We start from the raw sequence: 108,106 nt of genomic DNA, 5'->3' as shown, positions 1-108,106 counted from the left end.
AAGTATTTAGTTGGAAACTTCACACTGGCATTAACAGATCTAGCAGAAGCAGCCTAGGCCATCGTCCCAGGCCCCCAAGGAGAGATGTGGAAGAGGTGCCACTGGGCGTGGACGCGCGGAGATAGTTCAGCAGGGTCTCCGCCAGCAGGCGTGTTAGGCAGCAGCCCGCTCCCACCCACTGCCACACGCGCCATCGCCGTGAGGATCCCATATAATATAGGAACCGCTGGCCCTCAGTTCCTGTGTTTCTGAGGGTGGTCAGGCTGGTCAGGGTGAGAACTGGCTCACGGTGAGCTCCGCAGACTTGCGTGTGCGTGTATATCAGCACCTGAGTCTAGACTTCGAGCCCCGTCTGACACCACCGGAATGGTGCGGAGGGTTCCCCTGGACCTTACTGAGATTTTTGCCTAAATCATGATTCCTGTTCAGGGTAGCCCACGTGGTTCTCATGCTCCATGATCAGAGAAGATTGGCGTCGGTGACCTATTGCCTCATTTCAGGAAAAATAGTCCCACTGACTAGCTTTCCTCCTGTTTTGTCCAGTGCACCTGGGCTCCCAGACAAGAAATTGGGCACATTGGAGCTTACAGACTGGGTAGAGGGCTCTACCTTCCAAGGCCCGGCCCCAGCCTGCCTATAAGATTGAGATCCCCCTGCCCCAATCCTATCTTTTCAATCTTGAGTTTGCACTTGACCTTGACAATCAGCCCCCTCTCCTGTCCCAGTCCTAGAAGTTAGTGGCCTTAGACAATGGGTCCCTGTGCTGAAGGTCCCTCCTTTGCCCCCAGTTCCATCCCGGCTAATGGGGCTGGACTTCAGGAAATAGGAAGAATTGCTTTAAAGCAAAAGGACGGATCGAGCATGTTGGAAGTGAGCGAGAGGCATGTTGGCAAGATGAGTATGTGCATGTGTGGCATGTTTGGGGTGTCTGGGACGACCGTCCCTTCCCTGGGAAGGCGGCTTTCGGAAGAGGATGTCTTCTAGACAGAGAGGGAAGTGTGAGAAGGCTGAGGGAGGAGTGGGAGTCTGGAGTTTTGTCTTTATTAAGAAGGAAGAAGTTGATTCTGAATGTTTCAGGAAGAATTTAGGAAAGGAGGGAATTTAGTGATTCAACACCCAAGGGCCCAGCCAGGGCAGGCTGGGAAGGCCCCAGGATTCGACCGGAAAAGGAGCTGGCCAGAGGCAACGGCCACTCCACTCGCTGTGCCACAAGCTGGGTCCCCAGCAGGTTCTTAATGGCCATTGATTTACATAGTGGAGAGGGGAAGTCACCAGCAACAAATTGTACTTGCATTTGGAGGCCCTGGCTCCAGTATATTCACCCACCTCCCTGGTTCTCAGCTGGTTTTGCCCATCTTCCTTTGTCCATTCCAGAGCTAGCCTCTCAAATTGCTTGAATCAGAGACTAGTGACCAAATAGGTCATGCAATCAGGACTCACCACCCCCAAAGTGGAACTTCGGGGTCCAGATACCATCAAGCTTGTCTGGGAGGAAGGCAACCTCATTTGTTCATGTCGACCCCAGTTATTCTCGAGTATGTCCGCAGATAGCTGTGGTTTTTCAGTTTGCTGAGCTCGCCCCACTGGTGGGACCTAGCAGACGGGGTCCAATGCCCACTCAGCCATGAACATGCCCTTTCGTTTTTAGTGGCCTATGATCAAGGCAAACTGCTCTTAAGTGTTCATTTCCGAGAAAGAAGAGTAAATAGCTACCAATCTGGAACCTGCATCGTGTCCTCTGCAACAGCTTTTCTTTAAATGCAGGACACAGGATGGGAAAGGGTTTCACAGCTAGTTGCGGAGGTCCGCAGGAAGGTGACCCCCGAGTGGCGTGGGTGTGAGTGGCAGGTCCCTGGAGCGTGGCTTTGTGGACTGCAGGGTTGCATGTGATCTGCTGGATGTCTCTGGGCTTCAGGACTTAGGGGAATTCCTCGTGGTGCCCACTCACCCCCTCCCAGCTCCCAGTGGGCTTTGCGGGGGCCGGGAAGAGGTGGTTCCCTCTTCCCTCCTCAGCAGAGAAACTGAAGGACAGTGAATTCAGGGCCTGTCAATTTGAGTGCTAAACAACTTCCAGGATCAATGGTGGTGCTAAACTCTTTCCATGTTTCTAATATTTTGAATAGTGGGTTTTATTTTGAATTGTTCTCATCACAAAAATGCAGTGTCCTTGGGGAAGGGACCCAGACCCCTTGACCTGCAACTTTCCAGGTGTCCTTTATCATTTTGACGGGACTCTTTGGTCTGCAGAAATAATCTGTCTTGGCATGCTTCTAGACTGTAAGATTTGGGTTGTTTTGTTTTGTATTTTATGTTTACATGCATCTTCTTGTATTTCCCTGAAAATTAAATAAAGTTTTTGGCCTTTTTAACTGAACAGAATCAACTCCTAATTCTCCCTGAGGCGAGGAAACCCATCCAGCTTAATGGCAAAGTTATCCCCAGTGCAGAATGAACTACAGGATCTGGGCCCTCTGAGGTCACTGTGGGGGCGGTGGGCGGGGCAGGTAAGTTCCCACCAGTGTTGGTGAGAATCCTGCTCCAGCTCCTCCCCCTTCACCACTGTCGCCAAAGGGAAGCCGTCTGGGCAGTGGTGCCTGGGCTTTATAAGAGATGCAGATCTCGGGGTGGGGTGGGGGCAAAGATCCACATCCAGCCAGCCTAGCTGGACCCTCAGCTTGGCGCCCCCGGCCCTCCCCACATTTCCTGGACTCTAGTAAACGGCTGGGCAGTCCTGATGTAGCCCAGGCAGAGGCTGGGAAGCCAGTGTCCTCATTGTGTCTAGACACCCGCTGCCACCCCTGGCCCCTGCAGCCAGCTGGATGTACTCACCTAGAAAGTTTCTCTAAAGGTCTCTGGCCGGAGGCCTCCCTTTTCTGCCCAGCTGTGCCATCCATCTGGCATAGGCCTCAGCACCCACCACCAGTGGGAGCTCAGTTGAAGGGCAGGGGCCAGGGCTGGGGAGGCCGTGTTCCGGAGGAGCTCAGCCCCGCCGCTGCTGACCTGAAGTCCTGTCATCCTTCTATTAGCCGCTTGGTGGTGTTGCCTGCCCACAGGGTTGCCCACCAGGTTTGGGCCCCCCTCAGCCTAGAGGGAGCTGAGCAGGCCTCGTGGACTCCCACCGCTCCTGCTCCGACAAACACTGGTCCTCAAAAGCCCAGGGGCCTGAGGCTACCAAAGGGCAGTGGCTTTTCCCTTTCAGTTCACAAGGCTCACCTGCCGTTCTGGCCCCTGCTGACCAGGTCATGCTCCCGCCCCCCACTCCAGGGAGTCTACCCTGACTGCTGGCTCCCCTCCATACCCAGCACGCCCGGCCCTCTAGCGCCAACTCCCCCCCACCCCCAACTCACACTGCCTGCGCCGACTGGCCCTCCCTCCCCAGCCCTCCACACTGCACTGCACAGCACAGCCCTCAGGCTGCTACAAATCACCTTTATTGACAATCACAGCGACCCAAGTTCACAAAGGAGGCAGCAACTACCCCGCACTAACAATGAGACAATGATTTCCTCTCCCCCACCCTCAGGCCGGGCAGCCCCTGCACTTAAGACCTATCCCTGCCTCAGAAAGGGGACCCTTGTCTAAATAGGGTCACCATCTCCCCCACCCCACCCCCAAAGAAAGGGTCGTCAGGGGTCAGAAACTGGATCACTCCTCAAAGGCCCCTGCAGGCAAGGACAGAGGCCCATCCTGGTGTCCTGCCGCACCTGCTGTCCCCCCACCCCCCACCCGCAGCACAGCACCCCATCGCGGCCCCTCCCCAAAGAACTCTGAAGTCACACAAAGCCGTCGGGCTCCCTAAACAATCCTTTCACAGAGGTGGCGACCGAGGCACAGAGGGGCCCTCTGACCTGGCCAGACCACACGACTGGTCAATTGCCAGGTCCAGAGCCCCACGCTCTGCCAGCCATGGGGAGACGTGGTCTCTGATGGATGTAAAAGGGCATCTGAGGCGGCCCAGGGCCGGGAGGCTGGGGGGAGGCCCAGCCAAGACTCTTGGGAGCCGGCCCCAGCCCATGGCCCAGCGGGACAGAGCAAATGGGGCAGAGGCGACTGCAGCCTAAGGGCAGGTGGGGGCGCGCCCTCACCCCAGACCCAGGAACAAGAGCCCAGAGGTGCTGGACCCCGCCCTCATCCCTCTCCTCCGTCCTGGGGGTGGAGCGCCTTTCCTAAGGCCAGGCTCCAGCCCTGCTCCCCCGCCCAGGCCAACTCCCCTCCTTCAGCCTTCCCGGCTCCTGGGCTCCTGGGCCTCCTGACTTATCAGAGCCAACTGGGATAACCCTGCTTCAGCCCGAGGGGGCAGAGCACTTGGTGGCTCTGGGTGACCCACCAGCCCCGGGAACTAAGGAGTCTCAATCTGCCTCTGTGTAAAGTGGACACAATTTGCCAGGAGGCCTCCCAGTTCAGCCCCTTTTTAAGGAGTTCTGACTCACGGTAAGCGGAGCTACCTGGGCTTTGGGGTTGGAGTCTGGGACATGCTGCCCCTCTCACCAGGCATCCCACACACGGGGCGGCATTTCTAAGAGCCTGAGGGGTGGGAACTCACCCCCCCACCCCATCCAAAAAAATCCCATATAAATAAATTAAAATAGAGAAAAAGGCTGGTCTTACTCCAGGAAGCCTCCCTGCCCCCAACCCCGAGCCCTGCCCTCTCCTGGGTGCACTGCAGCAGCTCAGCGTCGGCCAGGCCCAGGCCAGCACTGAGATGCAGGAGGACCGGTCACCGAGATGAAATGCAAACCTGTTCCTAGAGACCCTGACAGAAGACCACCGTGCTCCCCAGCCCATACCGGGGCCGAGATGATCGGGGCAGGAAGGCTATGGCCAAGACGGGGCCTCCACGTCTCTGCCACAGCCCGGGCCGTCTGCAGCCTGCACATCCGCCCATCCTGGGCGAGTGGGAGACCACGGGGCATGGAGGCTGCCATCGTCCGGGGCCAAGGGAGCCGCTGGCCACCCTTCGCCACGCTGCCAGCCCCCAGGGCATGGGGTAGAGTCCCCAGGGGCCGGGAAGAGAGGGAGAAGGGGGGTGGGTTGGAGGAAGGCGGCCGCTCAGGGCCTGCCTGCCGGGGCTGCTGTGGTGCGGGCTGTGTGCCGCTCCAGGGCCGCTGGCTGAGGCAGCGAGTGGAGGTTGATGTGCAGGCCATACTCCGCTAGCCAAACCACATGCCCTGGCTCAGGGCCACATCTACCCAGAGGAAGGGACACACTTTCTAATTCTCACAAAGGTGCCGCGTGGGCTAGAGGGACCTCCTAGAAGTCGGCCCCCCATGGGGAAGGATTGGGACAGACTGAGACCCTGATGTAGTCCCTCAGCATGAAGGGCAGAGTTGGGTGCAGAGAGGGGAAGGTCAACAAAGTGTGCGCTCCTGCCCTCCCCTCTGCCAGGCGATTCGCTTCTGCCCCCCACTGCCCTGCATGATACCCCTATTCTCCCCAAACCTTCAGGGGCCTCAGTTTCCCAGGTTTAATGGAGAAGAAAAAAATTTCCAAAGTGAGGAAGTAGAGAAGGGCCCCCCACCCCCCCGCGTTGGTTTGCCCCTTGGCTGGAGCTGGGCTGAAGTCTGAGGAGGCGGGCGTGCGGGGTGGGCGCCGCGCCGCGCTAGGAGCTTCGGTAGGTCTTGATGATGTCCTTGATGGGGCGGCGGCAGATGGGGCAGCAGGCGTGCAGAGCCTTCTTGAGGCGCAGGCCGCAGGCGTAGCAGACGCACATGTGGCCGCATGTGTAGATGACCGTGTCCACTGCGTGCTCGTAGCAAATGGTGCACTCGTCACTCCACTGGCCCGTGCCTGGGGTCACTGGTGACTCGGGCAGGCTCACCGGTGAGTTGGGGGCCGTCCCTGGGGGTGAGAGGACACCAGTCAAGGGGAGGCTGGGTCCAACCCAGTCCCAGGTTCACAGGGGAGAGCCCCCTGGCCTCTCGTTCCCGCCACCATTTATCAGAGCTGCCTGTTTACTCTTACAACCCAGCTTCCTGGACACAAGAGGAGAGGGATGTGCTCTCCTCAGCTCTCAGACCGGGGGCCAGGCTGTTCGTGCCACAGTGATAGAGGAGGAGGAAGGATGGAGGAAGAAAGGGGCCCAAGGTCTTGTAAGGCAGGCCCCACCTGAGCTATCCTTTGGTGTTCCCAGTGTGCTAAAAAAGAAGTCCTTTGGAGAAAGGTACCCAGCTAGGGCACAGGAGGGGATACTCCCCAGCAATCACCAGCAAACAAGGGTTCACTGAGCCTACTCCAGCCCCCCACCCCCAGGGCCCCAGCCCTGACACACAGGCCACGTGCCTTCCGTGGCCCGGGGCCTCGGGGTAGGAGGTCTGGCACAGGCACCATCGACCTGGAGGGGCCGGCCCACTTACCGCCAACAGAGCTGCCCAGAGGACCTGAGCTGCAAGTGCTGAGCAAGGGGTCAGAGAGGCGGCTGCCCAGGGCACTGGGCGAGGTTGGCGTGGAGGCGGGAGAGCAGGGAAGTGATGGGATGGCCCGCTCGGCGAGGATGGTGGAGCCTGCAGAAGGGGAGAGGGATACACTAGTCCTCAGAGGCCCCTGGGGGAAAGCTCAGGCCTCTGCCTCTGCAACAGGTTCCCAAGAGAGAATGTGGGTACCGCAGTCTGACCATAGCACCCAGCCGCTGGGCTCGGGGCAGGAGTCCGTAGGCTGGCCCAGCATCCTGCCCCCGCTCCGGGTTCCCACCTGCAAACTGGAGAGCCGCATGTCCTCCTCTGCCGCTACACCAGCAGTCTCCAAACGAGCCCCCGGCCCCGAAGCCCCCCTCTGCCCTTCCCCACGCATCCTTCACCTTCCTGGCTTCCCACACCAGAGAACGAGGTCACCTTCCTCCCACCCAGAATGACCCGTCTGCCCTAGCCTCACCCTCCCATTCAGAGCCCTGCGCTGTCACTGCCCCCAGATATCACCCACCTTCTCTGCACTGGCACCTTTAAAATGCCCTTCCCCATCTCCCACACTTGGCTGTCCCACATTCTTTCCCTCCTTCCTTCCCTCACACCTCTCCATCTTCTGCTCCTCCCTCCTTCCTCCCTCCTCCGTGCAGCACATCCTCTCGAAGCGCCTACCAGGTACCATATACTGTGTACACATAAAGCTGGGAGCAAGACCCACACAGCAAGACCCACACAGATCTTGCCCCCACACAGCTAACGATCTCGGGAGCCTCTTGGGGGCTGTCCTCAAATCCCTTCCTCTGGGAAGCCTTGGCTCTCCCCCCACAACCACATGATTCCGTTCAGCACTGACCAGCCACCCACACCACATGTAAAGGATTAAACTACCACGGATTCCAGGGTCTTTCTTGTCCTTTGCCCAGGAATGCCGCTTTGTTTCCCCAGTTAGACCATGAGCTTCCTGAGAGCAAGAAATCTTACTCACCTACGACCCTCCCACAGCCCCTAACACAATGCCCTCACACAAAGAAGTACTCAATGAGATCTTTTTTATTAGTTATGTCTTCTAATCCATTTAATAGACGTTGTTTCTAGGAATAGTCATTAGCTATCCAGAGGGTTTCTCTTATTAGTGTTAATAATTTTCAAGTTAATTATCTCCTTTAGCAATTCATATCTCCGATTTACTTTTCTTCCCTTATTGCACTGACTAGCATTTTCAGAACAATACCAAAAGACACCCCTTTCATATTCATGGCTTTATTAAGAATATTTATAGTGTTTCACCATTAAGTATGAAATTGGTTATAGTTTTGGAGTGAAAAAAAAAATAGCCTTCCATTTTTAGTTCACTTCAGCCTTCAGCAAAGCAAAGCATTCCTCTACAAGGTAAACAGTTACTCTTCATCCATTGTCATTGATTTATTTTCCTTTTGGAGTCAGTCAGGATCCCCTAACACCGGTTTGCTGGTTGAGACACCCACTTCTCCCAACAGCTCAGGAGCACGCTACTTAGTGTATATTGAAATTCTGAATGATTATTCTTCAATACCCATCTTGACCCACTTACCTCTTGAGACATTTAAGTCTCAAACTTTTTTTTTTTTTAAGCTTCTTCTTTGCTCCGGTCTAGTAAGCCTCTTTGGGCAACAGAAGCCTCACTGGAAAGCTGCTAATCTATTATTAGATGGTGCTGAAGCAAGAGAGTACCTCGCCCTTATGTAATTCACTTCATCCGAGGGGCAGTGTCCTCCGGTGAATCTAACTGAGTATCTTTTTACCTCAGCCTGATTTTCTCCTGCACCCGAGCCTGATTTCTTTTTATTCCATCCTGAATTTTCACCCCCAACTTCTTCCCCTCCTGATGCCTTTCATCTAGCCTGGTTTCTTCTCATTCCTTCCTGAGTTAATTCTCCTCAGTCCTAACTTCTTAGCCTGCCAGCCTCATTTCTTTTCAAATGCCACCTTCATTTGGTGTCTGGAACAGAGGAAGACGTTCCCACTGATTTTATCGATTCCTCACACACTCCTACACTTGCCAACAGCATGACATCCACACACACATGGATGCATTTAGTTACACACATGTGCCTACACACAGCATGCCAACCTTATAATGTAACTCATGCTCACACACACACATTTTCTTGCCTATGAAGCCTCCTGGGATCAGGTGTAGGCTGAGGGCTGTAATACCCAAGGGTCTTTATGATTCCAAACTTGTTTAACCAAACTTAAAAAAAAAAAAAAATCAGATGCCCAGGACCTACCCAAGATCTACAGGATCAAAATCTCAAGAATCTGCATTTCAGTGGGTTCTCCCAGTGAGTCTAATGAAACCGGCGCAGTCCACTGTAAGTGATTAGCAGGCCAGCACTTGGAAAGCACAAATACCTGCTCACCCTGGGGTAAGAGAGTCCAGGGGATGCTTTGGGAAAAAAAGGTGTCTGGTCAAACTGCTTTCAAAAAACTGTACACCATAACCACCACTGCTCCCTCCTCAAAGATTCACACTTCATATTAAAAGCTGAGAAGTCCTGCCTTTAAAAAGCTCAGTATTGCACAAGCTTTTTTGACCCAAGAGCTCTTTTTCAACAGACAACTAACCCAGAGCATTCTGACAAACATGGCTTACCAGGCCCACATCCACGTCTGTCCACTCAAACCCAGGAAAGTAAAGCTCAGGCTTCTGCAACCCCATTTCCTCCAAAGCCTTTTCTGCTCAGGGGTTCCCCAGGGCCCCCCAACCCAGGCACCACCCTACACAGGCACTTGGCCACTAACATACAACCTCTCCTTATTTGAACACACAACCAACTTAAAGGCAGAGGCCTTTCTTACCATTTGGGAGAAATGGAAACTGAGCCCCCAAAAGTTAAGTGCTGGTGGAAACACCATTTTCTCATTTTAAGTGGCCGTCAGAGTGTGTGTACCTGGACTGATTATAGTATTATGTATCTTTGGGAATGTGGATTAATCAGATTCTAAGAGTGAAACTCAAAAATCCAGGCTTTTCTCCCCTCCTCAGGGTGTGTCTGGTGAGATTTGGGGACCGTGGAGTCCTGCCCAGAACTCATTTCAGTGTCTGTGGCTCCTTGGCAAGCCCTCGAGACAGGCTAGCCCCTCTTTCTCCCTACCGATCGCCCCCTCTTCCAGGAAACACAATATGCTGGGTGTGTTGAGGAGGTCAGCTGAGGCCAGCCTCCGGGTTCTGTCGAGGAGGTTGGTTCTTGGCCGGGAGCACTCACCGAGAAGGCGGATCTGCGTGATGGCCCCATGCAGGCCGAAGAGCATCCAGAGTGGCTGCGAGGCATCCACGCACAGCTGCATGCCCGCAGCGACACCGTTGTGGCTAAGGTGCAGCTCGCCGTCAGGATTGACCACCAGGCCCAGGATGTCGCCACTGTGCAGGGGACCGGGCACGCGGCACACAGCCCAGAATTCCTTGCGGTCCACCAGGGCCTCGGGGCTGAAGGGCAGGTCGGCAGGCCTTAGCGTGCCGGGGTCGCACGTGGTGACGCCGAAGGAGAGCGCGCCGGGCCGAGCGCCGCTCGAGCGTGTGACCTTGACGAAGATGGTCTCGGCCACGCGCACGGGCCGGCTGGTGAAGACGAGCGCGCGCTCGTCGCGCCCGTGCTCCAGGCGCGCCACCGTCTGCTCGTCCAGAATCCGGACATGCGCGCCGGCGCGCAGCGCGTGGAAGCGCAGGTCCCCGTCGAGCTGCGCGGGGAGTGCGCGGCTGTGCTGCGAGTTGAGCGAGTTCTGCGGGATGGGGCAACCGGTGGCCGGCGTGGCCTCGTCGCCTTCCCCCGCCGGCACGTTGAGGTCGCACAGGCTCACGGACAGGCGCGCGTCGTCGGCCTCGCGCCGCAGCGACGGCCTTCGCAAGGCGGTGAAGGAGCGTGGCCGCAGGCAGTCGGGCAGCACCAGCTCGCTGTCTGTGGCCAGGGAGGGGAGAGAACGGACACTGTCAGGCAGGCCACCCAGGGTGCAGTCCCCATTGCCCGCGCCCATCCTCCCACTAGACTTTAAACCAGGCATTAACAAAACACCAGACTTTTTAAGGCATTGAAAATGCTTAGTACTAAGGAGTAAATGGGCAACTGAATTTGGGCAGAACATCTATTTGCTTAAGCAAAGCATTAAGACTGAAGGGAAAGACACCGACATGGAAACCAAGGGCCTTTATGACTTTAAATTTAGCTTTGAATCCTAGCTCTAGAAATCTCCTATCTCTCTCTACACACCTCCGTAGACCTACCCTCTCCCCTCAACCCAGAGGCGGCAGAAGACAACAGCCGGGACCTGACTAATGGTTGGACCTCTGGTAAACTAAAGATAACATCTTGACCTAAGTTATGTTTCAGCTCCTGAACCCTAAGGTGGAAACACCCTCTGGTTACTTTTCCATGAATCCAGCCAGGGGATGCCAGAGCAGACCTCAAAGCTGTCCTTAAGACCCGAAGAAAGGATTTTTTACCCTTACCTCACTTCCAACCAATTAGCTTCCAGCACAACACACACCCGTCTTGTGATTTTGCCCTATATGATCTGTACCTTAGACTCCACCGGGGAGTTGGGTCTTTAGAGGATTGGCCGATTCACTATTAAACTTTTCTTTCTATACTATGAACTCCTGCTCATGCATTTCTTTTGGGCAACTGTGCCCAGAGGGACTCAAATACTGGGGTCCCTGCAACAAAATTAAAAAATATGATTGCTTCTGAATGATAGGCTTATAAAAGGTATTTTTAAAATGTAACTCCTGTGGCCCTCTCTCTTTACCCTCAGCAGCTAGAACAGCCTGAGCACTTGGTAAACAAGCAGTAAATAAATGTGTTGAATGCCCTGCTGACATCCCTTGAACTTCTCTTCGCATAAATTGTCTCATCTTGTCCTAACAATTACCTTTTGAAGTTATTATTGCCCCAAAAGGACACTGCAGCTGGGTGAAACTGAGCAAATGTATCCAAGCCATCCTTTTTGAAAGTGACTTAATAGGAAATCAAAACCTGTCTCTTTTTAATCATATATGCCATACAGACTGTATTTTGTACAAAAGACAGTTCAGCAAAAAGAAAAAAATAATTGCCTGCCAACCCGCCAGAGAAAAATGCTATTAATATTTGGATGCATAATCTTGCAGTCTTTTCTTTTCAGTATAATTTTTGCTTACATTTTTTAATGCAAAAATTGAATCATGCTATATAAACACCAGTAATTTTTAACCTTGTATAGGTAACAAATCCCTTGGAAAATGTGGTAACTGCTCTATGCCCTCTTCAGAAAAATGCACATTCTCCCTAAATTTTGTGGATAATTTTAGAGAATCTGTGAACCACATAAAGCCATCCGTGGGCATGGACTCCAGACTAAGAACACTGCCATGAAGATTTCCTTTTCAAAGCTAGCTTTTCCGCTTATGACATCCTGAATACCTTTCCATGCCAATGACTAGGTTTTTAACACTATATCTTTAAGTGTGTGTGTGTGTGTGTGTGTGTGTGTGTGTGTGTGTATAAAACTATGTATATAGTGTTATCTATCTATAGACACACATATATAATATATATCCACATATATAATATATATCCACATATATACTTTAACCCTCACCCAAAGATATGTTTTTATTGCTTTTAGAGGGAGAGAAAGGGATGGAGGGGAGCAGGGGTGGAGAGAAACATCGACGTGAGAAACATTGGTTGGTTGCATCCAGAATGACCCCTGACTGGGGATAGAACCTGCAACCTAGGTACATGCTCTGACCAGGACTCAAACCCATGACCTTTTTTGGTGTGCAGGCTGACGCTCCAACCACCTGAACCACTTGTCCAGGGCTAACACCACATTGTTTTTAATGGCTGTGCTACATCCAGCCATATGAAGTCCTGTAATTTATAATAAAAGTCACTGTGCACGATGAATTACGCCTGTACTTCATCCTTACAGCTTCCCAAGGAGGTGTTCCCTCTGTACAGATAAAGCTCAGAGGTGTTATGTGACGGGAGCCAAGTGGCAGATCCAGGATTGAAGCAAGGTCGGCCCAACTCCCAATGCCACGGTTTTTGCTTCAAGCCCTCCTTTTTATTGAACCCCTTCTGTGGGAATCCCCAAATTTGGCTAATGCCACCAGGGGCCACATCATGGGCCATTCCCTCCCTGGGAGTCTTTTCTCGGAGCCTCCCCATGGGAACAATGTGCTTTCTCTCCAGAACTTGGTAAGGACGGCTGGGTGCTCGGTGTGAGAGCAGAACTTGGGGGACTGGACTGGTGTGGCCAGCAGAGGCCAGAACCCAGCTCTAGCTGAGTCTAGAGACAGTGCCTAAAGCCCCCCTGTTTTTGTCCTCTCCCACCCAGCCCCTGCACCTTCCAGACACAGTGTTGCTTGGGCTCAAGCAAGGGGAGGGTGCCAGGCCCTCCTCTAAGTGCCCTTTCTCTCTGGAGAAGCCTCTTGGGGCCTGGCTGGTTGGGGTTTCCCAGCATCATGCTTGGCAAGGAGAAGGGAGCCGACCGGAAAATGCGATTATTCCAGGGAATTGACTCTGTGACAGCGTCGGTGCAGACAGGCTGCGGGGCTGCGGGGAGGCAGCGGCGAGAGGGGCCTGAGCGCCCCAGGCGGAGGCCCAAGAGTCAAAGTGGGAACGTGGGGAAGGCTGTGGGTGGGCCTGGGCCACAGGGAACAGCCCCTGTCCCCTCACCCCTCAGGGATTCCAGAAGTGGCCTTGAGGACTCCAGAGACTTGGAGACAGAGAGGGGGAGGAACAGGGACAGCAGGGTGAGGAGGAAACGAGTGGCTCAGAGATGCCCAGCCAGGGCCTACAGGACCAGGGCTGTCAGGGGGTCCGCACACATGGGCTCCCCGCGCACTCAGGACCATCAGTCAGAGCCCATGAGACTGGATGTGCGTCACCCTGGTTTGCCCCTTCTTCTTGAATACGGAGCCCTCTTCTGCGTGAATATGCCCACTGCTGCGTGCTCTCTACCACCCAGGCTACATGGGCCGTTGTTGAGCTACTCTGACTTTTAAAAAGTGTTTCCTTCTCTTAAACTAAAACATGGCTCCTTGTATTGATACCTACTGCTTCAGGCCCCTACTGAAGACAACTCTCCTCAGGGAATACGCAGACTCCTCACATAACCTTCCCACCTGCTGGACAATGAACAGAACCAGACGCCGTACTGCAGAGGCGCCCTGGCCAGCTCAAGGCGGTGTGGCCACCACCTCCCCTGATAAATGCACTATACTTCTAATAATGCATCTGAAGAGTAGCTCAGGTTCGTGAGTAACCAGTCTCCATATATTGGTCAGCAAGACAGGAGCGTAAGTGCAAGAACTTTGCAGTCAGCAGCTTGGGTTCAAATCCTGGCTCTGCCATTTCCTAGGTGTACAACCTTGGATAAATAGCTCCACCTCTCCGGGACCCTCTTCTTCAGCAGTGAAATCAGCATTTACTGATTGGTACAGAATCTGTCTTCTAATACTCCCCTCAGAAGGGATGCTGTGAAGGTGAAATGGAGTAAGGAACACAGAGCACCTAGTAGATACCTGGCATATAGTAATTAATCACTAGGTTAATTAACATGAGCCACGGTTATTATCTTTTACATGCCATGCAGCCCAGTACACAGGCTTTGGGGTGATGCATGATGCAGGCATGAGTTTCAGTGTCTGATCCAGCACTTGGCTGGTGACCTGTAGGTAAGCCACCTTACTCCTCAAATCACTCATAATTGAGCGCAGGGGTAACAATACCTGCCTTTCCATGTTGCTACAGGGAGCAGAGGTAGTGAGTGAAGTCCCTGGTTCCTGGGTCCTAGGTAAATCCAGATATTACTATTTGCTCAGGTTGAGTTTGTCAACCAAAGCTCGTCCACTTGCACTCAGGCGATTAGCTTTCTGAACCCAAAGGTAGGGCTTTATAGCGGTCACTATGGACACGCAAGGCAAAATTCATTGAATGACACTGCTAACTAAAGACCAAGAAGGAGAACCTGCAAGTGGAGATGTAAGGAGAAAGAAGACAAGGAAGGAGAAATGGTGGGGGATAGAGAGAAAGAAGAGGCAGGAAAATGTTTGCCTTGCCTGAAATACTGCAGGAATTAGGAGATGCTGGGAAACAGCTAAAAACGGAATCCCTGGGGCCAGTGCCCAGTCCAGCTATGTCTTCTCTCCCATCCCCTCCACCTCTTGAGGTCAGGAGCAGCTGCAGGCCACCAGCAAGCTCCAAAATAACAACCCCATCGGTGTGCCCAGCTGCGTCAGGGCCCTGAAATAGATGCAACTTGAGATCGAGGCGCTGGTCAGAGCCCCCTCCAAGAGAACGGCAAGGGTCACCGCTGGGTGAGCTGACATCAAGTGAGAGGTCAGGGAAGGGTCCCCACGCCCAGGCAGGAGAGAACACCATGGGACCAACGCAGCCCAGGACTGCGCCCTGGGAGACAGCTTGGAAAACCAGACAGGCAACCTATAACCCCAAGCAGTGGGATGGCCCCACATTTGGAAGCAACACGTTACGTAATCTATGCCTGGGACACATGGCTGCCCACCTCGGAGGTGCTGTGATGGGGGCGGGGTGGCAGGGGGCCATGGGAGAGGCTGCTACGCCCGCCCCGTCTCCTGTCCCTTTTTTCAGGAAGGCATTTGTGAGTCTTCAGCTTCTGCCTAATCTGGTGCCTGGCGGTGGCTCTGCAGATCGCGGGGGCAGAGCAGAAACAACCAGGCCCTCGCATGGCTGTGAGGCCCGGGCCAAGGGTTCCCTCCCCTGAGGGCAGCACTCAGGGCACCCGCTCGCTGACCCACGGTGTGTCCAACCCTGGGAAGGGGCTGAGGAGAAGGAACAGCCAAGACCTGGGCCCTGGAGAGCCAGCGACCCTTAGATGGTCTGAAGCTGGGAGGCAGGAAAATACTTGAATACAATTTCATTACAAAATTTCTTAGTATCTCGGGTTAGGACCTTAAAGGAGGAGGAGGAAATCTATGTATCTCTGCCAAGTTCTAACCCAGCTTTGGCTAGAATGCCCCTAGGGACAAGAAGCTCGCCACCTCCCTACCTCTGAACAACTATGCTTATTAGAAACCTCTCCGTGCATAGATCCATATGGGTCCTGTGTGTACGCCTTGGGGTCCCCTTTAGAAGAAAAAAGAGGCTTCTCTTTAGGATAAATATCCCTCTCCAACTGAGGCTGAGGCCCTCCTTCCTGTTTTTGAGTGAGTCGGAGACAGCATCTTGGCAAAAACAAAATTTGACCTGGGACCTGGAGGACAAGAGGGTTCAGATTGCCCGACAGAAGTAAGAGGCTATCAGGTGGGAAGAGTGTGTTAGCAAACGCCTGGAGAATGGCCTGGGCAAGGCCAGCAGCAAGGAGACAGGAAGGGAGTGGAGAAGGGCCAGGCAGAGGGTCAGGGGCCAGCTCTCACCCAGGGACTCCCGGGCCGTCCCACATGCTGACAGCGGCAGGGTTACCAAAGCAGGGCCTGGGCACTGGTGCAGAGGGCCGTGAGGGGGGGGCAGGGGGGCTCCTTTGAAGCAGGGCCTGCCATCAGCCCGAGTCTTGTTTGTTTAGATTCTCACATCCAGAGCTCTGGATAATCTTTAACCACGGGTCAGCGTGCAGCCTCCAAGCCGCTGGCGGGTATCTGCTGACCCTGGTTTGGCTCCATAAACATCCTCCTGCCGGTCTCCATCTGGCACCGGGGCAGGGGAAGGAGCCACGAGGGCAGGTGCGTGGCTTGGATGGGCAAGGTTCTCCCCCCTCTGGGAAGTACCCCAGAGCCCACACCCACCTCGGCCCTCTCCATATAAACCCAACCACAGGAAAGCTGAGAGAGAAACTCTCTCTCTCTCTCTCTCTCTCTCTCTCTCTCTTTCTGAGGCTCACAGAGGGAAGGTCAGAATGTCCCAGAGTCATAGACTCTTAGATTTACAGAATCTTCAAACCACAGAATCTCAGATGCATAGGTTCTCAAAATCTTCGGGCCTCGTGGTTCTCAAACTTTTTTTTTAAGCTATGGGATCCTTTCGTCTAATGGAACCAAAAGCTCTGCTTGAAGTCTAAGTGGCCACAGAGCCTGGCCACTCAGCCACCAAAGAGGTGCCTCTGTGGAACCCCAGTGTTCCACGGAACCCACCTGGAGAACCATGGATCTTGGTCCAAGAAACAATTTAGATTCCATGGTTTGAGTTTTATTCAGATATAAGATGGTTTCAAGGCTCCCTTTTCCAACGAGAGAACCGGCTTGGGAATTTGCCTATTTTGGTGATGTTTGTAAATTAGGTATTCCGTTTTAACTTAAAAACAATAGCCCTTCCCATTTGTGTAAACGCTTTTACACATCCGTGAGCCTCACAGACTATCTGTGATGTAAATGGTGCAAGATAATTATGTACAAATAATAGATGAGGTGGCTGAGACACAGAGAAGCTGAGAGACTTGCCCAAAGCTAACGATTGGCATGGTCAAGGCTTGATTCAGCCGGGCTGCCTGCTTCTGAAATGAGGGCTTTGTCCCCAAGACTGCCAGGCCCTGGCCCCTCTCCTACACACAGACCCACCCTGGGTGCCCCAGGTCTCTCCAGGGTCCCCAGAACAAAATCTTGGGCCAAAGAGATACTAGGTCGAAACATAAGACATTGCCATTTCTGGACATTAGAAACAATTCAATTTTGGCAATGATATATGGTGGCAATTTATATATTCATTATGGCAGAAAACTAGAATACAGGGTGAACAACAGAACCAGATGAAGCCCTCAGGGGGCTTCGGGGAACTGCGGGGGTAGACAGCCACACCCTCGCCGCTGAATCAGGAGGCGGGGCAACCCAGTGCCCCTCTCCACCCACGCTGGGACCCTGGTGGCCTACCTGTACCTCACGTACACAGCTGACCCCTGATGGTTTGCACTCTCATAAGCTCTATTCTAGAAGACAACAGAGAGCCACAGTCCCCACACTCGGGGGAATCCAGACTTAGTACGGAGACAAGATGGACTCATATTTAGAGAAGCTGAGAAGTAATACAGCCCACACTCCAGGGCTCAAGGTGCAGCTCCACCAAGCTGTGTGACCTTGGGCAAGGTGCCAGACCCCTTGGAGCCACTGTTTCCCTATCTGCAAAATGGGTACAATAACTTTCTTTATAATATATACTTAGAGGTTTTATGCAGTTCTTGAAGAGCGGGACATGATGCACAACTGCCAAGACCACTTCGACCTACATGTGCTTCAAATGGCCAAGAGGAAGAAGGGTCATCGAGAACAGAGAAGGTCGGGGAAGTCTTCCTGGTGGAGGGGACGGTGTGGGGTTGGGCCCTAACATATTTGGCAGAATTTGGGGTGAGCAGAAAGTGAGTGCTCAGCAAGAAGGAACAGCAAGACAATTTTTGAATCAAGAAGAAAGGAAAACTGTCGAAGAGAAAGAAATCACGATCACCATCCTCAGCCCTTTCCCCCACCCCAAGAGCTTGGCTCAGGCTCCTTAAACTAATATTTGCCTCTCAGCCCCTGGCAGCCACCGCTGAAGGTAAATATTGGTTTAGCCTGGGAAGCGGAAGCCCCAGATGGCAGTGTGGTCCTCAGCCAGCCAGAGATGGCTCGCACTCCTTGTGCCGCCGAGCTCAGGCACACCCCAGAGGGGGGCCCTGACCCAGGCCCAATCTACAGAGAGGCCTAGGCCTCCCCCTGCCGGACAGCCAGGCTGGCCTGCCACCCAAGGGACTGGCCCAGCGGCAGCCCGAACCTGAGAAAGCTTATGCTGGGAGTCTCCATACATCTCAGCAGGCAGGTAAGATCTCTTACCAAGACCTGGGAACCTGGACAGGTGCTGGGAAGAAGCAGTGTGCCACACACCCTTGGGAGCCCCCACCTAATGCCCTCCTGGGCTCAGCCACTACCACTTTGACGTGGCAATAAATCTTCTCACATTGACCCTATGCCCAGGTCAGCCTGGGAGATCCGAATTTTAGGCCCAGCCTGGCTTCTGACTGGCAGGAGAATTTGGATAGGCTGCATTTCCTCTTAACTGAAAAACTTGACAGCCCAGAGCTGGTGGAAAGTTTCTACTTTCATGGATCCCCCTACTTGTGCATACCTCTTCTCCACAAGTCACCTCACTACCTTGCCGCTTCACCCCCTCCCCTGAAGGATCTGCTGCCCGAATGACTGCTACTTCCCACCCCCACCCCCAGTGCCTATGCACATCCCTCCTGTCTGGCCTAAACTGTTCCTCCTCAAACAGTCCATTCTTTTTACCTCCTTTGGTTCCTGACTTGAAACTCATCTCCTACAGGAAGTCCTCCTCGGTTGCTCCCCAGCTGCACCCCTCCACCCCCACCCTAGTTTTATTCCTCAGCCATACACTTAATTGCAGGATTGGGTTTGGTCACCTCAGAACAGTTATATGATGTGCCCTCCACAGTGTAAACACTCTTCAAGGAGAGGGGTTTCCAGTTCTTATGTCCCCCCCAGTCCCTGCACAGTGCCTAGGCTGAGGTGGTCACAGAGGGGTGCCCAGGAGCACCCTATAAGCAGATCCTGGCTCACCAGCTTTCTGCCAGGACCCATGGCTGCCCTTCCAGGGCCAACATTTCTGAGAGGAGCAGGGAGAGTTTTAAAAACTGGGATAGGAGCTTATCTTTCCAAGTATTATACTAATCACCCTATAAAACATGTATTTATTTAGTTGCTGGCAGGTCCTTCTTCCTGGAGGTAGGAAGCTGTTATTCTGAGACACGCCAGCCAGGCTTGGGCCAGGGCGCCCTGAGGGAAGCGGGTGCTCCGCACAACAGGAGCCTGGAAGGCAGGAAGCAGCCAACGGGGCCCGGCATGGGCGCCAGTGGACTTGGGTTGTAGTGAGGGCGGGGAGCCGGGGATGGGCCAGCGCCGAGGGGTGTCGATCAGGGACAGACAGCAGCCCTGTGCCCACTCTATCAGGGGAGAGGGCCAATCCATCCGTGGCCTACCTTTCGAACCTACTATATGCCAGGTAGCCCAGGGCGTCTCTGGTCTGAGGAGCAGACACCGGCCAGGTGGGGTTTGGAGGGCTTTGGCCACAGGTTCCCAAAAAAGGCCAGACAGGAAGGGGCAGGTTTGGCAGGAAATCTCTAAAGACGAGACACTGGTTTAGGGGACATCACCCCAGGAATGACAGGCGCATCCTCAGAGCCACTGAGATAGAGAGATGTCTTCAGAGAAGGAAGAGCAGGGAAACCCCGAGGACCTATAGGGCCAGGTGGAAGGAGGGAGGCTCAGGAGGACCCAGGTGCAGTGAAGTGTCAGGCAAGAGGAGAGGGGACTCAGGAAGTGGGGAGGAGAGGGAGGGAAACCGACCGGAGGCTGTGCCGGCCTTGGGCACACCCAGGGGGCGGGGCGCCGAAGGAGGGCACAGAGCCGCACGCGGGCTGCCGGAGATATCCTGGATGTATCTGTTTTTTGAAAATTCGCTTAGGAAGAACCAAATGAAGAAATTTTAATCTGCTAATTGAATTTAGGGGCCATAATCAGTGTTTGAAAATCTCCAGGGATTGTGGTGATTTACAGCTAGGACAGGAATCAGCTGAGGCCTTACCACTATCGGGTGTGCAGAGAGAAGCCTGCTGGGAAATCCAAATGGAGCTAAAAATGCTGCGTGAAAACCCATTTATAGTCAAAGAAGCGAATGGGGCTGGGTCAGGCCGGATGTCTGGGCTCTGCCCCAGGGCGGGGCCCTTCAAATTATTCTCCAGGCCCCTCCTTCAGCCCCTGAGATTCAGGAGCCCCATCTCACTTGGCATGTCCCCTTTATCCCCACTCTCCTTATACCCTGCCCCACCCCGGCCCCACCCCACCGCCTCACCATCCTGGAATTCAAAGCCCTAGCCTAAGCCTCCTCTTCCAAGAAGTGTTCCTGGATTCCACCCACCCTTACTGACCTCAGCCTCCTCTGACTTCCTGTCTCCCTTCATGCTTAAACCCACCGGAGGGTAATTGGAAAGGCGCTGCTTTTGGCATCAGAACACCCAGTCCCAGTCCCAGCTCCGCCACATCCCTACACAGGCAAACCAGGTCTTCCCTGGGCCTCATTTTACTCCCAGTCAAATGAGGATAAAAAAACACCCCCTCCAGGCCGGCTGCTGAGAGGTTAAATGAGATAACTGGAGGAAAACCATCTCGGCAGATGGAAAGGATCCTATGCCCAGATCATTTAGCCATTTACTGTCTGCTCTTATGCTACGCCCCAATCGTGTCTGCAGCGTTTGCTTTGTCTTCCCTAATTTCCAGTGGGCCTGGGCTTTTTGCGAGCAAGGCTGGGTCTTCCTTAGCACCCACCATGCCCTTACCTTCATCTTACAAGTCATCTATCCACCCCAGTACTCTTCCCTACCCACCCTGCAAATATTGCCCAGCGTGCTCCACACACCCAGCACAAGATTCCACTCTGGAAGGGAAGCCAGCTGGTTGAGACACAAATTCCTCCCTGTCTCAGGTGGGAACGTATGGATGGACCAAGGCTCGGTCAATGCCTCAGCACTTACAGAAGTACAGGTGCCATGCAGTGGGAAACAAGGGGTGGGGAAAAGAATCCCACCCTGGAAGGCTTCAGGGAGGAGGTGACTTATGAGCTGGGCCTTGAAGCCTGAGTGAGATTTTGATCTTTGGGCACTGGGAGAAAGGGCATTCTTTGCTGAGGAAAAGCGAGAATGTTGCCCTCTCTTCCTTTACCCCCTGACCCCCCAACAAGACTGACTTTCTCAAAAGCTGAGACATTCTTCTGTCTCCCACCATGTGGCCAAGTCCTGGGCTAAGTCGTAGTATTCCCAACCACTTTACAAATGAGAAGGTTGAGGCGCAAACAGAAGTTTCCAGGCAGGAGCACTGGCTCAAGCTTTGGGACCCCAGTGCCTTGAAGCGTGGAGCCCTGAGGACACCAGAGCAGCAGGGAGGAGTTCACTTGAACCTCGAGTTAAGCACTGCCCACTCCAAGATGAGCAGAGATGACTGGCAGTCAGTGAATACCTACTGTGCGTCAGCCACACGTAACTTGGCTCTGGGTCTTCAAAAGAACCCTGAAAAGACTTATTATTACCCCCATTTTAGAGATGCAGAAGCTGAGGTCCTATAGCACTAGCTACACAAACAGGGAGGGGCCGGGGCCAGCCTGGGTCTGCCTGACTCTGCAGTCAGGAGCATAGCCACGGCCCTCCCGTCACCCGCACGGAGGGGCCCTGCAGGTGCCCCATGTCACAGAAGGATGGGAAGCATGTTCGCCTCGGGCCGCCCTGAGCTCTCTGCTGCGCTTGCCAAGACCTGAAGGAGCCTTACCTCGTCCGTGTGAATGTAAAACCAGTTTTAGCGAGCTGAAAACCAGAATCTTCCCACACTACCAATTAATTAAAACAGCTTCCTGGTTTTGGGAACTCAACAAACAAGCCTTCTGACGATTGTTTTCACATTCACAGTCTGCCCCCACCCCCGTCTTTTCTGCTCCAATACAGGTGTTCTGAAAAGAAGAGCTTTGCTGCTTCTAGGCTCTGAAGTCAGAAAGGGAAGAAAGAAAAAGAAAGTCTTCAACCACCTCCACGGCATTATTCTCTGCAGGGAAGGGAGGCGGGAAGAATGGGCGCTGGCGGGGCCCCTCATGCGGTACCCCGGGCTGTGCTGGGCACTCTGCTTGCAGCCTCTTTAACAGAATTTAGTCTTCCCGCCAACCCATTTTACAGATGAGAAAGCTGAAGCTCACACAGGCTCCTTCTGGAGACACAGCTGATTTGCCAGGGGGCTGACTTGTACCCGGAGTCTCTGTGTACAAGTGCACTGAGCTGCGGGGCATCCTGGACTGGGAGTCATGCTGGGGGTCCGGGAGCAGCCACAAGAGTCTTAGCCCCGCTTCGAGTCACAGCACCTAGATGTGTGCCCTGCACCTAAGGGGCCAAAGAGAGTGGGCACTCACCAAGCAGCTGGACGCCCCGTGTGAGGCCATAGACGTCCACCAGGGCCCAGAGCGGGTCGGCCGTGCGGACCCCACTGAAGAAGAGCATGGCGGCCGAGTCGTTGATGCGGTAGAACACACGGCCCTTCTTGTCCACCCAGAAGGCGATGATGTTGCCCTCGTTGGCAAATTCCTCAGGCAGAGCCTTGGCCCAGAAGCCACTCTGGGAGACCAGATCGGGGCAGGCGTACTTGGGCAGCGAGTCGGGGTGGATGCGGGAGGGGTCCTTGCTCGTGAAGCCCAGGCGCAGCGCCCCACTCCAGCAGCACTGCTTCTTGGTGATCTGGATGGTAAGGGGGTGGCCTCAGACAGCCCGCAGCCCAGCCCAGCCTCTCCCCCACTTCAGCGAGCCCCAGGGGAAGGGAGCGTGCCCTTCTCTGCAGACCACCCCGAAGGAGACACCCACAGAGAGCCACACTGCCCAGCTTGCCTGCCGTTTGGGCTCCTTCCCCTCCCCAGGAGACCTCCCGCCAGCCCGGCGAGAGCTAGTGGTCGCCATGGCCACTCCCTCCTCTCTTCCTTCTTTGCCATGCAGGGAAGGCTGAGAAAGGAGGAAGGGGAAACAGAAAGTGGAAGGACGAGGAAGAGCAGAAGTGGCAACAGAGAGGAAAGAGGAGGTGCAGGGCGCAGCAATGGCTGTAGCAAAAGGCAGTGCCAGGGTTGGAGAGGGGATAAAGTTCAGAGGCCCGAGGGGTGCGGTGACGGAGAGTGGGGGGGAAGCCCCACCTTCAGCCTGACTTGCTCGTAGATGAGGACCGGGCGGTTACTGAAAGTGATGGCGTTGCAGAAGCTGGCCTGCCTCTTGACGGCCTTGTGGCTGAGGTCCATGAGGATCTGGGAGCCCTTGGTGTGTGGGTGGAAGAGCAGTGGCGTGGCCAGGAGCACCCCGCCGGGCAGTACCGGCGGGCCGTGCTTCTGCTTGTGGTGGCATCGGTGAGAGGCGACAGGGAAGGAACCTCCGATGGAGTCTGCAGAGCAAATAAATAAATAAAAGCCACCGTGTCAGAGAACTTGGCAGTCCAAGAGCTGGACTAGGGTCTCTTAGGGAAGGGCAGTGGAGGGGACATAAGCAGAGGTCACCCAGTAGGAGTTCCACCACCACGGCCGCCTTCCGCCACCGTCCTTCTCCTGCTGCCATCCACGACTATGTCCCGCTTCGCCGTCTACCACCCTTTATTATCTGCCATCGTCTGCCCTCATCCCACCCTCATCCTTCACCCATCACCTCCACCGTGGCCAGCAACAACTACCATCTACTATTTCTCCCTAGTGTTTACTACCATCTGCCTTCTTCCATCAACCTTTGTAACACATCAGCATTCACTACCGACATCTACCACCACACATTGTCACTCACTACCACCATCATTTATTTTAGTCAACAAATATTATGTATCTCCTGAATACCAAGCCCTGTCTTAGGCACTGAAGGTACAGGCATGAAATATATATATATCCTGTTCTCAAGAAGCCAACAGTTCAGGAAGGGAGATAAGATGTGGACAGAAACCACAATAGAAATGGTAGGTAGTGATAAATGCCAGACGGACAAACGCGCAGGTCCCCTCTCAGAAAGGTCTCCTGGAGGAGGGGAGAAGAAGGAGAAGGCATGGGGGCTCGACCGACAAGGCTGGGCTGCCACTCGAGACCAGGAAGGTGGGTGGGGCAGGCCTTGCAGCCCCAGGACCATGCCCATCTCTTCCTTCCTTCAGGGCCACTCTCCTCCGCCCCAGCTGCCTGCCTGCTTCACCCTGCCCCGCCTGTGTCTTGGACACAGGTGGCCTCTTCATCCAGGCTTCCCAACAGGAGAGCTCAGATCTGACTCAAGAACCGCTGGCCAGCAAGCTACAGCTCTTTCTTCTACAGACAGGGATAGGGTGCGGGACAGGGCTTGGTCCAGGAAAAGGCCCTTTACAAACAGGTGAGGGCGGTGTCCAGGACACAAAGCACAGAGAGGAAAGAACACAAGACAAGGTGTCAGGTGGCTGGAGTCTGTCAGGCTGGCCCTGTGACCACGGGGAAGTCACTTCCCCTCTCTGGCACAATGGGCGGCCTCTACCCTGTGCCTCTAAGACATGTATCAGCGTCACTGGCCGCATGAAGGCACAGCCTTGGCAGGGGTGGGGGGGTGTTATTTCTTCCCTAAGATGTGTGCGCCAGCCATCCGGAAGGGCAGCGCCCTCCCGCCCCATCATCTTGAGGACAGACATGGAGGAGGGGAGACGAAGGTGGGGTTGTAGGAAGCCACAAAACAGGACAGAGGCCTGGGATGTTTCAAATTTTGGTCCCTCCGAGGCAGGAATTTAATAATGCAGAAAGTTTGGTCAGCATCAGGCCTGCCCAGAAGCCTGCCGCTCCCTAAAGGAAAGGAGGGGTTTCTAGGAAAGAGAGGAAGACCGGGAGGGAGGAGGGTGGGAGCGAGGACTCCCAGATTTCAGTCCAGGCTGTGTTTGTATCACTTTGCATCACTTTGCATTTTGCTTCCTCCTTCCCAGGGGGCCCCAGACACCAGAGGCCACTGTTCAGGGCCAACCGGATAACCTATAGCTCACCCCCCAGACCTCTCCGGAGCCGCTCTCTGCATGCCAGGCCCATGAGGGGGGGAATGGGAGTGGCACACGTCGCTGCCTTGCTCTTACCAAGGGGACAAGACTGGAACTGCCAAACAGTGCTCAAGGGTTTGGGAGACCATCAAGCAGTGAGGGCTGGAATTGCTCAGAGGAGACCCAGACAGTCTGGGAAGGCTGCCTGGAAGAGGCTGAGTGGCCCCTGGACAGTGCAGAGCAGGGGAGGTCATTCCAGGGAAGGGGACAGTGGGGTGAAGGGCAAAGGGTGGCATTGGCTACAGGTGCCCTGTCTGGAAGAGGCACCCACTGGGCATATGCCAGCCTCAGGCACAGCTTCATTCTTAATTAAAAAAAAAAAGCAACCTTTGGTACATATTGTTTAGGGATGTATACCTATGCAGAAATGAAAGCATAAAAAAAATACCTTGTTGGGCAAATGGATAACAAATCGTGGTACATCTGTACCATGGAATGATACTTAACTGTAAAAAAGGAATGAACTACTGATGTGGGCAGCAACATGGGTCAATTTCAAAATAATTATTCCGAGTGAAATGAGTCAGTTTAAAAAAACGCATGCACAATTCATGGAGCACCTGCAGGGCTTCCATTTCTTTCAAAACCTTCTCCTTCCACCTCATGCCATTTGTATCAACTCTAGGAAACACTCACTAAGCTACAGTGAAAACAAGCAGATTGGTGGCCTGCAGATGGTGGGGGGAGAGAGGGAGGGATTGGCGTGGGCACAAGGGGGCTTTGGGGGTATCGGAGGTGTTCACTACCTTGATTACGGTGACGGTTTCATGAGAGTATGCTTATGTCAAAACCCATTCAATTGTACACTTTAAATACATGTGGTTTAGCATGTCAAATATACCTCAATAAAGCAACGTTTAAAAACCTTCTGAGCCCAGCAGCTGATCAGAGCCTCTCTTCCCAACCTCTGCTCAGATTCCAATCCACAGACCAACTGCAGGACCTCAGATTCCTTCAAAATGTGTCCTCTTCTTCCTACTGTCCCACCTGGGGCCCTGGGGCCCTGGGTAAAGGTATAGAAATCACTGGCTCTGAGTGAATATGGTGGAGACACCCAGGGGCTAAAGACCCAGGCCCTGGAACGATCATTCTCGGGGCCTCCCTTCCGGGGAGAATGTGGGATGGGCAAGGGCAGCATGAGCCGAGCCACCCTGGCTGAGAGCAGAACCGCTGGAGAAGGGAGACAGGGGGGCCCTGGTCCCTGGAGGCACAATGTGCACCTACACCCGTAGCCTCAGAATGCACGTGCATGAGTGCGCACACGCACACCTGCGAGCACATGAAGGCAGCCCAACCCTAGAAGGCAGAGAAGGAAGAGAGGCTCATCCTTTCCCTGATCCCTCAGACTGGGCATCTCAGCCTTCCATAGGCACGGTGCGCACAGGCCTGGATTCATGTACACATGGGCATACAAAACAGTGCGCGTAAAACACGTACCCATCACACAAGGGGACACCCATCTAATAGTAATGGCAGCACTTTATCAAGTGCTGACGTATGCCAGGCTGTGAAGTGGGGGCTTTAGATACACACTTACTGGTTTCACCCTCTCAGCAAACTTAAGCAGTAGAAAGGGATATTAGCAGCCCATTTTACTGGTGATGAATCTGCACCTCAGAGAGACTGAAGGTCACATCAAGCAGGAAGAGGCTCTGGGAGCCAAACCCAGGTGATCTAACTGCAGGGCTATGTCTTGGCCATTCAGCAGTAATAGCCAAGAAAGCATGGGTCTGGTGAGTGGGGTACATTTTTTAAATGAGCATTGCAATACAATCATAGTTGGTAAAATACGGAAACAAATGGTCATCCATGTACCACCTGTAATCATTACATGTAGCGCAGCGGCATTCTATTATATTCAATATTATATTGCCTCTATGATACGTGTATTACCACCAAAACACAGAAAGGCAAGTCATATTTTCATACATTGTCCTCACATACGGCTGGTAGGATGCAAAAACGGTGCAGCCACTGTGGAAAATGGTGTGGCAGTTTCTCATAAAGTTAAACACCCACAGCACGACCCAGCAATCACACTCATGGGCACTTACCCCACAGAAATGAAAACATACCCGCACAACGAATAAATGCACGGCAGATTTATTCATAACAACCCAAGACTGGACACAACCCAATATCCTTCCGCTGGTGAACGGACAGATAAAGTGTGGTACATCCCCCCCGCCCCGAATACAACCCTGCAGTACAATGAGCAGACCACCATAAAGTAAGGAGGAACGGTGAGAGCAAGAGAAGTGAAGGAAGCCAGACCCAAAAGCTTCAAGAGTTTGATTTCAAAGATCAGTGGGGATCAGAGTTTGGGGAGGAGGAAGAGAGATGACAAGAAAGCAGCACAAAGGAAATCTTTTCTGGTGACAGAAATGCTCAGTATTTTTACTGTGGTAGTGGCTATACAACTTACACATTTGTCAAAACTCACCAAGCTATTCACTTAAAAGGATGGATTTCATTGTCTATAAATTATACCTCAAAAGGAATAACAACAATGACTAACAAGCCAGGCCTTCATTAGACGCAGGAAAGGGAGGCTGGCACCTCTGACCAGCCCAGCCCCGTCACCCTGCGGCAGGCAGTGCCGAGGACTCGGCCCATCTAGCAGGAGCCCCCTTAGCCCGGTCCCGCCTACCCTTCTGGCCTTAAGTTCCCTCCGCATCTGTGAAGGGGCGCTCTTCCCCGACCTCTCTGGGTGTGAGGAGAGTACTTTGGCGGCTGCAAAGCACCTTCACTGATTCCTGGGCCCACAGTCCCGTGACTCCTCCTGCTCGCAGCGGGGTCTCTGGGGGTCCCCTGGGTACAGGGGCTGACCCGGGCTGTCCTCAGTCCCTTCTCTCTATACTCAAGCTCTCTGTGTGATCAACTCCCACCAAGCCACCTCCGTGGGGACAAGGTGAAAACCCTCTTCATCCTGCTGGACATCTCCTGTCTGTGGACCATAGTCACTTGTCCCTTGGCCAGTCCCAGCTGAACCCCTGACCCTAACCCTCCAGCCCCGCCACGCTCCTAGGGCCCCGTGGAGTCTTCGAGCACACAGCACCCATGCTGCCGATCCCACCAGAGAAATCGACATCCCTGGGCTTGGCCTTTTCTGTCCCCTCTGCTGCCATGGCCCTAGCCCAGGCCCCATCATTTCTCTTTGAACAAGGGCCAAGGCCGTTGTGTGTAGCCACAAATGGCTCCGCCTGCACACCCCCAGGGGGCACTGTTCTCATGAGTTACAAAAGGAATGGTGACCTCAGAGGTGTCCAACATGGCAGCCCTGACCGGACGGCGGGGGTCACCACCTCCCCAACCCTTGCTGTCCCTGCTTCTTCTCTCTCCCCGCTCCGTGTCAGCTGGCTTCATGATCTGAGGGGAGGAGGCAGAAAAAGCAAAATAAGGATCAACCTTGAGAACAGCTTAGATACCAAGGACCAGCTGGGGTCAGGGCTTCTTTCCTATACCACCCCAAAGGGCTCGCTCCCTGCACTTTGCCATATACTATGACCCCTTAAATCTTTACTGTATGGATGAGTGAGCTGCAGTTCAGACTGGCTGACCAACTTGTTTGAGGTAACACAGCAATTAAGCGGAAGAGCTGGGACTTGAACTCTGGACTTCCAATGCCACATTCAGGGTCCTTTACCCTACTCAGCATCTCACACTAGCATTCATTTTTCCCCCGAGTCCAAGATGGCAGGCGTAGTGGGGAAAGACCGGTGGAGGCGGCGGTAGCCAGTCCCAGCATGAGGCCTCAAGTTACGGGGCTCGGGTGGAGCCTTCATCTTGCCATCCAGCTCCCAGCAGAGCTCCCAGAGAAGCACCACCCCCTTAGCGGCAGGTTTACAAGCTTCTTGGGAGTCTCAGTGGGGGCACGCCCCACAGGGGAGGCCGCTGCTGCCACAACGGAAACTGCCCCCCACAGCCCACTCCTCCGGGGCGTTTATGAACTGCCAGGCACAAGCCTAGCCAGCCTTCCAGGGGACCCTCGACCAGTTCCAGGCCACATTCCTGCCTCTTGGGGTGGGGGGGGGGTCACAGGGGAGAAGCCCAGACACAATGTAAACCCCAGAGTGACCTCCCCACTGCCCCCGCCAAACTCTGCCCCTGGACCATCCCGGCAGAGCCCTGGATTCGCGGGCCAGCTGAGCTGGGCTGCCAAGGAGGTTCACGGAGGGGGCAATACCAATGACAATGACCAAACTCTAGGTGGCTTAACAGGCAGTGTCTCCATCGCCCCCAGTGCCTGTCTGACACAGGTCCTCAGGAGAGAAGTTGCTCACCAAGGTCACCCAGCCAGAGTAAAGAGCCCAGACTGGAACCCGAACCTGCTGCCTCCAACCCCGGCAGCTCTGTCACTAACCATGAGACCCTGGGAGCCTCACTTGTCTCATCTGTAAAGTGGGGGTCACGGCAGACCTTCACGGGGCTCTTGTGAGGATAAATGAGATGGATGGATGTAAAATTAACCCAGTGAGTGGTTGCTATAATAATGATAGTTGTGTATTAGTTATTAATAAAGTATAACAATTATTATATAACTATTATTATTGCTGTTGACACTAATTTGTGCTCTCCACACCCTGGCTCAAGCCGTTTCCCCTACCCCATGTATCTTCTCCCTACCCCTCCTCTCCAGATCCTACCCATCTTCCAAGCCCTGCTGAATCCCCCTGCGTTCAGGACCACCTTGTTCTGAACCCGTGGCTCTGAATGCCAGAGCTGGCATGACCACTTGCATCCCTTATAAGAGAGCCTTGTCTCACTCGCTGGAGAGTGGGGCGGAGCAAAGAGCTTGAACACTGGAGGCAGGAAGCTCTGGGTTCAACCCCTGGCCATGCCACCAACTTGCTGCGTGACTTTGGGCAAGTCACTTCACCTCTCTGGACCTTGATGTCTGTCTCTGAAAAATGGGGTCATCTTAGCTACCCTACCCACCTCTCCAAGCTGTTGTGAGGACCCAGTGAGTTCACAGATGTGAAAGAATTTTACAAACTTTAACACCTGGTCCCAACATAACGCCTTAATTTTTTTTTTCATATAAAAGCAACCACCACCACCAGAGGAAATGATCGGCTCGCTTCAGTCCAGACACCTCTGTTTTCTTATCCCAGATGCCCTGATACCAGGTTAAAGGTGGGAGAGCAGGCAGGGAGAGGGCTTTGGTAAGAGAGAGGATTGTGAAACTAGGCAGATATGAACTTCTCTGGGTTCCATTAAGAAGCCCACCTCCCTCGCCTGCTTCTTGCCTCCAGGCTTGGCCCAAGCCCAATTCTCTCCTGGGAAGTTTTTAAAAAATTGTATTTTATTGATTATGCTATTCTAGTTGTCCCAATTCTTTCCCCTTTGCCCCCTTCACCCAGCAGCCCCCACTCCCTCAGGCAATCCCCACACTATTGTCCATGTCCATGGGTCATGCGTAGGTGTAGGTTCTTTAGCTACTCCATTTCCAACGCTGGACTCTACATCCCCAGGGCTATTCTGTAACTACCTATTTGTACTTCTTAATCCCCTCACTTCTTCACCCATTCCCCCATTCTCCTCTCCCATCAGGCAACCATCAAAACTCTCTCCGTATCCATGAACTTGTCTCTGTTCTTCTTGTTTGCTTAGTTTGTTTTTTAGATTCAATTGTCGATAGTTATATATTTATGCCATTTTATTGTTCATAGTTGTTCTTAAATAAAAAGAAGAACTTCTTTTTCTTAAATAAGTCCCTTTAACATTTCATATAATGGTTTGGTGATGATGAACTCCTTTAGTTTTTTCTTGTCTGGGAAGGTCTTAATGTGCCCTTCGATTTTAAAAGGTAGCTTTGCTGGGTAGAGCAATCTTGGATGTAGGTCCCTGCTTTTCGGGACTGAATATTTCTTGCCAATCCCTTCTAGCCCACAAAGTTTCTTCTGAGAAATCAGTTGAGAGTCTCAAGGGAATTCCCTTGTAGGTAACTAGCTGTTTTCTCTGGCTGCTTTTAAGATTCTCTCTTTATCTTTAACCTTTAGCATTTTAATTATGATGTGTCCTGGAGTGGGCCTCTTTGCACCCATCATGTTTGGGACCCTTTGTGCTTCCTGGTCTTGCATGTCTATTTCCTTCACCAAATTAGAGAATTTTTCTTTCCTTACTTTTTCAAATAGATTTCCAATTTCTTGCTCTTTCTCTTCTCCTTCTGGCACTCCTATGATCTGAATGTTGGAATGCTTGAAGTTGTCCCAGAGGCTGCTCACACTATTCTCACTTTTTTGGGTTCTTTTTTCTTCTTGTTGTTCTGATTGGTTCTTTTCCGATTCCTTGTGTTCCAAGTCATTGATCTGATTCTCAGCTTTGTCCACTGTATTGTTGTTGCCCAGGAAATCGTTCTCTGTTTTAATTAGTGTGTCCTTTGTTTCTGCCTGGGTCTTTTTTATGCTGTTGAGGTCCTCACTAAGTTCCTTGAGCATCCTTATAACTAATGTGTTGAACTCTGTATCTGCTAGGTTGCTTAATCTCCATTTTGTTTAGCTCTTTTTCTGGAGTTTTGATCAGTTCTTTCATTTGGGCCATGTTTCTTTGTCTCCTCATTTTGGCAGCCTCCCTGTGTCTGTTTCTATGTAGTAGGGAGAGCTGCTATGACTTCTGCTGGGAACTTTTCCATCCTCTTTCTCAACCATATATGCCTTTCTCTCACACATCCTTCAGGCATTGATGGTAAACTCCATTTCCTCTCAGAAGTCTCTCTGACCCCAGACTAGGCTCCCTACCCTGCTATGTACTTCCAGGGACCCCACACACCCCTAACAAAGCATCCGCACCTAAGGAGGCTTTTTCAACTCTGACTCCTCCACAGAACTAAGCCCGAGCGTCCCAGGGCATCCCCGGCATGCTATGCCCTAACATCTTCTCCGTACGCAGAGTGGTTCAGGTTACGTGCTGTCCTTGGCACAGCTGACAGTCACTCAGATCATTTCTGTGTTCTTCAGGGAAGCTTTCTGGCTAGTAAAGCCTTCGGGGTTACTTGTGTGTCTCCCTGGTGGACTGTGAGCCTCTGGAGGATGGAGACCACGGTCTTTTTTCCTGCTGTTTCCCCAGTGCCTAGCTCAGAGCACACAGCAGGCGCTCAATGAAAGCTATTGAATGAATTGCTGCTGTTCAATTCTTCAATCTACTGATCAGTTGGCAAGTGGCCAAGGAGCACCCACTTCCCTTTCTGGCGTCCTGTGGAGAAATTAAAGCAAGAGAGGACTAAAGGGACAGATTCCTTCACTGCCTGACACCAAGGTCCCACACTACATGACTGACGACAGCCCTGCCTCCTCAGGGACCTTCAATAGCTCCCCACTTGCCTGTGGGAAAAAGGAGAAAAGGAAGACCACCAGGGTGATTTTTCCCTCGTGTGTCAGACACTGCGCCTGCTGCCTTTCATGTGCAGCCTCGCCCCGCCCTACCAGTCCCTGAAAGATGAGGTGCCTGTGGGAAGCAGCCTCAAAGACGGCCCCAGCAACCCCCACTCACCACCTGGCAGTCACGCCCTTCCTCGTGTAATCCCCTTCCCTTGAGCGTGAGGTGGATTAGCAACTAGCTTCTAACAAACGAAAGCAGCGCAAGCAACGGGCATCACTCCTGAGACTGGGTTATAAGATGCCTCCGGCCTCCGTCTTGGCTCCTCTCGCTCGCTGCTCTAGGGCTGCTCCCTCTGGGGAAGCCAGGTGCCCTGTTGTAAGGTGACCGTGAGCAGAAGCCCGGGTGCGGAGGGGCCAAGGACTGCCAGGTGCTGTGGGGGTAGTCTTGGATACGGCCCGGCCAGGCAAGCCTTCGGCGGAGAGAGCCCGTGGCCCGGGCCAACAGTTTCACTGCAACCTCACAAGACAGGAGGCAGAAGACACCTGTCGAAACTGTCAAGATTCCTGATCATAGGAGTTATGAGATCATTAAATGTCGTTTTAAGCCCCTAACTTTTGGGGTAATTTGTTAGGCAGCAATAGATAAGTTACACAGCAATATAGTATCAATCAGTCCCATTTTATAGATAAGGAAACAAGCTGAGAGAAGTAATAGCCCGCCCAGGGTCACGCAGCTAGTCAGCGATGGGTGGGCTCTGAAGTTGTGTCTGTCTCATTGCACACACGTCCTACCTGGGCCCCCGCTAGCTGGCCTGCACATTCAGTGCCCTCTCCCTGACCCCAGCAGCCCCACACGGACACCCTTGTCATTTAGGGATGGGCCCTCTCAGCACCCCATCATTGTCCCAGAGTGCGCGGCTGTGCAGATGGCAGGCCCTGCTGCTCCCTGGAAAACTGAGCAAGTTCATGAAGACCAGGTGGGCAAAGGAGAGCGGCGGGGGGTGGGGAGGACCAGCACCTCCCAGCCACGTGAGTCTCCACACTGAGCCTCCTGCTCTCACTGCCTCTGTGCCATCCCGGTCTCTGACATTTCCAGCAGCCAGATGTGCATACAGATGTGCCTCCCGATAGCCCCACCGCTGGGAGAGAACTAGCCCCCTCCTCCCACTCTCCCACCCCACGCCAAGTTTCCAGAAGAGGACTCCAGATGAGAACTATTTAGGGTCCAGTTCCCTGTCCCTGTCTTCGCGGCACCCCCCCAAAGCCCCCAGGCCAGGCCTGAACACACAACAGGGAGCATGTCTCAGTCACATGAATCCACACACGGTGCCAACATTGCCTTTAGCTGCCCGTACACAAATCCACACTCACTCGTGTGGACACGCATGCACACATACACACAGCAGGGTGTGCCTAGCAGCAGACAGAAGCACTAGGGGAGTATTCTGTTCCAGGGGCCCCCAGGGCTGAAAAGGCAGAGGATGAAGCCTTGGTCCTTGGAGGCAGCCAGGTAGGTGCACGTGGCGCACACACTCGCAGGCACACGCAGGCCCGGACGCCAGTTTACAGCGCGCTTACCACGTGTCAGGTGCACTGCTGCGTGCCCATTAGCTCGCTCACTCCTCCCTACAGCCTTCAGCACAAACCTTGCCGTCCCCAGTTTACGGAAGGGAGCGCTGAGGCTCAGGCAGGTAAAGGGCCTGGCCAGTAAGCGTGGAACAGGATTCAAACTCTCGCCGAGAGCACCGGCCCACCGGCCCATTCTTCCCCAACCTGCCTGGTCTCAGGCCTCACATCCTCTGAAGTGTTCCCGATGTTCTGTCTCCTCTGCCTCCTCAGGCCACCTGCAGCTCCAACTGCCACGTGGCCCACAGGCCCAGGGCCGGCACCCCACCCCTTTCCCTCTTACACACTGGCTGAGTAGCTGCTGGTGCCCACTGCATGCCAGGCATTCGCTGAGGTAAGAGCCGACAGAGCTGGACCGGCCCGAGCCCTGCCCTCCCAGAGCCCAGGAGTACAAGGGGCGGCAGTGCGCGTGTGCACACGTGTTCACAGACACACCCTCCAGCCCCACCTGGGCCCAAGCCTCCAAAGCTGCTGCTGCCAGGAGACAGACGGCCCTGCCGTGCCAGTCCCAGGCCTCACAGATCCATCTGCCACCCCCTCCCCTGCTGCCTGTCTGAGGACTAAGGAGCCCAAGGAGACGGGGCGTCCGCTGTAGAAGGGCAAGGCCGGGCTCCCTCCTGAGTCGCCGGCCATTTCCTCCCAGGTCACAGCAGGCCCCTCTGCAACAGGACAGCGTGGGAGCCAATCACTCAGGTCCCTGCCCCCAGCACCTAGAGTCTGTCTGCCAGAGACTATCCTGGGGGCGATGTGTGTCTCCGTGCACGTGTGTGCGTCATCCACTCATCACATCAACCCCTGGGTCCCAGGTCACTTCCTTGCCCTGGGGGAGCACTTAAGGAGGAGAAAGGGGGGGGAAGGGGAAGGGAGGGGAGAAGGGGGAGGGGCTCCAGTATTCCAGTCGCCTCTGCTGTGCTCTTCCTAACCCCCACCCTGCCCCCAAGATGGGGGAGCTCTAGGAATCTGCCCGATGAAAGAAGTCAAGCATGTAAGTGCCAAAGCCATTTTCCAAATGGGAATTAATTTCTCCCGTGGGTTCCCTGCCAGGCTGCTCCCAGAGGACACAGGTGCACACACATGGTACACACATGTGCACGTGCGTGACTCACGCAGAAACACGGACATCTATGGAACAACAAGGACATGTCACAGGCACAGAGTCCCATAAAGGCGGCTGCTCAAACATGGGAGTACAGACACGACAACACTCAATCCCTACAGACTATACAGGTAAATACACGTCATGCAGAGGGGCCTAAGACACAGGCGCGCCGTCTGCAGACACCAGAAGCACAGACAGCCAGACATGTCCGCAAACCCCCCTACCCCACAGCATGGGGTCACTCCCTGTCATCTCCCCCTCACCTCTCACTGTGACCCAGCAACCCGGCATCCTCAGCTGAGGAAACCAAAACCCCGAGGCCCACGGGGAGAACACAACCCGAAACGGCGTCCCCGTGTCCTCAGCGGGCAGGCTGTGGGCTGAGAGCCCAAAGGGACAAACCCCTCATCTCTCACTTCCCCCAACTCACCTTCCAGAAGGATGGCAGTGAAACCAGAGCCACTGGAATGTGCAGTGGTCTACCCACGTGGACGTGGGGAGGCCACGTGAGGACGTGCATGCAGGTGTGGGTACAGGCAAACCCCTCTCTCCGCAACCCCCACCTGCTGCCTCCTACTCGTGACAGCAGCTGAGGCAGGGGCAGCGCCAGCTTAGCAGCGACCCAGGCTAGGGGCGGTGGTCCTGGCAAGGGGCTGAGGGCCAAAGCAGATGGGACATAAGCACTCGCCAAGGGCCACCCAGCCCGGATGGCCCAATTCCGAGAGTCCTCAGCACACTTAGGCTGTCCTCTAGTTCCCGGGGCGGGGAGGGAAGGAACATGACCCTGGCCTCAGAATGCCTTCCCAAGGCCTGTGGGTTTTCCCCACGTTAGCTCCTTACATCGGCTCACGGACCCCTCCTCCCAGTTGGCCCGTGAGGAGGCACTATGATTAGCCTCATTGACAGGAGGGAGCCGGGACTCAGGGAGACCCTTGCCTTCACTACAGCACGTCTATCTACTCCAGTGCATGAGCTCTTGACGGCCATATGCCACCTGCAGGGGTGGGTCCTGGAGTCCTCACTCCCCTCTGAAGCCTGTGCTCCAAGGAGGCTGGAGGACAGTGAGCTGCGGCCCAAGCCTGTTCTGAGGGCCTCTCGGTCCTTCCCAGGCCACGGGCTCGCCCCGTCTGACTCCAGTGGAAAATGCCAGTCCGCCTCAGACCTTGTGCCAACGGGCCCCGCTGGGGCCGATGGGCCTGAGAGGAGCCCCCGCCCCACAGACAGGCAGGGCCAGGCCCAGGTCAGCCAGTCCGTCTCGGGCCAAGGCCCAGGCCACGGGTGTTGGCCCTGGCTGGCTCCGGGTTATGTGTCTTGCAGGGCCTTCCATCTGTCACTTAGCCCTCCAGGCCCAGGACAAAATTCATTTCCTTTTAGGAGAGCCAATGATTTGCTTTTCCCATGTCTCCTTCCCTGACTTTTTCTTTTTTAATTACAAATTACTCTCTCCAAGTCCAGAGCCTAGAAGAGGGAAGCCACCTGGTGACCGGTCCTGGCCACAGCTTCCCACTCCGTCTTCCTTCCTGGGCCTTTGCTGGTGCCTCAGCACCCACTGCTCTGCTTGTGGAGGTGGCCCCATCCCCTGCTGCCCTGTCCGGGGAGGGAGGAGGGCCCGGGACGCCCCAAGGTCAGCCCTCGCTGTTCTGGCACCAGGCAGCTTTACAGGAGCCCCGGCTCCTGCGTGCGGTGCCATAGCAGCCATGTTGCTCCCCAGACCGCAGCCCTCAGGCCAGGTGGGTGAGGGGACGGGGACGGGAGCGGGCCAAGCAGAAGCCCTGTGGATGGGGGCCAACCGGTTCTCCTCCCTCCCACCCCTTCACCCGCTTGTCGGGTCTTTCCTTTCTGACCGTGGAGGTGAAGGGTCAGAAGTTCCCTGATCTCCCCAGCAGAGCACACGCAGTGGGGAGCTGTCACTTGCACACATGTGCCTGGGCACCAGCTGGCACAGGCACACACCGGCAGATACCTCTAGCGCACACTTACGAGCAAAGGCATGCACGCACGCTCACGCACACTTGGTGTGCCCACTCGTCTCTCCACTGCTCCATGGTGGGACTCAGCGCATCCCCGGGCCCACACAGGTCCCCAGCTGTCACGCTGCTTGGCCCGAGTCCTGGGAAAGGGGGGTATGGACATCCAGGGCCTCACATCCCACTTGGGGGTTTCTCAGCACCCTGGGGAGGTAAGAGGACAAGGAGACTTTGTGGGGAGACTCAGCTGCTTGACTTTCCACCAGTTGCCAGAGAAAGACCCCCTCTGCCTGCCCTTCCCAACCCCCCTTGCTTTCCTCTACCCCAGTTTCTGCCACCCAGAGGAGACCCCCAAGGAACGAAGAGGCAGGGGATGACTGTACCTTCAAGCCCCCAGTGCCTCTCAGGCCCAGCCTCCCCAGGTGGTCCCCAGGCTGGGGGTGGACGGATCCCCAGGCATCAGCTGGGGCCTTACCGTGGAGGGAGCTCCGAGTGATCTGTCCCCCCATCACAGGCAGCAGGCAGCACAGCCACCTTCGTTTGGCTAGCAGGCCTCGTCACCAAGCTGCCCGGGTGCCGGTTCCCCTCCTCCTGCCCCCTCTCCTCCCCTGCAGCTGGTGGCCCGCATGGCAGTGTGAGCCTGCCCCTCCCACGCTCCCTCCCGCACACACGGCAGGCACTGCCCGCCCAGGCCGGCCACGCTGGCACGCACACCCTTGTGGCCAGGCTCACTGGCTCACTGGCTCACCGGCTCACCGCTGCCTCCCAGCTTCCACCCACTCCCAGAGCCTCCCCCACCTCCCAGCGCTGGTACAGGCAATGGGATCTGTCATGTTTATTTACATAAGGAGGAGGAGACTGGAGGCTTCCTGAAATAGCCAGCTCCGGAAAGCGCTGGAGATGCCCCAGCCTGAGCGCACGCACACACATGCACACACGCACACGCCCCATCACACACCTCACCCCCCCCACACCCTCACCGTTTACTGAGGACTTCCACTGTTCACGTGTCATCGCGCACCTGCTACATGCAGATATCAGGTGAGGCAATGATACCATGGTGGGGACAGCAGATGCTGCCCCTGCCCGCAAGGGGCTTACGGTCCGGCTAGACGGGCTTCATAACAAAAGCTGACCCTGCTTCTATCTTCTTCCAGGCTCTGTTGCAAGTGCTTTAGGAGTATTAACTCCTGTGGTCCCCATGGGCTGAATGATGAGGACACTGTTATTGTTGTTATCAATAGGTACCATTATTATTATTATCTTACAGATGAAAGCACTGAGACAAAGAGGTGACCTGCCCAGAGGGCGGCAGGGCTGGGATAAGAATCCACATTCTACCCCCACAGGAAACTGTCCCTTTGATCATAAACATATGCAAATGCACACAAATATATACAGACCACACCACCCACCTATACCACATCCCATGCATATACACAAACACAGGCTCACAACCACTCACAAGCATTTGTCATTGTACACACTTTGCCTACAGCCCGCCAGACACACACTAACCTGATACGTGCACACCTCGCAATGTACACACTCGGCATGCACACTTTGCCACAGGTCACACAGTCTCTGGGGAAATCTTGAAATGCAGGGCCCAACACCCCACACTCGGGGGAGACGGAGGGGTGCAGACAGAGTGGGCAGAGGGCGGTGGGAAGGCAGGCGCTGGGGCTCTCGGCAGGCACACGGGGAGCCCAGGCACCATCCAAACAGCAGGTGCTGTGCCCTGAGCGCTCACTGCTCACCGGCACCGCGGGTGCTAATTCACACCCTGGCAGCAGGGGCTGCCGGCCAGTCCCTCTTACAGAAAAGACACCAGGGGGCTCTGAGAGGCTCAGGAACTTGCCTACGGTTGACCCAGCAGGTCAGAGGCAGAGGCAGGACTCGAGCCCAGGTCTGTGGGCCAATATCACAGCCCCAGGCTCGCTGCAGGCCGGGACCTCTCCCAGGAAATCTGGACAGCTGCCTCCTCCCAGGCCCTGGCCAGCCCCCAGCCTCTGTCCTCAGGTTAGGGACCTGGGTTCCCAGGGAAAAAACTAGGTAGGGAAGGAAGGCCAGCAGGTGGAGGGGGGAGGGTTGGGGAAGAAGCTGTAAGAAAGGCGGGGGCTGTCCCCTGTCAGATAGACTCAGAGACCTGGGCACTGGGAGGGGCTGTGCTGGGCACATTACACACATTATTTTGTTCAAGCCTCATGACAACCCTGAGACACAGGCTGCATTTTATACCCATTCTGTAGGTGAGGAAGAAGCTGAGGCAAAGAGGCTGCTCTAGAGGCTGTTCCTGCAGCAGCAGAGTCAACCCCCTGACCCTGCTCGCCTTTTGATGCACCTGCCTGGGCCCTTCCCCACCAACCCCTCCAGGGACCAGTCTCGCCTTCCCCAACCCCCCAGCGCTGGTAACATCTCTTCTGAGAAGCACTCTCTGCCAAGGCCCTGGAAACAGAGCAAGTTCCCCTTCTTGGAGGCTGTCTCTCCTCTGAGCCCAAGCTATGCTTCTCCCAACCCCTCGTCCTCTCCGCCCTAGCTGTGGCGTTGTCTGTTTGCCTTGGCCTCTCCCGTGTACATCTCAACCACTCAAGATGACCAACATTTTTTGAGCACCTCCCATGTGCCAAACACTGGGGATGCAATGATGATCAACGACAGATCCTGGCTCCTGTGGACTTCGAGTCCAGAGGAAAACAGACATCTACCAAGGAGTCTCACTAAGGAATATCATCACGTTCTGAAACAAAGGAGCAAGGTTCCGGGGGGCTCCACCTAGGGGTTCCTGGAGAGCAATGGTGAAGGAGAAGCAGTCATGCCTGTGTGCTCTGCAGGGACACTGAGGAGAGAGTGCTCCAGAGAGTGAGTGCAGCATGTGCAAAGGCCCTGGGGCTAGAGAGAGCCCCACACCTCCGAGAAGTAAGGTTGCAGTGGCTGCAGGAGAGACGGCAGGGGGCCCAGGGGAAATGCTCTGGTGGCAAGCCAAGGTGGGCTGGAGACACAGCAGGCAGGCCTCGAAGAGCAGGGTGAAGAACCGGGCCTTTTTTCTGAGAGCAACAGGGAACCCCTGACAGGTTTCAACAGGAAGGCAACAAGACCAGGCTGCGTTTCTGAAAGGTCACCCTGCCATCTGGTGTGGAGAGTGCATGGGAGGAGGCAAAAGAGCCCAGGGGAGAAAGCGGTGGCATCCAGCTGGCCCGGGCCTGAACCTGACTTGCCCACGCTCTCCTCGGGCGCAGCGTCATGCCTGCGCAGAGCAGGCACTCAGAAAATATCTCACAGGTGGGACTGATGGCACAGAATTTTCCAGAAACAGGACTGGGAGAAGTAACCAAGCAGGGATGAGGGCAGGGTGAGGGCTCAGAGAACCAGGAGTCCTTCAGGTGGGCGGCAGCTTCACTCTGGCTGCTTGAGGGACAATGGAGCGGAGGATCGGATGCAGCCTGGGCAGCCCCTGGCCTTCACACCACCACTGCCTGCAGGGCTTTACTGGCAGGGGTCCTTAGGTCCCGTTTTCCATCAGCCACTTCCCCAATTTAAATAGGAAGTGGCAATGTCCTGTGTCTGACAGGTTCCCCGTCACCTTCCCACAGCAGCGTCTGGGCCTCTACAGGTTCTGGGGCAGTCCGACCGCAGCCCTTCTCTGCTTTACTGCGGAATTTCACAAAGCTTCACGGGGCCAAAGAATGCTGTTACTAACAGGGGTGAGAGCACCACTGAACTTCATCGTTTACTCATTCATTCATTCAGTGTTCCCTGAGTGCCAACTCGGGCCCGCTGGTGAGCAAAACCCAACTTCCGCCCTTGGGAAGCCAAGCAGGAGCCATGCTGGGATCAAGGTATGAGGTTCCTTTGGCACTGGTTGAATCATTCCAGTGTCCTGTTCTGTAGAAAAGGAGAAGGATAAAAGGATATAAAAGGGGATGTGAAAGGAGGGAAAGGATGTGAAAGGGAAGTGGAGACTCTATAAGCGAGTCTGTGGGAGAAGCGAGTCTGTGGGAGACGCTGTAAACATTACCCTTTATTGAACACTTAATCACGCACCAGGCACCATGCTAAGTATTGCACACGTATAATCTCACCCAATCCCACAACATCCCTACAGGATTATAATCATGCCCACCCTCCAGGCTACAGAACTGGGGCTCAGAGAGGTTACAGTAAAGGCAAGACAAGCTAGAGTTCGATCCCAGACCTGTCTGACATTAAAACTCACACTCTGGACAGAGAAGGTCAAAGGGCAGGGAACTGCCCTTTGCTTGAGGGAAAGAAGACAAGGGGATATAGGCCTTGTTTTTCAGGAATCAGGAGGGTTCTAGGTAAAAGCAGAGCCTTGGAGTTTTCCAGGGAACAGAGGGTGACATCCCAGGGATGGAGCATAAATGAAGGCAAGGAGACTGGCATAAGGCTGCTCTTCCTGTCTACCAACGGGTGGCCCATCCCGGACATCTTGCAGAAAGCAGACCATCCGTACTACCTCAAAGCCTATGGGAACAAAGCAGGGCTGCGCATGCCCCTGGGGAGCACTTGGTCTGACAGAAACCTTGCAGCCTTCAGAAAAAAACAAACAAACAACCCTCCCTTTCTGGCTACCCACCCCACCCCCCCAGCTGCATCTGCTCTCTGGCCCCATCCAGGGAGCCTCTGCCCCTTGGCTCTCTGAACCCACTCAGCTCCCCAGACCTTCCTGCCACCAGGGTTCTCCTCATCTTCCTGTCGTCTGCCGCCTGCCAGCCCCTCTCCATCTCTCCATCTTGGAGGCCAGCTTGGTCTCAACGGTCTCCTCCCTAAGTCCTTTCACACCCATGTCCGCCGAGGCCCAGCACCTGCAGCCCCAGGCTGAGCCTACCCTCTTAGAACTTAGTCTGGGACAGATCCAGCAACTGCAGAACAGAACACGGAACAAGTTCACTGGACAATAGAAACCATCGGGATTAGAGACACCAAGATCTCTAATCGAGGGAAAGGGACCTCAAGACAGCATTGGGGCCTGGGTGGAGGGACCCAGAATGGAAAACTGGGACCCACGGAGGGTGCGTGCTCCCCGAGCAAGGCTCACAATCTGTGTCCTGCAGGTGACTGTCCATAACCTGACCTGTTTGACCGAAATGGACTGTGGCTGCATTACAGCAAGTGGCGCCGCAAGAAGCAAGCAGGGACCCCCGAAGAAGAGGAGTTCAAGCTCATGTACGGAATGCTCTTCTCTATCCGCTCTTTTGTCAGCAAGATGGCCCCGCTAGACACGAAGGATGGCTTTCTGGCCTTCCAAACGACCTCCACTACTAGGAGACGCCCGCTGGGATCCAGGCTGCTGTGAACACTGACTTGGGCGCGGGACTGTCCGGGGTGTGTGCTGCAACCCCTCTGCAGTGCGCTGTACACGGCGCTGTGGTGGAGACCCCCGCGCCCGCTGGGACAGGCTGCGCAAAGTGAGCTCTGCCGCTCCTGACCGGACCCCTACATCCGCTCTCCGCCCTTTGTCCCTGCCAGCGCTGGCTGAAGGGAGCACCCTAACTCACCCCTCAGGAGGATGTCGGTCTGCCTGCCCCTCCAACCCCTCTAGCCCCCGGGCAGCCCACCCTAGTGCCCCCCACCCGTCACCTCCAAACCAGGCCCTCTCTCCAGTCTTACCCTCTACCAGGTGCCGTGAGAAATACAGAATAAACTTTTTGTCATCGAGAGATAGAGAGAGAGAGAGAGAGAGAGACAGAGAGAGAGACAGAGAGAGAGACAGAGAGAGAGAGAGAGCACGTGCGCGCGTGCGCTGGGTCCAGCCACTGCCTCCATGTGGGCCGAGAAGCCACGTGCCCACTTTACAGGAGAGCAAAGGAGGCCTGGTAAGCTGCAGCTTTTCCCACGGTCACACAGTGGATAGAGGATAAGGAGGATTTGAACTCATTAATGTCCTCTGGTGCTTAACATGACATACAGGTCAGGGCATCAGAGGGCATGGAAGACAAGACTGGACAAGGAGAGGGGACAAGTTCTCTTTATAGGTGGGCAGAGGGGAGTGGCCTCTGGGGAGGTCCATACAGCGAAGTCGGGACGGGAGACGGCCCTGCTGGAGGGGCCGGGAGAGGGCCCCTGGTTGCTGCTGTGTCTTTTTCATCAAGAACAAGCGCTCATTGGATTGATCTGATGAGTCACCTGGCATTTGGAGCTCAAGGCCGACCTGTCCCTGCCCTGTCAGACTGGGCTTGGCGCTGGAGAATGGGGAGCAGGGAGCCCACCCTTCCAAAGCTTCCTGTCATGCCCAGAACCAGGATGAGGGTGGAGGCTGCTGCCTGGAGTCCAGAAGAGACGCGCACGGAGTGAGGACAAAATCACCGAGAGACAGAGCATGCGCTGCTCACTGCAGGGAAACTGGAGCCAGGGAGCCCACAGGGTGTCCTCTGGGGCTGGGACAGGTGCCCCAGCAGTGACAGCTGCCAGCCGCCCGGGATGATGGGACTACAACAGGTGCAGAGGCGGGGGCGGAGACCGAAAGGGAATCTGAGAAAACAGCCTGCAGTTGGGCGCCCCTCCCAGGCCGCGGGCCCAGGGCCAAGCAGCCCTTCCTCAGACCCTCCCGCACGAACACGCCTACTCCTGCTCCCCAGGTCGGGGACTCCACGGGGTCACCGTCCACGACAGGCAGGAAGGACAGAACGAGGAAGAAACCAGGTTTCAGTTCCCAGTACCCGGTGTGCCAGGCAGAGCCCACACCCCCAGGGCCCCCGGCTGGAAGCAAACATTTGTCTTTGACAAGATCTGTGTCTTTGGCCAGAAAGGGTGGACGGATGCGCCCACCCCACCCTCGTGCAGGCTGAGAGCTCTGGCCCGGAGGTCAGGCGGGCAAGCTCTACTGTCACAGGACGCGGCTGGCCACTGAGCTTTGCTGAGGCCCCGGGCTCGGCTCAGCAAGTAACAGTAACTATTGCTGTCCATGTTGCCGTCTAGACTCAGAGACCTGGGAACCCAGGCGGAACCCGCAGGAGCTAAGATCGCTGCCCCAGCCTCAGAGAGGAGCGACCTAGGGTCCAGGGTACGAGTACAGCACTGAGTGTAAGTGCTGCACCAAGGAGGGGCGGGGCGGGGCTCTGAGGGACAGTGGCCACGTCATTGTCATGCTGGCGCCATTTGCTCAGCACCCCTTATCTTACGCCGGTCGTACCCTTCTAGGCTGTGCGTGTGTTATCACACGTGCCTTATAGGCAAATGCCATTCCAGAGCGCTGGGTGCCAGCCCCAGGGGGCAGCCCCAGGTTCTTCTGGGTAAGCAGGGTAAGCATCGCCTCCTGTCGCCTGGGTAGAGCTCTTTTTGTTTGGGGGCAGACTGAATTTTCACTTGAAGCCAGCCCTTGTCTCAACAGTCACAAGTCATAAATGACCTAAATTATAACCTTGCTGAGGAGGGTCAGGCAGGGTGGACCATGAGACATTTAGGGGGCAGGTGAGGTAGAGAGACGAGGGGACCCAAGGTGATGCAGGGGACAGACAGGACACATGTGCTGGAGCAAGACGTGAGCCTTGTCCACCGCCCATCGGAGATGAGTGAACACGCCCGACTGATCCCGCTGGGCAGGCTGGCGTATGGAGAAAGCTGGCAGCTGAGAGCAGGTGACCCGTCCTCTGCCGCCCTCACCCAGCCCCGTCCATCTCCCTCTCTCTCTCCCCCATCTCTCTCTCTCTGCCTCTCTCTCTCACACACACACACACACACACCCATCTGTGTGTGTCTTGGCCAGGACTCCTGGTGCTCACCTCTTCTGCTGCCCAGGCCCCAGGCAGCTGAAACCGCTCCCAGGCTGGGAGCCTCCTGCCCCGCTGCAGCCCACCGTCCCACCTCTGAGGAGTCAGCGCCCTGGGGCTCTCCTGCCTCCTCCCCCCGAGGTCTGGCTGACTGAGGGATGGCAGGGCCCAGGGCCGCCCGACCTGGCTCCCCGCTCTGCCGCTGCCTCCTGCCCACCACTGGGGCCTCTCACTCCAATACTTGGGCTCAGACACTGGGCACTGGGGGACACGAAAGAGTGAGGTGCCGTTCCCGATAGGTCTGGGCTCTAGGGCCGGGGCACTCCCAATAGGGCCCCTGGCAGCCACATCCCAGTGACCCGTCAACACCGTCCACTACACATGGCCCCCTGATGTGTATCTACACAAGATGCTGCCAGGTGGTGGTTCAGAGCAGGCTCTGGAGTCACATGCCCGGGCTCAAACCCCGGTTCTGACACCGAGTCAGCGTCTATCTCCCCTTATGAGAAATGGGCTTGGTGATAACAGTGCCTAATTCACAGGGCTGCTGGGGCGTGGAGCGAGCTCACACACGCCATGTGCTCAGACAGCGCAGGACGCACGGCAAGTGCCGGGTCCGTGGTAGGACTGCTGACGGGACACAGGCCTGACCCTGATACAGAGGCCCGAGCGCTACCTGAGCCCGGGAGCCAGAGCGTTACCCTACACACGAGTCCAAGGGGCAAGGGGGACAATGCAGTGGGGCGCCAGCTGCCAGAGGCCCTGAGACACAAACCTACAGGAGCTCTGGAAAGAGAGAGAGGGTGGCAGGCCCTTTTGGGGGTGGAGGGTGGCGCCGCTTGGCTCTGAGACAGGACCTTCTCACAGAGCAGAAGTGAGTGGCTGACCTGAGATCCAGCCGCTGAACTGTGCCAGCGCTGCACTCTCCACGCTGGGGCCAGGGCCTGCAGCGCGGTGACACTGGCCGTGGGGGCCGCAGAGCCGAGGGGCGGCCCCAGGCACAGAGGCACCTGTGAGTGCTGGGGGCCAGTCGGGGCCTCTCAGGAGAGGCCGCTGGCTGTCATGGCCACGGAGCTGAGGCAGGACCTCTGCGCCCCGCCTGCCACCACACCTCCAGGCCGGGGCCCAGGCCGGGGCCCTGACCCCAACCCCAGGCAATCGCACACTGCGTCACCGGGAAGCCCCACCAACAGGGGTGCCTAGTCCCTGAAGGCCTGGGGACCACGAGCAGGGCCAGGCCAGAGTCTGGGGTCAGCTTGGGTTCCCCCACCTGGCCAGTCACCGTGTCCTCAAATCCACCCCCTGGCTACCCACACAGTTCAGGCTGCCAGCATCATCCCGATCGGGACGGTCCTCACAGCGGCCTTTGGCCTCCCCGCCCCCTTCCCCAGGGCTGCCAGGCTGACCTGCCCGCCTGACAAGGCCGGTGGGTCACCACCCAGCTCAGATACGCCACAGCGGACGCAGTCCACCCTCCTCTGGGGAGCACTCAGGGTCGTCTGGGAACTGGCCTCGGCCTGTGTGTCTGGTCTCACCTCCGACCCCAGGTACGGACGCTGCGTGCCCACAAACCGCGTGTGTCCCAGCACGTGGCCACGCCACACATGTCCACGGCTCTTTGAACCCTGTTCCTCTGCCTGGAATGCCCCCTGCCACGCTGGTCACCCCAAAACTCCTATCTCACCTTCACTGCTCAGCTTGGAGGCATCTTTCTGAGGCCAAGCCAATGCCCAGGGCAGACTAGACCGTCCTTCTCCAGGGCACGTCCAACCCTTTGTGCAGCCCCAGCCCTGCAGTGACGATAAAGGTCCCCTTCCCATCCTGGGAGCAACCTGAGGGCAGACCGATGTCTTTTTAGCTCTGGACCCCCAGCACCTGTCACGGTGGGCGCTGGGTAGTGCTCAAAGCCTATTTTAGGAAGAAAACAAGAAAAGGAGAGAGGAGGTGGGAGGAAGAGAGGCCAGGGCCGATGGTGGGTGGTCCTCACTTGGCCCCCGTCTGCCCTTTCTCCAGGCTCGAGGCCTCAACCTGAGGGCACCCTCCCAGCCATGATGCCCCAGGTCCCTGCGGACCCAGTGGTACCCAAAGGCAACAGACTGCCTCACCCATGACCCGACAGCTTCCTGGGTGGCCCTCCTTGTTCCCTCAGTACTATTGGCAGCACCAGCAATGCTCACTCAGGTAGAAACGGCCAATACGCCCAGGGGCCAGGTGTGCCCCGGAACACTGAGGAAACACAGACCTATCCGACCCTCTTCCCCGGAGTCACCAGGAGAGCACCCACCAGCCCGCAACAGCCCACAGCGGGGGGACGAGGAGGGGACGCTGAAAACATGCACTGGGCTCCCTCCCAGTCTCTCCTGGATTAAGGCAGCAGGGGGAAGAGCCCCTCCAACTCGTCTGCATAAACTATTTATAGCAGCACATTCAAACCCACATCATCCAAGAGGAAAAAAGCCCACTGCAATTGCCTGTGGCTTCCTCGTCTGTCATTGTCCTTTCTCTTTCGTTTTTCATTTTAATGACAGAAAGCTGTGCTCAAGAGAAATCTCTACGCTGGCTGCTCGTGGCAGCACAGAAGCTAAATTCTCCCTCCAAACTGAAGGAGGAGGATGAGCAACTATCCTTCGGGGTTTGGTGGCTTAGAGTTTGCAAAGTCTGCAAGCATCCAAGAGTTCATTCAGTCTTCCCAGGAACTGCCGGAGGGAGCCATTGCCAGCCCCCATTTACAGATGAGAAAACCAAGGCTCAGAGAGGTAACGTGTCTTGCCAATGCCACACAAAACTAGTCAGTAACAGCAATGGACATGTGGCTGACTCCCCTGCATCTGCTGTACTCCAAGGTGGCAGTGGTTCTCTACCTGGGCTGCACCTTAGCGTCACCTAAGACGATAAAACTACAGGTGCCCAGTCTCCATCCAGACCAATTAATACAGAAACTCTGAGTGTGGGTGGGGGCAGGCATGGGTGCATCGAATGTAGTCACATGGCTACACCAAGCTGCAAGGGAAGCTGCATATGTAGTCCTTTCATTGGACACACGCCACTTCAAATAAAAACAGGGCCTCACTCATAATGGTAAGTTTGTTCCATCTGGGAAACATTACAACTGATGCCCACAGCACATGGAAGCTTCAAAGCTGGCGGGGTGTCCCCTGGTGTCCCCACACAGCCTTCGGCTCCCTCCAGCGAAACGGTATGCTCCGCACAACCAGCTGTCCCTTAACTTGTTTATGACGGGTTGGTATTCCAGGAAACAATGTAATTTATTTAACTATTACATATAGAGCATCAAAAAGTCTCTTTTAAAAGAATAAAAAGCCCAGGCTGGTGTGGCTTAGTGGATTGAGTGCCGGCCCACAAAGCAAAGGGTTGCAGGTTTGATTCCTAGCCAGGGCACATGCCTGGGTTGCAGGGCAGATCCCCGGTAGGGGGTGCACAAGAGGCAACCACACACTCATGTTTCTCTCCCTCTCTTTCTCCCTCCTTTCCCTCTCTCTAAAGGTAAATAAATAAAATCAATAAATCTTTAAAAATAATAATAATAATGAATGAAAGAATAAAGGGAGAAAGCCTGCAAAACACATAGGTAATAGAGAATCCAGAACATACAAAGAACTCTCAAAACTCGAGAAAAAGAAAAACCACATAGTCCAATGAAACACAAGTCAATGAGAAAGAAGGAAATCCTGCCATTTGCAACGAGCTGGATGAACACTGACAGCATTATGCTAAGTGAATAAGTCAGGCAGAGAAAGACAAATACCACATGGTATCACTTCTGTGTGGAATCTAAAATAGTCTAACTCAGAGAAACAGAGTAGAGTGGTGGTTACCAGGGCTTCGGAGTCAGGGAAAATGGGAAGATGCTGGTCAAAGGGTATAAACTTCCAGTTATGAGATTAAAAAGGCTGGAGACCTAATGTACACATGGTGAGTACAGCTAACAATACCGAATCGTATACTTGAATGTTGCCAAGAGAGTATACTGATCTGAAGTGTTCTCACTACAAAAAAAGAAAAGGAAACATTGTGCAATATAAAAATGTAGCAAATCAATGTATCCTACCTCATAAACTTACCCAATGTTATATGTCAATTATATCTCCATAAAGCTGGACAAAATTAATCAGCAAAAATTTCAACAAACATTTCACCAAAGTAGACACACAGATGGAAAATAAGCACATAAAAATGCTCAATATCATTAGTCATTAGGGAAATGCAAATTAAAACCATAATGAGATACTGCTACACACCAATTAAAATAGCCAAAATCAAAATGACTGACCATACCAAACATTGGTGACAATGCAGGGAAATCAGAACTCTCATTTTCTGCTACTGAAAATGTTAAATGATACAATCATTTTAGAAAAGTTTGTCAGTTTCTTTAAACATTAAACATGTACCTACCATATGATCCAGTCATTCCAATTTCTAAGTATTTACCTAAAAGAAAAGGAAATCCATGTCCATCCACAAACTTGTATACAAATGCTCTAAGCAACTTTATCGGTAATAGTGTACAACTAAAACCAACCCAGACGTCCGTCAACAAGAGGACAGATAAACAAATCCTACATCTATATCAAGAGGACAGATAAACAAATCATACATCTATATCATGCAATACTAAGTGATAAAAAGGAATGAATTATTAACAGGCACCACAACCTGAATGAATCTCAAAATAAATATACTGAGTGGAAGAAGCCAGAGGAAAAAGAGTACTTTCTGCGTGATTCCATGTGTATAGAACTCTAAAAATGCAAGCTAACCTGCCGTGACAGAAAGCAGATCGGTGGTTATTTGAGGGCAGGGGCTGGGAGAGGAAGGAGTAGGAAAGAGGGACTGCTAAAAGCAAAGGACATTTTTGTGGGTGACATAGGTGTTCACTAACTTGCCAGTGCTGATGATCTCACAGATGTATACATAGATCAAAACACGTTAAATGTATATTATAAACTGTGCAGTATATTGTATGCCAATTATACTTTCATAAGCTATTTTTTAAAAAAACATTAATTATGGGTGAGAAAGGAAGGAATAGAGAAAGAAATAGTCATTTCTGTAAAAATTGAGTTGATCTTGTTATTCAAAAAATTAAAAATAGAATTACCATGTGATTCAACAATTCTATTTTAGGGTATATACCCAAAAGAATCAAAGGCAAGGTCTCAAACAGGTATTTAACGTACACCTATGTTTACGCCAGCATTATTTACAATAGCCAAAAGATAGAAACAAAGCAAGTGTCCATCAACAGATGAATGGATAACAAAATGTGGTATGTAATACAATGGAATATTATTCAGTTTTAAAAAAGAAGAGACTTCTGCCCTGATTGGTGTGGCTCAGTTAGATGGATGTTGCCCCACAAACCATAAGGTCACCAGTTCAATTCCCGGTCAGGGCACATGCCTGGGTTGTGGGTTTCGTCCTCTGTCAGGGCACATATGAGAGGCAACTGATTGATGTTTCTCAACCTTCTTTCTCCCTCCATTCTTCTCTCTTTATAAATTAATAAAAGAAAAAAAATTTTAAACAAAAAAGGAAAAAAAGCCCTGGCTGGTGTGGCTCAGTAGATTGAGTGTGAGCCTGTGAACCGAAAGGTAGCCGGTTCGATTCCCAGTCAGGGCACATGCCTGGGCTGCAGGCCAGGTCCCCATTTAGGGGTGTGTGAGAGACAACCATTCGATGATCTCTTGCACATCAATGTTTCTCTCCCTCTCTTTCTCTTCTTTTCCTCTCTCTCTAAAAATAAATAAATAAAATCTAAAAAATAGAAATAAAAAAAGGAAGAAAATTCTGATACATGCTACAACATAGATGAACCTTAAGGACACTATGCTAAGTGAAATAAGTCAATCACAGAAGGACAAATACTGTATGGTTCCACTTACATGAGATACCTAGGGGACTCAAATTCATGGAGACAAACAGTAGAATTGTGGCTGCCAAGGCTGGAAGCAGGGGAATGAGGAGTTATTGTTTAATGGTGCAGAGTTTCATTTTGGGAAAATGAACAATGTTCTGGAGATGGATGGTGGTTGATGGGTGCAAAAACAATGTGAATGTACTGTACTTAACACCTGTAAGCTGTACACCAAATGGTTAAGATGGTAAAGTTTACATTATGTCTATTTTATCACAATTATTTTAAAAATAAAAATACACTCAGTTGACTGCTTTGAAAGGGTCATTAAAGGCTGCACCCTCAAATGCTGCCAAATTACACATGGGCAAGACAACTTCAAAATGCTCTCCAAAAAAGAAGTTAAAAGAACAACCCCACTTACGATGTCATCAAAAATAACAAAATACTTAGGGATAAGTTTAACCAAGGAGGTGAAAGATCTGTGCACTGAAAACTATAAAATGCCAATGAAAGAAACTGAAGAAGACACAAATAAATGGAAAGATAGCTTGTATTCGTGGGTTGGAAGAATTCATATTGTTAAAGCGTTCATGTTACCCAAAGCTGTCTACAGATTCAAATGCAATCCCTATCACAAGTCCATTGGCATTCTTCACAGAAATAGAAAAACAATTCTAAAATTTATATGATCTATAAAAAACCCTGAAAAGCCAAAGCAATCTTGAGAAAGAAAAGTAAAAGCTGGAGGTATAGCACTGCTTGATTTCAAACTATAACAAAGCTATAATAATCAGAAGAATATGGTAGTAGCTTAAAAACAGACATGTAGATCAATGGAACAAAATACAGAGCTCATAAATAAGCCCAAGTATTTATGGTCAACTGATCTTTGGCAACGGTGCCAAGAACATGAAACGGGGAAAGGATGGTTTCTTCAATAAGTGGTACGAGGAAAACTTATTCACATGAAATTGGGCTCCTATCTCACACTGTATACAAAAATTAACTCCAAATGGATTAAACAAACATAAGACCTGACACTGTAAAACTACTGGACAAAAAGAGAGGAAAAAACCTTGATAGTGGTCTTCACAATTTTTGGGGGGTGCAGATATGTCCCAAAAGCACAGGCAACATAAGCAAAAGTGGACAAATGCGATTGCATCGAACTCAGAAACTTCTGCACAGCCAAGGAAGCAAACAACGGAACAAAGAGACAGCCTATGGAATGAGAGAAAATATTTGCAAACCACATCTGATAAGGGGTTAATATCCAAAATATGTAAGAAACTTAACTCAATAGCAAATAATAACAACCCAATTTTTTAAATGGGCAAAGGACCTAAATAGACATTTTCCCAAAGAAGACATACAAATGGCTGCAAAGACTATGGAAAGATGTTCAATATGATTAATCATCTAGAAAATGCAAATTAAAACCACAGGGAGATATCAGTTCACATGTGTCAAATGTCCATCATCAAAAAGATAAGATAGAAGGGCTGGTGAGGATGTGGAGGAAGGGGAACACTTGCACACACTGTTGGCGGGAATATAAATTGGTACAGCCACCATGGGACAACAGCACAGAGCTTCCTCAAAAAATTAAACATGGAACTACCATACAATCCAGCAATCCCACTTCGGAGTATACAGCCAAAGGAAATGGAATCAGTATCTTAAAGAGATACAGGCACCCCATGTTCACTGCAGCATTATTCACAATAGCCAAGATATGGAAACAACCTAAGTGTCCATCTACGGATAAATGGATAGAGAAAATGTAGTATATATACACAATGGAATATTATTGCACCTTAAAAAAGAAGGAAATCCTGCCATTTGAGACAACATGGAGGAACCTAGAGGTCATCATGCTAAGTACAACAAGCCAGAGAAAGACACATCCTGCATAACTTCACCTATATGTGAAATGTAAAAAAGTCAAACTCATAAAAGCAGAGAGTAGAATAGTGGTTGCCAGGGGCTGAGGGGTGGGGAAGATGAGGAGATGTTGGTCAAAGGGCATATGACTCTTACAGTAATTTAAGCAATAAACTGTTATTAAAGCATCTGTTGCTGGTGGTGGCAATGGTTTAAAATGATGACAAAAATAATGAGGAGGATGCAGTGTGATTTCTGAGACAGGAGGTCCAAAACCACACACAGGCTTAAAGAGGATTTGTGGGTCTTCTAGGTAAACCATTAAGGACTTCCTTAACCTCTGTAGTGGGGATCCAGACCCAAACAGCCCCCAGAGGCTTAAGGGGTGGAGCTCTGGAACTGAGTCCCGGGGGCCCCCAGCAAGGCAAGTGAATCCAGGATTTGTACAGATTCCACCCATTTTTATTCTGTACTTTTGGCTACCTAGCTCTGTTCTGGGTGCTGACAAGAAGAATTAAGAGAAGGGAACAGGAATTTAACCTTTACTAAGCACCAGGTACAACCACTGGCTATTACAGAGCAAGGACCTCATTCCTTCCTCAATACAACTTGTCAAAGCAGGGATTTGACCCTTGAAGACCACCCTCTCTTTTGGGAGGGGCAGGGATATAAAAGTTCATTTTAAAGTTTAAAGTATAAAAGCAATACGTGCTTATTATTATTTTTTTAATCTTTAAAAAGTAGTACCAACTAGTATGGATCAAGCCCCAGAAGAGAGTGTTGTTCCCCAAATATCTGTATCGCCCACTCCCCCACCTCTCTCTGGTCATTTTCAAATGCTCTCGGGCCTTCCCTGGCCAACCTGTTTATAAATGTAAACATCCATTGATTCCCCGCCCCCCCGCCCCCACCCCCATAATCCGTAGCCCTGCCACACCCCATGATTTGCTTGTGTTCATAGCACTTATCACCATCTGACATCCCATATGGCACCTTTTTTTTTTCTAAGTCTGTCTCTCCTCATAAGAATGTAACTCCACCAGACAGGGTATTTGTTCACTGCTTTATTCTAGTTGCCTAGAAAAGTGTTTGGCACTTAGTAGGCTCTGAATAAATGTTAGTTAGAAAGGAGGGGAGGGCAGGGGAGAGGAGGGGGAGGAGAGGAGGGAGAAATAAAAAAATATATAAGATTCTAAACAAATAGGATCATACCATGCACACTATGCGTATCATGCAATTTGCTTTTTTCTCTTAAAATATGGTAGACATTTTTGTCACAGTACTTCATAATACTGGAAGTATTTCTGTGCGTGGAGGGGCCATCATTGACTTAAATCACTCCTTCCTGGAAAACCTGTATAGGCAGTAAGTGGGGAAAGGGCCACAAGAAGGTGCTCCCCATGGCATCAGGGAGTAAGCCTTCCCCAAATTCAATCTATGACATCAGCTGACCATGGATCAAAGCAACAGTGTTACCCTCAAGAAATGAAATGGCCCCAGACCGGCTAGGACTTACAAAAGACCCGACTGGTGGTATTAACAAACCTAAAGATGTGTTGATTGGACGCCAAGGAATCAGGGAAAAAGGGGTGACACTGAGGCCCATGAGAGCAAAACCAGGGAGATGATGCCCTGCTAGGCTGGCCCAAGTGTTGGGTTCACCTGGCAGGCATTTCCCTGTTGGTGAAGTGGCTTGTGCAGGGTTCAGAAGGCATTAAACCCTCAGCTGTGTCCCCAGCTCCCTGGCTGGATATCAGGTTCTTCCAGCACTGGAGCAGCGTCTTGCATGGGGAGAAGGTACCAACAGCCAATACTCTGTCCAGTAAGTCTCTCCCTGAGAAGCAGTAAATTGACTTCTGATTTGATTCATGAGTTTTTGTGGACTTGATTAGACAAGCCAGGAGCCCCCAGTTCTATCAATCCAGATACTGTACCTCAGAGACGGAAATTTGGGGCCAGCTGTGCCTGGGGCCGGACGCTGGGCAGGTGAGCACCCCCACCGAGCTGAGCCACCTGTGCGGTCAGCAGCGCGCCCTGTGCTATCGCTCGCCATCTTAAACTTCTCATAATGAACAAGAAACTCCTACTGTTTACTGAGCTCTCACTACGGAACAGGTCCTGAGCCACAGGCTCTACAGCGATGACCTCACCCAACGCACAGGACGGCCCTGTCAGGTGGGGAATAGTATGCCTACTTACTGATAAAGACACTGAGATTTGGAAAAACAAGGGACTTGCCCAAGTTCAAGATCAACGAGTCAAGATTTAAACCCAGATCTGACTGACCCCCAGGTGAGCATTTCACCATGAGGGGGTCCGGGGACCCCTCACACCAGCATTGCCTGAAATTGTTTTTTAAAAGGGCAGATCCCAAGAACTCACCCCCAGATTGACTAAAACCAGATTATCTAGAGGGGGGCCCAGGAACCTGTATTTTTACAAGCTTTCCGCAATCCACAGGCCCATTAAGGTCTGAGAACCACCACTCTACGCCATCTTCTGACCTCTAAACTCCATTCCCGTGGCCTCCCTTGGCCTCTCTGGCCCCTGCCCTTTCTTGGCCCTCCTTGTACGCTTCCGATGACTCCTTCCCAGTTTCATTCTGTCCACCCTGGGACCCTTCATTCACTCTCAAGGTCTAAGTGCTGACAACCGTGACCTCTACCCTGAGATCTGAGCTCACTCCAGGCCTTGACAACCCAGCCTCTCCCCCCAGAATGTCTCAGGGCTCCTCTGACATGTCCCAAAACCCAACCCACCATCTGTCGCTCCAACCGCCTCTCCTGTTTGGGGCCCCAATGGAATCGCCATCCTCCCAGGCACCTGAATAATCTGGGCACCAGCTTGGATTCGTCCCTCTCCCTTACCATTCCTCCAGTCATTGAGCAGTGCTTCCAAGCGCCCCTCCTCAATGTCTCCAATGTGTCCCTTCCTCTCTTTCCCCAAAATTATAGTTCAGGCTTTGGCATCGTTCCCCCAGACAGCCACACTCCCAATATAACCGGTCTCCCTGATCCATCCGTAAAGCACACCTAAGACCTTCAATGGCTCCCACTGCCCCAAAATACCCAGGGCCAGTGTGGACGCTGATCCGTATATCATCTCCTTCCACTTCTAATGTTGCGTTTAATGTTTCACTAGGTGGCGGTTTTCTCTTGGCAACGAGGTGATCTTTCGTAAATGAAGCCTCCCGAAGCGTGAAGAGGCAGGCGACTAATGCACCTTTATCAGCAGCCTTGGATACTAGTGCTAGCACAGCTGCTAGCAGAGCAGTGAATGGAATATTCACACAGCGATGTCGCCTGCCCTCACGTCCCCGGCACTGGGGGGCTCCCAGTTAGGATTTCTCAGGCCTGCACTTTCTAATGTCCCTTCCCTTCTGCAGGCTCAGGAATGCCTACCCTGGTCAGTACAGCTTCCTATGTCCCAGCTGGGTGTTCTCTGTGAAAAGAACGAGTGAATAAATGAGAAAAAGAAATTTTAATGTTAAATGGGAACTTCCTCTAGAGAGATTATCTAACCAAGTACTTGACGTAATCGGAGTAGGGGCCGGGGATAGAGCAAAGGAAACAGGGCCACAGAGCGCCCACGGAGGGCCTGGGGGAGCCTGCCTGCTTCCCGCCCCCACGCCCCACTGTGTTATCGGAACCCAGGCACAGACATTTTGGATACATGACTTGATGTCATCCTTGCATACACCCTCCCTGCTCCCTCTAGAGCCCCAGGTTTTGGTACCTACGCAGTGAGCTGCGTCACACAGCCCACCATAGGTGCCCACTATGCTCCCTGACCTCGGGGCATCCGATACCCACCCTAAGGGGTGTGCAAAGAAAGGTCAAGCCTCTAGGGCAGGTGGGATAGAAGGCACTTCAGATACAAAGTCACAGTGACAGCAGCAGAGCCGGGGCCAGAACCCACCTCTCCTGGACCCCTCAGCCACCTCTCCCTTTCCTGTGACCACCCCCTTCCTTTCTTCCCCTGCCTCCCCTCCCAAGCCCCCTCCTCTCAGTTCACTGCCCCAGGCCTGTGTGCTGAGCCCCAGCGCCCACACCCCAACTCCCAGCCCCGCTCCCACCAGCTCCCAGGCCAGAGGCGCCCTGCTATGGCAGCGACCTGAGAGCCAGGGAGCTGGGGACCTCTAGGGCCCAAGAGGCTCAACTTGCCCCATAACTCTGGGCAGGGCCCTTCTCTTTGAGCCTCTGTTTTTCCCCCGTAAAAGGACAAAGCTGGACAACATGACTTCAGGCCCTCTCAGTCCCTGAGGTACTGATATGGCTGGTGTCCTCAGGCCAGCTTCTGTGTCACACACACCTTCGTGACCTTTGGAGGGGCCCTTCAGGCCACACCCTGGGGAGGGGGTTTAGCGGGGCCTCCCTGGAGCCCCCCTGTCTCTCAGTGAAAAACAATGAATCTCATTCCAAATAAGGGAACTTACAGCACAGTCCCTGCCCCGGCCCAGTTCCGGCTGGTTTATGTTAGCTGGACAAGACTAAACAGACCTTCACATTCTCAGTATTAAGCACGAAAAGTGAAAAAATGACTGTGCCTCTTGGGGCCTGGAGCAAGGGAGAGGTCAACGCGCCCCAGGCCCCTCCAGAGCTCGGCACACCTGGGGGGCGCCTGGCTCCTGGAGTCAGGGGTGTTGGAGGAGAGGCAGCGATGGGGGGCAGCCCTGGGGTAACTGCGCCCTGGGGCACAGGGCCTGGGGGGAGAGGGGTCAGCGGCGGTCCCTTGAGTCTGCAGAGGCAGGAATGTGAAGGGGGACCAGGCAATGAGAACGTGAAGAGCGAAATGCAGAGGAGTAGTGAAGCAGCCAGGGACAAGAAGACCCTAGAAGATTCCTTCTTAACACCCTACCTGTCAGACTCTGAGGCCAGGAGCGGGGGGGGGGGGGGGGGGAATCCAGCACTTTCTGGACAATAGGGCTCCTGTTCCCACCTGCCTCCTGCAGTGTGAACACCAAACACCTGAGATAAGAATTTAATTATTTACGAAACAGAGAAGCGAAGCAAGACTGCCTTCCTGTTTTCCCACACAGGTCCCCTCCAGCCGTGCCTGCCTTCCAGCCTAACCCTGCAGGCCCTGCTTCTGCATCCCTCCCTCACTTGACCCACGTCCCTCCACAACATTCTTTGCCACGGTGGTTTCACAACCCTCAGTGACAAGCATCACAGCTCCCACCTTAGAAGAGTGACATGACCTGCCCAAGGTCACCCGTGTGTGGATGGGAGAGGTAGGATCAGCGGCACCCACAGCTTTTGAATCTGTGTCAGGCCTGACAGCGAAAGCCCCTGCACCCCCAGCCTGCGCTGTCCCTGGCCAGCCCAGCCTTAGTGCAAGCACAGGCGGCTCCACCTCCTCCGTCTGTCCCTGCACCCCCAAGAGGATGCCCATCTATATCTATCCAAACTTCCCTACCATTCAGTTAAGCCAGTCCCTCCTCCTGGGAGCCCTCCCTGACTGCATTCAGCCTAACGACCACCCTCCTCCCCTCCAACCTCGCTGGGCCCCAGCTTTCAGCACCACAAGTGCTATGAGGGCAGGGGCATGTCTGTCCCCAGAGGCCAGCACAGGCCTGGCGCCCGGGAGGCACCCGAGGAACATCTGCGCCATCAGGAAGTGAATGAGTGGACCAGCGGTTCCCCGCTGCTCTCACCTCCTTTTGTCTAGGCTCCAGGGCCTGGTATTCAGGAAATGCCATTTCAACAAAGAACAGAACACAGGCTGTAGCAGCCCTGAGGGCCTGTGGGAGAAAAGTTTGACTTCCCAGAATCAGCCTATTTTTGCATTCATCTCAGAATATTTGTCAAGTGACTGATGGGAGTGAGGCAATGGTGAGCAAGCCAGGCAGTCGAAGGTCCTGACAGGTAAACAGGCCCCGACAACCGCTGTGATCAGTGAGTGCTACGCGAAGAGCACAGGGTGGAGGCGGGAGAGGACGTAGGCCACCTAACCTAGCCGGGTGGTCCGGGAAGGCTTCCTGGTGGAAGTGATGTCTAAGCCGAGACTTGAAGGTTGTACAATAATAACTAGTATTTATTACTAGTCAAGCATTGTCTCCAAGAAGGAATTAGGGTATGGAGAAGGTAGCTTCCGGCTCCAGGAGGCACAGGTAGCAAAGACGAAGTCTGACTCCAGAGCTCACGCTTCAACCGCAGTGCTTTCCACCCTGCCTGTCTTTCCTCCTCCCTCCTCACACCTGAGGCACGACTGGCTGGGCGGGTCCCCCCAGGTGCCCTTGGGGAACTCCAGAGGCCTGCTGGGCAACACCAGAGTTCAACACCTGGGATGGGTTTCCACAGCCCAATAGGACCTCCAGGTCTCTCAGTTTCCCCGTACACCTTGGCCAGACCCAGAGAGTGGGGCTTGGGGGTCCCTGGAGACCCAGTCAGAGCCACTCTACATCCTGGGACAGAAAACTCCCCCATCTCCAAGGGTGCTGTGTGTCCTGAGTCACAGGGAAGGGGCTCTGTCACAAAGGAGAAGTTCTGGAACATTAGGAAATCGCCCCTGAGCTGGAAACCCCTGCACAGCCCCACGCTGACAGCTCTGCATCATTCACTGCTGTCCCCTGTGTGGGGAGGAAAGAGGAACATCCCCCTGCAGTGGGCTTGAGTCAGGAGTAAGAGGCCACGAGGCAGGAGCGCCACCCACTCAAGGCCCCACAGGCAGCTGCGTGACCCTATGCAAGTGGGCACAGGCAACACTGAGGATGCCCTGAAAATGTCCACGCAACTGCACCTCAGGTTGCTCCTCCAGGCAACAGGCCCAACACCCTCTGTCTCAGCAGACTCTGGGAGATCTGGAGCAAAATCCAGGGCCGCGGGTACGGAGGGCTTCACAGAGCAAAAAAGCCCGGGATGAATGGAATGGAATTTCTTCTTCCCAGCAACCTTGGCTCTCAAAGAGGGGGCTCCACGCTGAGGTAAAGGGTGGAAGAAACAGAAGAGGGGAGTAGGCCAGCGGCCCTCTACAGAGGCAGATGTTTCTCAGCTGCGTACCAACCAGGCTGGGGGCCAGAAGGCACGACAATTGCCCTGCATCCCGGCCGCTCTGCAGAGCAGAGAGCCAGGGCCCTTCAGATCGTGGTTACAGCATGTCCACACCCGCCGCCTGGACCATGTGCACGCTGGCCCACCAGCGGAGGAAGCTGTTGGCCAGGCCCGGCCCAGCTCCCGCCAGCCGGAGCCACATGCCAAGCCCCAGGGACCCAGATTTAACACGTCCCACTCAGTGCGTGCTCCCTGCCCTCAGGGGCCCCTCAGCACAAGTTAAGATCCGACTGGCACTAATTGGACCAAGCTGGCAGTGCCCAGGGCGACTTGAGCACTGTCGTCATGGATTTGACTCACGGAGCAATGGTCGTTGGTGCCTATGGAGCCCATCATTAGTGTCATTTTGGGAGGAACAAGAGAATTTGTATGGTGCTTTGAGAGTCAATACCACTACCCGGCCAAACTTTCAGCCGGAGACCTAGAACTAACAAGTGATCTGTTCTCACGCTGACATCCCGGTGGGGCTGAAACCCGGGCCCAATCTTCAGCTCACGAGCCTACAAGCCCATCCCTCTGCTGCTGGTCCCCGAAAGTTTCCTCTGGAGGCAAAAGGGGGTCCAATGGCATGGACATTTCCTGGGCTTCCCTTCCCTCCAGGGTATAAAGCCTCCAGTTTGATCATCAAACCCAAAGCCCAAGAAGGAAATCTCCCCCCAATCCTAGGGTGCGGAGCCCCAATTGCACTCTTGACTCCAAGACTCAAAGCTCAACTGCAATCATGAATCCTGGACCCTGATGTGAAAACTCCCCTCTGGGAATGGAATCTTCACCCCAGCACAGAACTCAGACTCCCCCAACAGGTACCTCAATACCAAGCCAGAATCTCACCTACGGAAATGGCACCTTTACCCCCAAATAGAACCTTGGGCTCTGGGAGCTGAACCTGGGCACGAGACAGTACCTTTCAGAGCAAGCCCTGAATCTTGGGGAAACTATCTCAACGGATGATCTAAACTGTTCTTAGATTTTGTTTCTTTAACACAACCTCAACTTGGGGACTAGATGAGGAAACCCAAATTCCCTAGTTTCCTTCACATTCTGCAGTGACTTTGATTAAAATTCATTTCAAATCCTAGCTCTAGAAATCATCTCTCTCTCCCCCTACCACCCCCTCTCCCATGAGAGAACTAGCCTTTCCTCCAGACAACCAGCAACACCCCCCCGCCCCCAGGCAGCAGAAGACAGTAGCCCTGACCCGACTAATGGTCACATCATCTGGGCATCTGCCAGGCTTAAGATAACATCAGGTGCTAAATTTCAGCTCCTGAGCCTGAAGGCAGAAAGACCCCCTGGCTATTTTCCCATGAACAAGACAGAGGGACGCTGAAAAAGATCTCAGAGCTATCCTTAAGACCTGAAGAAATAATTTGTGTTTACCTGACCTCTGACCAGCCAGCTCCCAGCATGACCTCAAACCCCTAACCCATGGCATCTTGTGCTTTCACCCTATATAATCTGTAACCTACAACCATGTAATGTATCATCTACACACCGTCAAGGAGTTTGGGCTTTTGAGCATTAGCTTCCTGTTCTCCTGGATGGCGCCATTCATCAATGAAATAGCCAATACTTCTCCACCGCAAGTCTTGGAGTTCAGTGTCCAGCTCTGCTGGCACAGGTGGACGGACTCTTCCTGGCCTATGACCAAACTAGGGGAACGTCACGCAAGCAGAGCCCCCGTGGCTAGAAGGGCTCCACTTTGATGCAGAAACGTCCACGTGAGTGGCATCCTGTCACTCCCAGCTCATCCCACTACTTCCTTCCTCCCCTTGGCCCCACACCAAGGTGCCGGGCTGGTCCCCTCCACCCCGGAGGGTCTGCCAGCCCTGGCCCAGGAGAGGGTGGCCATTCTTGCCACATCTCTTTGACATGATACTGGAAGTCCTATCCACTTAGGCAAGAAAGATAAATAAAAGGCATTCAAATTAGAAAGGAAGTGGTAAAGTTGTCTGTTTGCAGAGGGCATGATCTTTTACATAGAAAACTTTAGAGACTCTACCAAAAAAAATTAATGGAATTTATAAACAAATTCTGTAAAGTGGCAGGGTTCAAAATCAGCATACAAAAAGTCACTAACAACAATCCAAAAAATTTTAAGAAAACAAATCCATTTACAATAGCATCAAAATAAATACTTAGGGATTTATTTAACCAAGGAGGTAAAAGATCTATACACTGAAAACTAGAAAGCATTGATGAAAGACTCTGAAGAAGACACAAATAAATGGAGAGATATTCTGTGTTCATGGATTAAAAGAATTGATATTGTTAAAAACGTCCATACTACCCAAAACAATGTATAGATTCAATGCAATCCCTATCAAAATTCCAATGGCATTTTTCACAAAAATGGAAAAATCAATCTCAAAATTTGTATGTAACTACAAATGACCCTGAATAGCTAAAGCCATCTTGAGAAAGAAGAACAAAGCTAGAGGTATCATACTTACTGATTTCAAACTATATTTCAAAGTTATAGTAGTAAAGACAGTATGATACTGGTATAAAAACAGAAATACAGACTAATGGAATAGACTAGACAGTGCACATATAGAACAACACATATATGGTCAACTAATTTTCAACAAAGGTGCCAAGAATACACAAAGGGAAAAGAATAGTTTCTTAAATAAATGGTGTTGGGAAACTGCATATCCACATGCAAAGTAATTAAACCAGACCTTTATCTCATACCATATAAAAGAATCAACTCAAAATAAATTAAAGATCTGAACATAAGGCCTGAAACCATAAAACTCCTTAAAGAAAACAGGGGAAAGCTCCTTGACATTGATTTTGGCAATGATTTGTTGGATTTGATACCCAAAGGACAGGCAACAAAAGAAAAAACAAACAAGTGAGACTACATCAAACTAAAAAGTTTCTGCACACCAAAAGAAACAATCAACAAAATTAAAGGCAATCTATGGAATGGGAGAAAATATTTGCAAACCGTACATCTGATAAGGGATTAATATCCAAAATATATAAAAGACTCTTACAAATTAAAAGCAAAAAAATAATAACTCAATTAAAACATGGGCAAAGGACCTGAATAGTCATTTTTCCAAATGAGACATACAAATGGTCAACGGGTGCATGAAAAGGTGCTTAATGTCACTGATGCAAATCAAAACCATAATGAGACATCATCTCACACTTGCTAGGATGTCTATTATCAAAAAGACAGAGATAAATATTGATGCGGATGGGGAGAAAAGGAAACCCTTACACACTGTTGGTAGAAACATAAATTGGAACAACCATTTTGGAAAACAGTATGGAGTTTCCTCAAAAAATCAAAACTAGAACTACTACATTATCCAGCAACCCTACTTCTGGGTATATACCTGAAGGAAATAAAATCACTATCTTGAAGAGATACCTGTACATCCATGTTCACCGCAACATTATTCACAAGAACTGCGATACTGAAACAACCTAAGTGTCTGTTGACAGATGAATAAAGAAAATGTGGTGTATATACAATGGAATATTACTTGGCCATAAAAAGAAGGAAATCTTGCCATTTGTAACAACATGGATAAACCTGAAGGGTATTATACTAGTTGAAGGGAAACAGAAAAAAAACAAAGACAAACACTGTATAGTACCACTTACATGTGAAATCTTTAAAAAAAAAAAAAAAAGAGGCAGAACTCAGAAACAGAGTAGAATCATGGTGCAGAGGGCTGGGAGGCAAGGAAAATGGACAGACGTTGAGCAAAGTGTATAAACTTTCAGTTAAGCTCTGAAGGTCTCATGTACAGCACTGTGATTATGGTTAACACCACTGTATTGTATACTTGAAATCTCCTAAGAGAGTAGATCTTAAGCATTTTCACAAAAAAAGAAAAAGGAAAAAAAAAAGAAAGAAAAAGGAACTATGTGAGGTGATACATATGTTAATTTGATTGTGGGGATCATTTCACAATGTACTGAATGTAAGTATATCAAATCATCACATAGTACACTTCAAAGATATATTACAATTTTGTCAAAGCCCAGGGGACAACCAGCTTGCTCTCTCTTCTCTCTTCCCCTTCCCTGCCTGCTGCCTTATTTCTCAGCCCACTTTTCCGCATTCTGTTTTACCAGACGGCCATCCATCTAGTTCCTCCTGCCTTCTCCCTTGACAGTTTAATAATTTAACATGTACTGAGCCCCAGGGTGAGGGTCTGGGGCTTTGATCTCAACTCTGGGAAAACCAGAGCAGCCTTGGCCTGTGCCATCTGATTTATGGCCATCTTTTGTGGTTTGTGTGTGTGGGACCTGGCCCCATAGGGAGTGGGGAGCCACCTGGGAGAGCCTGGCGAGGGCGGGACTGAAGGCCCCTGGCTCTGGGAACAGCAGGTGTCAGGTGCACATCACACCGCAGGTACCAGCGCCCTGCTTCTGCCCACAAGGAGCCACCAATGAAAAGCAGAGGGGACATTAATTATTGATGGTGGGGGCAGGGACGGAGCCAAGAGCTCTGGGCCAGCCCTCACCTCCTCACCTGTCTCTCCTCCTGACTCTAATACCCACAGCCTTGGGTGGGACATAGCTCTTGAGGGAACGCACACACCCCTGACCTCCCAAGAGGCTCACCCTCCCAGCGTCTGCAAGCCCCTCCATGCTGAGTCACCTGGGGCCTCTGGGACCGCTGCCTTGGAGGCAGCATTTTCTAAAGGCTCTCCCAAATCCAGCTGCAGGCCTCCCTGCTCCCTGGCAGGGTTCACACCTCTCTCCTCCCCTGGAGGACTGCTGCCGCCTCCTGCCTGGCCCCTCCCTGTGGCTTTCTTGCCCCAGAGATTTCTAAGACATCTAAGTGATCTCGTTACTCTTTTGTTTAAAGCACTTCAATAGGTCCCCTTGGGACAGTACATAGCACAGTTGGGGCAAGTATCATATTCGAACCTGTGTGTGTCCTAGAGTAAACTTCTGCCAGCTCCTGAGAGCATCATTCCGCCAAGCCAGAGCCTTGAGACCTTACAAATCCCCTGGTCCAATCCAGCTGTATCATCTTGCGCAAGTCACTTCCCCTCCTTGGGGCTGAGAACCCCAACCTGGGTCGAGAAAGAAGGGAGGACAAAACAATCACTCACACACCAGGCCGCCTGCCAGTCCTCTCCCCTCAGGAAGAATGCGTGCAAAGGAGCATTTGCTGGGAAGATCACGGAAAGCAAAGGAAAAGAGAGCAGACTCAGAGGAGAAGGGCACCGGGACACTTCTGTCAATGAGGACTGATGCCTGGGCTGGACGAGGCTGGGCTATGTGCACTTCAAGGGCAGAGGCGATGCCCAGCACCCCGCCCCCGCTCTCCACGCCCAGCACCATGCCCAGCACAGAGGGGGCACCGACGCATGAGATGAGTCAGCTGGAACATCCGAGCAGCTTCACTCTGATCAGGACCAAGCGCCTCCTCGCCACGCTCTCGGGGCCTCCTGGACACCCCCACTGGATACACATACTCTAGACTGGCCTGTTCCCTGGAGAAGATCAGCCTTTCAGCAGATGCCAAGCAGAGGCTGGGGCAGCCAAGCGGAAAATATGAAGGTGAAAGCCAGCAGCATGTGGAACTGCCACCATCCTAATCATGTGGCAGCACCTTCCCCTGGCAATGTGCTCCCTTTTCTGTCCCCACCCCAACCTCTGGAGCAGCCAGAACGGTATTCTGGGGACAACAGAAGCAAAGACGGTCACCCAGTAAGCCAGCAGACATACTTTCCTCACCCCACTTCATCTCAGGAAGGGGCCTCTCTCTTCCTGCTGCCCGGCCCTACACAGACAGCCTTTGTGACCAGCAGCTTCTTCCATGCACAGAGAGGCAAGGGAGCAGCCTTGTTCCTTGCCCTGAAGGGCTGGGATGACACTGGCCTGACCGCAGCCCCTCATACTTAGCAGCAGGGGTGAGCCAGCCTTAAGCCCTGCCCTCAGGCAGAGGGGCTTGCGCTAGCCCCTTACCAGGAACCCCCTCCACCAGCGCCCTCCCCGCCCAGCTCAGTGCTCTCACTTGGGGGTGGTATTGCCCCCTCTGGGTGCTTTAAGAAATACGGTAGAACTATTTTTTGTAAATACCACAGTGACATTTAAGATGGCCGGTGGCATTTAAAAGGCAGGGCTAAGGATGCTAAATGAATAGTTTCACGCCCAGCGTGCCAGGGGCACCCCCTCTAGGAACACAGAGCCGACCCCTGCTCACGTTCAATTCACTTCTCTAAAAAACCCTTCCCAGACCCTCAAGACCAAATCAAGTTCTCCCCTTATAGGGGTCCCTAGTCTTCTCTTTCATACCCCTTATCCAAATGCAACTGCTTGAGTGAGTAAATAAAGAAAGAGTTGAGTTGGGCAGTTAAAGTAGTAGGTCCTCCACTCTTAAGAAGGGGAGCCTAACTCTCCACCCCTTAAGTGAAGACTGCGCATCAGGACTTTCTTCCAAAGAGTGCACCATGGAAAAGGGAGAAAAGTGTAACTTTAACTTTACAATGGAGAAACCTAACAAGGACCACCTCGGCCACATGTTCAAGGACAACATCGCATTGACAGCATGCACTGTTAATATGATGCGGAGAAAATGGCACTTCGCCTCTACGGTCTTTCTCTTCAAAACCTATAACCACATCTAACCATGAGAAGAGCATCACACAAACCTCAACAGAGAGACAGTCTACAAAATGCCTAACCAGAAATCCTCAAAACTGTCAAGGCCATCAAAAACAAGAGAAGTGTGAGAAATTGTCACTACCAAGAGGACTCTAAGAAAACAAGACAACCTAATATATAAGGTGGTGACTAAAAATATAATGCAATATTCTGGATGGGATCCTGGTACACAAAAAGAACATTAGGGAAAACTGAGGAAATCCAAATAAAGTATGGACGTCAGTTAATAACATTTCGATATTAATTGTCACAAATATTCCATAGTAATGTAAGATGTTAATAATCGGGGAAACTGGGTAGGGGGTATATGGAAACTCTCGATGCTAGTTTGCAATAACTCTGTAAATCTAAAACTGTTTCAAAATAAAAATATTGTTTTCAGAAAGAGAGAGAAAGAGAGAGCGCGCACGCGCGCTCAAGCTCCAAAATCAGGCAGATCTTGACTAGAACCCCAGTTTTGTCACGTCAGCCATGGATCCTCAGTGTACCCATGCATTAATGGGGTTAATAATTGTACTGACTTCACACAGTTGTTTTAAAGATTAAATGAAGTAATAGCACAGGCTCTGGCACACAGCACGTTAGCAATGGTTGTCACATTCTGAGTCATTTTTGTTCATGGCAATGCTGTTCCCATCTGCCTCCTGCACTGGAGGGGAGGCCTGTGGCAGTGAGCGCCTCCTGCTCTGTGCCCCGCTGCCTCCGCGAGCCCTGGAGAACACCTGGCCCATTGCCGATGCTTAGCATTGGGTTGGGGTTGGCCAAAAACTCTGTTTAGTTTTTTTTCCTTTTTCATTTTCACAGACAACTTGATTGATTGGGATATTTTAAGTATGGCTATCTCCTGCATGGTGTAACACTGACTGTTCCCATTGAATGTCTCGATTTGATCGCTATCAACTTCCCATTGGTCTACCCCACTAACCCTGGAGCATCATCCAGGGAGAAATCTCCAGCAGGAATCTTTGCAAACCACTTTTGATACATTTAATCAGTCACAGCACCTTCTCCATACACTGCACAAATCTTTTTCTGAGTTTCAGTGGTTTTCACCTTTTTTGAAATGGTAAAGCGTAGTATGTCGAAAATGTTGCCTATTTTCTTCCATCTTCAATATCAAAATGGCTACACAAAGATTCACCAATTTTGATAAGCTTTTTTTTAAGGATATGCTGATCTGGCAGCTGTTGCAATACAAACTAACAAAATTGTTTCAAATGAAGTTAAAGACAACTAAGCTCTACTAGAGCCGCCTTCCAGAAACAAACAAATGAACTTTTTGGCCAACCCAATGTGTGTTTGTTAAACAACAGACTGAGCCCTCTCCATCACAGCGTCCCTGGGAACCCAACCTCACTCAGGGAGAACTTCAATGAGGAGCCCAGCGCAGAGCCCTGCCTACCCCCAGAACTGCAGCTAGCGCAGAAAGCCAAAGCCTCCCACCTGCCTCCCAGAGACTCCATCTATTCCCTCCTCCTCCTCTCCTAGCCCCACCCCCCACAGGCATCAGCACCTGCTCATTTCCCGAAGCCGCAGGATCCGGGTAATGACCTCTGATAAGCATCTTTTAATACACCCTGTAGCTGGATCTGTCACCCATTGCTCTAGTCTCCCCCTCACATCCTGTTCCCATCTCCTCCCACCTCCCCCAACTTCTTGGGCTGGTCCATTAGTGCTTCTGGTCTCACCAGGCAGTCCCTGAGGGCCTCTGGACTCAGACTTACTGGATAATGGCCAACAGACAGCCCAGGCCATTCCACAAGCCTGACGCTCCTCATAAGCCTGAGCTCTCAGGGGCCTGGCCTGGCTCTGCCTGCGCCACCGAGCCTGACTGCTGGCCAGTCAACAACTCTCCATCCCTGCAGGCAGGTTTCCCAGGTGTTACCAAGGAGACCACTTGCATCCTGCTCCGGGTTGCCAAAGCAACCGGTTTCAGTGGGAAGCAGCCCCTCATCCTCTAGCTCCTGGGTGTGCAGGACCAGGAATGAGAGAGTCACAGACCAACAGGAAATAGGCCCAGGCAACTGGCACACAAAGCGAGGCGTGCCCTGGGCAGCGGCCAGCCCCTGCCTTCCTTCCTCCCCACTCTCCCTCCTGTGTTGCCACTCTTGCTCATCCTGCTTCCATCTTGAGCTCTGTGATTTAGAGCCAATGCTTGGGCCTCAGTATGCACATCTTGGAAGTGGGCACATACCACCCCAGAGGGCCAGGGAAAAGAGGGCCTCCATATGCAGAAATTGCCCCCAAGAATAATTTTTTTTCCTTCATTGGCTTTTGTGTCCTGGCTGGAAATCTCAGTTCTGCCATTTCCTAGTTCAGGGTTTCTGGATAAAATTCTTAACACCCATTAGTAGTCTCAGTTTCTCACCTATAAAATGGGAATAATAATACCTACCTCTCCCTTATTGGGAGATCAAATGAATTAACCTACATGAATGTACTTAGCATAGAGTCTAGGATCAGGGTTTGCACTCCAAGGTTGGAAGGCTTCCAGATTCACGCGTGGGAATCCCAGATGAGGGTGTCTGCTTGGCTGCCCCACCCAACCCTTCCAGCCCGGCCTAAGGCAGGAGCCCTGCAGTTTCCATTATCCGCCCAGCAGCTCAAGATCTTCGTTCCCCCTTCCCCTCGGGCTGTATTCTGCTGTCAAGATCTTCATTCCCCCTTCCCCTCGGGCTGTATTCTGCTGCCTCCGCTGATGCTATTTAAATGAAATCACTATACTCTGCTCAAAAGCCGTCCATGGCTCCCACTGACTACGTGATAAAGTCTAACCTATTCATCCTGACATCCGAGGCCTGGCCCCAGCCTACCTTCAGACACTGATGTGTTCATCTCCCCACCCGGGACCCACACCCCCAGCAGTGGGGGCTGCTCCCGGTCCTTGGGCACACCTTGCATTGTCCTGTCCCCGTGCTGCTGTCCTACCGTGGGTGAGATGTCTTTGCAGCTCCATTCCAAATCTTCCCCACCCCACTCCAGTGTCCCCTCCTCTGAGATACCTGAGCTCACCCTCTCCAAGAGTGACAGCGTGCGGGTTAGTTCAGAGGTTTCATGGCCTTGACCGTTCTCTGACCTTGGGGTATATCTGAATGACCTGGGGATCTTGTTAAACATGCAGGTTTGAGGGCCCATCCCCCAAACAGTCTGAGACAGTGGGTCTGGCCTGGGGGCTAGGGACCTGCATTTTAGATGAGCCTCCAGCTGATGCTGATTTTGATACAGGCAATAGAAAAACCTCACTTTGAGAAACACTGGCCCAAAGAAACAGAAAGTTCCCTCGAGAGTGTCTCATAACTGGCTGACAAGCGTACAGGCTAAAGGTCCTGCAGGGAGGTATGAGGGGCAGGGGCTGGGAAGAAGCATCCGAAACTCCACGGTACTCCCTCTCCTTGCTCTGGGGACCTGTCCAGAGAACAGGAGACAAGTTTCTTTCCCACAATGCTCCCTAGTTGTTTGCCCACAATGGAAGACAGAACTCACGAAGACTGAATTCTACAGGGGCAGGCCAGTATATAGGGTGGGGCAAAAGCAGGTTTACAGCTGTGAGTATGTGAAACAGAGTTTATTCTTGTATTATTACTTATTAATTATTGTATTATTTTCCATCCGAACAGCATACACTTTTGCCCCACCCTGTACTGGTCACAATGTGAACTCTAAAGCCAGAGAGTCCTGGGTTTAAATCCCAGCTCCAACAGTTACTGTGTAGCCTAGGCTAAGTTACTTAACCTCTCTGAGCCCCTTTTTCCCCATCTATAAAATACTGACAACGATACCTCCCCCCGTAGGCTGTCAGAAGGACAGTAATGCACATAATCTACATGTATGTACCTGGCACACAGCAACTGTCCAATATACAGTAGCTATAAATATTACTGTTATGATTAACAATACAGGATTCAAAGGTCAGAATGAACTTAAAACCAAGGTGTGCAGAACAGATGCTCAGGGTTCAACATGAGGGCTGCCTCAGCCCAGCCTCTGTGAAGCCTGGGGCGGCAGGAGGCCTCCAGCCCCCTCTCCCAGGCCTGTCTGCAGCATCGCTGGGGGTGGAAAGCTGGATGAGCTCACCTAACCTGTCAGTGGCATGACAACCAAGGAAGGAGCCCAGACGAGGGCTGTGGAAATTCCTCCGGGGTGGCCAAAGAACGGAGGCCTTGAATATCTGATTATAGCAATCTCGGCCATAACCTTGAAGGCTGTGTGCAGGGGAGGAGCATGATGAAAGGGATACTTCAGGCAGATCACTCTGGCCGCATCCGAGGAGGAACTGAAAGGCCAGCTATTGCAATAATTGGGATGAGGACGCAGATTAGGGAAGTAGCAGTGAGAATGTGAAGGCTGGAACACGGCTAGGACCTTGTCCTGAGAGCATACACCCGGACCCCCACCCTCAGAGAGCAATGAGGAAGTTCGGGGGCTGCAGACAAGTTCATGTGGCTCACCCTGGCCCACCTTGAAGAACCACGGCTCCTCGGCCAGCCGACCTTTGAGGCTCTCCCTCTGCCAGCCGGGAGCTCCGGTCAGCATGTAAAAGAGACTCTGGAACAACAGGTGCTTGCCCTGGTCCGGTAACTCAGTTGGTTGGAGCATTGTCGCCTACCCCAAAAGGTTGGAGGGTCGATAACCAGTCAGGGCACATACCTAGGTTGCAGGTTTACCCCTGGTCAATGCACATATGGGAGGCAACCAACGAATGTTTCTCTCTCACACATAGGTGTTTCTCTTTCTCTGCCTCCCCTCCTCTCTCTCTAAAATCAACAAAACATATCCTCAGGTGAGGATTTAAAAAAATAAAAAGAAAGAAAGAAAGAAAGAAACAACAGGTATCTTGCCGCCGTCACACCCAGCCAAAGCTGGTGGAAGACAATCTCCCTGCGGCTGTTCCGACCAGTCACTCTGAAGAGCTGAAAGGTTCACTCCTAGGTATATACCCTAAAGAACTGAAAACAGGTGTTCAAACAAAAACGTATACACACATCTCCATAGCAGCAAAATTCAACTCCTATATCTATCAACTAAGTTGGTAAACAAAATGTGGCATATCAATACAATGGAACATTATTCAGCCACAAAAAGAAAAGGTACATGTTAAAACATAGATGAACCTTGAAAACATTATGCTTAAGTGAAAGAAGCCAGACACAAAAGGACAAATATAGTATGATTCCATTTATATGAAATGTCCAGAATTGGCAAATCCATAGAGACAGAAGGTGGTTGCCAGGGATACAGGGGAGGGGAGAAAGGGGAGGGACTGCTTAGTGAGTACAGGCTTTCCTTGTGGGGCGAGGAGAATGTTCTGGAACTGGACAGAAGTGGTGGTAGCTCAACCCTGTGAATGTACTAAATGCCATTGAATTGTACACTTGAAAAAGTGCAAATGGTGAGTATTACGTTATATGAATTTTACCACAATAAAAGAAAAAGAGAGGAGGTGGCCCGTCCAGTCCCCATCTGTGGGTGACCCCTGGGGCTGAGGAGCCCTCCCCAAAGGTTTTCTAGTTACCATCCCCCCAACACTTAGCACCAAGAAGGCAGGCACTTGGAAAGAGCTGGGGAAGGAGAAAGATCTTTATTCTCTGGATTTCTCTCCGTGAAGCATGAACCCCCTGCCCAGTCGCCCTATGCCCACCGCTGAGAATACACACAACACTTACTCATCCCCACCTCCAAGCCCTTGTTGTACGCCCCTTGCCTTGCACTCCTCCGCACACCCTAGGGCTCCCGCCGCACCCCTTTGCCATCTACCCAACTTCTGCAGGTCCCTCCACATCCAGCTCAAATCCTTCCCTGGTCCCCCATTTCTGGCCTCTGCTCACATACATCTGAGAGTTCAACTGTCCAACCCAGCATTTGAACGCATTCTCTCCCTCAGCCCTGCCCTTGCAAGTGGATCTTCAGCCTGTGAATGCACAGGGATGTCAGGAGTCCTCATCTCTGAGCCAAGCGGAGAGCGGCATTGCGTGACTGTCTCAGTCCTAAGCCCCGTGCTACACCTTAGACCTCTCCCCTGGGCACGCCTAGGCCCACACTGCTCAGTCCCCCGGTGGGAACTGCCAGCAGTGGAGTGAGGTCAGTGCGTCTTCAAGAAGAAGACCAGAGCCTTCCCACCAAAAGGTAATGGACGAGCCTTGTTTCACGTCAGCTTGACAGGCAGACTAATCTTGGATCTCCAATGAGTCCCGGGGTCCCCGCTACACCAAGCCCCCTCCAACTGTTTCTACTAAAATGGTGAGAAATCAATAGAGATTGCAATTATAGGGAAGGAAAAAAAATCAAGAGTTCCCTGCCCCTAGCAAATTTCTGGATGGACAGTGCTAAGAATCAGAGCTGAATTCTGGGTGAATATAAAAAGAATCCCAGCAGAACTCTGGGTGGACAGTCTTAGAATCACAACCAGTAAAGGGGGAATGGAATTCTGGACGGCCACTGACATGACAGAGAAGAAGCCTAAATCAATGCTGATACAGTTAGAAGAGAATTTGGAGTGAACACTAAAACAATCGCAGGATGCAGCTGATGGCTCCGGTAGGATGAGAAGAAGTCAGGCTGAGATGGAGGATCAGGAGGCACTGGATGAAGGACAGAGGGGCAAACTCTAATTCTTCATCTCAGGCTTAAAAGAAGCAGAATCAAAATTCTCATGACCACCCCCAGCAGGCGTGTGGGCGGGGGAAGGAGGGAGTGGATTCTGGTCGATCAAGCCTGGAGGGAGATGGGCAGGGAGGGGGAGACTTCTGGGAGAGAATTTCTCCACCATTTACTCGCGTGGAAGAACTGATCCCTGCAAGCCAGCGAGGCAGCAGGAGGGGCGCGTCCCAAGCCAGATACATGGGCAGTCAGACAGAGGAGTAAGATAGAGAGGGATCTGGGAAGTGAAAGAGCCTCAGACACTTGCCTGCCCACTCCCTCCCTTGCCAAAGACCCCAGCCACAGAGAGCTCACATCCTCATAGTCCCAAACTTTACATAAACAGAGGTGCAATTATCAAGGCTTTCTCTGGGCTTCCTGGGAGTCAAGGATGGATTAGGACATTTGGGGGGCATTTTGCGAGCATTAAAGCACCACGTCAACTCCCTGGCCCCCAGCTAAGCCCTGCCCCTGAAGGACTCAGCCTGGCTTTGCCACCTTCTCTTGACTGACCCACTGAGTAACTGGGCCAACCACCAATCTCGTCCCTAATTCTTCCCACTTGTCACTGAACTGGACGATGTCCACAGCTTCCTCCATTGTCAGGAATCTGTTTCCAATGCTCATGCTAAAACTTAGAGCTTATTTCTGAGTATAAAAAAATAATACTTGATTATTTCAGAAATGAGCAAAATATTAAAAAGAAAAGAAAAAATCTTATATGATCCCATTACCTAGGGGAAATAATTGTTGGCCTTTTGGAAACTTTCCATGGTTGATTTTTTTGTTGTTGGCATTCATATCTCTTTTTTTAAGCAAAATTGGGATCTTACAGTCTATAAAACTTTGTATCCTGCTTTTTCAACTGTCATGCTACTGTGAGCATTTTCTTAAGTTATCAGATATTCTTCAAAAATACAATTTTAAAGATTGCGAAATACTCCACCAAGAAGATATACCATAGGCCTGTTAGGTTGTCTTCTTACTATAAATAACACTGCCATGTGCCTAGCCTAGCCTAGTGCATACGCGTCTGCCTGCATCTCCACTTCCTTAGGATCAGTTCCTCTAGGTGGAATCACAAGGCCGATGAACATGATGTTTTAAAAGGCCATCACATGTACCACCGTATCAATTTCCAGAAAGACACAACAAACCCATTGGCTTTTCCTGAGCTAAGTGACAGCTGAAGTTCTGAAAGGGTTGAAGTACGAATGCAGGACAATGGTCCTGCCTTTCCTCCTCTCCTCCAGTCCTGAAGGTTAACTGTCCAGCAAAAGAGAGGACAGAATTCCAAGTTAGAAGACAGGGACCTAGAGCCTAACTCTGCCTCTCCCTGGCTTTGGGAACCTGAAAGAAGTGTCGGTTCTCTTCAACTGTAAAATGGGTCTGACTGGCACTGCTGACCCCAAAAAGCAGTTTCCTCACTTACGTAAAAGTTACTTGCAAACGTCAATGCTTTATGTCAAAGGACATCACTATTATCCTTCTCATATCCTGGGGGCTGAAGAAGTGGATTGTTCTTTCTAAAAGCCCAAGGGCTTCCCTTCCTGACTCTTAGTCATCAGCACAAACAGAACAAGTGCTGGCTAGTTCTGAGGGTGATAGGAAAGCTGCTTCCTGCAGGGAACCTGTAAGGTCTGAGGGCCTGTGAGGACCTAAAGGTCAGAGACAGCACTGGAAGCTATAGGACAGAGAACTGGGCCTAGAGCCTCCCTGAGAGTGCTGGGTGGGTCAGGGACTCCGAGGGCAGAGACTTCCCTAGTGAACGTTCCTGTTTCAGGGTTCCCAGCCCCTCTTTCCTAGGGTTCCACCTGAACATCTGGCCTTTGGAGGAACCACAAACGAAGCTGATTCAGCGGATGCAAAAAGTGAACAGCTGCAGAGGACCTCACAGGCCACCAGCTCTGGTCCCCTTTTCCAGGCCGCTGTATATCAGTCCTGGATCTTTAAGACCCTCCAACTGGGATATGCAACTAGTGCTTCCAGCGTGACCTCTCCAACCCTGGGCAGATGAAAACGGAGACTATGATGTCTCCCGTGAGAAGCACAGCTGGCGCCCTGAGCATCCTGCCACACTGCCCTATCCCCCCGGCCAAATGCCCTTCCTCGCGCATGCATGCTCGCCAAGAATCACGGCCTGAGGGGACTCCAGTGACGTTTCCAGTCCTGGCAGGGAAAACTGCGCAGACCCCGTGGAACGCCATCCTCCCGGGTTTCCACCATCACCACAGGCCGCCCCCAACCCCAGTCCACCTCCATGGCCAGAGAGATGCACATCTCCCGTCTCCAAATACGCACAACAGGTGGCACCTGCCCGTCTTCCCCAACCACACCTCTCCATCTCTCCCTGCCCCTCCACCTGCGCCCCAGTCCTCCAGCTGCGCTCGGCCCCGGCGGAGCCTTACCTTTGAGGTTCTGGGGGTGGCCCCGCGGCGGCCGGCTCGGGTTTCCTCGGGGCAGAGAGGGGATACTGGAGAAGTTGTTACCCATGGCATCCGGCCCCAGGGGGTTCGGCGCTCGCTGGGAGCAGGCGAGGCTGGGCAGAAGCGGAGGTACAGTGCAAGTGTGTGCGCGCGCGCGGGCGCGCGCCGCTGGGGGAGGGCCCTGGTGAGGCTGCGGCCGGGGGCGGGCGAGCTGCTCCTCTCCTCCCTCGCTCTGGGTGCCGCGGTCCTCGGCAGGTCCTGCCCGCCTTGGGGGTCCTCGTGCGTTCCGGCTACCTGCCTGCCATTGCCTGCGGCGGGGGCGGGGGCCGCAGGCAGGCCCCTGGGTCGGGGCCGGCGGCGCCCGGGGCTCCCCCCCTTCTCCGGCTGGCGTTCGGGCTCTGGCTGGTGGTGGGCGGCGCGGTGGCTCCCGCGCGCTCCCCCGGGGCCATAGAGTCAGGGCTCCCGGCGCGGGTGCTCAGCGGCTCGGCCTGTCCGGCGGCCTGGCGGCTCAGCAGCAGGCTTGGTCCCCGCCCGCGGGGACGGCTGCTGCGGCTACGTGCGTGGCGCCCTCCCGCCTGCGGGTCTGCATGGAGCGGGGCTCTGTGGAGCGCGGAGGGTGCTGGGCGCTCCCGAGGTGGTTGGTCTCCGGCCGCCGCGCTCAGGCCCCCGCCGCCCCCGCCCGTCTTCCCCAACCGTCGCCAGGATTCCCTCGCTCCGGTTGTTATGGTGACAGCTGCGCTGGTGAATGAGCGTCTTAGTGACAGGCGCGCGCCCGCTCAGCCAGATGTGGCCCCCCGGCGCTCCGCGTCCAGGCTGCCAGACGGTCTGCGCCGCGCCTGAGGGTGGGAGAAGTGGGTGCCGGGCCCAGGTCGGGGTAAGATACCTGTCAGAAGTAGAGCTCTAGGCGTTGGGCTTATTCCTCTCCGGGTGGAACGCGGTCTTGAAAAGGAAAACCGGCACAGCGAGAACCCTCCCTGGGCGCAGGGTGAGGTAGCTCTAATACACGGTTTCCCTAGCACCAGGTACAGGGCCTGGCACAGAGCAAAAGCCCAAGAAAAAAAAAAGTTGTAATGAGTGAATGGATGATTGAATAAATGTAGTAAGATTAGGAACACCGGCACTTGATCCTCCACTCTCAGTCAGATCTGAAGGGGCAAGGGCTCAGAGCAAGAGCCCAGGCTGGCCAAGCTGGGGAAAGAGATGTCAGGGACAAATCTTCAGAGAACCACCAACTCTGAACTGAGTGGTTCTGTCAGCCATAGGAATTGGGGAGAGGGGGACCTCTGTGGTCCCGGGAAGCAAAAGAGGCTTCCCGGAGGACAGGGCTTCAGCAAGTCTGCTGTTCCCATGACTCTTCCATCCTATAGCTCAACGCTGCCACCAGGAAGCCTACAGGAAGGGAAATGGGAGTCATTCTCCTCCTATCTGCACGGAGGGGCATCTCCGTCTCCCAGTCTATCAAAGGGAGATGAGCCAAGCTTCCCCCTCCGCACCCTGGAGAGGGAGTCTGCCTTCCTGTTCCTCTAGGTCACCTCTAGCCTTTTGACCGGCTTTAACAACTGTGATCTGGAATCAGCAAGGACATGGGCTGCAACAGGCATCTCATCCATCCTGTTACGGAAGGTTCTTCCCTCAAGTCTCCATGTGATGCTTCATTTTTCAGACACAGTCCACATGTCATCTCCTGACCGTCCCTGTCTAAAGGATCCCACAACTCTCAGTCACTTTCCGTACCTTTATTCTGCTTTATCTGCTAGAATTAGTTTGAAAGTAGGCTTTTCCCCTTGTTTATGTTCTGCCTCCCCCCACTAGAACGTAAGTTCTGTAAGGGAAGAGAGCAGGTCAACGCCATTCACCATGACGTCCCCGTCCCCTAGTGGAGTGCCCGACAGGCTATCAAAACACACGTGGAGGGTGGATGAATTCCCCTGCTTGCCAGGAGTGCTCCACGAAGATCCCTGGGAGCAAACCTCTGAGCCACTCCTCATTTCCCTTCCCTGCCCTCCACTCCCACCCCATTGCAGGCATCACATCCTGAAATGTCTGGGACTCCACACGAGCTAGAAATATCCATGACAGCTGCTCCCTGGGGTCTAGAGGGAAAGTCAGCCCCCTCCCCCGCCTCCAGCCTCTCAGATGCCCAGCATCATGTGCCCCGCCAGCTGCAGGATGCACAGGGCAGGTCGGGGGTGCTGTCTTCCCAAGGCTCACTCCCAGCTGATGACTCATGAGTCAGAAATCCATGGGCTCTGAATGGCAGCACAGTCACACGTTTGCACACACACCTTTATGCTCTCTTGCACACTCACTTCTATACAAGCACGAACACACGCTTACACACACTCCTATGCCCCCTGAAGTCTGCTGGAATGGGGTCACTGGGAGCTTCTGCCAGGCATCACAATAAATCTGAAGTCTCTATATAGACGAGACTAATTCCCTTGGCGTGTGTGTGTGTGTGAAGTATGAGGCCCTTGGTAGCATCCGCAGACAGCAGCTGAGGGAGGCTCAGGCCCTTCCTGGAGTCCCAGCCTCCCTTCAGGGAGAAGGCGCTGGAACATGGGCGAGGGGATGATGGGAGGTAGAGGACAGCAGAGACATCACAGGCCCCATGTGGCCTAAACCTGAGGCTGGGAGCAAAGCAAGGGAGAGGTGAAGGTCCAAGAGAAGTGAGTCCTGGAGACGGGTGTTGCCTGAGGCCCAGAGGCAAGAACAGGCTCTGTGGCTCAGGGCAGCCTGATCCCTGATCAGGAAGGTGAAAGGCATTAGGGACTGAGGCAGGGACCTTAGGACAGGACAGAAACTTGCCCTGAACCAAGAGGGTCAAGGAGATCCTGGGAGTATCGACTGGGCCAGGATTAGGATGAGGCAAGTGAGGCATCTCTGGTGGAAACTGTGAGGCGGCGTAGGCCCCAGGGTCGGGCAGTGCCAACCCTGCACTCGCTCCAGCCTGGACTAAGTGTCTCTGAAATTGTGCCCCCTGGGCCACCTCCCTAGCCTGGCCCTAGCCCTTCCAGGGAAGTGCGTACGATGGGAGGGAACACCACTGTCAAGTGTCCATGGAGTGCAAGTCTCTGGTCAGACCAGGACCTAGGGAAGGCAGTGTGACGCCATGGGCCCCGGAGAAGCTGAGAGTGGCCTCTCTGAGGGATCCTGTGCCTCAGAAACCCTTCCCTGGCAGGGGCGATGGTTAGACCGAGCCCAGAGGAGCCAGGAACTCCAGCACCCTTTCCCCCCTCGTCCCCCCACACCCAACACACAATCACACTGGGCAGATCCCATAGACCTTCAAGCCATCCTTCACCAACATGGCTGTGAGGGGGCAGGGAAGTGGCCCACGCGGCCCTGAGGGCCATTCCCAGCCCCGTCCTGGAAAGGAGGAGGCAAAAGAAACCTGCCAGGGAATCTGGGGCTGGGTGAAGTCACCGTTTTGCTGCCTTCAATGGAAGCTATTAATACCCATAAGGAGGTACTCTGGCACCTGTCGCTGTCACTGTGGCAACCCCAGCCTCCCCAATAGTGTGGATTCTGAAGGCGGTGCCCAAGGAAGGAGATGGGTGTGAGTGCTTGCCTGTGTGCGCAAGGGTGTCCCGGTGTGTGCGTGTGTGGGCGCCCCGGGGGCCTATGCCAGCAAGGGCCCAGCAGCCTCTGCAGGAGCCCCTTGCGCAGCAGCTCTGGTCTCTGCTCTTCCTTCTCTCTCCCTTGTTTCTCTCCCTTCTGTCTGGCTCCGTTCTCCCCCCCACCCCCGCCCCGCCCCGCTCCCCCGCACCTCGTCTCCTCCCTTTTGTCTTTTTGCCCTTCTCTCTGCCGGTCTCTGCCCTCCCCACCCCTGTTTATCTCTTGGTTTCCTGGCTGGTTCTCTTCTCCCTTTTTTCCTGCCCTGTCTCCTCCTGCTGGTTCGCCTCTCTCCTCCCCTCCTTTCTCACTCTCCACAGCTCCCAGGTCAGTTTAAGTCTTGAAGAATCTCCATGTTGATAAAATAATAATTTCACTGACATCCTGCTTCCCCTGACCTCCGGGATGCTGACTCAGAACTGGCTACAGGGATGATCCTCTACTAGGCAAGCAAGAGTGGGGTTCATCTAGGCCAAGCTGGACCTCCCCTAAGCTTGAGATCACCCTAGTCAATAGCATGACGCCTCGTTCCAGGTGGAGAAACTAAAACAGGAAACAGCTATGAGCATCCCTAGCCGGAATACAGACTACTCCACCCTGCTGCCATCCCAAGGCCCAGCCCATAGATATCAGGGCATCAGAAAACCTATACACGTTGTCCTTCCTGAACTGCAGGGGGTCTCTAGACATTTTACGGGGGAGAGTGATACTCAATAAATATTTATTCAACAGATCAATGAATAAATCAGTGAATTAACCTATCAATACAGCTACCCAAGCCAGCCAGAAAGCCTTGCTCAAACCAGCCCACCTGGCCAGTTCCCTTCTCAACAGTACCTTTCCCACAAAGCTGTCCCTGAGGCCAGGTCTTCCTCTGAAGAATGGGAATCTGTTCTACCCGTCTTAGCACGGAACGGGCACCATACTGCCCTGATCCCAGGTGCTTTGGAATTTGGCATTGCTCATTGCCCCAGTGACCACTTACTGAGCACTACCTGCATGCCTGGCACTATGCAAGGTGCAGTCTCCTTGCCAGCACCACGGGGGAGCCCATGTTATGCATTTGGGTCCATTTTCCCACCTCTTGTGGCTAAGTTTAGGGCAGAACGCACCGTTGGTCTCAATATTGTCAAGATGTCAGTTCTTCCCACCTTGATCTAGAGATACAATACACCCCAATTAAACTCCCAGCAAGTTACTTTGTGGATATCAACAAACTGATTCTAAAGTGTACCTGGAGCCCTGGCTGGTTTGGCTCAATGGGTTGGGCGTCATCCTGCGAAACAAGGTTGCCAGTTCTATTCCCAGTCGGGGTACATGCCTACATTTTGAGCCAGGCCCCCGGTTGGGGGTGTGCGAGAGGCAACTAATTGATGTTTGTCTCCCCCTCTTTCTCTCGATCTTCCCCTTTCTCTAGAAATAAATAAATAAAATCTAATAAATAAATAAAGTGTGTCTGCAGAGGCAAAAGACCCAGAATCACCAACACAATATTAGAGAACAAAACTGGAGAGCTGATACTAGACAAATTCAAAATGTATTATAAAGCTACAGTAATCAAGACTGTGTGGATTGGTAAAAAATAGATGAATATAGATCAATGGAACAGAATAGAGAACCCAGAAATAAACCCACATAAAAGACATCAACTAATATTTGACAAAGAAGCAAAAACAATACAATGGAGCAAAGATAGTTTCTTCAACAAATGGTACATGGCCAACTGAACATCCACATGCAAAAAAAAAAAAAAAAAAAGCATAATCTAAACACGAACCTTACATCTTTCCAAAAAATTAACTCAAAATGGATCACAGACATAAATGTAAAATGCAAAACTATAAAACTCTTAGAAAATAACATGAGAAAATCTAGATAGCCTTGGGTTTGGTGGTGACTTTTTAGATACAACACCAAAGGGATGAACCATAAAAGGAAGAATTGATAAACTGGACTTCATTAAAATTACATTTTTCTGCTCTGCAAAAGACACTGTCGAAATAATTTTTTTAAGAAAACCACAGACTGGGAGAAAATATTTGCAAGATGCATATCTGAAAAAGACTGAATATACAAAGACCTCTTAAAAATCAATAGTCAGAAAACAACATGATTTAAAATGAGCCAAAGACTTTAATAGACTCCACCAAAGCAGATAGGCAAGTAGCAAATAAACATACACAGATGCTCCATATCTTATGTCATCAGGGAATTGCAAATTGAAACAACAATGAGATACCACACTCACTTATTAGAATGACCAAAATCCAGAACCTGACAACACCAAATGCTGCTGAGGATATGGAGAAACAGGGATTGGTAGGAATACAAAATGGTACAGCCACTTTGGAAAGCAGTTTGGTAGTTTATTACAAAAATAAACATCCTTTTACCATCTGATTCAGCAATTGAGCTCCTTGGAATTTACCCAAAGGAGCTAAAAATTTATGTCCCAACAAAAACCTACACATGAATGTTTATGGCAGCTTTGTTCCATAATGGCCAAAACTCAGAAGCAACTAAGATGTTCTTTAGTAGATGAATGGATAAATAACAGGTAACTCCAGACAATAGAAAAGTATTTGGTGCTAAAAGGAAATGAGTTATCAAGCCATGGAAAGACATGGAAGAACCTTAAATGCATGTTACTAAGTAAAGGAAACTGATCTAAAAAGACTACTTGCTGTATGATTCCAATTATATGATATTCTAGAAAAGGCAAAACTATGGAGACAATAAAAATATCCTTGAGCAAGGAGCCCTGGGGATGGGTCATGGGATGCTCAGCTCCGTTGAAGTCACTGCAAGAGTTCCCCAGGGGATGCTCACTCGTGGGCCTTTTTCTGGGGTTGGGCATTTTCTTTTCTGTTTCTTGCAGGGGCCTCCACCTGTCCATTTAGAGGCAAACCTAGGGATACTTGGTGTTAGGCCTGGGCTTTATCCATAGGCACAATAGCCCAGGACTTAGGCCTGCTTAGGACTGGGGGAAAAAATTATTGATTCCAAATTGTGATGGGAAAATTTAAAAATCAAAATTCATTAATGTTACTTACTTGCCTACAAAACTTAATGTTGTGTCAACATCATTAATCGTTAAATGAGTACTCATAAAGATTTCATTATATTCAAAGACAATCATAGTTTTTTCTCACTTGGCAAGGAATCCAGCACATGCATGACTGCGTAGAAATAAAACCAGTTATAAATTCAGTGAGTTCCTTGTAGTCCAATGATTCGAAAAGCCAAATTCATAAAAATCCTTTCAGGGTGTTTAAGGCAGGAAGATCATGTTTAATGTGGCATGTGGTATTTTGATCTGACAGGGATGGGCTCCAAAGGTGTCTGGAGGTCTTACAACTGGCCTTGGCCCCAGGGGCTGCCTCCCAGAATGTAAGCCTGACCGTGGGGCAGAGGAGGGAGCTGGAGTTCCCCTTCCTTGCACAGCCGCGTCCTGCCCTGCCTTCCCATGTGACTAGCCCTGCCTGGGTGGCAGCCGGCACTGGCCTGCCCCGCGGCGTGTCCAGCTTTCCCTGGGGAAGCTTGCAGACATTCTCCAAATAGCATCCTCTAACTAGAACGCATGTCCATATGGAGCAGCTTCCCAAAGTGTGGCCAATTTATGACCTTCATCAGCTCTGAACGAGAATGTCTTGGGTGTGGCCAGGAAATCTGCATTTTATTGACCATCTCCCCTTCTCCCCCGCCCCTCCCCCTGTAGACCATGTTTGAGAATCATTAGTCTAGAGTGTGTGCGCATCCTAAGAGAGGGCAAGAGGATCCTTTTTAAAAAATACACTTTATTTTTGAGAGCAGTTTTAAGTTCACAGCGAAACTGAGTGGAAGGTATAGAGAGTTTTCCATATACCCTCTGCCCCCAGACATGTATAGTCTCCCGCATTACCAATACCCCCCCCCCGAGAGTGGTACATTTGTTAAAACTGATGAACCTCCACTGATACATATTTGTCACCCAGAGTCCATAGTTTATATTAGAGTCACATTTGGTGCACAGTTTTTGAGTTTGGACAAATGTGTAGGTAATATCATGTATCCACCGTGGTGGTACCACAGAGTAGTTTCATGGTCCTAAAAATCCTCTGGGCTCTGCCTACTCATCCTTCCCTCCCTCCAGCTCCTGGCAACCACCGTCCCAGGCAATGTTCACGGGGCACTTAATTATATGTACCAGGCCTTCGTCTGGGCATTTCACCTGTATTAATTCATTTAAGCCTAATAAGAACCCTGTGAGGGAGGCACTATTACTGTTGTTATTAATATCTTATTATTATTATCATCATCATTTCCATTTTACAAATGAAAACCCTGAGGCCTGAGGAAGCGGACGCTTGCCCGGAAGCTGGTAAGTGAAGCCCTGAGCTACAGCCCTCCGATGGTCTGAATCCAAGTCCCTGGGTTGTTGCACATGCCCCAGAGTGAGACTCCTTCAAGCGCCCAGGCTGAGGAAGATGCCTGGTGCAGGCAAGGGGTCCTCCCTGAGTTCCCAAGTGAGCCCCTTTTACCTGAGAGACCCTTAAGACTCCGAGGCACTTGGGCTCTGCTCTCTGGAAATTAGCCAGGGAGCACATGGCCACCAAGGAATATGAAAGAGATTTCAGCTGATGTGGCTCAGTGGATTGAGTGCTGGCCTGCAAACCAAAGGGTTGGTAGTTCAATTCCCAGTTAGGGCACATGCCTGGGCTACAGGCCAGGTCCCCAGTGTGGGATACGTGAGAGGCAACCACACATTGATGTTTCTCTCCTTCTCTCCCTCCCTTCCCTTCTCTCTAAAAATAAATAAATAATACAAGGAAGGAAGGGAGGAAGAATTTTCAAATAACGGAACTGAAATCAAAGAAGAATGCTCAAAGTGGCAGTAATACCCCAGCACTCCTTTTCTCGCATAGATGTTTTACATGACCTCTACTTGGGGGTGGGGGGGGAAGGAGCTTTTCTAAGAATATTACAAAGACCAGAGAATCATAAAGGAAAAGTATGATAAATATGACTACATAAAAATTTAGAACTCCATGGCAAAAGTTGAAAGACATATAGGAGTCAGGAGGCACATCTGCAGTGAGCCACTAGCCTTCAGTCACTCCAAATGCCCTCCATCCCTAGACCCAGAGTAGGAAACAGCCATGTCCCAGTTCCTGCTGCCTGTGTACCATCTCACTTCTATCCTCCTTTTCCAAGAGAGGTCCCAGAGGGACTCTCTAGGTCCCACCTCCATCCAAAGGCGCATCCGGGGGGCCTCTCTTCCCAGTGACCCTGGAAAGGTAGCTCGTGGAAAGTTGTCTCTCAGCAGACCCTGTGTCCCAAGATCCCTCCTGGACCCTCCCCTGCCTCTTGATTTCTCTCTCCAGCCACCACTAGGAAGCGCTAGAACTCCCGCTAGAATCCCCTTTGTCTCTGGCAAACTTTGGGGGAGCCCTCAAGTCAATCCAAAGATGTTTCCTTTTAAAATGTTTACAGGTTGCTCTTTTCCTCTTTCAAAATGGAAAAAGCATTTGAGGGAACTATATCCTTACAGCTTCCATTAGCTACTTCGTCATAAAGAAAATATGTCAATGAGGAAGTTAGCCCTCCTCTTCAGCCACCCAGGTGTTCCCCTCTGGGCATATTTGCTTCACTCAGGCACCTTCTCATGTTTCATCCTGAAACTACTTCTCCGGAGGAGCCCTCCCCACCACACTGGCTGGACCAAAGAAGGTCAAACCCACCAACAGAGATTCTCACAGGACTGAGGGAGGACCTCCCCAAACCAAAGCCAAGTTGAGGTCCTCTTCAGAGCCCTGCAGTTCACACCGAGATGCTCCACTGTTTGCGCCTGCACCTGGTGGGGGTACCTGTATGCGCCCAGCACCAGCACTGTGCCTGGCGCTCTGCAGAGGCCCCGAGAACATCTGTCTGGTGCCCTACGGACAAGACCTTGAGGATGTGTGGCCAATGGCAGACGTGCTTCCTAACTTGGCCCTCCAAACACACAGTCACCCTCAGAGCTGGGATGTGCCACACCCAGTCCAGCACTGTCCCACTAACACCTCTACACCTACGTCACGGCAGTGGGCGACGTTTGCTCTCAGAACTCTCAGGAGCTGGTGCTCGTAGGCAACTGGGAGAGGGGACCCTGGAGCCATTCTGACATTGGTATTTACGGAGAAGTGGAATTCAGAAAATCCAGCTGGACAGGGGCGCCTCCCAGAGCAACTTGCTTGTCTCCGACCCTGCGTCTCTGCATTTGGCCCAACCTCCAGTGTCCAAAGCCGTCTCTGGAAGGACTGCTGCGCTGAAAACCAGCCCCACCTTCCCACCACAGGGCCTGGAAACAGCTTCATTTGGTTTAGTCAGAAAGTCCATGTTTATATCTTGTTGGTTATGTAAAAAAAAGGGGGGGGGATAATATTATAAAACCAGGCTTATCTGTTTCTTCTTCTGAGAAAGGAGTTAGAAATGTGTTGTGAACCAAGAAAATTGTTCCCCATTCTGTGATCTGCGGGATGAAGACCAAAAATTTAAGTGTGGAAGGATGTTCAGGGTTGAACCTGGTCAAATTTTTTGTGTGTAATTCATAACATTTTAACCTTATTTAATTTTATGTATCTACTTACACATAGAAATGTATATTTCAATTTCATAAGTCCACTGCCTGGATAACCTCCGTTGATCTTTTATAAGTAAAATTTATATGTAAACATTGTTTGAAAAGTCAAACTGCACAGACGGATAGAAAATGAAAGAAAATAATAGTCCTCCTCCCCGACCACCCAATGGTAGCAACTCTCCGTATCTCTTGCAAAAAATATATGCATAATGCTAAAATTTTTACTCATTTATGCGTACTAAACTGTGCTTCCTTAATTTATCAGAATCTAGAGGTCTTTTTCAAATGAACACATGTGGGTTTACTTATTCTTCTAGTGGCTGTAGAGGCCTCATTTTATAGCAGTGCCATCATTTATTTAAACAGTCCCCTGTTGATAAAACAAGCGTTTGCAGTTTTATTGCCATTCAAACAAAGCTATAATGAACACCCTTGTCCATTTATCTTGGCCACTTCTGCATATCTACCCATAGGGTCAATTCAGAGCTTCGTAATTGTTAGGTGAAAGGACATGTGTGTTTAAATTTTTGCTTTACATATGTTGCCAAATTGTCTTAGGAAAACCCCACAAATTTGTACACTTACCATCGGTGTATAAAGGTGCTGTTTCCCTAAGCCCTCATTGACACTGGATGTTACCGATCTTTTAGTTTCTCACAACTTGGTGAGTTTTAAAAGGCACCTGGTTATTTAGATTGTATTTAATTATGAATGAGAATTAGAATCTTTGCAGGATTTGGGGCCACATGTCTCTTTCTCTGTGAATAGCCTGTTCATATCCTTTGACCACTTTTCTCTAAGATCATTCATCTTTTTTTATTGATTTATATGCTCCCTCTACAAATTGAGGAAAAGGGACCTTTGTGTGGCATGTGTGTGGCAATACCTTTTTCCAGTTTTTTACTTTTACTTTGTTTACTGGCATTTTGCCCACATAAATTGAGGCCTACTTTATCTACCTCCTCCTCCAGAGCTACAGAATGTGTGCTCTATTCACAAAAGCCTCTCCTATATTTTCTTGTAGAATTTTTATGATCTTCATTTTTATATGAAAGTCTTTGAGTCATTTGGAATCTATTTTGGTATAAAGAATGAGGTAGAGATTCAGTTTAAGTTTTCCCCAAATGCTTAGCCAACTGTTCCAATGCCATTTGTTAGATGGCTTCCGTTAGGGGCCACAAGGCTCCATATAGTCACCAGAGTAGAGTCCACATAAGTGCCACATTGCTTTCCCATAGGTCTGCCAAAGGCAGACCAAAGAGGCCTGTCACATGGCCTCTGTCATCAGGATAAAAGGGGGTCAGGTCTCTTGGACAGAGAGGGCACCATCACTCTGCTAAACAGGTGGGAACAATAGCTCCCCAGTCCTCAGAGAGAAGTGGGACACGCATCCAATGTCTTCCTTTTGAAAGAAAGAGAGAGACAGAGAGAAACCTCAGGAGAGGGTGTATTCACTATATAAAAAAAGACATACCCACACCTAAATTTCTGAAGACACACACTTGTACACATACCAGATACATGCAAGCCACATGTGTATGCACCCACACACACATACCACACTCCCACATCAAACTCTGAGTTTCTCCAGTAGGGGGCGCCCAGTCCTAAAGAACTCTCTCAGTCACAGGAACTCCAAGAATGGGAGAGCCAATGTTTCTCAAATAATACGCAGATTTCTTTTAAAGGGAAGAAAATCTAGAAGACCCCGAAGTACATATACACAATTCTCTAACTTGAGAAAAAGAGAACAAAGACCTGTTCTATAAAGATCTTTCAATTGAGAGTTAATACATGTTTAACACTGCTAAAAAGATTTGTCATCATTAAAATAAAATGTGAATTTAAAAATTCACAGATTTAAAATTTTTTTTTTAATTCCCAGAATTAAAAGACCCCCAAAGACAGAGCCGCAGACTTCTGAAGAGGGGTAGGGGGTCGAGCAAGCCTGACTAAGGTGTTATCCCGCAGCAGATCTCCAAGGTAACATCTTTCCACACACAGAAGTCAAACGAGTCTTTCTCCTTCTTTTCTTTCCTCTGTTTCTGCCTCTCCTGGTTCAGCGGGTCCAGGGCTCTAGGCAACAAATACAATCCCTTCCCCCTTTTACTTTGTTCCTTAATCCCTTTGAGTTTTTCCAGTAAAAATATTTTGTGATTTTTATTGGGAATTGTTTTTAAAAAATCATTATTATAAAGTAGAAAACTTAAAAAAGACAGATCTTTAAATGTAAAGCCACCCCCTCATCCTGAGGTTTTCTTGAAGGTGTGATGAGCTTCCTTCCTTCTTGCCTTTTTCTTTGCTGGAGTGTTTTCCAGCGAACACCTAGCAGGGAGCAGCACAGGCAACAGAACACCACCCCCTGCAGGGCCCAGGGCCCCAGGCTGGCCTGGGAGCTCTGTCTCATCTGTCAGAGGCTGGATCTGTGACAGACTGGCCTGGGAGAGACCTGTCCCAATTTCCTGAAGGCGTGTTTGTTCTTTTCTGGAGACTCCCCTGAGGCTAGAATGGGAGAGGGGGTGCTCAGACCCCCTAACCTTGTTCTCTCCACTCCCTGCACTTGAGCTGCCTCTTGAAGAGCAGGTGGGAGGAAGGGGTACGGGTTTTCAATGAAGGAGGGAAGATGCATCTGGATAGAGTTAGGCCGGCCTTGAGTTAGACTGAGGGAGGCCAGGTCACACCTGAGCCGAGGAGTGAGCCAATGAAAGCCGTGCCTTAGGGAAAGCTGAACTGGCTGGTGGCCAGGCCTAGAAGGCAGTGGAACAAAATGGAGCAGAGGGCTGCCGGCCCCCACGGACCCTCCAGCCCCCTCTCCTGACACCTGCTGCCTGAGACTGCATTCCAGCAGCCCCACTCCACTGGCCACACCGGGCTGCTTCCACCTCCGTGCCTTCGCCGGTGTGCAGCCCTCTGCTTGGAAGGCCTTCCCTTTCAAAAGCCTGTCATTGGTAAACGCTGAAACATGTTTTAAACTCTTCTCAGGGGTTTTCTGTTTCAGGAAATCTTCAGGTAAGGTAAGGTGCCCCTCCTGGCTCCTCCCAGCATGAAAGTCAACATGAACGCTCCCTGCACTCAGCTGAATCAAGTCACGTTTTGATCAAGACCAGAAAATAGAAATTGGCTCCTCCAAGTGTCTTGGCCTTACCATATCCAGAATTTGCCTGTCCCCCACAGGACACCCTGCCAGCTGTCAGGCCTCAGTATCCACACCCTGAAGAGAGGAGGGAATGGGTTGGGGAGGGACGGAGTGAAAGAACAGGGCACATTTGCCTAAAGGTGCTTTGGGCTGGCTGGTCACAGAGAGGAGGGCAGTGGCACTGGGGACAAGCAGGCTGGGCATCTGAGCCTTCTTGGAGAGCTGGACCGCAGAGGCTGGGCTGGGGGCCCTTGGAGGAGAAGCAGCTCCTGAGGGCCGAGACTCGCCCCCAGCACGGCCCCCCACCCACGCTGCCCACCCCCCAGGCGGGAGCCATGGATAAGTTCCGCATGCTCTTCCAGCACTTCCAGTCCAGCTCCGAGTCGGTGATGAACGGCATCTGTCTGCTGCTGGCCGCAGTCACTGTCAAGCTGTACTCCTCCTTCGACTTCAACTGCCCCTGCCTGGCGCGCTACAACGCCCTCTACGGCCTGGGCCTGCTGCTCACGCCCCCGCTCGCCCTCTTCCTCTGCGGCCTCCTTGCAAACCGGCAGACGGTGGTGATGGTGGAGGAGTGGCGCCGGCCCGCAGGGCACCGGAGGAAGGACCCAGGTATCATCAGGTGCGGTCCCATAACCCCCCAGGCCTGCAGGCGTTGCCAGGGCCCCTCCCACACCTGCTCAGGTACTGCCAGGGGCACCCCGAACCCCAATTCTCCCCAAGAGCATTGTCCGGGCCCCCTGCCTGCACAGGAATTGCCAGGGGCACTCCGACACCCTGACTCTACCCATGAGCATTGTCAGGCCCCGCACCTACAAAAACATGTCCAGGTGACCCCCAAGCCCCAGTGACGCCCATGGGTGTTGTCAGGGCTCCTCACTGGCCCCCACAGTCACTCTCGAGTGTGCCCCCTCCTTTCCCCAACTAAAGCATCAACAGCTTACAAAACCCATTTGCAGTTTCCACTCTGGAAACAGATATTTCTGTTCCTGTCATTTGTCACCTTTCTGTGGCTAGCGCTAGAGACAGATGCTTGATACAGAATTCCCCAATCACATCTGCCACGCTGGCCATGGGTTGACTGCACCTCACCACCTGCATGAGGGGCCATCCCAGGGCTTGCACAGAGCGTTTGAATGTAGTCAGAGGCGTCACTGGCTTCAAGGCTGCATCCCTCTCCCAGAAGCTCCCCCAGGGCAGCTCATACTGCAATGTCCTCAGAGCCTCCCACCTGGTGGGTGCCCTCTGTCAAAATCAGCTGACGGAGTTTAGCGATTCGAATTGCTCCCTGGCCAACACGGAACAGCAACTCAGGGCCAAGCTCTGTGCCGAGTGCTGTGTGTGCTTGGCCTCTGAATTCTCACCTCAGCCCTGGGTCTGCTCCTAAAGGGGACCCATTGTTAAGGATGAGGTACCTGAGACACAGGGAAGCTAAGTAACACCGCTGAGCTCCCACCAGGAGGAAGAAGCACAACTCACTCAGCTGCCCTTAGTGTTTTGGACAAAATGTCTAAGTGCTCTAGACCTGTGGGCAGGGGCTGGGGAGGCTTGCTGGGTCTTCGCCCACTCGTGACCTCCTCCTCCACCCTACGCTTTGACAGACAAATGAGGTGTCCACAAGGGTGTGTAAGGTAATTTCATGGCAAGTCTTCAGTTCCACCTTCTAACCCCATTGTCGCCATAGAAAATGCTGGAATCACTCCTGCCTACAGGGGATTTATAATTCACCACTGGGGAGGCTGCGTGCACACGCGCGCGCACACACACACACACACACACGCACACACACACAGCATGTACCACTTTATGTTTGTATACAGTGCAACTTGGAAATATCTGCATCCTGTGCACAAGCAGCCTGTTTTGTGTCCCTTGAGGGCTCTGTGCTCCCTGTCATCCAGCCACACAGAGAAGGTCACATGCACTGAGTGTGCCCTTGACCTTCTTCTTGGGGAGCCAGTGGTTGCAGCTCCACTGGGCTCCCGTCCTCCTGTGACGAACACCCACCGCAGGCCATGAGACAGGTGGAGTAAGGCAGGGGAGGCACCTGGGGACAGTCGGCGGGGGCGGGGGTCCCTGGATGGGAGGGTATGTCAGGGAGGGTTATCGGGCAGGGCTGTCTTAGTCTAGGCTCCCCTCAAACACAGGCTCTTGGAAGAGTGCAATAAGGGGTGGGCGGCCGGAGTTCAATCCTCCTGAGAGAGCGGGTAAGACACACCTCAGAAATGTCTCACTGAGGGTCTAGGAAGATGGGGTGTTTATTCACCAGGCCCCGTTTCTCTTGGGTTGAAGGTTAATGTAGAGGGAGGGGGTTGTTGACTTTCTATCGCTTGCAGCCTAGCCGTCAGGCAGGTTGAGGTGGTTGAGGGGGGCCCTCAGGCCTCCACATGAACTGAAACTATCTGCCAAAGCCGTAGGTGCCTCTGGCTGGGCCGGGCACTGGCAGAGTCTGCTACAACGCCTGGAGGAGGAAGACACCAGCTCCCCAGTGGGGCAGTTCTGGGCTCCCGGGGCCCCCCGCACCTCCTCCCCCTCATCCTCTGCTGCCAGGACCCTGCAGTGGAAGCTGCAGCCATTCCTTTGAAGTGACTACAACTACTTTTTCCCCGCCCTCCTGGGAAGTCCATCTTTGCATCTCTCCTGCAGGCTTCCTGCTTTGGCTGAATTCCAGCTGCTCTGTGTGACCCCGCCTTCCTCTGCTCCCAGGTATATGTGCTCCTCCGTGCTGCAGAGAGCGCTGGCTGCCCCCCTTGTCTGGATCCTGCTGGCCCTCCTCGACGGGAAGTGCTTCGTGTGCGCCTTCAGCAGCTCCGTGGACCCTGAGAAGTTTCTGGACTTTGCCAACATGACCCCCAGCCAGATTCAGCTCTTTCTGGCCAAGGTGCCCTGTAAGGAAGATGAGTTGGTCAGGGACAGCCCTGCTCGAAAGGCAGTGTCTCGCTACCTGCGGTGCCTGTCACAGGTAATTTGGAAGGTCCTCTCCCAACCCTCCCAAATATCTTGCATGGGTTCTGAGGGGTGAGGAGGTACAACTGACTTCCTGCGGCCCCTCCCCACTGCTAGAGACAGAACCAAGAAGTAGGTGGTCCTTGAGGGGATCAGAAGCATGATTCACAAACAGAATGGTGTTGGGCCCTAGGCAGAGAGCACCTGGTCATCAATGCTGACTCACCCCGGGAGAGAGACCAGGTACCCATATGCCCCAGGAGTCAGCTCGACACACCCTCAGGGGGCTGGATGGCAGGGAAGCACTGGAGGTAGACCTCTCTGTCTACCATACACACGTTCTTCCCACCCCTCAGAAATAATACTAATGACCTTTCATTGAGCACTTACGTATCAGGGACTGTGTTGAGCATTTCATATGCATTATTCCATTGAATTCTTAGAACAACCCTATGAACTGGATGCAATCATTATCATCCCATTTTACAGATGAGGAAATGGAAGCTAGGAGAGGCTCGTTCACTAGGCCAAAGTGACACGCCTTGGGAGAGGTAGGGCAGGGGTCTGAATACACGTGTTATTTCCTGGCCCTCTTACCCGCCTCCCTACAAAGCAAGGTCTCCCAAGATGCCTGGCTCTTCATGGAGTATCAAGTCCATCATCCTGGGAGCAAACCCCAGCCCCATTCCCAGCCCAGACTCTAGATTCCACCGCCACCACGCCCAAAGCCCCAGGCTGGGCTGTGTCCTCCAAAAAGTATTTACATGAACCCATACATGACAGGTATCACTGGGGCTACAGAGGATAAATTCATGATCCCAGCCCTTGGCAGAGCTGAAACGGGCTGGTGCCAAATGCAGGCCTGCGGTATGGTGCAGAGAAGACCAGCGCTCAGGATGCGCTTGATTCTACTTCAGACTGTGGACCTTGGCCACGTCACTCTCCCTCAGGGCCTCAGTTTATCCTGCAAAATAAAGGGAGGTTTGGTCTCCTTCACCGTGACGGTCCCTGCAGGCTTAGACACTCTATTCTTCACTAGCTCATCAGAAAGAGTGTGGAATTTTCCATCAGACCAGGGTTTGAGTCCTGACTCAGCTGTAATTTTATCAGGCATGTTAAGAGTTTCTCGCATGTAAAATAATCATATGAGTATTTTAAATTGGTGAGGGGGGTGGGGTAGATAGGCAGGGAGGGGATTCTATGAAAGGCCAAAAGACAGAGTGTCTTTGTTTGTGTTCGAGGAGTGACGTCTCTGTTCCAGGCCCACACCGTTGCTCTGGTCTTCAGCGAGGCCTGGAAGAGACTACTGCTGTGGGTGAGCAGAGAGGAGGGGGAGGGGTCAGCCAGGACTGGGCTCCAGCCTTCAAGAACGACTTCCACTTGTTTCTCACTCTTGGCCTAGAACATTGTTTGCCATTCATGTCTTATACAACTCTTATTCATCCTTCAGGTCTCAGCCTTGGCCTCACTGTTCCCTGAGCCCTCAAGTTCAGGTTGGGTAAATTCCTGTGACTCCCTCAACATGAAGGCCTATCATCGCCTATTAATTGTTTCCTCCACTTAAGTGTGAACTCTGTGAGAGAAAACACGGGGTCCCTCATGCCTCCCCCAAAACACAGGATAGATGGATGCATAGATGGGGTGCATAAATGTATGTGGGGATGGAAAGGAGGATGGACAGATGGATGAATGAACGGATGGATGGATGAGAGTGTAGGGAAGGTAAAACTTTACCTCTCCCAATCTTAGGTTTTCCACTGAGGTGATAACAAAAAAAAAAACATTAACAAATGAAAAACAAACAGTTTATTAACACACGCAGTGCACATCACATGGGAGAAACCTAAACCAAAGAACAACTCAAAGAAGCAGCTTAGAATTCTGGTTTATATTATCATCTTCAACAAAGAGCAGTACCTTTGTAGAGAAATAACAGGACAAAGGAAAGCAACTTTAGGCTTCCAACGGCAGACACTGTGGGAAGGGAAATACATGAGAGGAAACGAGGAGTTTCTTACTCCTTACTAATAGAGTAAGGTTTGTTTGCACCTTCCTCTGGTGCTGTCTCTGGGCTGATAAGCGTCTGTCTCCAGTAAAAGGAGAATTGTATCTTGCCTTTAGGCAGAAAAAGGGAAGATAGAGTTTTTCCTATGTTTGCTTCAGCTCAAAATTGTCTTCAGCCCCAATAATTCTATGTCAAAGAGGCATACTTTGGGGTGATATATTCTGGTTTCCAGAAGAAAGGTTGGGAGGATCAATGGTGGGTGAATAAATGGTTGGATGCATAAATCGAAGAAAGAATGAGTATCAGAACATGAACGGTTGGGAGGATAGATGGCTGGATGGGAGGACGGATGGTGGACAACGGGAAGATGGTTGGAGGGTGTCTGGATAGGAACTTGAGAGATATTGGGTCAGATGAGAGGATGCATGAGTAGATGAATGGGTAGAGAGATAGCTGGGTGGATGAATGGACGCAAGGATGAGAGAATGAATGGAAGGGAGGGTGGATGGAGGTGGCCGGTAGATGGATGACTAAATGGGAAGAGTAACAGATCTGAGGAAGGATAGAAGAGATCAGTAGAGAGACTGGAACACCCATGCCTGCCACGCCCGTACCTAACCTTGCTCTCCCCACCCTCTTAGGCCATCGGCTGGAGTATCACCCTGCTGCTGATCGTGGTGGCCTTCCTGGCCCGCTGCCTGAGGCCCTGCTTTGACCAAACGATCTTCCTGCAGCGCAGATACTGGAGCAACTACGTGGACCTGGAGCAGAAGCTCTTCGACGAGACGTGCTGTGAGCATGCGCGGGACTTCGCGCACCGCTGCGTGCTGCACTTTTTCGCCAGCATGCAGAGCGAGATGCAGGCGCGGGGGCTGCGGCGGGATGAGGCGGGCAGGGGCACCGAGACCCCCGAGACCTCAGAGCCCCCTGAGGGCGTGGATGGCGGGAGTGGAAAGGCCCACCTGCGCACAGTCTCCAGCCGGGAGCAGGTGGACCATCTCCTGAGCACGTGGTACTCCAGCAAACCGCCACTCGACCTCGCGTCGTCCCCCGGGCTTTCGGGGGGTGGGCTCAGCCACCGCGCCCCCACCGGTGCCCCGGGTACCAAGATGTCCCAGCAAGCCGACGTGTAGCCCCCGCAAACAGTCGTGTAGCCCCCTACCCCGCAGTGTCCCCACGTCAGAGGTCAGTGCTGACCCGGGTGGGGGGCTTTCCAGGCTGTGGGAACCCCAAGGCAGGGCAGCCTAACCCTTGTTGACCTCCTACCCCAAATAGCCTAGCTTCTGGGTGCGGCTGCCCCTGGGCTCTAAAGCAGGGCCTCACAAATTTGAATGTGCTCCTCATCGTTCAGCTGGACTTTTGTGAAATGCAAATTCTGTTTTTTTAAAACTATTTATTTATGTATCTATTTATTTATTTTCAGAGTGGGGGGAATGGAGGGAGTGAAACACCAATGTGTGGTTGCCTCTCACACTCCCCGTACTGGGGGCCTGGCCCACAACCCAGACATGTGCCCTGACTGGGATTCAAACCAGCAGACCCTTGGTTTGCAGCCTGGCGCTCAGTCCACTGAGCCACAGAAGCCAGGGCAAAATGCAGACTCTGATTCTGTGCATCCAGGACTGCACCCAAGGCTGCATTTCTAACAGGCTCCCAGGTGATACTGCTGATTCTGGTCAGTGGACCAAACTTTAAGTAGCAAGAATCTAAATAGATCTGCCAAGGGTTCTGGGTTCTAGGTGTCCAGATTCTAAATAGTTATACAGTAACAACAACGACAACAACAACACCACATATTTATATGGTGCTTACTATGTGCCAGGCATTGTTCTAACTTCTTTACGTACGGGGGGGGGGGGCAAAAGTAGGTTTACAGTTATGAGTTTATTCTTGTATTATTTATTATTATCTTATTTCTATTATTTCCATATGATAACTGAAAACCTACTTTTAGCCACCCCTGTATATTATCTTATCTTCATGATAACCTAATGCAATATGATGATTATTAGCCCTGTATTTTAGAAGAGAAAACTGAGGCTTAAAGAGGTTAAGTTGCCTGAGGTCACCCATGTGAGAGCTGAAATTTGATCACAGGAGGCCTGGCTCCAGAGTCAGTTCTGAAACTACTGCATTAGCCCTCTAGATAGTTTGTTTGTGTATTTGTTTTCAGTGCTCTGGTTGGGTTTCCTGCTGCTTCCACCAGGGTTCTCTGAGGAAGCTCCAGCAAGCCCTGCTTGTTGAGTTTCTCTTGCAAGTGATGATTAGTGCCTCTTGCTGGCTACTGCACATGAATAGTTTTATATCTTCCTGTCCAGGGGATTTTTCTGTTTGTGAATGTCAGGATGGTTCACCCTTCCTGCCCCCAGCTTCCCGAGTCCCACCGGAGTCCCACCACATCTAGCAGACCAAGGCCAAGCAGCCCTGCCTGGGGCAGCCCTCTTAAAGGTACAGCCCTCTTAAAGGGGCAGCTCCTTCCTCAGCCCTGCTTTTCTGCCCACCTTCAGTCAGCAGGTGCTTCCTCCCTCACCTCCCCACTCCCCACCGTCCCCACCACCTGTGGCCCGAGCTCAGCAGCTCTTTGTAAGGCTGCCTCCTTCCTTAAGCACTTCCAGGGGTATCTACCCACTACCCTCAGCAAGAAGCCGGTATCCTGGTGAGCATTTCCCCTGGTGTATGGTGTAAGGACCAGATCTTCAAATCAGGGTGGAGGCAGACCCAGACATCTCCACTTGGAACATGAAGATTCGGTGAGTTCCAACGTCTAAAAACCTCTGGGCCAAGTGTGGATGTGGGGTCTGGCTCTGGTATGAAGACACTTGAAACGCCGGGGTTAGATCTTGCTAAAAAAAGGAAAAGAAAGAAAGAAAGCAAAACTGCCACTCAATGTCTGGTGACCCTAACAGGAAGGGTGGGGAAGGTCTAGCCTGTTCTGTGAACTCCACTGGGTCCCTGCTCCTCCCTAATGACTCACTCACTCACCACACATACCCCTGCTATGGTCTTCATGCAGCCCCATGCTTCTCTGTCCTCAGGGCCTAGAGGCAGTCCAGGGGCCTCCAGATGCCCCCCGAGAGCCCAGCCCCCTCTGTATCAGGCTAGCCACATCTGCTCTCCTGGGCTCTTGCCAAGGGACCTTGTAAGACCAAACAATCTCTGCAGTTCAGCCTCCCCCAACTTACCCTGCTGTGGTCAGGACATGCAAATATCACAAATGACACTGGGGTGGGGCAAGGTTTAGGCAAAGTGTTAGCAGGGATTGGGTGGGGAGGGAGTTGAGAGAGCCTGAATATGGCCCAGTCAGCACTGGTGAGATCCCAGCCTGGGGAAAGGAGGTCCGGGGGCCTCTCTCCTATTGGGCTGCAAGGATGCAGCATCTGGACCAGTAAAAAGCCGCCGATGGCCATCAATACTCTTACCTTCTTATATGGAGCACTTACAGAGCACCTACTGTATGGACAGCCCTGTGCCAGGGACTAGGGAAGGGAGCATGCACACGATAGAGCCTGCCAACAGGGAGCTTGCTGTTTAACAGAGAGGCAGTCAGCGATGGGTACAGAAATCACTATCAGCCACAGCAAAAGCGGATAGAGGCAAGCCAGGTGCCACAGGGAGTTAGCATAGAGAATAATGGCTCCAAACTGGGGGATCAGAGAAGGCTTCATTTGAACGGGTCTCGAAGGATGGGGAGGGTTTTGACAAGTAGAGAAGACACTGGGGTGGGGCAGAGCACCTCAAGGAAGGAAACAGCAAGAATGAAGGCAAAGAATTGGGGAAGGGGCATGGCACATGTTTCATTTATTCATTCAACAAGCATGTGTATCCTTAGGTGAAGACCTCATACCTCTGCTCACACAGCCTGGCAGCACTCAAGCGGCTGGGGCAGCCACATCTCACTGGTGGCTGCTGCCTCCTCCGCTGCCCTGCTCTCTGGGTGCTCCTCCCTCTCCGCCTGGCCTGCTGCTAGGGGAGAGCAGCACCCACTGGAGCACCTCCCACTCTGCCCTCCTATGCAAATTAGACATTTTCCTAAAGGGCCAGCACCGCTCAGCAGAGGCCCCCTTTGCACGCTGCTTTTCATGACACTTAACTCCTCCAGCACCGGGGTGGGTGCCAGGATGGCACTCCTGAGGGCAGGAGGCCAAGGGCCCGTGCATGTCCCACCGTGGTGGCTGTGGCTGAGTTTGCTGCCGCCACATCAGAAAGTTTGAGCAGGGTCGTGACATCCTGCTTTCCATCTCCACCTAGTCCCGCACTCGGGAGAGGTGGAGAAGACACAAGCACTGCTCAATGCACTCCTGGAGCCCTCTCCTTGAGCAGATAGAACAAGGGGCCCCCGAGGTTCACCTCCTAATCTCCGGAACCTGGGAATGTGTGGCCTCCACAGGCGACTTCCCAGATGTGTCTATGTTAACAATCTGGAGATGGGGAGACTCTCCTAGATGATGCAGCGGGTCCCACGTAATCACAAGCGTCCTTGTAAGAGGGAGGCAGCAAGGTCGGAGGCAGAGCTGTGATGACAGAGGCAGAGGCTAGAGTGATGCGGAGCCACAAGCCAGGAAATGTGGGTTCCTTCTAGAAGCTGGAGAAGGCCAGGGAATTGATTCGCCCCTGGAGCCTCTGGAAGGAACACAGCTGGCCAATGCCTTGATTCTCAGCCCATTGAGACCTAGTTTAGACTCCTGACCCCTAGAACTATGAGAATAAATTTGTGTTGTGTTAAACCACTAAGTCTGTGGTGATTTTTTACAGCAGCAATGGGAAACTAAACACACGTTTTCAAAGAAAAGCTCAGGTGCAAAGATGATGATTATTACTATTACCAGGTTGTAATGATCACTTACTGCGCGGTCGCTATGGGCCTGGCATGGTGCTAACCTCACTGAATCCTCAACACAACCCGAGAGACAAGCTCATTTATCCTCCCCATGAACAGCTGCGAAGACTGTGGCACCCAGAGGTTAAACGCCTTGCCCAAGGACCCTGGATAGTATGTGGCAGGGTAGAGACATGAACCCAGGTCCTTAAGTAGGTTGCTCTTATCCTCTCTGTGATATGGTTTCTTGCTAAGAAAAAAGTCAGCTATTCAGTGAACGAAACCCTGAGCTAATGGGCAGGGCCTTGAAGTGGATTAGAGTGGGCAGAGTGAGGGCAGGCGGCACTGCAGGCGGGGGGCAGCACAAGTAAAGGGGCGATAGCGAAGGAGCTCCCCCTTCGCAGCCTCGTGTCCCTTCTGTGGTCACTGACACAGCTCTGGCCTTCGCTGCCGCTCAAGACGCCACCCCCACAGTCTCCCTCACAGGACACCTGCCCCAGTCCGCACCCTTCGGAGGCAAAGGTTCCTAACCCTCACATACTGGCGCTTAGAGACATTGATTGACCCAGGACACCAGGGCAAACGGAGGGAGTTTGGAGACATCTATACAGGACTCAGTGGAAAACCGATGGCGTCTTTTTATCTTGTAGAATTATAAGAAAAATGTAGCGTAAAGTATTAGAACAGATATTAAATACTGCTTTGGTGTAAAAACAGCCAAAGGAAGTCTCCCAGGCTTCTTCAAATGAGAAACGTGAGCTTACTTCAGTGAGCACAACTTTTTAACATCAGATTTTGCAATGACCACAGGCAGATCCTATTGAAGATTCTTTTTTAAAAATTGAGTATAATTGACATATAATATTATATTTCAGGTGTACAACGTAATGATTTGATATATGTTTATATTACGAATTGATCACCACAATAAGTCTGGTTAATATTTTTCACCTCACATAGTCACACGTTCCTTTTTTTACAATGAGAACTGGTAAGATTTGCTTTTTTTTTGCTATTTTTAAATATACAATGCAGTATTATTACCGTGCTTTACATGACATCCCAAGATTTATTTATTTTATAACTGGAAGTTTGTACCTTTTGACCATGTTCACCCACCCCCCACCCCCCGCAATGCTCCTTAGTAATGATCTCTTCAAATGTTTGATAAATACCACCCATGTAAAAATACCATGTTTACAGAAGACATGGCCCAAGTAGGTGATAAATGTCAAACTAATTTTTACAACCATTCAAAAGTTTACGAGAGTCTGAATGGTATGTAAACACTCCAGCGCTCATCTTTTACTTTCAATAACTGTAAACAACATTCTTGTAAAGTGAGAATACTAGGTTTAGGAGCCAAACTGTTTCATTTCAAGTATTTTAAAGTGACACTGGAGTTAGAATTTGCACAGAGCGTATATGCGGTGAGAGCAGCGCCGTGCAGCCAGCTGGGGCACACTTCATAGGCACGTTGGCTGAGGGCCGCGTCCACTGGAGAAGACAGAGACCCCAGGCGGCTCGCTCCCGCGCCTCCGCACCCCACCTCTCCCCGCCGGGGACTGTGCCCGACTCTGCCGCAGCTCGGACCCCATCAGCCACGCACGTCAACACAGCAGTGTGTCCTCGGCTGGATCTCCCTCATCCTGTTCTCCCCCTGTGGGTACCCCTTCAGGAGCCCCCAAAAAGGGTCCTTCAGAGGCCACCAGCCTAAGGACTCTATTTGCCACAGGCCCAGCCTGAGGGCTGAGGAGAATAACATCGTTCTATACCTGTATCCTATTTGTGACACTATCTTTTCCACCCAGGCTGGTTGAATAGGAAGAGAAGCCAAAAAGCACTTTCCTGCCCCCTCTTCCCACTTAGCCTGTGTAAACTTTAGTAGTAACTTAACCTCTCCGAGCCCCAGTCCCCACTTGGGTAAAATGGGGACAATAGCACCCATTCTACAGGGTTGTATGAGGATTACATGAGGTGATGCATGTAAGGTGCTGGCATAGGGCCTGACGCAGAAAGGCCTGGTCAATGCAAGTTCTGGCTGATCACACAGAGACACACAGGCCACTAATGTGGTTACATATACACATGCAGATACACAGGTACCGAGGCCCAAAGCCACAGTGCACACACGTGGCACCCCCTGGGACGCACAGACTTGTGGGCCCTGTGGAGCCAGCCTGTCCAGGCTCTTGCTCTGTGTCAGCCCCAGCCACACACTCTCGCCCCAGACAGGAGCCGTCTGGCTGGAGCTGGGTCTAACCTGCTCTTCTGGGAGAACTGGTGGGCATCAAAGGGAGCCCTTCAAGCGCCTCTGCACTTTGATGGGAGGGGCCCTGGCCTGGTTCCCACGGACAGTCTGGAGACCTGAGCTCCAGGCATGAAACCCTCCCCCATCCTGCCTTTATCTTTTAATCTGGGGCAGGAGAAGTAGGAGGCGGAGCCAGGAAAGGATTTTTCACCCAGTCTACACACACACAGACACCCCAGAGGCAGAAGCCAACAGACATAAAAGCACCTGCATTACGCTCCCAGGCCGCAGCTCCCTGGCCAGTAGGGAGGGGGCCCGGGAACCTCTCAGATATAAATCCTCCGGCTCCCAACTGAGGGCTCCTTACTCTACGCCATGCTGCAATAGCACTGTGTCCACCACGACCACGACCATATCCCCACCGTGACCGACACCATCGCCCCAGTCACTACCGTTACCGCCGTCACCACCATCGTCACCATCACTGCCACCACCGCCACCATTCTGATGGTGCCCACAATCGCTACTACCATCGCTACCACTGCTGTTATCGCCACCATCACCACCTTAACTGCGGTCACTGACATTGTCACCACTGTCACCATCCCCGTCACCACCATCACCACCTTCACCTCCATCAGCGCCATCCCCAACACCAACACTGCCATCGCCAGCACCACCGCCATCACCAGCAGCAGCAGCCCCAGCAACACCATTATCACCCCCATTACAGGCGCCACTATCATTGCCGTCACTCCAGCATCGTACCATCATTGTCTGAACTCGTGGCGGAGTCCTCTTGGGCCCCAATACCGCACGGAGGAAAATCCCAATGGGAAAGACAGGAAGAAGGCGGCATGCTTCCGAGGAGCCCAGGGGACAAGGCTCCGAAGCTCAGGCCTCTGCAGCAGCCCTGAGTTGTCCCAAACTCCATCCCTGTGTCTGAACCGCCTTGCCCTCCTCCCATACCCATAGAGAGCTGGTCCCCATCAGGTGTGGCCCTGGTGGTTTCCCTGTGCCGGAGGTGGCTGTGGAGAGAGAGGCCCGGGAAGGGAGGGGCAGAATCCCGGCTACACCCACAGGGTTGGCCACCGTGTGTCTCTCGGCCAGCACCTGACCAGAAGGTTCCTCAAAGAGACAGTGACCTCAGCCACGGCCCCGAGCTCTGCCTGTCTCAGCCATGAGGTGGGCGCCCGGTGGGCACAGTGGACAACAGGGCCCATCCTGGAGGCAGCGGTGAGGTTGGAGGAGGCCACCAGGCCTCGTGGGGGGCGCGATGGACAAGTTCCGGATGGTCTTCCAGTTCCTGCAGTCCAACCAGGAGTCCTTCATGAATGGCATTTGCGGCATCATGGCCTTGGCCAGCGCCCAGATATACTCAGCCTTCGATTTCAACTGCCCCTGCCTGCCTGGCTACAACGCTGCCTATAGCGCCGGCATCCTGCTCGTGCCGCCCCTGGTGCTCTTTCTGCTCGGCCTGGTCCTGAACAACAACGTGTCCATGCTGGCGGAGGAGTGGAAGCGACCGCCGGGCCGCCGGGCCAAGGACCCCGCCGTGCTTCGCTACATGTTCTGCTCCATGGCGCAGCGCGCCCTCATTGCACCTGTTGTCTGGGTGGCCGTCACGCTGCTCGATGGCAAGTGCTTCCTCTGTGCCTTCTGCACGGCTGTGCCCGTGACTGTGCTGGGCAACGGCAGCCTGGTGCCTGGCCTGCCTCCGCCTGAGCTCGCCCGCCTGCTGGCCCGGGTGCCCTGCCCAGAGATCTATGATGGTGACTGGCTGCTGGCCCGTGAGGTGGCCGTTCGCTACCTGCGCTGCATCTCCCAGGTGAGGGGGACAGGTGGCTCTGGGCTAGGTTTCCTCAAACAGACCTAGGTCTCTCTGCAGGGACCCAATTCCCACACCTCTCAGAATGGGGCCTCCTCAAGAACAGTCATGTTTCCCCAACAGACTGGGACTCCCCCTCAAAGGGAGCTCCAGGGGCGGGGGCTTATTTCCCAAGTGAGGCAGGGGCTTCTGAGGGCCATGTGTCCGTATTCAGATCAGGGCCCCCTGGGGAAAGTGCTATGACTGCTTAAGTCCAGAGGCCTGTGCCCTGTCCTGAGGTCCTCAGAGCAGACCCAGTGGTGCAGCCAGCCCCGAACCCTCCATCCTGAGCCCCTGCTTGGAAGCCTGGGGAAATTTGCATCCTTCCCCTCTTCCAGGGGAAGGCCGGGACAGTGGCAATGCCAGTGGGTAGCTGGGACATTTGGGTACATTTCCCTGGCAAATGCCCCCAGATTGTACCTCTCTGATTGGGGAGTGGGAGCTGAGGGTCCAGGTGCCCCTGGAACAGAGGGATTGGGTGAGGGGGATACACTTGTTGGGATGTGCCCTAGAGGCAGAGTTGGAGGGGCCCACTTATGGGAAACCCAGTACTTGGGTCTCCCCAGCCTCACCCCCACATCCGCTGCCCCTCTGGGCACTCACCCACCGGAGCCCCTCAGGCCTCCCCTGCAGCCATCGCAGTGTGGGGAGGGCAACCGGGCAGCATCCATGGGCCAGGAGCTGTTCGAGGAGGAGGCTGGGGCTGGGCCCGGGCCTGCCCTGCAAGGGGAAGAGAAACATGCGCACTCTGCTCCAGCGAGCCCGGGCACTTGGCTCCCTCCCTCCAGCCCAGAACTCCCTCCTGGGGGCCTGTACCACCACTGTGAGCCCCCTGTGAATCTCATACTCTGAGTGTCTGATATGTACTCTGATTCCCTCCCAAACCTGTGCCTCTCTCCTCCGGGCACTTGTCCCATCTTCCATTCCAGGCCTCAGGGCTTGGGGCAGCTGTCCCTCCACCTGATTTGTTTTTTCACTGTTAACTTCAGGGTGTTGTTGTCTCCCTGCTAAACTACCTGAGCAAGGAGGATTACACAGATGTGCCTTTGTGGCGATAGGAGGCGACTTGCTAAAAACCTGTTATTCCTTTGGTGAGGGGAGCCAAATGAAAAGAGAAAAACAGGAAAGAAAGGAGGGAGAAGGACACACGAGGAGAAAGAAAAGGGAGTTCCGAGGAAGAAGTGACCGTTCAGTGAGCTATTTGGCACCATGCAAAGGCCGGTCCTCTGTGTGTCCTGTCTCTCCCTCCACTTGACCTTCACACCACATCACAATCTAAAAGGGCTCCTGGAGGACAGGCTGCCTAGCCTGTAGGCATCATTCATTTGGCCTTTAGAGGCTGAATTAAAAATTCAGCTTTAGAATTCATTGGCAACATCGAAAAACCAGAAGTTTTTACATAAAAAGCAGATTTCCAGATTTATTTGAAACTTCAGGAGACACAGTCGCCCAGGGCCTCCATGTCCTCAAGGAGCAGCAAAGGGGGTGCCCGGCCCCCCCCCCACATGCTCCACAGCGCCCCACTTGACGCTTGCTCTGCCTCCCCGCTTTCTGTTTGGCCAAACACTGTGCCGCTGAGGGCTGACCCTGAAGCACCGGTCGGGGCGGGGGTGGGGAGCATCCTGACCTTGCCCACAGGGGGCGGTTGACAGAACTGAGCCAGCACCTGAACGCTCAGTGTTGCTCAGCAGAGTTTGGGTGACTGTCTGAGTTGTCCCTGTGACCCCGAGGGCCCAGCTCGGAGCCCACAGAGAGGAGGCAGTCAGTGCGGGTGAGTGAATGGAGGACAATAGCAGGAGGGATGGAAAGATACGGCCTGGGGAGGCCGAGGAAGGCTCCCAGAAGGAAGGTCAGCAAGGCCCTACTGGCATACTTACAGTGCCTCCCAGTTACTGAGCACTAACTATGAACCAGGCCCTGTGCTAAGTTTAATATTACATTTAGTCCCACAACGATCCTATGGGAATAGTGCCACCAGCCCCACTTATAGGTGAGAAGTCACCTTACTCCTGGTCAACTAGAAAGTATTGGAGACAGGATCCAAACTCAGGCTGCCTAACTCCAGGGTCTTCCTGATCAACTCCCGTGTGTTGGGTGCTAGGCCCACACAAAGAACATTTTACTTACTCTCACATAGAGAGTGCAATGAGGGGGGAGGCGTGGCAGTAGACAGGCTGGGAATGCTGGTGGGCAGTGCCTGCTGACTCTTTTTATTTCTTTTTTTAAAAAAGTGATTCTAGAGAGAGGGGAGGGGGGAGAAAGAGAGGGAGAAAAACATTGATGTGAGAGAGACACATCTATCGGTTGCCTTTTGCACGTGCTTTGACTGGGGACCAGACCCAACCTGAAATCTAGGCATGTGCCCTGACCGGGAATTGAACCAACGACCTTCCAGTTTGCAGGACAACGCCCAAGCAAGTGAGTCACACCAGCCAGAGCCTGGCTGACTCTTTCTTCTCTCCCTTGCAGGCACTAGGCTGGTCCTTTGTGCTGCTGACCACACTGCTGGCATTTGTCGTGCGCTCTGTGAGGCCCTGTTTTACGCAGGCCGCCTTCCTCAAAAGCAAGTACTGGTCCCACTATATCGACATTGAACGCAAGCTCTTCGACGAGACATGCACAGAGCACGCCAAGGCCTTTGCCAAGGTCTGTATCCAGCAGTTTTTCGAAGCTATGAACCATGACCTGGAACTGGGTCACACCCATGGGGTGCTGGCCACAGCCCCAGCTGACCCAACTGCCGCAGCTACCACCGATGGGGCCAAGGAGGAGAGGGAGAAGCTTCGAGGCATCACCGATCAAGGCACCATGAACAGGCTGCTCACGAGCTGGCACAAATGCAAGCCGCCTCTGCGGCTGGGCCAAGAGGAGCCACTGATGGGCAATGGCTGGGCTGGAGGTGAACCCCGGCCTCCACGCAAGGAGGTGGCCACCTACTTCAGCAAAGTGTGAGCTGTGGCCAGGCAAAAAGGCAGGAATGTGGGGGGCACTGCCCTTAGTCCACAGCACTTCAGACCCCCAAACCACCTGGAAAAATGAAGGCCACAGTGCCACGCGGCAGGCCCCTGGAGCAGACCCACGTGCCCAGGCATCCGCCTGCACATTCGAGGCTGGAAATTTGGCACTGGAAGGGGACCTCACTCCTCCAGCTGTCACATTACCCTGGGCGGCCCCGGGGAAGCAGACAGTGGAGCCATGAGCAGTGTTAGTTAAAAGGTTCAAAAGTGGCTCTGAGGGGGCAAGCTCGCACCTCCCCAGCCCCTGCCAAGCCAGTTTCTCTCTGGGTCACAGTCTCCACTCAGGTCCTTGCCCCAGCATCCACCCTGGTCCGTGACATTTTAGAATCTCTGCTCCCTTATGCTCAAGGTTCAGGGAGTGAGGGCACACCCAGCCATCTCATGAAACTGAGTCCTCTGAGTTTGGGGCCAGGCTCCAGCGTGAGGCTGAGTGGCCCCAGGTGGGCCAAAAGGTCATGACATGCAGCCTCACCTGGTGTGACCCGCAAGATACCAGAAGCTAGGTCCGTTCAGGAGAAGCCGCGGTATGCAGTCACCATGGAGGTCACTCAATAGTTGTCACGGTGCACTGCACATTTATTTAGCCCCCAGCACAAAGGACTTCCTGCGTTAGCTCATTTGGGTTGCTATAACAGAATATAACAGATTGGGTAGGTTATAAACAAAGGACATTTGATTCTCAGTCTGGAGGGTGGAAGGCCAAGCTCAAGGTGCAGGCACGGTCACATTCTGATGAAGGCTCTCGTCCTGAGTCACAGCCGGTGCCTTCTCACTGGCCTCACGGGGCACAGGGTGAGGCATCTGTCTGGAACCGCTTTGATAAGTGCACTAATTCCATTCCTGAGGGCTCCACAAAGGCCCCACCTCCCTTGGGGCTTGGGATGCATCGTAGGAATTTTGGAGAGGACACACTCAGACCAAAGAAACTGTCATGGGAAAGGTCCTTTCACTGGCTACCCTAACACCTCCCTCTCATCCAGGGGTAACTCAGACCACCCCCAGGTCTTCAGCAGTTAGAAACAGAAGCCCCCATATCCTGGGCTGGGGGCTCTAAAGTGCTCAGAGGCTCTGCCTGAGGTGGGGATGAGGGTGGAGGGGTGGAAGCAGAACTGCCTAGAGCAGAAACCGCTCAAGACTCCAGAGTGAGACAGAGCTGGGTTAGGTGCTGGCGCTAGCCCTTACAAATTGTGTCCCTTGGGCCAGTTGCTTCATTCCTGGGCCCCATTTCCTTATCTGTACCATGGAGATGAGGGCACCTACCTCATGGGGTTGTCCTGAGCCTTAAAGAAGTGTGTAAAGGACATGGCATATGGCGGCACTCGGTATGTGTGGCTGACATGTTTGTTGATTTCTGAACCTGCGGCTTAACCTCCTCATCCTCCTGGACATAAGAGAAGCGGCCATTGGGAACTGGAGCCATCTTTGTTGAACAGGGCCAAGAAGATGGACTGCCTGCCCCCTCACATACCTTTGAGATGAAAGTCCCACTCATCTAAGGATTCATTATGTTTTTTAGATTTTATTTATTTATTTTTAGAGAGAGAGGAAGAGAGGGAGAAAGAGAGGGAGAGAAACATCAATGTGTCATTGCCTCTTGTGTGCTCCCCACCGGGGACCTGGCCCGCAACCCAGGCATGTGCCCTGACTGGGAATTGAACTGGCGACCCCTCGGTTTGCAGGCCAGCACTCAATCCACTGAGCTGTATCAGCCAGGGCATAAGAATTCATTTTGAACTTGATCCCTGCAACATTGTTTTAATGATTTCTATTCTTTCTTATGCACCCTTCCCTCTATTCCCATGTCAGAAACCCAGTCTCTCTCCCTTTAATTATTTGGGAGGAGGGCCATCCCTACAGGCCAAGCTGGGATGGAGGGCTCCTCCAGAGTGTGGGACTGGATCTAGACTCTGAATGAGGGGCAGGATCCAGATAAATAAAGATCAGGTGTGTGTTGGCAGTGGGGGCTTCCAATGGGAAAAACCAGCAGGGAGGTTTTGGGAAGGAAAAGTGTGAAAAGTAAAGCTTTGGGTCAGACAGATGTGCATTCTAATACTGGAACTATAGGACCTGCGGTAAGTCCCCAAATCCCTCCAAGTCTCAGTGTGTCTATTGTAAAATGGGTATTAGAAGATCTGCTTTTCTGGATATGGGGAGGATAAAGGGAGATAACTTTTGAGGGAGAATCTGGAACGGTGCTTGGCACATGGTAGGATCTGAAAAGTAAACACTGGTCCCTTCCCCCTCACTCTTGTACACGGGCAAGCCCAGTTCAGAGAGGCCAGCACGTCACACGGCAGTCCTGCTGTTACAGAACCGCAGGCATCACAGAGCTGAGAGGGGACGGGGGTCTCCCCCTTGATCCGAGGAGTCATGCAGCCAGCCTTCGGACAAGACTCTCCTCTTCAGAATTCCTGACCTGTGACTTCTCAGCCTCAGCTCGCACACTCTCGCAGATGGGCAGCAGAGGTGGGGGCGGGGGTGGGGAGAGGGTACTCAAGACCACTTTTGGGGACAGTCTAGGCAACTCTGATCATTATAGCAGGCTTCCCTCAAAAACTTGCCTCCTTATAATTTCCACCCACAGTCTGAGTTGTGTGCCCACAGGGCCTCAGAGAATC

General features: G+C 52.4%; 3 protein-coding genes and 1 pseudogene across 5 annotated transcripts; 3 read left to right on the top strand and 1 right to left on the bottom strand.

Annotated features, from left to right (window-relative positions):
• Positions 1–5,452: 5,452 nt before the first annotated feature.
• NEURL1 (neuralized E3 ubiquitin protein ligase 1) lies at positions 5,453–75,347 on the bottom strand. Of its 3 annotated transcripts, none has more exons than XM_054581454.1 (6): positions 75,217–75,347; positions 23,090–23,331; positions 22,325–22,646; positions 9,647–10,336; positions 6,354–6,500; positions 5,453–5,838 (listed from the first exon to the last, which is right to left on the bottom strand). In XM_054581454.1, exons 1-6 carry the CDS (start codon positions 75,299–75,301, stop codon positions 5,600–5,602), a joined length of 1,725 nt encoding a protein of 574 aa, XP_054437429.1. In that variant the 5' UTR covers positions 75,302–75,347; the 3' UTR covers positions 5,453–5,599. The 3 variants fall into 3 exon arrangements, with proteins under 3 accessions (XP_054437429.1, XP_054437430.1, XP_054437431.1); XM_054581455.1 differs by lacking the exon at positions 75,217–75,347 and adding an exon at positions 37,453–37,641; XM_054581456.1 differs by lacking the exon at positions 75,217–75,347 and adding an exon at positions 36,991–37,100.
• LOC129077023 (trafficking protein particle complex subunit 1-like) lies at positions 41,987–42,477 on the top strand (annotated as a pseudogene).
• Positions 75,348–88,921: 13,574 nt separating the features above from the next.
• Positions 88,922–94,670, top strand: CALHM3 (calcium homeostasis modulator 3). Its single transcript, XM_054581748.1, has 3 exons — positions 88,922–89,208; positions 91,293–91,548; positions 94,179–94,670. The coding sequence occupies exons 1-3, from the start codon at positions 88,922–88,924 to the stop codon at positions 94,668–94,670; spliced, it is 1,035 nt and encodes a 344-aa protein (XP_054437723.1).
• Positions 94,671–101,880: 7,210 nt separating this feature from the next.
• CALHM1 (calcium homeostasis modulator 1) lies at positions 101,881–105,423 on the top strand. The gene is made up of 2 exons (XM_054581747.1): positions 101,881–102,432; positions 104,941–105,423. The coding sequence occupies exons 1-2, from the start codon at positions 101,881–101,883 to the stop codon at positions 105,421–105,423; spliced, it is 1,035 nt and encodes a 344-aa protein (XP_054437722.1).
• The last annotated feature ends 2,683 nt before the right edge of the window (positions 105,424–108,106 follow it).

This window comes from Pteronotus mesoamericanus, unplaced genomic scaffold (genome assembly GCF_021234165.1).
Source record: "Pteronotus mesoamericanus isolate MK-2021 breed Mesoamerican mustached bat unplaced genomic scaffold, CSHL_Meso_final contig_657, whole genome shotgun sequence".
Lineage (NCBI taxonomy): Eukaryota > Metazoa > Chordata > Mammalia > Chiroptera > Mormoopidae > Pteronotus > Pteronotus mesoamericanus.
Note: the sequence above shows the minus strand (reverse complement) of the source record. Positions and strands in the feature narration are given on the sequence as shown.

Bases quoted from the DNA above. Each gene is read 5' to 3' on its own strand.
- NEURL1 (XM_054581454.1), bottom strand. From the start codon at position 75,301: ATGGGTAACAACTTCTCCAGTATCCCCTCTCTGCCCCGAGGAAACCCG. The intron at 6,501-9,646 runs GTGAGTGCTCCC...CCCCTTCTGCAG, and splicing joins CACGCAGATCCGCCTTCTCG to GCTCCACCATCCTCGCCGAG. The intron at 5,839-6,353 runs GTAAGTGGGCCG...TCTCACCCCCAG, and splicing joins TCTGGGCAGCTCTGTTGGCG to GGACGGCCCCCAACTCACCG.
- CALHM3 (XM_054581748.1), top strand. From the start codon at position 88,922: ATGGATAAGTTCCGCATGCTCTTCCAGCACTTCCAGTCCAGCTCCGAG. The intron at 89,209-91,292 runs GTGCGGTCCCAT...CTCTGCTCCCAG, and splicing joins AAGGACCCAGGTATCATCAG to GTATATGTGCTCCTCCGTGC. The intron at 91,549-94,178 runs GTAATTTGGAAG...CCACCCTCTTAG, and splicing joins ACCTGCGGTGCCTGTCACAG to GCCATCGGCTGGAGTATCAC.
- CALHM1 (XM_054581747.1), top strand. From the start codon at position 101,881: ATGGACAAGTTCCGGATGGTCTTCCAGTTCCTGCAGTCCAACCAGGAG. The intron at 102,433-104,940 runs GTGAGGGGGACA...TCTCCCTTGCAG, and splicing joins ACCTGCGCTGCATCTCCCAG to GCACTAGGCTGGTCCTTTGT.